Source organism: Peromyscus eremicus, chromosome 1 (assembly GCF_949786415.1).
Source record: "Peromyscus eremicus chromosome 1, PerEre_H2_v1, whole genome shotgun sequence".
Classification (NCBI taxonomy): Eukaryota; Metazoa; Chordata; class Mammalia; order Rodentia; family Cricetidae; genus Peromyscus; species Peromyscus eremicus.
The window spans coordinates 63,686,542-63,830,399 of NC_081416.1; the positions used below are offsets into that span (position 1 = coordinate 63,686,542).

General features: G+C 45.3%; 3 protein-coding genes across 3 annotated transcripts; 2 read left to right on the forward strand and 1 right to left on the reverse strand.

The window, feature by feature from the left end:
• The first annotated feature begins 23,561 nt into the window (after window positions 1-23,561).
• Window positions 23,562-43,826, forward strand: Bnip3 (BCL2 interacting protein 3). Its single transcript, XM_059265053.1, has 6 exons — window positions 23,562-23,711; window positions 34,174-34,321; window positions 34,948-35,029; window positions 40,476-40,582; window positions 40,656-40,805; window positions 42,849-43,826. The coding sequence occupies exons 1-6, from the start codon at window positions 23,681-23,683 to the stop codon at window positions 42,892-42,894; spliced, it is 564 nt and encodes a 187-aa protein (XP_059121036.1). The 5' UTR covers window positions 23,562-23,680; the 3' UTR covers window positions 42,895-43,826.
• A 9,531-nt stretch (window positions 43,827-53,357) lies between these two features.
• Window positions 53,358-91,161, reverse strand: Ppp2r2d (protein phosphatase 2 regulatory subunit Bdelta). Its single transcript, XM_059265059.1, has 9 exons — window positions 91,057-91,161; window positions 90,882-90,974; window positions 69,199-69,296; window positions 67,398-67,563; window positions 66,755-66,867; window positions 64,223-64,400; window positions 63,074-63,238; window positions 61,016-61,277; window positions 53,358-53,875 (listed from the first exon to the last, which is right to left on the reverse strand). Exons 1-9 carry the CDS (start codon window positions 91,061-91,063, stop codon window positions 53,596-53,598), a joined length of 1,362 nt encoding a protein of 453 aa, XP_059121042.1. The 5' UTR covers window positions 91,064-91,161; the 3' UTR covers window positions 53,358-53,595.
• Window positions 91,162-101,804: 10,643 nt separating this feature from the next.
• LOC131899039 (MAPK-interacting and spindle-stabilizing protein-like) lies at window positions 101,805-103,846 on the forward strand. Its single transcript, XM_059250406.1, has one exon. The coding sequence runs from the start codon at window positions 102,596-102,598 to the stop codon at window positions 103,781-103,783; it is 1,188 nt and encodes a 395-aa protein (XP_059106389.1). The 5' UTR covers window positions 101,805-102,595; the 3' UTR covers window positions 103,784-103,846.
• The last annotated feature ends 40,012 nt before the right edge of the window (window positions 103,847-143,858 follow it).

Genomic DNA, 143,858 nt, shown 5'->3' on the forward strand with positions numbered 1-143,858 from the left:
ACATCTCAACCACACACAGAAAGCTGGAAATGAGGGGAGACTGTCAACTTTCCCTCAAAAAGAGACAACACCAGCAAAACCTTACTAACCAAAATAAAAACAAACAAAAACAAAACAACACCAAAAACGCCCCACAAAGAATAACTGGAACAGCCAGGTGGTGGTGGGTGTGGTGGCCACCCCTTTAATCCCAGCAGAGGCAGGTGGATCTCGGAGTTAAGAGTCCAGCCTGGTCTAAAGAGTGAGTTCCCGAACAGCCAGGGCTACACAGAGAAACCCTGTCTCGAAAACAAAAAGACAAAAAACAAACACACAAAGAATGGTATGAACAGTAAATATGTTCAGTATACCGGCAAACATAATGTATAAAGTTGAAGATATATAGCATTAGATCTTATTAAAGAGGACCTAAAGCAACGCACTAGGTGGCGCAACCACGATTAGATACAAAGAGTGGGATAAGAAGCAGTGGAGAAGGGCTGGGATGCAAGTCAGTGGGTGGAGTGCTCGCCTAGCATACAACAAGCTCTGAGTGTGGATCGGTGTGGTGGTGCATGGCTGTCCTCCTAGCACTGGGGAGGTGAAGGTTATGTACAGAGCTTCAGGCCAGCCTGGGTTAACCGAGATTTGTGTGTCCAAGTTTCATTTTAATCTCCGGATCAGATACCCTGATAAAAACAAATTTGAGGGAGAAAGGGCTCATTCAGTTTATAATTCCAAGTTACAATTCATCGTTATCAGGACATCAAGGCAGGAATGTGAGCAGCTGGTCACACCCACAGTCAAGAGCAGATGTGGAAACTGAGGCACACAACCTCTAGCTGTCAAAAGCCGAGCTCAGTAAAGCTGATTGGTGTGCTTGTGAATCTATGAACCGGATGGCTGTGCTGAGGCTCCCTCCAGGTTCCGACAGCGCTATCCTGTGCGGCTAACTGAAGTCCTGGATGCGAGGCTCATCCTCCTCTAAGGTTTCGTTTTTGATTTGCAGAGCAAGTGCTCTGTTGCTGAGACACCCCAGCAATCATTTTCTCCTGGGAGTATTTCTGGTCCTCTGGCTTCCAGTGTGTCTCTCTCCAACCTAATCCACTCACTGCCTACATTTGCTAAGAAACTTAATGCACTTAAGAGCAGCTTCTTTTGCTGTTTATCTGTCACTCATTCCCTCCATCTCTCCATGTCTCCATCCCCTTCACTCCTCCATCCCCTCTATCTCCCCATCTGTCCATCCCCTCCATTCCTCCATTCCCTTTATCAGCCATCCCTATATCCCCTTCATCTTTCCATTTCTCCATTCCCTCATCTCTCATGCCTCCATCCCTCATCCTCTCTATCCCTTCACCTCTCTATCCCCTTTATCCCTCATCCCATCCATTCATCTACCTCTCCATCCCTCCATCCCCTCCATTCCTATCATGATTTTTTTCCTTGAGTGGCTTTTATCAGGGTATTTTATTACAGCAAAAGGAAAATAAAGTAAAATACTGAGGATGTAGGTCAGTGCTCCAGAACTTCCTAGCATGTGTGAGGCCTTGGCTTCAATCCCAGCACTGAAAAAATAGACAAATACGATTTCTGAAAGATTTAGGGTTTTTTGTTTGTTTGTTTGTTTGTTTTAAGATTTATTTATTTATTGTATGAGTGCTCTATCTGCATGTACACCTTTATGCCAGAAGAGGGCATCAGATCCCACTATAGATGGTTGTGAGCCACCTTGTGGTTGCTGGGAATTGAACTCAGGACCTCTGGAAGAGCAGTCAGTGCTCTGAACCACTGAGCCATCTCTCCAGCCCAAGATTTAGTTTTTAGTTTTGTTTTATTTCATGTATGTGGGTATTTTGCCTGCATGTAGGTCTGTGTACCACATGCGTGCCCAGTGCCTGTGGAGGCAGAAGAAAAGAAATCCCTGGGGCTGCAGTTACAGGTGGTTTTGAGCAGCCATGTGGATGCTAGAACTGCCTAGGTCCTTTGGAAGAGCAATCAATGCTTTTAGCAGCTGAACCATCTCTTTAGCCCCTATTTTTTTCGTGTGTGTGTGTGGGGGGGTGTATGTGTGTGCACTCGAATGCAGGTACCTACAAAGGCCAGAAGCATTGGATTCCTCTAGAAAGCCACCTGTTGTGGGTGATTGAGCAGTATACACTTTCCTGCCCAGTTTTTAGTATTTTCAATCTGCCAGGAGTGGTGACACATACCTGGAATTCTAGCACTGAAGAGTCTGAGGCAGGAGGATTGTCATGAGTTGGAGGGCATCCTATCTGGGCTACATACCAAGTACCAAGCCAGGGAGAGAGACGAAACAAGATCCTGTGTATTGTTACTTCCCTCATTGCTTTGACACCAAATCTGACCAAAGCAGCTTAAGGAAGGGGTGATTCGTTTGGGCTCACATTCAAAGGGAAGTCCGTCATGGGGACGAAGGCTGCTGGCTGCAGTGTGCCCACAATCAGCAAGCAGAGAATGATGGAAATTTGTGCTCAGCTCACTTTCTCCCTATCAGTCAGGACCCCAGTCTGTGGAATGATATTGACCACAATTACAGTGACTCTTCTCATTCTGTTAACCTAATCTATATCACAGGCACACCTAGAGACTTGTCTTCTGGGTGATTCTAGAGCCTGTCCAGTTAACTATATTAATCACCACGCCATGTCTTCAACAAAACATAAATTTTCAGTTTGTGATTGATTCTCCCCCACCAAACTAGGGACTGAACCTAGGCCTTATGCCCACTAGGCAAGCTCTCTACTATTGAGCCAATCCCCAACCCTGCAATCTGTGGTTGACTGGATCCATGGCTGCAGAACCAGCAGATATGGAGAGCTGGCATGTGATCATGCACATGCCAAACTGCTGCCTGCTTCTGTGGTTTGTTCCTATTTATTGATGGGTATTGTGGTTTGGACATAAACTATCCCCAAAGGCTCATGTGTTGAGGACGTGGTCCCAGTTGATGAGTGGGCTGTAAGTTTACCAGCAGAGCAATCCATTGACCAGTCTACAACAGGATGGGCTAATTGGAGGAAAAAGGTCACGGGGAACTTGAAGAGGTTGTGTTGTTTTGGATATCTCCTCTCTGCCTTTCCTTCCTCACCCCCTTGTGATGAGCAGCTTTGCCCCCCACACTTTATGATGCTGCACCTCTCAAGTCCAAAGCAATGGAGCAGGTTGACCAGAAGCCCAAATTCTTCCTTCTCGGGTATTTTGTCAAAGTGATGGAAAGTCCTAACACACTAGATATTATGCTGTTGTGTAGTTACCATTGTTTGCCTATTCTCCTGTGGAGAGACACAGAGGAACATTTTAGTTTGTGTCTGTTCTGAGTAAAATGCTATAGACATTTTTGTAGGCAGCTTCCAGTCTTGGTCACTTTCTTGTGTTATTTTCAGGCTTCTGCGTCTTGGACAGCAGAGGGTGTCAGTGAACTGAAAAATGGCCTCCTGGAGAGTTTGGGACTCAGATTTTCCCAGGAGGGAGTATCTATGGTCCAATATTTGCTACCATCTTCTCAGTTCTGAAATTTAGGAAGAACTAAGTACGTCAATAAAGGAATTTTGACCACTGTAATAATTTTAAATAATGTTCTTTATTCTTTGAAATTTTCATACATGTATACAGTGTATTTTGATTATATCCACCCCTACTTCCTGTTCTAACTTCTCTAATACCATCCCCCTTATACCCTATTACCCTCCTCCCAACTTCATGTTTCTCTCTCTCTCTCTCTCTCTCTCTCTCTCTCTCTCTCTCTCTCTCTCTCTCTCTCTCTCTCAGCCATTGAGTTCAGTCAGTGTTGCCCTTATGCTCACTGAGGCTTCCTACTTCAGCAGCCAAAATACCAGTAGCTCCTCAGCTCAGGGTGGGTCTTCAGAAGCCCCTCCCCCATCCATGCTGGAATATTGCCTGGGTTAATCTTGTGCAGGTAACCACAGCTGCTGTGAGGTGATGTGTGCAACAGCCATATCATGTCACAGTTCTTTCCTATGCTCTCTAGCCATTAGACAGCCCTCTTCTGAGATGTCCCTAAGCCCTGGGTGTGGGGAGGTTGATATAAATGACCATCCACAGCTGGACACACAGTTATTGTCAGAATTTTGCCTGGTCGTTTTCTTTACTTCTTTAACTTTTGTTGTTGTCGTTGTTGTTTTTTTGTTTTTGTTTTTCGAGACAGGGTTTCTCTGTTTAGTTTTGGTGCCTGTCCTGGATCTCGCTCCGTAGACCAGGCTAGCCTCAAACTCACAGAGATCTGCTTGACTCTGCCTCCCGAATGCAGGGATTAAAGGTGTGCGCTGCAGCCCCCTGACTTCTTTAACTTTTAATGTGCACTTATTTGTACTGCATGTATCCCTGGGCTGTAGGTTTTTTGTTTCCTCGGGGATGCCTTTTTTCTTCCTTTTCAGTCGCCAGCCCTTGATGTGGCAGGAGAGCTCTTATGTGGGTATATACATGAGCTCTGTAAGAGGGCTTCGAAATCTCAAGTGCTTTGCCCACCTGAATGTGTCTAATGATCAGAGAATAATCTATGCCTAAACCTGAAAGTTAACATTACTCTCTTCTTTTTCTTTTCCTCTTGAGATGGACTCTCACTAGGTAGCCCTGGCTGGCCTGGAACCTGCTATGTAGATCAGACTAGCCTTGAACTCATAGAGATCATCCTGCCACACCTGGTTAATCTGTATTTTTAAGCATATGCAGCCAAAATTTAGTGCTTTTTTTTTTTTTTTTTTTTTTTTTTTTTGGCCAATGATCCAGTCCAGTCCCAGTGTTTGGCCTGAGCACACCTATTCACAATGCTGTTACACCTCCAGAATGGCACATACTACTTCTGTAAAGTGACATCTTCAGAGACTTGATGGCTTTTCTAATGTGCAGACCTTTGATGGCCTGGGTAGTCCCATGGGTATTTATAAAGCAAACAACAGGAACTGACCTCTTGATTTACATAATTTTGTGTTGTTTCTTGGGCAAAAGGGCAGTGAACCATTTACTTTCTAGGATCACTCAAGGTGCTTACAGAAAGATGAGCTGTCAGTGGGTCATCACTAGTGACTGTGCATGAAGTGTTTCATCCTTGGCCAGAGGACGCCCCCAAAAAGATGAGTACAGATGAATCCCTGTGAAAGTCCTCAGGTCCCTGGACCTCATATTGGCCAGCTGGGTTCTATGTAGTTTTCTGTTCCATTAACATCTTCCTCATAGAGGCTGCCATGGTACCACCCCTGGGGAGCCCTCCACCATGCTCTATCAGGTCACTCAGACTAAAGTCCTGGGAGACAAACTGCTTGGGCCACAGTGTTTCTCACATCAGATCTTCTTTGGGGCATTGTATCCCCTGTCACTCCTGATTCCAGAGCCTGGAAGGTATGAAGATGGTTTCAGCTGCAGAGAAGACCTGGAGCTGACGGGTTTGACAGCAAGAGTGGAGCAGGGCCTGTGGGCCCAGGATCACCAAACCCTTACTGAAGACTTCTAGACTCTAGACCTGGGAATTTGTCATTTGAACATGTTCACCAGACAGCGGTGCTATGCAGCCAAGCTTGGAAGCTACTGTTCTGCAGGAATGATAGGATAAAAGGGGAGATTATTGAATTTACTTTTAAACTAAAAAGCAACTACTAGTCTCAAATAGTTTACATTGGTATGGATTTTTGTATATTGATACAAATGTAAGGTTATTTTTCTTATACACACTGTATATATGTTTCTATTCTTATTTCAGGTATTTTTGCATAATGATACAAATTTAAGGTTACTTTTGTTATAACATACTGTATATATGTTTCTACTCTTGTTTGAGGTATTGTACCTATGCAGCTCATTTAAAAATATTCTAGACCTTGAAAGCTATTATTACAAACTCTTTAGCACAGTTAAGAAATGCGGATTAGTAGTTAGTCATCTATAACAATCAAACTTATAGTGTTAGGTATGTTTCAAGGTCAACCAGAGATGTAGTTTAGATAGAGATCTAAAATATACTTCAGAGAGCTACAGAATATGGTATTTAAGATATTTTAATAACATAAGGTTTTTCATGACAATGAGATACGTCTGCTCCTTGCAGCATCAATCTACTTCAGAGAAGATGAGGGGAAACGAAGAACCTCTATATGAAGTTTGCTTTCATTGTGGCAAAGTTAGTCAGTGGGCAAGAAACTGCCCTTGCCTCAACTGCTGACAGTATGCTGTCCAAATTGGACAATCAGGACACAGAAGAAGGTGACTGCTGAACTTTGCCAAGACAAGGTAGGACAGTCCTTCAAAATTTCTGCTTCACAGAAAAGTCTATCAGATATTCTAGGCCTGTAGGCCAAAGATGAATACCCCAATGTTGCAGAGGAAACTTTGGTGACTGTCCAGGCCTCCAGCTATCTCTGTCACTCCTATAGTTTTGGAAGTTTTTTGCTCTGCACTTCCTGTTCACTCGGGATAATATATTATCCTTCTCTGGTCTCTGATAGGGGCTAAAGACTAGATAGTTATACCATCTTCCTTGTTACTAAATTCAGAAAAGAAAGTTATGAAAGAGATATAAAGTTTACAAGGTTGAGAGTCAGGAAAGCCTAAGTGACTAAGAAAATGTTTTAAGGTCTAAATATATTTTTAGGTTGGTAATACAAGTTATGATAGAAAGTGGTTTAGGTATAAAACTTAGGACTCACCAAGATAGGATAGATAATAGTGTATTTTCTCTGAATTTTCCAAATACAAATGGACTGGACATTGTGAATTTAATTCTTACCTGATAATTGTTCTTATTGTTTATAGTTTTTTTAATTGCAAATTTATATTCTGCCAAGATAATATATACATATTTTTGTTTCTAAAATATTCACTTCCTGGGTAAAAGTGAAATAAACAGAACACTGTCTAAGTCAATAACAAAGTTTCTAGAATTGTCCACAAGATGATATTTAGCATGACAGTGTGATGGAAAAATGGAGATGTGTTTTGATGAAGTAATCAGACATTTAGAAATGTTCTTTAGTTCAAGATGTAACTTTATCTCGTATACTTGTAGGTCTCATATACTTCTTGTCTCAGGACATAAGAAGAAAAAGTACACAGTAAATATGTATAGTTTTTGCATGTTCCAGTTTAAGTGGTTAGTTTGTTGATGGTCAGTCTACTCTCATTTCCTTTAATAACATGGCGTCATACAATGCAGGTACACATGCTGTTACCAGGCATCTGAGCAACTCCACATCTACTGACTTGTGATATTTATTAGGGAGACAAAGAAGAAAGAAGATCTAGCCCTTTCATGAAAGGTGCTGGGACTCTCTACATCTGTCTTCTAATCTGAAAAGCATACAATTTCCCTTGCCGTGGTTTCGGTCTATTCAAAACCATTACATTTTTTTTCCCTTTGGGCCTCAATCAGAAGGACTTGAGCCCCCCATGAGTGTTTATAGTTTTATTGCATTAGAGTTAAACCCTTTCCTTTTTATTTAGACAAAAATGGGGAAAGGTTGTGGGACAATCTTTGTACACTTGTCTCTGCCAAGTTCTGATTGGTTTAATAAAGAACTGAATGACCAATAGTTAGGCAGGAAGAATCTGGAGCAAGGATTTGGGGCGGGACAGGGGGAGAAAATGACACATACAGGGGATATACAATATGGAGGAGAGGTATGAGCCATGTGGCAGAATTTAGATTAACATAAATGGGTTAATTTAAGTTATAAGAGCTAGTTGGTAACAAGCCTAAGCTAAGGCTGAGCTTTCATAATTAATAAGAAGTCTCTGTGTCATTATTTGGGAGCTAGCAGTCAAAAAAAAAAGTCTGGATACAGTTCTGTGTGCCTAGTATTGGAGGGGGGTGTCTCCCTAAAGGCTCAGGGTCCAGGTAGTTCCTATAGAAGTAGTCAGGAGAGTCCTGACTGGTGTTTTTGAGGGAGCTACATCTAAGCCAAGAAGTGGTCTAGGGGACTGATGCATGAAGAGAACAGAGGATAAATGTCAGAGTTAGTGGCACAGCTGCCCCTTGTTCTGACATCCTCCATGCCCCTTCTATCACCTGTGGAGTATTCCTTTACACTGCGTGAGTATACGTTGCTATGGTTGGTTTAATAAAGAAGCTGACTGGTCAATAGCTCAAGATAATAAAGTTAGGTGGGAGAGCGAAGCTGAGAATGATGGAAAGAAGGGTGGAGTCAGGAGAGTCACCAGCAGATGCAGAGAGAAGATGGGCATGTCGTACTGAGAAAAGGTACCAAGCAGCCAGGCGGTGGTGGCGCACACCTTTAATCCCAGCACTAGGGAGGCAGAGTCAGGTGGATCTCTGTGAGTTCGAGGCCAGCCTGGTCTACAGAGCAGAGATCCAGGACAGGCACCAAAACTATACAGAGAAACCCTGTCTCAAAAAAAAAAAAAAAAACAACAACAACAACAAAGAAACAAAAAAAACCCCACTTTTTTGGGGGATTAATTTAAAATGTAAGAGTTAGCTAGTAATAAGCTGAGCTATTGGCTGAGCATTTACAATTAACATTAAGTTTCTGAGTGAGTGGTCACCTGCACAGGAAAACTCTGTGTACCAATAGTGCCCAAATGTTCAGCAACTATATCCACATAAAATCTGAGAGAGCTTGGAAAGGGGTTCTAGACATACAGAAACAGAGCCAAAAGCAGCTTCCTAGTCTCATGTCTCTCATGCTGGCTGTGATAGATGGATGTTTCTTCTGGCCACTGCCTGCAGACTTGAGCCACATAGTCTCTCATACTGGTGCAATACAGAAAAGTATCTCCCAGTTTAAAGGCTCATGTGGTCAGAAAAGGATTACAGGAGCCAGGCATTGGTGGCCCACGCCTTTAATCCCAGCACTCGGGAGGCAGAGGCAGGCAGATCTCTGTGAGTTCAAGGCCAGCCTGGGCTACAGAGTGAGTTCCAGGACAGGCTCCAAAGCTACACAGAGAAACCCTGTCTTGAAAAACCAACCAACCAACCAACCAACCAACCAAACAAACAAACAAACAAAAAATGCTGAATGGGTTACAGTGTGCTTGGGAGAAAGAAGAGAAAGAGTATATAAAAATAGTTTAAGAATAATAAACTGCCAGGCGGTGGTGGCACAAGCCTTTAATCCCAGCACTCAGGAGGCAGAGCCAGGCGGATCTCTGTGAGATCTCTGTGAGTTCGCGGCCAGCCTGGTCTACTGAGTGAGATCCAGGAAAGGCGCAAAGCTACACAGAGAAACTCTGTCTTGGAAAAGGCAGAAAAAAAAAGAATAATAAACTAAAGTCTTTAAAAGGGAGTAAAGTATTATAAAAGAAAAAAGACATGTAAAGATGGAAAACACAGAGTCTGGATCCTGTACATTATTGTGTTGTCTTTGAAATCTTTAGCTGCTAGTGTTCCGGACAGCGGGATCTTCAGCAGAGACCCTAGAAGGGGGAATGATGAATGAAGGGACAAGAGACACAAAGAATTGACAGCAAGACAGTGTTCTGATCAAGCTGCAAAATTTTATTTTTCTCAGGTGGGTTTTATAGTAAGCAGACCAGGAAACTTTCTTTGGGAAAAGATCAGGGGACTGTTGAGTTGCCAAGCAACCCAACCAAGCAACCTAACCACAAACATTGTTACTAATGGTCACTGTAGCAGAAAGATAAGGAAATGTTAAGTTATTTTCTAATAACTCAGGACTTGTCCAGGCATGTCAAAAGTTTCTAGTTAGTGGCTCAATACTGGACAACAGAAACTTAACTCAGGCAGGCAATATGGCATGGCTCTTAAAATTGTCCTCGGCATGCTAGGACACACTGGATTATGAGGGCTGTTAGATTAAATCAACCTATGTATTTTGAAAATGTCTTGAATTCAAAATTTAAGTCAAAAGGTGTATTGCTTTGGGGGAGAGGTTGTGCTTTAATTTCCACAGGAAATTAGAGGTTGTGGATTCATTTCTGGTCAAAGAAAATCAGGTTTGATCAGGGAAGACCCCCTGAAATCTTGTCTACAGACATTAAAAAACAACAACAAAAACTAGAAGAACTACAAGACACATGACATATATTTTACCTGCTCAAACTTAAAACAAAAAAATCATCTTTAACTGACTTGTGCACACCACATATTCCATACTTGTAATGCATGTTACCTTTAAAAGTTCACATATTTTCAGAATAAGAAGAGAAAACACCAATAAAACAGATGGCCCAGATGATCTAACATCTCAGAGTGCCTCTGTTACAATTTTCTCCAAATTCTGCATCCAGAACAGCTTCAAGTTTGATGGATGAGATGACCCAACCTCACAGACTACTCCAGCCAAGATTTAACAATTATCCTGATTTTCTCAAGGTTCCCCCAAAGGTGTCAGCATCTCCAAACAACAGGAAGCTGTCTAGAAAACGACACCCAAGTTCCCAAAACATGGGCTATAGATGTTTATTATCACTTACCAGGGGTTGGTTACAAGTTGTTATTGGTTATAGTTAAAAAAAAAAAAAGCTAAACAAAGGAGTTAAATTAAAAGATCTCTTTCTAAAGAAAGAAAAGGGAGGTATGATATAGAAATGATGAGATAAAAGGGCAGATTATTTTTTTTTTTTTTGGTTTTTCGAGACAGAGTTTCTCTGTGTAGCTTTGCGCCTTTCCTGGAACTCACTTGGTAGCCCAGGCTGGCCTCGAACTCACAGAGATCCACCTGGCTCTGCCTCCCAAGTGCTAGGATTAAAGGCGTGTGCCACCACCGCCCAGCTTTTTTTGTTTTTGTTTTTGGTTTTGGTTTTTTTTGGTAAAAGGGCAGATTATTGAATCTACTTTTAAACTAAAAAACTAACTTCAAAATATTTTACATTGGTATGGATTTTGGTTTATTGATACAAATTTAATTTTGATATACTGTATGTATGTTTCTACTCTTGTTTGGGATATTATGCTTATTCAGCTCATTTAAAAATGTAATATATTTTAAAAATACAGATTAATAGTCATCTACACTATGTGAAGCTTACACTATGTTAGGTATGTTTTCAAGATATATTTAGATAGATATATTCAGATAGATAGATATATTTAGATAGATAGATGGTCTTCAAACGCTTGAAAGATCTACAGAATATGGCATTTAATACATTTAATAACCTAAGACTTTTCATGACAGTGACACATGTCTGCTCCTGGCAAGACCAATTTACTTCAGAGAAGATGATGGGCATCAAAGAAATTCTGTATGGAGTTTGCTTTCTTTATGGAAAAAGCTAGCCATTTGGGCAAAGAAACTGCCCTTGCCTCAATTGCTGACAGTATACTGTCCAAACAGGACCAGCAGGATGCAAAAAAAGGAACTGACAAACAAGGTAGGACAGTCTTTCAAAATTCCCTGCTTCTCAGAAATGTCTGTCAGATATACTAGGCCTGTAGGCCAACGTTGGATGCCCCAATGTCACAGAAGAATTTAGGGTGACTGTCCAGGCAGCCAGATATCCCTGTCATTAGGTAACATTTCACCCTTCTGGGGGATGGAGTTGAAGACTAGATAGTCAAAGTTTTCCTTAGTTATGATAAAAGATAAATTAACTATAAAATTTTAGATAAAATAGATAGATAATAGAATATTATCTCTAATTTTGCCAAATACAAATGAACTAGATATTGTAACTATAATTCTTACTTGATAATTGTTTTTGTTGTATATAATCTTACCATGTTAAAATTAAAACCTTCCTTTTTAATTAGACAAAAAGGGGTAAATGTAGAATATTCCTTTACACTGTGTGAATATATGTTGCTGAGATTGGTTTAATAAAGAAGCTGACTGGCCAATAGCTCAACAGGATAAGGTTAGGCAGAAGAGCCAAACTGAGACTGATGGGAAGAAGAAGGACAGAGTCAGGAGAGTCACTGGCAGATGCAGAGAGAAGCAAGATAGGCATACTGTTCTGAGAAAAGGTGCTGAGCCATGTGGCAAAGTGCAGGTAAGAAATATGGGTTAATTTAAAATGTAAGACTTAGCTAGTAACAAGCCTGAGCTATTGGCCGAGCATTTACAATCAATATTAAGTTTCCGAGTGATTATTTGGTAGTGTTCACCAGCACAGTAACACTCTGCCTACAATCATCTACTGTGCTCATACAGAAGTGAACAGCAGAGCAGCATGGTGATGTCTTTCTCCCTTGCTATCTCCACCCATGAGGCTGTGCTATGGTCTCCATTTCAGATCTGGCAAACCTCTGCAGTGGCAGGCTCCCTACCTACCCTAAATCTAGCTGAAACACCAGCACTGGCAGCTACTTCCTTTTAGCTGGACAGTATTCCCAGTGCCCAAGGTGAGAGAATCTGTAATGGTATGAGTTGAGGGGGGGGAACCATGTGGTGTTTTTATGTATTTTCATCATCAGCCACAGCTGCTGCTGTTTGAAAAACAAACACTCTGTGAGTTTGAGGCCAGCCTGAGCTACAGAGTGAGTTCCAAAACTACACAGAAAAACCCTGTCTCAAAAAAAAAAAAAAAAAAAAAAGAGCCGGGCAGTGGTGGCGCACGCCTTTAATCCCAGCACTCGGGAGGCAGAGCCAGGCGGATCTCTGTGAGTTCGAGGCCAGCCTGGGCTACCAAGAGAGTTCCAGGAAAAGGTGCAAAACTACACAGAGAAACCCTGTCTCAAAAAACCACAAAAAAAAAAAGAAAAGAAAAGAAAAAGAAAAACAAACAAAAAAACAAAGTGAGACATGGTGGCACACACCTTTAATCCCAGTACTTGGGAGGCAGAGGCAGGTGTATCTCTGAGTTCTAGGCCAGCCTGGTCTACAGATCAAGTTCCTGGACAGTAAGAGCTACACAGAGAAACAACAACAAAAACCTATTGCAATACATAACCATCAGAAAACAGTCCCTGTGTTTTTAAGTTTTCTGGCCTGAGATTTGAAAAAGTCTGTCCTGTGAAGACTGCATCCTCTTAAGACAGCACATGCCTAGAAATGGAGCTAACAAGGGAGTGGTGCCAAGGAGTCAGGAGAAAATGCTTACTCTGTGTCTGGAGCAAGACGAGTCCTGTCAGGAGAATGGGGCCAGACTGGGTGTTAATAGAGCAGGACAGATGTGGGAGAGCTCAGAGGAGGGCTGGGATGGAAGAGCAGAGACTGCATCCTCATGGAAGCCTGCACATTGGTGTTCATGGAGGCTGTGGTGGTAACAGCCAAAGCTGGGGAGCATGGAGGTATCCTTCAGTAGGTGAAGGAGTAAGTACTGTGTTCCGTCCAGACAATGGAAGGGTTTTCAATAATGAGCTACTGAGCCAGGAAAAGGCATAGAGGACCCTTAAGAACAACTTCAGTAGGGCTGGAGAGGACCAGGGTTCAATTCCCAGCACCCACATAATTGGGTGGCTCATAATTGTCTGTAATTTCAATTCCAGATCTGATGCCTTCTTCTGGCTTTCTCAGGTACTGAATACATATGGGGCACAGACAGACATACATGCAGCCAAAACACCTATACATATAAAAAAAAAAACCTTAAAAAAAAAAGAACACATTTCTGGGCTTGGCATGGTGGCATACACCTTCAATCCCAGCACTGAGAAAGCAGAAGCAGTCCAATCTTTATAAGTTCAAGGCCAACCTGGTCTACCTAGTGAGTTCCAAGCCAGGCAGGACTACATAGTGAGACCCTTTTTGTAAAACAAACAAACAAACAAACAAACAGTACATTACATTACGGAGAGAATCCAGTCTGAAAATGCTATGTTGTAGGCTCCAACTCATGGTATTCTAAAAAAGACAAGTCTGTGGAGACAGGAAAAAAAATGTGGGGGCTGCCAGGGGTGCTGAGGCAGAGGGTGGGGACTTAAATGGTAACCCATGCCATTCTGCACTTGTCAGATCCAGAACATGCACCAAAAACAGTATGAGCTGTAGGCAATGGGTGGCAACGGTGATTCTGTAGGGTTTTGGTTTAACAGAGACATCACCCTGGTGAGGATCCTGCTAGAGGAAGCCTGTGCATGTGGGGGTCGGATTGTCAAGGGCATTTGGGAAATCTCTGTACTTGATGCTCGGTTTTTCTGTGAAGCTGAAAAGGCTTGTTTTTGTAAAATAAGCAGAGGATTGGGCTAGGAATGTGGTAGTATGCTGGTAACCAAGTATCCACAAAGCCCTAGATTTGATCCCTAGCACCACACAAACTGGAAGTGGCCACACCTCTAATCCCAGTATTCAGGAATAGAGGGGTAGAGGTAAAAGGTTCAGTTCATGAGCATCCTCCACTATATTGTGAGTTTCAGGTCAGCCTGAGATACAAGAGACCTTGCCTCATTAAAAACAAACAAATAGGCCGGGCGGTGGTGGCACACGCCTTTAATCCCAGCACTCGGGAGGCAGAGCCAGGCGGATCTCTGTGAGTTCGAGGCCAGCCTGGGCTACAGAGTGAGTTCCAGGAAAGGCGCAAAGCTACACAGAGAAACCCTGTCTCGAAAAACCAAAAAAAAACAAAAAACAAAAAACAAAACAAACAAACAAACAAATAAAGGCAAGTGATTACTGTGCCTGGTGTGGTGGGACACGTCTGTGATCCTGGCACTCTGGAAGATGAAGCAAGAGGATTGACTGCAAGTTCGAGGCCAACTGGGTTACATATTAATACTGTCACAAATAAACAAAAATCCAACCGAGCAAATAAACAAGTGTGAAAAAGAATGCTAGGAATCTTTTGTCCCAAAAGATCAAGGTCAATTGAAATGTTTTGGGCAGAGAGGAAAAAAAGAGAGACACTGGGGGGAGCTGGAAACTGCCTAGTGCCATTTTCCTGCTAACAGCCCCCTGGCACCTACCTTCCTTCCCTATAAAAACCCTGTCTTCCTTAAGATAGTCGCCTCCCATTTCCTCACTCCATGGCCACCGTGTGGCCCTACAGAGATGGATGCGTGCCTTGAGCCGCATGACAGATATGCTGTTGGGCACGTTTCGTCCTGAGACAGTCGTCAGCATGTTGGTCTCAGGCCATCTGACTAGTTACTCCACTTCTGCAATCTTGGTGCAGCATGCCTGAAGTTATTGCCTCACCAAGCAAGGACAAATAAACAGCAGTGGCCACAGCCTAGCACTCCCTGATAGGTCCCCGGGGATACTGTGCAGCCTCAGTACGGCTGTGTCTGACTTTCAGAGCCCGAGCTACTTCCTGCTCTGAACATTCTCTGGCAAGTACAGTCCAGGCTTTTATCAAAGAACACCCTTTCCTTCCCCAGGGATCTCACTTTGGAGCCAACTGGGACGCTGCACAAGTACAAACTTGGGACCTAAAGTGTGTGCATGTTGTTTACAATTCTGAATATTTCATCACGCCAGCTTCTAAAAATAACTTTGTGTGGCATAGGCGCCACTGTGAATTCCTGGAAAAGTGGGTGTTTTCCTGGAGGAGGGAAGGAGCCAGAACAAAGTGGTCAGTACGGCTTGATGTAGGAGAGTCCTGCCAGGAAGGTGGAAGACTCCTAGCAGGTTCCTTGGAGTTAAGCTACCCTTCCTGTCTCCCACGTCAGAGGCACATCTCTTGGTAACAGCCAGCAGGGCCGGATTCATTTCAGTTACCCACTTCTGATTCTGTACTGTGCAGAAACAAACCCTTGTTATAATCCCTTTCTCCCAGTGCCCTGTGACTTCTCCCAGCTGGGTGGGGGTCACGTCTGTCACTTCTGCCACCTTTGGCTCATGCACCAAATCTTCTTATTGCTTTGGGCTGTCACTATGGTAATTATTATGCCGTGGACAGTGTGGCTATCCAGACCCTCAATTTTATTCTGGCTCCGCGCTCAGAAAAAACTGTACTGTTTGCCAGAGAGGTCTGCTGTGACGATTAGTTCTATTTTTATTTATGTTTAAGTTATTTATCTTTGTGCATGTCTGTGTAAGAGTCTGCCAGGTGTGTGCAGGTACCATTGGAAGCCAGAAGAGGACCAAAACTGGGGTTCAGCAGCAAGTGCTCCAAACTGCTGAGCCATTTCTCCAGGGCCCTTCCCTTAAAACGATTTATTTTTATTTTATGTGCGTAAGGGTGCTTTGCCTGTGTGTATGAATGCAGACCACAAATGTGTATTGCTTATGGAGGCCAGAAGAGGGCATCAGATCTGGAACTGGAGTTACAGATGGTTGTGAGCTACCATGTGGGTACTGGGGATTAAACCCTGGTCCTGGAAGAGCACCCAGTGTTCTTAATCCCTGAGTCATCTCTCCAGCCCCAATGGTTAATTTTAATCGTCGACTTGACACACCCTAGAATTATCTGAGACCAGTATCTCAATGAGGAATTTTCTAGATGGGCTTGGCCTGTGGGGAATACCTGGGAAGGATTATCTTGATTGCCTTAGCTGCTACGGGAAGACCTGGCCTAAAGGTGCAAAGCACAATTTCTAGGTTTGGAGCCTTAGGCCTTACAAGAATAGAGGAATCAAGCAGAGTGTTAGGTGCACACATTCTTTACTCATGACTGTGGATATGGTGTGATAGAAGCACGGCTCCTGCTTTGACTTCCTGGCAGTGGTAGACCATAACCTGGGATTGTGAGCTAAAATAAATCCTTTCTTCCAAAGCTGCTTTTTAATCAGCCTATCTTATCTCAGCAACAGAAACAAAATTAAGGCATCATTCTCTTTCTACTTCCTGTGCCCAGAGTAGAAACAAGCTTCAGTATACATTTAAGTGTGAGCATAAAGGGAGAGTGAGAAGAGGAGACTGCGGAAAGGATGGCACACACCCCACATGTGAGCGTGGCTTCTGGAGAGTCACCACTTAGCTTCCACCCTGATGCAGTCTGCATCCCAGTTGCTTGCTCTGGTTCAGACTGTAGACACTCCACGTAAAGGAAAACAGCTCACCTCAAGGCCAGGTGTTATGGTGCAGGACTGTAATCTGATCGGCAGCTCAAAATCATAGTGAATTTGAGGTCAGTCTGGGCTACATGAGACCCTATCTCAAAGCAAAATAAAACAGTCTCAAACATCAAACAAAAAAGATATGCTTGCCTTAGTTACAGGCAGAGCTTCCATAAAGAGGGATAGCCTAGGGGCCCCTTATTGTGTGTGGGGTTACTGAAGGGCATATAATGGAAATATTAAGGGCCTAGATAAGGCTACCCTATGACAGATAACCTTATAACCACCTTAATCTTCCTATTAAATTTTCTTTTCTTTTTCTTTTTTTGGTTTTTCAAGACAGGGTTTTTCTGTGTAGCCTTGGCTGTTCTGGAACTAGCTCTATAGACCAGGTTGGCCATGAACTTACAGAGATACACCTGCCTCCACCTCCTCAGTGATGGGATTAAAGGCATGCTCCCCCCGACACACACACCCCCAGTTAGTTTATAGATCTTGATTGGCATTGATATTTTTGGTCCTGAGTCAGGCAACACTTCATGATAACAGAATAAATGTGCCAGGGAGCTGGGCAGAGGAGTTGATTTTAAAAGGAGTCGAAAGGATACAGAAGACATAAAGCTGATCATGTCAGTTACTTCCCCTATAAGGTAGAGAAGAAAAAGGTCTGCAGGGGCCAGTGAGATGGCCCAGCTGGTAAATAAAAAAAAAATGCCTGGCCTGAGTTTGATTCCCTAGAACCTATGCAGAGTGGAAGGAGAGAACAGAGTTCACCAAGTTGTCTTCTGACCTCCACACTCCATCCCTGGCCCTGACAACTCCACCCCCTCACTCCCCACAATACTACTACTACTACTACTAATAATAAATTAAAACCATACCAAACAAGACAGGTCCCTTGTTTTTAACTTACTGAGTTTGGTTTTTGCCTACATGTATGTCTGTATACCATTTGCTTGCCCGGTGCCCAAGGAGGCAAGAAGAGGGTGTGGGATTCCCTGAAACTGGAGATACTGTGATGAGCCTCTATGTTAGCAGTTCAAACCTGTGGGTCTCTACCCATTTGGGGGTTTGAATGACCCTTTCACAGGGGTTGAATATCAGATATCTTACATATCAGACATTTCCATTATGATTCATAACAGTAGCAAAATTACAGTTATGAAGTAGCAACGAAAATAATTCTATATGGTTTGGGGGTCACCACAACATGAAGAACTGTATGAAAGGGTCGGACCATTAAGAAGGTTGAGAACCACTGCTCTGTGCGGTTCTGGGAATTGAACCTGAGTTCTCTGCAAGAGAACTTTTAACCTCTGAGCCCTCTTCTCCAGCCTTTAAACTGCTATTTTCACATGTGTATTCCTTTAGGATAATGCTTTTTGAACTGAGGTACTGGAGAAGCAGAACCTACATTCAAGATCCTGGCAATGCCTGACCTTGGCTGAGAGCATGTTGACTTTGGAGATGGAAAGCTGTAAGTCAAGAGCCCAAATGGTCTCGGGCTATCTTTAGCTCCCTTTAGAAGGTATTTACTATCCACCCCAGGATCTGCCCTAACATCCTCTTAACTAAGGGTAACACTCTTGGAATGTATAGCTCACCTTGCCTGCCTAGGCTCCCTGCCCTCAGGCTCAGAACTTGACACCGATGGCATCTAACCCCAGATGTTCCCACCATCCTCTTATCTACCCACCCTCACCTCCTGTCCTTCACCTATGCATTCTGTCAACACATTGATTTTTGGCTTTCTGTTTGGTGACTGTCAAAGTTTCTATAACCTTAAGTGGGTGTGGAAGAGCCATGTTGTAATCCTAGTTAATCCTAGTAGTGTCATGGAGGCTGAGACAGGAATATTGCCATCCATGAGCTGGAGTCCAGCCTTGGCTTCATAAAGAGACCTTGTCTCAAAAACATAATAAATAAATAAATAAATAAATAAATAAATAAATAAATAAATAAATGCTTTTTTTGTGGTAGAGAGTCATTTAGGATAATTTGATCCTTGTTTCTGGGCGGTGGTCACTCTGTTCTTTTTCTTTTTGTCAGTGTTAGAGATTGAGCCCAGGACCTCACATGTGCTAGGGAAGAAATCTACATACACTTAGCTATATCCCTAGTCGTCTTCTCCCCCCCCCCCAGCAGACAGTCTCTTGTAACTCAGACTTAACTTTGAACAGAAGACCCTCCTGCTGTTACCTCTCACAGGCTTCAATTACACATGTGGGCCACCACTAGAAGATGTGGCTTTGTTGGAGTGGGTATGGCCTTGCTGGAGGAAGTATGTCACTGTGGAAGTGGGCTTTGAGGTTTCCTATGCTCAGGATACCACCCAGTGTCTCAGACAACTTCCTCTTGCCCACAGGATGTAGGACTCTGAGTTATTCCTTCATGCATGCTGCCATGCTCCTTGCCACAATAACAGACTGAACCTCTGAAAGTGTAAGCCAGTCCCCTCAATTAAATGTTTTCCTTATAAGAGTTGCCATCATGGGTGTCTTTTCACAGTAATAGAAAATCCTAATAAAGATACTGTCCTATACTTGAACTTACTGCATGGCTCAGGCCGTCGAGATGACTCATCTGGTAAGAGTGCCTGTCAGCAGGGACTCACGGTGTGGAAGGAGAGAACTAACTCTTTTAAGCTGTCCTCTGACCTCAGTAAATGAGCACGGCATGAGCATTCCCACACATGTGTAAATAAATACATTTTAATGAATTTATGATTTTGTCTTGGCTGCTAGAATGCGAAAATTATAGGTGTGAATTGTGACATACAGTCAAATATAATTTCTTTAAAGAATAAATTACTAGCCCAGTGTGGGGAACCATGCTTTTTAATCTCAGCACTAAGGAGGCAGAGGTAGAGGCAGGTGTATCTATCCTGGTTAACATAGTGAGTTCCAGGACACCCAGGGCTACACAGTGAGATCCATCTCTCTCTCTCTTTTCTTTTCTTTTCTTTTTTTTTTTTTGAGACAGAGTTTCTCTGTGTAGCCCTGGCTGTCCTGGAACTCACTTTGTAGACCATGCTGGCCTTGAACTCACAGAGATCCACCTGCTTGACAATCCTATCTCAATAAATGAATAAAATAAAGAACTTAACATTTTCCGAGTTTTTTAATTTAAAAATATTTTGCATTTATTATTTATTAACATGTACATGAGCATGCTCTTGGTATAAGTGAAGGTAAGAGGATAACTTATAGGCATGAGATTTTTCCTTCTACCATGTGAATTCTGGGGACTGAACTTGGGTTGTCAGACTCAATGGCAAGGTCCTTTACCTGCTGAACCATCTCCAAGGCCCTTGTTTTATTTATGTTATTTATTTATGTTATTTATTTATGTTATTTATTTATGTTATTTATTTATTTACTTATTTACTTATCTACCTATTTATCGTGACAACGTCTCATGTAGACCAGGCTAGCCTCAAACTCACTATGTTGGTAAAGCTCAGCCTGGAACTCCTTCTGGCCGACATCCCAAGTGTTGGGATTATAAGTACACCACAGCTGGCTAGAAGTTGTTAATAAATGTCCCAGATTTCTGAGCCACACTACTGGCATTATTTGTTTAGTCACGAATGGAGGTGAGTATGTCTGGGGTATTGTGGCAGTTGAGGGAAGAATTCACTTAGACTTTCAATGGGTATGGAGTATGTAGTGGTTTGAAAGAAAGTTGCCCCTGAGGAAGTGGCACTATTAGGAGATGTGTGGCCTTGTTGGAGTAGGTGTGGTCTTGTTGGAGGAAATGTGTCACTGTGGAGGTGGGCTTTGAGGTCTCATATAGGCTCAAGCCATGCCCACTGTCTCAGATCACTTCCTGTTACCTGTGAGTCAAGATCTAAGGACTTTCAGCTACTTCTGCAGCACCGTGTCTGCCCACACACTGCCTTGTTGAACCCTGATGATAATGGACTAAACCTCTGAAAATGTAAGCCACCTCAATTAAATGTGTTTCCTTTCTAAGAGTTGCCATGGCCATGGTGTCTCTTCACAGCAATAGAAACCCTAACTAAGGGGTAAGTTGGGAACTTCATTCAGGAACTGTAAAGTTTTCCCAGATAGGTTTCTTTTCTTTACTTTTGACAGGGATTCATCACGTAACTTGGCTGGCCTGGAACTCACTATGTAGACCAGGTTGGCCTCTAATTCACAGAGATCCACCTGCCTCTGCCTCTAGAGTGCTGGGATTAAAGGTGTGCTCCAGTAAAACAACTGGCTGCTTTGACAATTTCTGTTTGTTTGTTTTGTTTTTGTTTGTTTTTTCGAGACAGGGTTTCTCTGTGTAGCTTTGCACCTTTCCTGAAACTTGCTTTGTAGACCAGGCTGGCCTCGAACTCACAGAGATCCACCTGGCTCTGCCTCCTGAGTGCTGGGATTAAAGGTGTGTGACACCACCGCCCGGATGCTTTGACAATTTTTATTGAAGGGTCTGAAGAGGTGGAAACCCCTTCCCCTTGAAAAACAAATGTCTACAACACTCAGGAGGCAGAGGCAGGTGGAACTCTGTGAGTTTGAGGTCAGCCTGGTCTACATAGTGAGTTCCAAGACAGCTAGGGCTACGTAGAGAGAGACCTTGTCTTAATTAATTAATTGATTAGTTGATATATTTCATGTAATACAATAAAATATACAAATTCATAGAGACAGAAAGATTAGATGTTATCTCAAGATAGAGAAGAAAGGAATATAGAGCAATGATTTACTAAGTACAGAGTCTCTGGTTTGTGTGATGGAAAAACCCCACAAATGGACAGTAGTATCAGGACATAATATCATGAATGTAATAAATCAATATAATTAATGTAATTAATGAATATCATAACTATAATTATTGAATGAATACTGCAAATGTAAGCAATGAATACCACAAATGTAATTAATAATCATGAGTGTAATTAAAAGAATAAATTATAAAAAAAACAAAACAAAAAGAAAACAAAGTTGGGAAAGACAAAGAGGCTAGACATAATATCTTCAAGAGAGTTTCTGCTACCTAGAACAGACCTTAGGAAATTATGAACCTTATTCATTAAATATACCTAAGTCATTAAAAAAAATGATAAACATGTCTACTTATAACATTCCTAAACCCTTCTAATCCACGTTTTTCTATTTTCTTTTTTTAGTATACTGTGTAGAGAATTTCCAGGCCATTTTCGTTTTCCCTTTGTTATTCAGGCACACATAACTATGCAACTGGGGATTGAACCCAGGGCCTTGGGCATGCAAGACATGGTGAGTCTATTGCCAAGCAGCACCAGGGCAGCTCTTGTTTCTTTCTTGCATGGTGTGGTAGTATGCCTGTATTCCTAGCACTTCCGAGGTTGAGACAAAGCGGTTTGGTGCTGGAGCTCAGTAGTGGAGAGTGTGTTTAGTACCTGGAAGGCCCTAGGCTGGGTCTCCAGCAGTGTAAGAAAGAAAAATTTCGGTTGAGAGTGGTGAAGCTGTCTGTAACCCCAACACCTGGGGGGATGGGGCACAAGGATGGAAAGTTTAAGACTAGCCTAGGTTACACAGTGAATCTGTCTGAAAACACATCCAACAAGGTCCGGTGACATAGCTCAGGGGCAGTGTACTTGCCTAGCATGTGCTAGGCCCTGAGTATAATCTCAGCACTCCAAACAAAACAAAAGAAGTCAGAGATGCACAGCTGTAATCCCAGAACTGGGAGGTGGAAGCAGGAATTCAAGGCTAGCTTTTGATACACAGACATTTCAAGACCAGCCTCCATTATGACACCCTGTCTGGAAAAGAAAAACCACCGAAGAAGTTGCTTCTTGTGACCCCACCCACTGCTGTTAACACAGCTTCTTTTAAGATTCACACTTCCCTTCTCTATCCCAGAACTGTATCGAGAGGAAATTCCAACCTCCAAGAACAGAGGATTGACTGGATAGGGTACAGGGACAGTGCAGAATCCATCTCAACACTGTCCCTCCAACGGTCTCTCCAATTCTGTTCCCGTCCAAAAATGCTGTTCTTCCCCGCCTGCAGACTGCAGCTTGCCATGGCACCCCACAACTCGCCATCGTCGCTGCAGCAGAATGCTGGCAATTTTTTTTTTTTTTTTTTTGCTTTGCTTTATTTTAGACAGCTTCACACTGTGCAGCCCAACCTGGCCTCGAACCAGGGCTTGGACTCCAGGCATACACAACCACTCCAGGATTGGGGGCGTTTCTTAAAAGAAATGGTATCTGTAAGCGTGCACTGAGACAGCGAGACCACCGTGTGCTCCCGTCGCTGGCGCCCGCAGGTTCGGGAGCTAGGGGCACAGAGTGGGTCAACCGCGGGCAGCAGGGGTAGGCTCCACACCTACGCCGGCCGCACCAGAGCCTGGCGGTTCGTTCTCCACGCCACGCCTACCTCAGGGCCCGCCCAGGCCATGTCCACTTTAGCCCGGCTTCAGGCCCCTCCCCTAGCGCCTCTGCAATGCACGCACCTCGGAGTCCCAACGCTCGGGCATCAGGCCGAGCGCCCCAAGCCTCTCCCCTACCCGCGCAAGTCTTCGTCCCAATTGCTCGAGCCTCAGGCCCCGCCCCCAGCCCCCTCGGTTCCGCAGCTTAAAAACAGCCGCCCTCCAGCGCACTCCGGCCTCAGGCCCCGCCCCTTCCCCACCCAGGCTCCGCCCTGCGCACGCGCCGCACGTGCCGCACGCGCCCCGCGTTCCTCCTCCACCTGCAAGCCCCGCCCCCCAGCCAATGGGCGCCGCCGCCGCGTGCGTCCCGCCCCGCCCCGCCCCTTGTCCCTCAGCCCCGCGTCGCCTGGCCTCAGAGCTGAGCAGGCTGCGGGTGGCCGTCGTATCTCTCGGTGACCGCCGCTGAGGCCTGCCGCAGTTGGGCTCGGGCTCTTTTGCCGAGCCACCATGTCGCAGAGCGGGGAGGAGAACCTGCAGGGTGAGGCTGTGGGCCGAGGGGGACCGCGGGGGCGGCAGGGTCGCGGGCCGGGGTGCGGTGCTTAGAGGCCGCGATGCTGTGAGGTGCGGCCGGGGCTGGGCGATGAGCCTCGGTGCATCTTACAGACAGTCCCTTTACAGTCAGGCCGGGCCGAATCTTTCGTGGTCTGTTGTTCACACTGTCAGTCAGTGTCTTTGCAGTCTCTTTAGGTCAGGCAAGCCTCGAACTCCCTGCGATCCTCTTTCTTCAGCTTCCTGAGTCAAGCTCACATTACAGGCCTTCCGCTTCCCCCACGCCTGGTTCAACATTGTTTAAGGGAGCCAGAGGTTTCAGGGTGAATTTTCAGTGTCTTGATTGAACTCATTAGTATTTATGGTCATAGTGCCTCTCACTTTTCCTACTTGGTACTGGCTATGGAACCAGGTCTGGATGTGCGAGGTAAGAGCTCAACCACCGAGCAACACTACCAGTTTTCATTTTATGCTTTAAGACATAGTGGCTTTGAACTTGGAACCCTCCTGCCTCAGCGTCTGGAGTAGCTGGGATGAACAGTTCGGCCCCACCACCCCATCTTTATCCCTGGCTTGCTTTGTCATCTCTTCCTAGTGGAAGAGGAGGATCTAAGGCTTCAGACCACTCTTATCTCTTAGAGTTAAAAGATTGTTATCTTGCCAGGCAGTGGTGTGATGGGGCACACCTTTAATCCCAGCACTCAGGAGGCAGAGGCACGCGGATCTCTGAGTTTGAGGCCAGCCTGGTTTACAGAGCGAGAGTTCCAGGACAGCCCCGGCTATACGGAGAAACCTGGAGGCGGGCGGGGGTGGGGGTGGGAGGACACGACACGACACGACACGACACGACAGAGTGTGGAAGAGCTACAAACAACACAAAAGTGGGGTAACATGCTTATAATTCTGCTCAGTAGGCTCACTGTAAGCAATGAAGTGATTTGTAGGTTTAGAAGATGGAAGCTAGGCTGGGTGTGGTGAGAGTCTAAAATCCCATTATAGGGAGGGTGAATCTTAGTCTTGACAAGTTCAAGGTTAGGCTGGACTACACAGCAATACCCTGTCTCACAAACAAACAACAAAAAGGCTCTCTTGGCACCCAGCCTTTACCAGACTAATAGCACTGAGCAGACAGCTGTTAGTTTTGCAAGGCCACCTTGAGTGGTATGTGCCATCATACATTTCGGAGAGCCACCTGGTGGGTCTGAGTTAAGAGCTCAGCCTTAATCCTAAGGACCCAAGAACTGGAGGAGGATCCTGTTGACCTTTGTATTCTCTGAAGCAAGAGTTCACTAAGTAAAATGAGCATGTAAATAAACATGAGAGAGCCATCTAAACCTTTAAAGTGAGTACTTTAACATTTTTTTCTAAGGCAGGGTCTCACTATTCCTGAACTGCCAGAACTCTGCCTCCCTAGTGCTGGGATTAAAGGCATGTGCTACCATACTTAACTTCATGTGAAGATTTTTTTTTTCTTTTATTTTCGAGACATGGTTTGTGTAGCTCTGGGTGTCTGAGAACTTGTTGTGTAGACGAGGCTGTGTCAGAGATCTACCTGCCTCTGTCTACTGGAGTGCTGGAATCAAATCATACAACACCATGCTAGGTTGTGTTAAGAATTTTTAAAAAGCTTTTATTAAGACTTAGTGATCTGCATTTATTACTCTAAATAAGATTTTAGTACACCAGTTTAACCAGCCTAATACATTCTAGAATCTGTATTTTAAAACTACAATCACATTAGAAAAAAATCTTGTAATTCAGGTTCTACTCCTTAATGTCCAACAGTTGCAGTTTCTCCTTTGATAGACTGTCTTTTCTCTTAAAAATGAGATCAAGGGATGTTTTATAATATTTGCTGTAAAGTCATGTTTGTAGTTAGTGAGATTTTATTTCTAACACTGTTACTTAGGTTTCATCTCTGGAAGTTTCTGGGTACTCCTGAGAGGTCTCAGTTACCTTCTAATTCCTTGACATACACTTTAGACTGCTGAGTCATTGGCAAATCGAGGCTGTCATTTGTCATTTCAGGGGTTAAGATGATTTTTGTTTTTCTGCTTTGCTTATTCTATAAAAAGATGGTTACCGTGTGGAAACTCACGCTAAGGATTTGGGCCATTGTTTGGGGTGTACGTGCAGCCCGGCACTGGCTCACTGTCTAGCCCGGGGTAGGAGGGGTCATTTGAGTCACATGGCGTATCTCAGCTGCCCTATGAAATGTGAATCCCAGCTTGGAGTCTGAGCTCCTCTGCCTGCCTGTTCTGCTCACTCTTGTTTACTTCTGAGGCTGAGAGCTGTGGAAGCCTTGTTGGTAGGTGGGACAGCAAATATTCCCCTTAGCAACCTCTGGGACTAGTTTTTCTGAAGGTGTTACCCACAAAATGGATTGATTCTGTTCCTTTTAACTTCTGGTCCATCTTATTGAAAGGTGTTTAAAAGCAGGGCTGACTTTTTCTTCTTTGTATGACTTTTGGCATGCAGGAGGGGACATAAGCTTCGTGATACTTCTGTGCTTTATTTGCTACCTCTCCCTGAAAGGCCCACTATATAGACTCTGTAACGTCTTCACTCAGCTGCCCTGTCTGCAACTGGTTCTGATAAATGCTTCTGTGATTACAGGCAGACTCAGGCAGGGTTGTATGACGAGAAAAACATTAGACTGAAGAGGTTCCTCCTAGGCTCTATATGAATTCACCCCTGCAAATAGTCATCCTGAGATCCAGAGGTTAAGTGAAAACAGGGATGACTACTTGAATTAAGGATATGCCACAGATTGCTCAGTACCAGAGGGATACCTGAGGGCACCTGACTCAGGATGCATTAGACAGGCACTGCCTGGCAATAGGCAGAGAGACAAGTTCACTAGTTAGTCTTAGAAGCCAGTAGCTTAACCGGACATGATGCAAGCCTGTAATCCCAGCATTGGGAGATGGAAGGAGGAAGATCAGGAGTTTAAAGCCAGCCTGGCTACATGAAGCATGGTAAATAAAACAAGTGTGTGTGACAGAAAAGGAAGCCAGTAGCCTGGATTGTCTACCAGGCAGATTCTGTTCAGAATTATTTGCCAGCCAAGTCTCTTGTTCCCCTCCTAAGTCAAGTGTTGAGACAGCAAAAGTCACTTCTGGAGAAGACCTGTGTGATTTGGGAGCATTGCTTCTCTCAGACTTGGTGCTCCCTTGCTTGGCTTTCTTGGAATGCTATAGTACTTGCATCATTCTCCTCTGGCATTATATTTCTGTTTCGAGGTTGTGTGCCTGCCTGCCTGCTCCTCTCTGAGGACCTCTAGCTCTGGTTGGATGCTGTCTCTGCTCGAGCTTGTCAGCATATTTGCTTGAATCTCTAACTCTGTTTTCAAGTTGGGCTCAGTTTATGGAAAACCATGGATTGACAATCTACAATTTTGCCTTGGGATATAGAGGGTAGTACACAGAGGGGATTCCCTTCCCTGGATTGTCATTATATAAGCAGCCTGGAAGGCAGGCGGGTAGAGCAGCCCTGTAATTTCAGTACTCTAGTGGCTGACTAAGGTAGAGATAGCCTTTTTATTTAAAAAAATTTTTTTGAGATGGTCTTGTATCCCAGGCTGGCCTTGAACTTAGTAAGGAGCCAAGGGTAACTTTAAACTTTTATTCTTCACTCCACTTCTAGAGCACTTGGATTGCAGGCACATGCCAATACACCATTTATGTGGTGCCATAAAGCGACAGCTGTAAGTAAGCATGCTCTTCAAATACTCTAGTCAGTTACACTCAAGGAGGATCCTAACTTGGATGGCTGACCTAGTTTCACTTCTGACCAAAAGCAGTTAGGAGAGGAAGGGTTAATTTGGCTTACTTTCCATTATTGAGGAAGTCGAGGGACCAGCTCAGTGAAGCTAGTTACATCATATCCACAGTCAGGAGTGGAGAGGATTTGAGTGCACCCATGTTGCCTGCTTGCTAGTTTTCTATTTGGCTTTCTCTGACTTTTGAACTGTTCAGGACCCCTTGACTAGGGGCTGGATTGTCTTATATCAATTAAGACAATTAAGTGTTCCCTGGATAGACCCATAGGGCAACCTGATCTAAATAATTCCTCAGTTAGGCTCACTTCCTATGAGGTTGGCAAGATAACTCAGCAGGTAAAGGTACTTGCTGCCAAACCTGTTGATCTGAGTTTGGTCCCTAGAAACCCACATAGTAGAAGGAAAGAACCAATTCCTGCAAGTTCAAATAAAATACTTTAAAAGGCCCTCTCCTCAGTTTCTTAAGTTGTGTTAGGTTGACAAATTAAAACCAACCAACACAGTGGCCAGCCTGGTTTATATAGTGAGATTCTGTCTCCAAAACCAAATGAGGGATTAGCGAGATTATAGCAGTTAAGAAGAGCACTTGTTCACAGCCGCCAATAACTTCAGTTCCAGGGGAGCTGATGCACTCTTCCAGCTTCCTTGAGCACCAGGTACATACATGGTGCACTAACATACGTGCAGGCAAACCACTCGTACACATAGAGTAAGAGCACTTTCTGCTTCTTAGGGAACTTGAGTTCACCTCCCAGCGGCTCTCAGTGCAGGGAGATGTCAGTTGTACTTGCCTTGTGTCTTGTTGGTGTGGTTCAGAGAGGGGGAGAGGGGTGGAAAATGGAGATGAGGGCTTTGGGCCAGCAGCACTGCTCTTTCTGTGTTGACTGAGCAAGTTGTTTGTTAAAAGCAATCCTGGCCGGGCGGTGGTGGCGCACGCCTTTAATCCCAGCACTCGGGAGGCAGAGGCAGGCGGAACTCAGTGAGTTGGAGGTCAGCCTGGGCTACAGAGCAAGTTCTAGGACAGGCTCCAAAGCTACAGAGAAACCTTGTCTCAAAAAACCAAAAATGTTGTTAAGAAGCAATCCTGTGCTCTTTTCCTTTTAAAAACTCTTTAAATTTTATTTATTTATTTATTTTCTTGCTTATATAGTCCAGGCTGGCCTTAAACTTGCCCTCAACTTCCAAGTGTTCTATTAGTATTATAGGTGCATACCCAACCTTTCCTGTTTAAAAAGATGGATGAATAACTGCAGGGTGTATGTAAATGAATAGAGTCTTCTCTGTTTTCCAGGACTTACACTTCCTATCCAGTCACAGGTTAATGATAAAACTCATTCCTTAGTAAATCATTCCTGGAGATGGAGCTTTTGGACCCAAGGCTTTTGCAGCAGATCATTCTAAATGGGATTTTTTTTTCCCCCTCGAGGGTGCTGGGCCTCCTGGTGATTTTTGAAAGCACTGGAAGACATGAATCTGTCTCTTTGACAGTCATCCAGTGCTACCAGTGTGAGGACAGCAGGACCAGTATTCTGCTGCACTGTGATGAGCCCAAGTGAAGGGTCTCGTGCGGGGAACTGGCTTCCTCACAGACAGCAAAGGACTGGAGCTTGGGCTTGCTAGTTCCCACAACTGTGACACAACTGTGAGAAATGACTCCTGTATAAGTCTCCACGGAGTACTGTTACAATAGTGTAGATCAGGACAGAGACAGGTGCTCCCTGCATTGTCAGTTACCCCTTGTGCAGTACTACACACACATCTGGCTGTTGGCTCAGTTCCTGACACAAGCTCCTAAACTTGTGGGATTTCCTGAGTATCTGGTTTTTGTTGTTTTTTTGTTTTTGTTTTTGTTTTTGTTTTTTTGGTTTTTCAAGACAGAGTTTCTCTGTGTAGCTTTGCGCCTTTTCCTGGAACTCACTTGGTAGCCCAGGCTGGCCTCGAACTCACAGAGATCCTCCTGGCTCTGCCTCCCGAGTGCTGGGATTAAAGGCGTGCGCCACCACTGCCCGGCCTGGTTTTTGTTTTTATATTTGGAGACAGGTCTTCCATTATGCACCAGCCTGGCCTGAACTCCTGGTACACCCAGTGCTGAGACTGACATGAAACAAATCTCTTAGCTAGGGGGAATTTATTTGATCCTGTTACTCAGGTCCATTTTGTAAGGAGCCCCTAAGATTATGCTAATGAGATGACTTACTGGGGACCCAGAATAGCTAGCCTCAGGCTACAGTTTGGTCACTAATAAGTTATCAGAGGGTGGAAATTTAGGGCCACCAGGGAGGGAGGGAGCTGGAGGATGGGCTGTTAAAAATATAAGAAACTGCCACTACAGCCCAGCTTTGAGCCAGAATGTTCATGGAGCTTTGGAGTTGGTAACAGGAAGGTGGTGTTCCCTGCCCTGTGTGTGTGCTTCATCTGGCTGCTTCTGAACTGTATCACAAACTAAGCAACATGTTTTCTTGGGTTCTGAGCTCTAGCAAAGTATTAAATCTGAGGGGTGTGTAGGGATCCTGAATGAGTCTTTTAGTTTTTGTTTTTTAAATTTGTAATTGACTGAGCAGCAGTGTGGATAGCCTGTACTCTACTTGTGACTGGTGTCTGATATGCGGCATCCTTGTGGGTTTCAGCCTTTAATTTATGGGATTGGATACTAATTTTAGGAGATACTGTCGAAATCCTTGGACTCCTGATTGAAAAAGTCTACATTTGCCATCAGGGGTTGGTACCGGGAAGAAGATAACACAACCTCAAACATTTATGTTAGATACTAGAAAAGGTTTGGATAACATTAAGCTTCGTCAAATAAATTGGGACAGGCTCAGATTCTGAATACTAGATTGACCTAAACAGTGTAGACTAGGTTTAGGAGTTTACACTGTAGTCCAGGATGGCTTTGAACTCAGAGTAACATTCTTGCCTTAGTGACTCAGAACTGCAGGGGTTCTAGGTATGAGCCACTATCCTTGGCTTCTGAGTGTCATCAGTCAGTGAAGGGAGGAAGGCCAGCAAAAGACATTAGAAAGTCTGGAATTGGAATGTGGGGATTTGCAGATCTCAGAGGGCACTGGGGCCTCTGCCTGTGTGCAGCTGCTGAGAGGCTCTGGACTCTGCCCTTCTGAGTTGGTGTTGTGCTTCATGTGGGCTAAACCTGCTTCTGCACGAGGCAATCTGAGAGGCTAATGAGGAAAATTGTGTTTATTTTCAGGTTTGGGTTGTATGATTTGTTAGCTTACTGAGAGGCTGTTAATGGTATAAACTATAAATCCAGTTTATTTCTGGGCCTTTGATTATTTTTTTTTTTTCCTGATTGATGTGATATATTCTGCAACAAGTACACAGGCCAGGTTTCTGAGTGTTAAAACACCTCTTTTTGGTGTTCTGGAAAGTTGTATAGCTGTTCTTGCTCCCAGAGCACATGTATGTGTGTTTTGCTTTTGAGACTCACTGTGTACCTTTGGCTGGCCTGGAACTGGCTGGCCTCAAACTTGCAACAGTTCTGCTTCTTTCTCCTGAATTCTGGGATTGCAGGTATGCCCATCATGCCTGGCTTTTTAGGGGGGGGGGTTTGTTGGTTTTAGAGGTCACGTGTAGCACAGGGCGCAGGCTTCCTTAAACTGGTAGCTGAAGGTGGCCCTGAACTCTTAAGTCCTATCTTTTTTGGATTATATGTGTGTGACACCATGCATAATTCCTTTTTCTTTTTGGAGATGTGTATGTGGGGTGATTTAGAAACAAAGTCTCAATGTAGATGAAGCTGGCCTTGAACTTGAAGTGACTCTTGCCTTTTCCCTTCCTCCCTTTTGGTATTGGAGATTGAAATTAGGGCCTCTTACAAGCTCTACTTCCCCAACTCAGTGAGTTGAAGTGGTTCCATTCCCTCCCTCCCTCCCTCCCTCCCTCCCTCCCTCCCTCCCTCCCTCCCTCCCTCCCTCCCTTTCTCCCATTGGTGTGTGTGTGTGTGTGTGTGTGTGTGAGAGAGAGAGAGAGAGAGAGAGACAGAGACAGAGACAGAGACAGAGACAGAGACTGAGACTGAGTTTCTCTGTGTAACAGTAGTAGACCAGGCTGGCTTTAAACTCACAGAGATCCTCCTGCCTCTATTATCTGAGTGCTGGGATTAAAGGTGTGCCCCACCACTGCCTGGCCCATTTTTTGTTTTTCTAAGGTAGGGACTGTATATAGTTCTGGCTATCCTTGAACTTGATGGGTAGACTAGGCTGGCCTCAAACAGATCCTCCTATCTCTGCCTCCCGAGTGTTAGAATTAAAGTCATGGACCACCATGCCCAGCCTACCTCTTATCTATTAAATGATTTTCTTTTTTGTTATTGCCTTGTGTGCATGCATGTGTTCATGCAACAGGCACCTTTACCCACTGAGCCATTTTAATGGCTCAACAAAAGATTTTCTATAAACAAATGGACTTGTGAATCAAAATAGAGAAATCAGCCTGGGCCCAGAATGAGGCCTGCACTTAAACATACACTCAGATTCTGCCAAAGAAAGCACCAGGGGCCAGCAAGATAGAAGGGGCCTGCTGTCAAGCCTGACAACCTGAGTTCAATCCCCAGGGCCCAAATGATAGAATGTTGCAGGTTGTTCTCTGACCTCCATTTGTATACTGTGCACAGGTGCCCACATATCTATACACAAACACTGAGTAAATAGAAAGAAAGCAAGCACTATAGGGTGGGAAGCACAGACAGTCTGCAATAAAAGACGCCCCTGTTGCCAAACATAGCATTCAAATCCAGGAGCATGAAAGTCAGACCAGTAATCAAGTGTTGGCACAGTGTGAAGTAGCACAAACTCATGCTGTGATTACGTGCTGGTTCAACTGCATCAGAAAGTAGTTTGCTAGCATTAATCTATTAAAACACTACATTTCACCCAGTAACCCCATTCATTAGATACATAGTAAAAATGACTATACAGACAGTTACAGGTGGGAGTGTGTGTGTGTGTGTGTGCACACACACACACACACACACACACACACACACGTGCGTGCGCGCACACACCCCCAATTTATTTATTTTTTTAAAGATATATGGTGATATTTTATTTGTGCTGAAATGTGATTTTATTTGTATGTTAATAAATAAAATTGCCTGGGGATCAGAGCTAAGAATAAGCCATTTAGCAGTGGTGGTGGCACACACCCTTTAATCCAATCACATGGCAGGCAGAGTCTCTGTGTGTTCAAGGACACAGCCAAGCGGTGACCCGAACCATAGAGACCTGGAGGTCTGTATAGACACGCAGTGACGAGAAAATCAAGTGGTTGGCTTTAGAACCAATGAGAAGGCAGAACAGAAAGGCAAAAAAAAGACAGGACACAGGAAGAAGGGCTCTCTCTCAGGGGAAGGACAGCAGCGAGTGGAATGGTAAGATAAGGTGGTCTTAGCTCTTGGCTACTGCTCTGGGCTTTTAACTCTTTATTTGGCTCTGTGTTTCTTATTTAATAAGACTGTTTAGAATTACATCTACAAAGATAGGATCTGTGTAGCACAAACTGATCTCAAACTTGGCAGTCCTGCCTTAGCCTTGCTGAATATTTAAATGTGTACCACCATGTCCTGCTGAAAAATATGCACACGCACACACACAAACATTGTCAGTACTGGGCCTTCCTTATGATTTCAAGGCAAGTACACTGTTACTGAGCTACAGCACTAGCCCTTGTTTTTTTATGGCGAGACAGGGTTTCTCTGTGTAGCTTTGGAGCCTTGCCTTATCTCGCTTTATAGACCAGGCTGGCTTCAAACTCACAGAGATCCGCCTGGCTCTGCCACCCGAGTGCTGGGGTTAAAGGTGTGTGCCACCACTGCCTGGCTTAAAATATTTTTTATAGCAGCCCAACTGGAAGCAAGCCACTGATGTAACAGTACAAAGTGTTCTTTTATTTTTGTGGTGTTGGAGAACCAAACTGTACCCCTGGACTTCATATTTAATGTGTGTTATGCTGTACTTCTATAGTGTAAAAGATTTGTGTAAGTGAATACTTGAAAGGTAGATCCCTCTAGTGAGTGAAATGTGACCAGAAATTAACTATTCTGTTTCAAAACTCACTAATCTGATTTCTGGTATAAATGCAGACCAACAGCCATAAATGTGAATTTCACAGAGCCTCAGGGCCATATGACCCTGGAATGTGAAAACAGTTTAAGTCTTTGGTAAGCCATGTTGACCCATGACTGTAACCCAGCTCACAGAAGGGGCCAGACTTCCAGTTCTTTGCCAGCCTAAACAAGACCCCCATCTTGGTCCCTGGTAAAGCAACAGGTTTGTAGAATACCTGCATGGAATAAAGGAATGTCAAGATACAGTGCAGTGTCTCAGCCTCAGGAACCTTGCCTACTGGACCTAAGGAGACCAGCAGACCAGAAATGCAAGTGTCTTAAGTGGGATTAAAGTAGGGCCTAGAGTGATGGCTCATCATGTGCCACCTTTGGGATTTCCTGGGAATGTGAGTGGGCAATGCATGCTCGTTCTCTCACTCACTCTCTCTCTCTCCCTTTTTTTTTTTTTTTTCTTTCTTTCTTGTTTTGGAAACAAGGTCTTACTATGTAGTCCTGGCTGGCCTTGAACTCAGAGTATCTGGACTAAGGTATACATCATCAAGTCCCATGAGTAGGCAGATTTCTAACTGCTCTTTTTGTTGTCTTCAGGTTCCTGGGTAGAACTGCACTTCAGCAATGGGAATGGGAGCAGTGTTCCAGCCTCCGTCTCTATTTATAATGGTGACATGGAAAAAATACTGCTGGATGCCCAGCATGAATCTGGAAGAAGTAGTTCCAAGAGTTCTCACTGTGACAGGTAGGTTTTCTGGATGTCTCTTACAGTGTTGATGTTCCTAGCAGATGAATAATCACAGTTGTGCATGCTTTTGTGGGTTGGCCTCCAGGTCTAAGGCCACATTTGGGAATAACTCCAGCAGCAGTTCTGGTACAAGAAACCCTGGAGTCTGCTGGGAGGGAGTGATCTGGGGCTCAGTCTGGAGGGAACATATTAAACCTAGGGACAAATAACAAAGTCCATTAATATTACCCCCCCCCCCCCTTGAATCTGTTCACTGTGAATACTGACTCTGAGTAGTTTCCTTCATGCCCCCCAGCTGCTTGTTTCCTAGGTAGCACTACTAGGGCTTGAATCCAAGGTGTGTGGCTGAGAGTCAGTGATCGAAGGTCAGATGCTTCTGAGGGCTATGCAATAGATCATGCAGAAGGGTGGAGCTTCCCTCAGAACTGTCTAGGTGGTTCCTGTATGCTCATTTGAAAAGACTGAGGAATTGTTTGGCCTGGTCTGGTGTTAGGCAGAAGGGAAGAGGCATGCTATTGAGGGCCCTCTCCATCCCCTTTATTGAGGCATTAGCCCTGCTTGGAATTTATGCTTTTTATGACAGAATTAACATGCTGCTCTGTTTTGTCCATTTCCTAATCAAGCCCACCTCGCTCCCAGACACCACAAGATACCAACAGAGCTGAAATAGACACCCACAGCTTTGGAGAGAAAAACAGCACTCTGGTAAGCCATAGATAGGAGGATGCTATAAGGTTTAGCACATCATCAGTCTGGTGACTTTTGCATAATATCTCTCTCTCTCTCTCTCTCTCTCTCTCTCTCTCTCTCTCTCTCTCTCACACACACACACACACACACACACATACACACACACACACACATACACACACCCCACTACCTTTGCTCCCCCTTAGTTTTTGAGAAAGGGTCTCTCATTGAACACGGAGTTCACCAATTTGGTTAGACAAGCTGGCGAGTGAGCCCTAGTGATACTCCTGCCTCTGCCTCCCAGGGCTGAGATTACAGAACTGTTCCACTGTGCCTGTCATTTTACAGGAGTGTTGGGGATCTCTGTTTTTCAAGTTTTTATTTATGCATATATGTGTGTCTGTGTGAGAGAATGCTACATATATGCAGGTGTCCAAGGAGTCCAGAAGAGGATATTAGGTCCTCTGAACATGAAGTTATTGACAGTTATAAGCTGCCTGGTGTGGGTGGTGGGAACCAAATTCAAGACCTATGCATGAACAGCAGCATTTTGTTGTTGTTGTTGTTTTTTGAGACAGGGTTTCTTTGTGTAGTTTTGGTGCCTGTCCTGGTTCTCGCTCTGTAGACCAGGCTGGCCTCGAACTCACAGAGATCCGCCTGGCTCTGCCTCCCAAGTGCTGGGGCTAAAGGCGTGCACCACCACTGTCCAGCTTTAATAGAGTTTTTAAACAATTATTTTAAATTGTGTGTGTCTATGTCTGTATGGTATGTGCGCATGACTGCAGGTGTCCAGAAGCCAAAGGTATTGGATCCCCTGGAACTGGAATTATGGGCAGGAGTCAGCCATCTGGTTGGGTGCTGGGAACCGAATTTGGGTCCTCTGGAAGACCAGCAAGTACTCTTAACCACTGGGCCATCTTCCTAGCCCTACACAGCTTATATTTTTAAAACCGTCTTTTAAAAATTAGTTAATTTGGGGCTGGAGAGATGGCTCAGAGGTTAAGAGCACTGACTGCTCTTCCAGAGGTCCTGAGTTCAATTCCCGGCAACCACATGGTGGCTCACAACCACCCGCAATTAGATCTGGTGCCCTCTTCTGGCCTGCAAAGACACATGCAGGCAGAACACTGTATACATAATAAATAAAATAAATCTTAAAAAAAAAAAAATTAGTTAATTTATTGGGAAATCCACTTTGCTAGTGCTGAACTAGTTATAGGTGTGTACAGCTACACTTGGCTTTTGTAGCTTTTGTAGTGAGTGTGGGACTAGAACCTGGGACCTTGTGCATGCTGGGCAAGCATTCTGCAAACTGAGCTACATCCCAGTCTATGAGCTCACTTTTCTAATATTAACAGAAACTTAATGAGCTTTATATACGATGTCCTTAGCATTATTGTAGATAGAGCCTGTCTTAGTCAGTGTTCTGTTTTCGTGAAGAGACACCATGATCACAGTAACTTTTTATAAAAGACAGCATTTAATTTGGGCTTGCTTATAGTTTCAGAGGTTTAGTCCATTCTCATGGCAGGAAGCATGCAGACATGGTGCTGCAGAAGAAGCTGAAAGTTCTACATCTGGATCTGTAAGCAGCAGGAAGAGGGAGAACTATGGGTCTGGCCTGGGCTTTTGAAACCCACACCCACACCTCATGACGCACTTCCTCCAACAAGACCACACCTACTCCAACAAGACCACCTCTCCTAATCCCTCCCAAATAGTAGCATTCCTTGATGACTAGGCATTCAAACATGAGCCTGTGGGGGGCCATTCTTAATTAAACCACCACACAGCCTCAGAGTGAGACATGTAGATGGATTATTGCTTAAGCTGACTGTTCTTACCCATACCATTTCTATGTAGTAGTTTGAGGCAGTGGAATCTTGCTCATTTTTATCTGGTAGTGCATAATGTTTAATATGGTGAAGATGAATAACATCTGTAATAGTTCAGCAGCTCTCTTAGGAAGCAAGGTCTCTACTAAAAGCATTCTTTCCTCCTGTGCCGATTTTTACCAGTATCCCATCACCAGAAACCGACTGTCTTTACCTCTAGCCTAGGCTTTCTTCAGGGAACTCTGTTTGGCCCCAGTCTGGGATCCAAAGGCTTTTGGAACTCACTCAACCTAATATACACTTGAGTGCATGTCCACTTTTGGAGCAGTCATATTTTTAAATTTTTGTATTATTTTAAATACCTTCTACCACTACTTAAGTACTCAGTTCAGAATTTTAAACATGCAAGAGAAAATTTTTTATTATCTCCTGTTTTGAAGACCATCTTAATTAGTATTTTGTGCTGTTACATAATTTTTAAAATGTAGCTGAAATTGTAGTCTGCTTTTTCTCAAAAGCATCTTTTAAACTAGCTTGTTATAATATTCCACTTACTTAGCCACACCTATTTGTTTCATTTTAGAATGTTCTCATTTTCTTCTGCTAGAATAGGTTCTGGTGTTATCTAGGTCCTCATGACAATACAACAATGTTTCTAGTATTCTGAGGTGGGGTCTTTCCTACTCTATAGCTTAGGCTGTACTTCAACTTCCTCCCGGCCTAGCACTCCCAAGTGCAGAGACAGAAAGGCACGTGCCACTGAACCCTGTTGATGTGGTGTTGGGAATGGAACACCCAGGACTCTTTGTACATGTAGGCAGGTGCTTACCATGTTGCTAACTTAGCTACATCTCCAGTCCCTAAACCTACTACATTAGCAGATTGAGTAGGACTTGGACAAAGTGGGCATGTCCATAAAGGACAGCTTGTGTGAGACAAGACTAGGTAACTGTACACTGGGGGAAAGGGAATAATCAGATATTGTAGCATCTTTTGGATACTGGATATGAATTGATGTTGATTCCAGGAGACCCCAAGAAACACTGTGCTAGTTAAAGTAGGTGTTTATGGTGGCAATTAGTGGATTGTTGGCTGAAGTCTGACTCAGTAGGTCCAGTGGTACCTGAGCTCATCCCGTGGTTATTTCCCAGTCCCAGAATGTTTACTTGGGATAGATATATTTAGAAGTTGGCAGAATTGTGTTTTTTTAAAGTTTTATTTATTTAATTAATTATTGGGGTTTTCCCTGCATATATGCCTCCATGAGTGTGTCAGATCCCCTGGAACTGGAGTTACCGTTGTGAACTCTTGGCAGAATTCTTACATTGGTTCCCTGACTTGTGGAGTGAGGGCTGTTATTGTTGGAAGACTAAATGAAGGCCTTTCAAGTTGCCTCTGCCAGGGAAAATAGTGAATCAGAAGTGGACAGCTGCAACATTACAACCCCTTTCTGAGACAACCCTGAAAGACAACACCAGAGAAGGGAAATCTTCACAGTGGGCAAAATCTTTGGGCAGTATACATGGTCATACATTTTGTTTCGAAAGAGAAACGACCATTCACTGAATTCATAGGCTGTAGCCAATGGATTGGCTGGATGGTCAGGAGTTTAGAAAGAACATTACTTGAAAATTGGTGAGAAGGACATCTCACCAATTACAGATTTCTCCAGATGGGAAAAGGATGTGAAAATACTTATGTTCCATGTAAATGCTCATTGAAAGGTGACTTTAGCTGAAGAGGAGTTCAGTAATCAAGTAGATAGGATGACCCGACCCATTCTATGGAGAGTCAGTCTCTTTCCAGAGCCATTCCTGTCATTACCCAGTGGGCCCATGAACAAAGTGGCCAATGTGGCAGGGATGGCAGTTATGTGTGGGCTCGGCAACATGAATTGCCACTCACCAAGGCTGACTGGCTACAGCTTCTGCTGAGTGCCAGATCTGCCAACAGCAGAGACCAACACTGAGCCCTAGACATGGATGGCACTGTCAGAGATCTAGTGGCAGGTTGACTACATGAACCATTTTCTCAATGGAAAGGACAACACTTTGTCCTTGGAGTAGATTTTTATTCTAGTCATAGATTTGCCTTTCTTCTTGCACATAATGCTTCTACCAAAACCACCATCAGTGGACTTACAGAATGCTTATCCACTGTATTCTACACAGCATTGCTTCTGACCAAAAAATTCACTTCACAGCCAGACAACTGTGACAGTAGGCCCATGATCATGGAATCCACTGGCATTACCATGTTCCCCACCATCTGAAGCAGCTGGCCTGATAGATGGATTAACCTTCTGTAGACACAGGGCCAATTAGGTTTCAGCAGCCTGGAGGGCATGCAAGGTTCTCCAGAAGGTGGTATACCCTTTAAATCAGTGCCCAGTATGTGGTACAGTTTCTTCTATAACCGGGATCCATGGATCCAAAAATCAAGGGGTGGAAAAAAGAGTAGTTCCACCCATGATTACTCCTAGGGAATTTTTTTTCTTCTTGTTCTGTGACCTTAAGTTCTGCTGGTCTAGAATTTTTTTGGGTGATGGTGGTGGGCGGTTCTGCCAGGAGACACAGCAAACATTCCATTGAACTGGAAGCTCATTTTGTGATCCCCTTAAGCCAAGAAAGGCAAAATTCCAAGGCTAATAAAGGAATAAAAGTGTTGGGAAGGGTGATTGATCCAGATTAGCAGGGGGAAATTGGATTGCTTCTCCACAGTGGAGGTAAGAAACATGTCTAGGATGCAGGGGATCCTTTAGAGCTACCATGTCCTGAGCCCTAGTGGGGGCTCACTGAAGTCAGTGGGAAACTACAGCAGTTTAATCTAGGCAGGATGACAAAGGGCACAGACTCTTCAGGAATGAAAGTATGCCCCCCCCCCCCAAAAGAACCAAGATTCCCTGACATACTTGCTGAAGGTGGAGGAAATACAGAATGGGTAGTAGAGGAAGGTAGTTCTAAATTTCAGCTGCTAAGGCCATGTGACCAGTTGTAGAAATGAGGACTATAATTGACATGAATGTTTCTGTCATATTTTGTTAAAAATGTGTTTGCAGATATTTGTGTTTCCTTTACTTGATTTAGTTATCATACAATGTAAGTTAAGAGAATGTCAGTGGTTATCATATTTTAGTTTGAGATACTAAGAATGTCCCTCAAAGGACATTACTGCCTAAATGTCTAAATTTATAATGCATTTGCAGTTGTACATGGGATAGTTAATACCATGTTAGGTGTAGTTATGGCCTGGTTATTGGTTTTCATTTGGAAATTAAGCATGGCATAAGGAGATAGGATTGTGTGTTAAGTTGAAAGGGGTGAAATTGTGATGACTATTCTTGGTTGTCAACTTGACAAATCTAGAATTAACTAAAACCCAAATGACTGGGCATAGCTGGGAGGGATTTTTTTCTTAATTAAATCATTGGAAGTTGCAAGACCCACTTTGAAGTTGGAAGATAAACCTTTCAACTAGATCTTTGAGTTGGGAAGATCCACCTTTAATCTGGACCACACCTTTTCCTGGCAGTCTATAGAAAGGCCTCAACAAGGACATAAGAGACTATGGGTACTCCCTGGTGTGAATGTGGGAAGCTCACTTGTTTTGTTAATACTTTTCCTTAGTCTGAGGAAGATTATATCGAGAGAAGAAGAGAAGTTGAAAGCATCTTGAAGAAAAACTCAGATTGGATATGGGATTGGTCAAGTCGGCCAGAAAATATTCCCCCCAAGTAAGTGTTTTCAGTATCATGGGCTCTTCCCTTGACAAGAGGACATATTGATTAGTAGTTTCTTTCCCCCCAGGGAGTTCCTTTTTAAACACCCGAAGCGCACAACTACTCTCAGCATGAGGAACACAAGCGTTATGAAGAAGGGAGGCATTTTCTCTGCAGACTTTCTGAAGGTTTTTCTTCCATCTCTGTTGCTGTCTCACTTGCTGGCCATTGGATTGGGGTAAGTGATGCTTCTGTGAGTGCTAGCAGGGTAGGCCTTGGCAATTGTAGACCCCAGAATAGATGTTCTCATTGGTTATTGAGGGAGGGAGGGAGGGAGGGAGGGAGGGAGGGAGGGAGGGAGGGAGGGAGAGAGAGAGAGAGAGAGAGAGAGAGAGAGAGAGAGAGAGAGAGAGAGAGAGAGAAGATATGAGAGATGAGAGATATATAGATATGTCTTTCTTGTGCCACCTCTATAGTGGGTGGATGGTTCTGTTGAATTCTTAGCAATAGTGGAATAATAAATAAGGCCTCCAGGCTTTCTGCTTTTGTATCAAGTTTAGACTAAAATAGACCAGGGAATAGAGCTGTGGATTCTCTAGATGAGACCAGTGCTGAAGAGCCAGAGCAGGCTACCAAGAGGACACTAGGGACTGGGACAAATGGATTCTCAGTTGGCCTTACAAGGGTGAGATTAGGTTTCATTCTTCTGTGTCTACCTCCTGAATGCTGGGATTATGGGCATGTGCCACCACACTCAATTTATATGGCCCTGGGGTTAAACTCAGGGCTTCATAGATGGTGGCTAAGCACTCTGCCAAGTGAACTACATCCCCAGCCCTTACTTTCTTTAGGCCTACTGCTACCCTCTCCTCTATCCACGTGGAGATGATTTCACAAGACCATATATAAAGACAGTGTGGTATGGCTTTGAGTTATCGGAATGGCCTGGATGGCACTGTGGGCTTCTGGCCTCTGGTTAGTTGGGGATATGTTTTGGGTTGAAGGCTCTGTTGTCTGCTTATTCTTTTCCCCCTAAAGGCTGTTTGTGTGGTTTATGACACCTGGTCTGTTTCATGTTTGATCTGTTGGGATTTTGTGGGTCTCAGGTACATCCAATTCCAGTCCTCACTGCCCTTAACTCCTGTACTGCAGACTCACAGATGTATGGACCCTCCTGTAAAATGGCTTCCTGGGTGCCAGAGGCTCCTGAGCTTCCTGGGCTGGAACCCTACCTGCCTTCATCCCTTCCCCATGTGTAGTTCTGTCCTGGTACTTGGTCTCATGGTCAGGTGCATCCAATCACCTGGAACTTTTCTCAGAACTAACAAGTAGTAGAGTTCAGTGGCACTTGGGAGGCAGAGGCAGGGATCTCTGAATTCCAGGCCCGCCAGGGTTACTCACTGAGACCTTGTCTCAAAAAACCAAAACAGAACAGAACCAGCAAGGTGTGTGGATAGGGTCTAGGAATCTATATGTTCAGTACCCAAGCTGAGTTTCTCTTCAGGAAATCATTTCTGCATCCAGCTCCTACCTACTGTCTCTGTCCTGCATCCTCCCCAGTCTTAGAGCTTGATGGTGCCGCCCTACCCAAGATCTCTTAGCAACTTTCAGTCTTTTGAGATGAAAGCTACCCTCCTTAGTTCTAGATAGCTCACTGCCCACAGAATTATTTCTCCCAACTCCACACAGACCTGGCCAGCTGGAATTCTTCTGTCTCCTTTCCTAGACTTTCACTCCCCTCTACTTGACTGGGGAAGGGAGGCTTCATTACTGATTCCTTGGTTGGGCTTTGATGTTAGTAGTGATGAACTAACTGGATGTGAAGCCGCCTCTCTTGGGGTGCAGCTGTGTAGCTCATTTTGCACACTGAAGGAACTGCGAAGCTCCATAGTGATAGCATTTGTCATTGTTTTGTACTTTGTGTGTGTGTGTGTGTGTGTGTGTGTGTGGGCGGGGCAGTCCTGGGGTTTAAACCTGTTAAGGCCCTTATAGGTACTTTGTCATTGAGTTTCAATCCCTGCTGTTATTAGTTTCTTCTTCTTTTTGTACTTTCAGTCTTTTGTGCCATTAGAATATAATTGAAAAAAAAATTAAATTTTAATTTAAGAAAAATTAGACCAATATGAAATACATATTTGATGACTAAAACACTTGATAAAGATTACAGATAATCATACTTTATTAAGTATGAGGTGGCTAGTTCCCTTCTGCAAGCTGTAATCACAGTGACCTGCCCTGAGAATTGTGAGACCTGATTGACTGCCATTCCTTTTCTGTCTAGGATCTACATTGGAAGGCGTCTGACAACGTCCACTAGCACCTTTTGATGAAGAACTGGAGCTGACTTTTGTTCACACAGTGAGGATTCATGTCTGAGCTGTGACAGATAACTGAAGAACTAGCATGATCCTTGGGTGTCTGCACTACGTGTGTGTATTTGTTCTGTAAATGCAGTGTTCCTGATTTAGTTAGACAGAATAGACTAATATCATGACCTATAATTATACCTATGGGATCAATTAATAAGCATGTCAGACTGATACCTATTGTAGCATTTATTAGTAAATTTTCTTTGAATATTAGATATAAATAGTATAAATAATTTTAATATAGTAGCAATGGTGTATTTAAAAATGATCTATAATCGTAATCCAGTTAAGACACTTTACACTTCAAAAGAATGAGTGATATTAAAATCATTAAAGGGTTTGTCCCAAAGGAATATTGTGGCCTTATAATCCTATTACATAGTAGAAAATACAAATGTAGTTAATTAAACAGGTGTGTCTGTAAAGACCTCTTACTATGTGAATTAAACAGCCAGGCGAAGCTAAAATTATCCACAAACCCCACTGTGCAGCCTCATTGTCTGCCATCACCGTCTTGGGTTGTCAGTTTTGTTGCTGGCACCTTCACCACTCTGCTGCATTTAATCCCATTGTTTGTAGTTAAATTTTGTGTGCTTTTAAAATCAGCTGTATTGTAAGCAAATCTGTCTTACTTTAAAAGACTGGAAATGAAAAGAAAACACATCTTTGCCAAATCCTTTGGAGATTACTGGATTTGCATATGGGTTAATCAGTATCCAGAGCTTCTGTTAATCCAGGCATATTGTCAGTCTTCCTCTTTTCCATAGCATGTTTTTGAAAGGCTGCCTCCTGGACATGCTGTATATATCCATATATAAAAAAACATGTACTTGTTTCATTGTCCCACACTTAACTCAGGTGAGTTCAATAAAAGTAACATTTTAACAGTCTTTTGTTTATATTTAAATGATTACTGGAAATAGCTTTCATTTGGAGAAAGATAGTGGGATGGTATCTTTTTTTGAAATCGTATTACTGTGTAGCTCTGGATGACCTGGAACTCAGAGATCTGCCTGCCTCTGCTTCCCAAGTACTAGAATTAAAGGCAAGCAGCATCACACTTGGCTCCTGAATATTTTATTTTTATTTAAATGGTACACTAGCATATGAGTGCAGTGCCCTTTGAGGCCAGAAAAGGGCACTGAATTCCCCTGGAGCTGGAGTTGGTTGTGAGTCACCCTATAGGGGTGCTGGAAACTGAACCATCTCTCCTGCGGCACCCTCCTACTGCCTCCCTCCCCCCCCCCCCCCTTTTAACCCATAATTGCAAAAGGGCAGTTTTCTCATGCTTCAGCCTTCAGGCAGAATGACAGAAATATATTTCCAAATGGCTTTAGTGGAAAGATTTTCTTTTCTTTTTTCTTTGCGATAGGAACTCTTTATATAGACCAGGCTGGTCTTGAACTCAAGAGAACTCTGCCTTCTGAGTGCTGGGATTAGTGGTGTGAGCTACCTTGCCCTGCATGCCTTTATGCTTCTAGTCTAGGTATGTATGTTTGTTTTGTGAGACAGTTACTAAGTAATCTAGATTGGCCTGGGGCTCTAGAATCATTCTGCCTCTGGGATCACAGGCTTGTCCCACCACAACCAGCCTGCTTATATAAAAAAAATGACTGCCTAGGGGATTGAGAGCTGGCTCAGTGGTTGAGAGCACTGGCTGCTCTTCCTGAGAACCTGGGCTTCATTTCCAGCACCCACATGGGTGGTTCATAACCATGTATAACTCCAGTCCTAGGTCTGATGCTCCTCTTTGAGCCTTTGCAGGCACCAGACACAGAAGTCTTACACAGATATGTATGCAGGCAAAACACTCATACATCTAAATATAACTACTACTGTTCAGTTACTGAATAACAAATTTGAAATGTAGCAAAATCCAGTCGTGTTGACTCGAGAAAAACTGCTTTGGCCACTAATTAATGCGGTTGATGATGCAGAACTATACTGACCCGTAGGTTTGAGCTAACATAGTGTAGAATGTAACATGGCAGAAATGCAGATGGTTACAACTGTGGAGAAGACCTGGGGCAGTACCCTAAAAACCCAGGGCAGGCTGGAGGGATGTTCAGTAGTTAAGAGCACTTGTGTAGAACTCTAGCTAGGAGATCTGACATCTTGGATCTTCATGCATGTGGTATATTTCAAAGATCTGGAAAGAAAAAAAAAAAAAAACAACAACAAAAACCCCATCAAGAAGCCAACATAAGCACTTTGTTTTGAATTGCTAGAACTTTCCCCTGAAGACCTTAAGAATTGCAAAATAAGCTCATGCCTCCCTCTAATTCCAGCACTTGTGAGCTGAGGCAGAAGGACCACAACATTGAGGCCAGTCTGGCGTAGTAGGCCTTTTTGGAACACCAGACCCCAAATTATGACACAGAGACGTATTAGTTATGAATGCTTAGCTTTATTTTATGCTTGTCCCACTAGCTCTTATGACTTAATTTAACCTGTTTCTCTTCATCTATGTTTTGCCTCCGGGCTTTTGACCTTTCCTCTTCTATGTCCAACTTTCCTGCTTCCTCCATGTCTGGCTGGCTGGTGGCTGGCTCTCCCTCTCTCCTTTGAGCCTAGATTCCCCCTACTTATTCTCTCTGCCAGCTCCGTCTATGCTTCTACTGTCTAGCTATTGGCCATTCAGCTCTTTATTAGACTAGTCAGATACCTTAGGCAAGGTGAAACAGCAACACATCTTCACATAGTTAAACAAATGCAGCACAAACAAATGCAACACACCTTTACATAGTTAATATTCTCTTATGGTCTGGTCTACATAGAAAAGTGCTATTAAACAGGTTCAAAATAAATAAGCACAAGAATATGAACATATTTAAGCTTCTAAGGTACCTGTGTAGGATGAAGAGGCTGGTTCACAAAGCCATGGCACAAGGAGCATGCTGCTAAGATAGAAGGAACTGATTGATTCCTGGGACATAGCAAATAGAACATGACAAGTTTAAAGGGTGCTGAAGATGAAGGTTTGATCTAGGAAATCTGATAGTTCTAAAGCTCTAAAGCAGGTCTACTCTGTAGTTTCTGATGGGTGTGTATGTTCCCTCCCTAGAACTCTGGAGAAGTTGGTGGCTAGGACAAGGACAAAGTGATGTAGCCTAGTTCCTGGGTCCATCCAGATCTAATGCAGGCAGCTGCTACTTTTCTATCGGGCACTTTCTCTTAGACCCCAGGCTCTATACTGGGAAGAAGCCAAACTGCCCAGTGGACAGGCCTCCCTGTAAGTCAAAGGTTGGGAAGCTTGCTGGCCAGCTCACCCTGCTGCCACATTCTGACAGTCTTCTAGCTCCAGCTAATGCCACCTGGAGTTGAGCCCACAGTACTGCTCAACCCAAAAGAAATACTCATCTTGAGAAAAGAGCTGAAGACAGTGGAGCACGCTTCCTCATTTGTGTAAAAATCTGAGATGAATAAGCCAGAAGTCAATGGGAGGTGATGGTCATAGGAGGCGGTGAGTGGTGGGTGGAGTGGGCGGATAGGAAGGAGTAGGAGGGGGAAGGGCAGACATAAGTACACAAGGGCACTTCACTAAATTACAAGTGAATCACAAAAGCATGCTGTCGGAGGAGCTGGGAGACAAGCAGGAGCCCAGTAGCTGGCAAGTAGTGTCTGGACTAGATCCTACAAGGACATCATAGTAAACAGGTGTTTTCTTGCCTGAGTAAAGTTTGCACTGTGAAACTAGGTTGTGTATATTAATACTGAGGAAGAAAGTAAGTTAAGGCACCTCGGACACAGTGACACTAAACCGTAGGTCCTACATTTAGTGTCATACTCTAATGAGAAAAGCCTGGCTCACTGAGGAAGTCAATAATTAGAGGAAGATAAGTCTGGAACTTGCCAAAAAGGAAGAGCTCAGATAGGAGACACTAAAGTTGGAGACACCTGTGTGCCCATCATGAAGGGTCCCAGCTGGCCATGTGAGTTGTGAGGTCATGATCACATATGCTTTTTTGCCCACAGCATAAAGCAGGTGCCCTTCAATCCATACATGTTTGACCAGGTAGCATTCTTCCTAACAGAATTCCAAGTTAACACAAAAGGAAGGGATGATGGGAATGGAAAATTACCATTAGGCAAAATACAGAACTGCTGACTTACCAATGGAAAACAGTGTTAGCCTGCGAAAGCAAGAAGAGATGTTCTGGGGCCAGCAGGATGGTTTAGGGGATAAAGGTGCTTGCTGCTAAGCCTGATGAGTCCTAGCCCTGGACCTGTGAGAACAGATTCCTACAAGTTGGTCTCTGACCTCCAGACATGTACCCAGCTCCTGTCAGTTTTTTAAAAAAAGATGGTCTCATCTTTTTCCCAATTGTTCCACAAAACAAGTAAATAGTGCCCTTTACTCACAGTGGTCCTGGGCTGGTAGCATCAGAGCATTTCTGGAAGTGTAGATTCTGAGATACATGCCCTCTGGTCAGAGCTGTGGCCTTGACTGCTGTGGAGAGAATGGAGAAGTTCTGTGAAGTGACAGGTGGAACTACTCTTACCTAAAACTGGGATGTCTAAAAATCGGAACATATTCAAGAAATACACAAGAGTCAGAAGCAGGGCAAGACCTTCCTTACTCCTTTGAGGACTTCAAAGTCTATACAGTACTTTTTAAAATTTAATTAAGAAAAAAACCCATCAGCCAGGTGGTGGTGGCAGTACGTGCTTTTAATCCCAGCATGGGGTTGGGGACATAGGCAGGCTGATCTCAAGAATTTGAGGCCAGCCTGGTCTACAGAGTAAGTTCCAGGACAGCCAGGGTTACACAGAGAAATGCTGTTTCAAAAAACAAAACAAAACAAACAAACAAATAAAAAAAGGTGGAGGAGAGGGAGAAAAGAAGAAAAAAACTGAATTTTGCTGGGCATGGTTGCATATGCCTTTAATCCCAGCACGTCAGAGATGCCAGGCAGGTCTCTGTAAGTTTGAGGACAGCCAGGACTATAGAGAGACCCTGTCTCAAAAAAAAACAAAACCAAGTCAGGACTATAAAGGAAGAAAGAAAAAAAAAAATCTCTAAAACTGGGCAGTGTGGTGGCACCTGCCTGTAATCCCAGCACTTGGGATATGGAAATGGATCACAAGTTCAAGCCAGTTTGGGAAACACAGCAAGATAAAACAAGATCTGGGTCATTAGCTCAGCAGCTGACAGTGCTCACCTGGCATTTGCAAAGCCCTAGGTTTGATCCCCAGTACCACAAAGCAGGTGTGGTAACACTCTGGAGGTAGAGACAGGAGGTTCACAGTCATTCTTGGTTTACATAGTGAGTTTGAGGCTGGCCTGAGATAAAGAGATGAGTTTAAAGCATTTGTTTTGAGACAGGGTCTCTATGTAGCCCTGGCTGTCCTGGAACTCATTACATAGACAAAGCTGACCTCAAATTCATAGAGATCTGCCTGCCTCCACATCCCAGAGCGCTGGCATTAAAGATGTTCCACAATGTTCAGCCTTCCTATCCCTCTCCAACCCCGACCTTTTTGAGGCACGATTTCATTGTATATCATGCTGGTATCAAACTCACTGTGACCCTCTTGCCTCAGCCTCCCAAGTACAAGCATGCTTTACAACACCCAATTCACCTAATAATCTGAAAATAAGTACCACTGTGATGGTGGAATTTGGCCAAGACAAGTCACTGAACCTCTGCTCTATGAAAATGCTACTACCTCTCACTCTTGGCTGTGCCCGTCCCAGGGTAGCATTTGGTGTAGGGCCATTGTACAGTGCCCTCCAGCCACAAGAGCCAGGAGTCATGCTGCTCAAGCCATGGCGTGAGGTCTAAGTGGTGGACAGGATTTTGTGCCTGAGTACCTTGCACCTGAAATGTGCAAGACCCAACGTCAGACCACAAGCTTTGCAAAAATCAAAAGCTTTCAAAAGTATTTTCAAACAACTGTTTGGACACTACGAACTGGACATGCTGCCTTCAGTCACTTATCAGCTCAGGATTGCCACCAAAGTCTCATTTCACTTAATCATCGTCTCAAAACAGCCACAAAATTGAGTCCAAAAGCTTTCTTTAGAATAATGCTCCTGCACACCAAGATTTTGTTTTTCAACCTAACACTTGACTTCATGACACTTTCAGGAGTTCTAATCCCATCATTTTGATAGCTCAGGGTCCTGTCTGCTCTGGGTATATGTAGGTACTAGTTTCCATTTTTAAAATGTTAGTTTTTTTACTTGACCTGTTGTGCAGGACCACTTTGGGGAGAGAGCTCCAGACCACATTGGCTCTTCCTGAACTGGAGACATCACCCTTCTGATCATTTCCTTGTTGCTTTGCCTCAAAAAATCTTTCTGCTGGTCCTGAGTGACACATACCTCAGGAAATGCATGTGGGACTTGAGGTAGAACAAGTGATGAAATTACAGGCAGGAGCAGGCAGACCAGGTGGGAATGTCAGGTTTTTAGTTTTAGGGACATGGTCTCTTTAAGTAGTCCGGGCTGTCCTAGAACTTGCTATGTAGATGAAGCTGGCCTTGAACTGCCTGCTAGCAGCAAGTCCCTGCAAGTGCTGCTGAGTCCCTAGAAGTGCTGCGACCTGCATCATCCACGACCCACTGTCACCCCAGAATGGAATTTTGCCCTTCTCTTTAGCCATGCTGCATGCAGAGAATGACCCCTTCGCAGCACCCTTGGGTATTTTCTCTATCTGCAATGTCCAGGGATTAGCAGCTAGCCATCACATTAGCCCACACAAGAACCTTGGCTCTTTAGACTTTAAAGGGATGGTAGCTGGGACTGGGCCTAACAGCACTGGCACAGAATAATGATGCCAGGCACACAGCAGGCACCCACCGTTCCTCCACTGGGTCTCACTATGAGCGAGGCTCCCACTGCAGGCCCTCAGCTAAGGAGAGCAGGGTGTGCCATCTGACTAGAAGCCAGCTGCCACACTTAGCTCTGGACAAGAACTTTTCAGGTATGGCAAGTGGGGCAGGACCTAAGAGTAACAGCACAGAACAGTGTCAGGCACCCCCATTCCTCCACTTCAACAGCCGGGAAGGCTGTCCCAGGACCTCTGGGATAGTTTCTACTTGGCATCTGTTTTACTGCCACTGATGAATGCAACTATCAATAGCTTGTCAAATGACATGACTGATACACAACTGCATCATGAAGAACAACTTTAGAAAAATTTAATTTTTTCAAGACAGGGTTTCTGTGTAGCTCTGGCCTGGCTGGCCTGAAATTTGCTCTGTAGACCAAGCTGTCCTTGAACTCAGAGATCCGCCTGCCTCTGCCTCCCAAGCACTGGGATCAAAGGCGTGTGCTACCACTTATTGGCAGAAAAAAAAATTTTTTTAAAATTTTAAAAAAGATCTCTTACTTTCTATGTATGAGTGGTTAGCCTGAGTTTATGCACATGCATATGCATGCCTGCCTGCCTGGTACTTCCAGGGCACTGAGTCCCCTGGAACCGGGAGTTAACAGCAGGTTGTGAGCCACATGTTGGGTGCTGGGAAGTGAATCAAGGTCCTGTGCAAGAGTAGCGGGTGCTCTTAACTGCTGAGTTATTTCTTCAGCTTTTAATTAATTAAAAAAAATTGAGACAGGGTCTCACTATGTAATCCTGGCTGGCTGAACTCAGAGATCTACCAGTCTCTGCCTCCTGTGTGCTGGCATCAAAGGTGTATGCCATCATGCTTAGGTACCCCCTCCCCCAGGGTCTCATGTAGCCCAGGTTGGCTTAACTCATTTTATCAGTGGATGACTTAATACTCCTGCTCCTCCTCCAATGTATTTGAATTGTATTCCTTTAGGCAAAATGCATGTTTAAATTCAAATGTATAGGGTGCTTGTGGTGGTACATACCTTTGATCCCAGCACTATGGAGGCAGAGGCAGGAGGATTTCTGAGTTTGAGGCCAACTTGGACTAAATAGAGTTCTAGGCTAGCTAGGGATCAAGACCCTGTCTCAAAATAAAAAATTCCACATGTACGCCAAACAGTGGTGAACTCGGGAGACAGAGGCACTTAAGGATGCTGTAGTTTGATGTCAGCCCGCTCCACAGTGATGAGTTCCAGGCCAGTGCCACACAGTAAGACCTGTCTGCCCCTCCAAAACAAATCCACATGATTTTTCTTGTCTAGGTCCTCAGCCCAGAAGCACAGCAATAAAACATTTGACAGACACTTTTATTTTTTAGACAGGGTTTCTCTGTGTAGCTTTGAAGCCTGTCTTGGAACTCACTCTGTAGACCAGCCTGGCCTCGAACTCACAGAGATCCACCTGCCTCTGCCTCCCGAGTGCTGGGATCAAAGGTGTGCACCACCACTGCCCAGGCAGAAACTGCTTAAATATTCTTAAAGGGAATATTCTAGAGAAAGAAATGGTAGTAGGCATTCCAAGTTTGAATATAATAAACAAGGCCAATTTAAACTTGAAAACTGTAGGATTCTTACTTTCTTTAGGCTAGGCATGGTGACATGTACCTGGGAGACTGAAGCAGAGGGGTCTCAAGTTTGAAGCCAGCCTGGGCTGTAGCAGTTAAGAATCTTGTATGGAAACAAAACTGGCCTCCAGAAAGTGCCCATTTGTCAGAAATGAGTCCTTTTAGCCAACACTAGTAACTGCATCAAAAGCACCTGATATCCTACACTACAGCAACGCAGGGAGTCCAGTGGGGAGAGCCTGGGCTCCCTGGAAAAGACCACGCAGGCTCAGGGCTGTGAGGGACAGCTAAGCTCACAGACAAGCTGCACGCTCACCTCTACTCTGCCTCCTCTACAAGTGGACGGCATGGAAAGTTTTCTAAGTACCTCAGTGCAAATCCAGGTTAACATTAAAATGTATCAAACTTTTTGGCAGAACAGACAGCATACAGTCCTGCTATATTAGGACTGTTTTTCCTTGGGTACTGGGACTGATGCTTATAACTTGGCTTTATGTCAGACACTGTAAGCTGCCACAATCAAGATCCAGGACACCTTTTTTCCCCCTTGACAGTCTCACTATATAGTCTTGATTGTCCTGGAACTATGTAGACCAGGCTGGCCTCAAACTCATCCAGATCTGTCTGCCTCTGCCCTCCCTAGTCCTGAGATTAAAGGTGTGTGCCACTACACCTAGCTACTTTTATTCTTTGAGGCAGGGTCTCCATATGTATCCTTGGTTGGCCTGGTACTAGATATGTAGACCAGGCTGACCTGGAAAACCACAGAGATATGTCTGCTCCTGCCTCCTGCTTTTGGAATTAGGGGCATGTTCCACCAGGCCTGGCAGAGAGTGTGATGACTTTTAGGTAAAAATACTTGTAGGTTTTCAATCTTGAACTCAGTGTGAATGGGAGTGGTATTAACATTAGTTCCGTGATGGTGAGGTGTGCTGTCCAGGCACAGATCAGCAGTCATCAGCACACCTTCCTACTTAGCAGGCACAGGCCCAGCTCCCCAACCTGCAGGAGCTCATTGGTTGACTTTCGAAAACACTAAGTGCTGACAGTAGACCAGGCTGGCCTTGAACTCAGAGATCTGCCTGCCTTTAATCCCTGCGTCTGTCTCCCAAGTGCTGAGATTAAAATCATTCGTCACCATTGCCAGACCAAGTGTTGGTATTTTTACTTTTTTTTTAAACTTTTACATTTTAACTTCTCCATTTCTTTTTCTTTTTAACTTTTACATTTCTTGCCGGGAAATCTTGACCTGATTTCCAAGGTATTTTAAAATGAATCATAGGTACAGGTGGTGTCATATCCCAACTACATTTGTTGAGTTCTACTGAGATATAGTATGAAATCTAGCATGCATATAATCTTATCAATGTTTTAAAAGTATATTTTCTTCCAAATACTTTAGAAAAAAAGTACCTACACAAAAATGTAGTGACTCTGGGGGTCTACTTTAAACCAGGTGTTAATCTGTTAGCAGCAATTCTGCTCTTTCATGTAATTTTCTTTTTCAGAGGTGGACCCAATTATGGCTTCCCAAGATGAGAAACCAGGTGGCAATTTAGGATAGTTACATTTGGAATCTGTAGTTCTGTACAGACTCAACCATTCTGCCAAAGGCAAAAAGTTCTCAATTTGTTCCAAAGTACAATATTCTGAATAATTTCATTATGTGCAACTGAAACAAATAAAAAGACTGCAATGGCGTTTGGGTTTAAAAACACTTCACAGTGTGTTGTGTTTATTAAGTAGCTCCACAGAGGTGTGATGGCAGGTACAGTGGGTGAGTAAAGCTGCCTGAGCCTGCTCGGGCGTATCCACGCACCAGTGGTGATGCAATCCACTGGGGCTCCAGGGCCAGAGAGGAACGTGGGCGGTGGCCACACCATGTCCAGGTTAAGGCCCAGGGATGGATGGCAGACATAGAGGGAAGAGCTGGAGAGAGATGTGATGAGATTTTTTTTCCTCTCAGATGTTAGTTTTTTGGTCTATAAATTGGAAAGGAAGGCTCAGACTTAAATAAATACATTTGAGTAACGGCCTTTATTGAACAAAGTCCACCAATTCAGCTTCGAGTAGGTTTTCCCTTCAGCAGCAGCACTCATCTCTCCCAAGACTCCAGCTGAGACCCTTCTTCTCCTGTGTCTATGAGGGAAGTGGAGGTGCGTCACTATTCTCAATGGAGAGGACAATGCCTTTTCTTTGATAGAAAACGACTGGCTTAACTATGCAAGACAACACTTGGTCCTTCAGTCAGTTTCCTTAATTAATCTTGTCCTGGAATATATACAAGTTATTGGTGGCAGCTACAGCAATAATGCTCTCCATGGGGTGCCAGGCTGTGTGAAGGATCTTCTTATTGAAGTCCAAACTGTCCACGCTAATCTCGTCTTTCTTTCTCTTTCCCCCTGTACATACTTTCCGGGGCTTCAGGCTGGCTCGGGGTTTGCTGTTCTCTCTTGAGGCCTCCAGTGTAACATCCCTCCGAGTGTTTCTATCAAACATTCTGAAGAAGTTGTTGTAGGACCCCGTCATAATGGCACTGTTCGGGAGAGAAAAGAGGGAACACTGAGCACCCGGCAGAGCAAGAAGCATCCAGGGCAATGGCATGAAGCATGGACGCTCCACGAGCCCCAATTTCTACACTATGAGGAAAGAAACGCAGTGCAGATTCTCCAGTGAACTTCACATATTTCCATGTCCAAGTAAAAAGTCATGGGCCCATCATTTTAAATACATGCTTATGAAGGCCAGAAGAAAGTGTCAGAGCCCACGCCCACCACCCTACCCCCGAGGGTCTTCCAGGAGGTAGTGAGCTGTCAGACATGGGCTGGGAACGGAACTCCTCCAGCTCTAATTAAACTAATGAATAGAAAGGGAGGGGAGAGGAGGCAGAGGAGGTGGAGTAGAATGTAGGGAGAGCAGCGCAGGGGAAGGAAAGAGAAGAGGAAGAGGAGGAAAACTAACTCTGTCCAAGTCACTTTTAGTCTCAGCACTTGGGAGGCAGAGGCAGGCATATCTGTCAGTTTGAGGCCAAGCCTGGTCTATATAGAGGCCCAGGACACCAAGGTCTATGTAATAGAGACTCTGTCTCAACCCCCCCCCCAAACAACAACAACAACAACAACAAAAACCCCCATCTGTCTTAGTCAAGAACTGATAGTTTACCATGAGCCTTAGTGTCTCATCAACAATTTAAGTCAAAGCTGGTCATATGCCAGTCATATTTCCCAACGGAGGTTAACTCATTTATCAAACAATGTGACTAATTTAATTTCTAAGTTTCTTTCAAAGCCTGGTTCAGTGGATGGTGCACACATCTGTAATCCTACCTACCACTCAAGACAGCTGAGGCAGGAGTCAGAGTAGCAATCTGATCCATGACTTGGAAAGAGTAATTTTTTAAATTTTGGAATGTGTATTTGGTTTGCAAGTCCTTTAATTGCATATGTGCATGCAGGCTGAGGCTGACAAGTTTCTTCCTTAATTGTTCAAGTTACTTATTGAGACAGGGTTTCTCACTGAATTGGACTGCCCTGATTCTAACTAGTCTAGCTGCCCAGCTTGCCCGTGAGATTATGTGTCTGTTGTCCCAGTGGGAATTATGTTCCACTGTTGGGATTGATTACAAGCAGGTGCCATACAGGGAGGATTTTGTTTTGTGTTATAGAGATAAGATTTCATGTAGCTCATGCTGGCCTCAAACTTGCTATGTAGCGGAGGATGACCACAAACTCCTGATTTTCCTGTAGGTGCAAGGAATACAGCTGTGTGCCAACACGCCTACTTATACAGTGAGTAGAGGCAAGCTTAGTCTACACAATACATAATACTATTAAAAAAAAAATAACAACAACAAAAAAAACCCTACACTCCACACTGCCCTCTGACTTCCCTGGCAAGTGAAGACCAACCAACCATGTCTTGTCCTCTCCTTGGAAAACCTCAAGCTCTCCTACTCCAGGATTTCTTTGTGTAGATTTGAAGCCTGTCCTGGAACTTGCTCTGTAAACCAGGCTGGCCTCAAACTCACAGATATACTCCTGCTTTAAAGGCATGCGCACCGCTGCCACCACCCAGCAGGAAGAAGTATCTTCTCATCAGCATGGGTGTGAAACAATAACCAGCAGGTGTCCTTTATGAGGACAGACAGTGCCTGCACTAAGATAGGCATCTCCTGACCTTCCCAGCACCTGAGGGCAGCAAGAGAATCATGGTAGCAAATGTCAGGTCTGCCCCTGCCCAGGGACCAAAACAAAGCAGATGGAGCAGAGCAAGGCAGTGCTTCACAGCAGCAGGGTACCAGGCACCCACAGCGACTCTACCAAAGACTACACTCCATTTCATTGGGACCCATCGAGAAGCTTCTGGGCAAGCAGATGGAGGAGAGACCCCAGGAATGAATGGACTGAGCAAACATCACTAGAACTTTGCATAGTCTTGGGGATGTGTCATCTCTGAGATAGTTAAATTCTACTCTCTGGAAAGATACCTCCCACCGTTCCCAGAAAGACAATTTCTCCTCAAAGCAAATGGATGTAACTTCCATGCAGATGTATTTTGAATAGTTACAGATCTTTTTTTGTTGCTGGGATTCCAATTTTAGGACCTCTCCATATTCAGCAGGTGCTTTACCACTTAGCTATACCCTCAGTCCTGTTCATAATTCTGTGATCCAGGCCAGTCTGTTCACTGATGCCCAGTGCCTTTTATTATTACACATAGGTAATTTAGCTGTGTGTTCTCCAGAGGCCACTAAGCAGGCTGGTTGATAACATTTTCTTGTCTTTATATGCAAAATTCTTCCAGCACACTGCTGTTACCTGAGTACTACAGGAGGCAGGGCAATACCATTGGCCATCATTCCCACTTGTGGTCTTTATTCTTCTAAAGCAAACTAGTAGTCAGTATGAACATTTATCTCCATGGCTACTATTTTTTATATGTATATGTGCACTTGTGTGTTGGTACATGTGCATGCACATGAACCTGGAGGTCTTTGGTTGATCTCATGTCTCTTTCTCAGTCACTTCATTAAAAATAAAAATTATTTCCTGTGGGTGCTTGTTTTGCATGTGAGTACATCTGTACACCAATTGTGTGCCTAGTGCCCCTAGAGACCGGAGGAGGGTTTCATTTCAGATCTCCCTAGAACTGAAGTTACAGTGAGCTACCATGTGGTGCTGGAACTGAACCTGGGTCCTCTGGGGGAAAAAAAGATAGTGTTTTTAATTGCTGTGTTATTTCTCCAGCCCCACCATCTTACTATCTTCAGACAGGGTCACTGAATCCCAGATGCTGGAGCATCTGGGAAGCCAATGAATTTTAGTTATGTTCCCAGTGCTGGGAATCTAGCTGTGCACTGTCATAGTTAGCTTTTAGGTGGTGCTGTGGATCCAAACTCGGATTCTCATGCTTGCATGGAAAGCACTTTACTAACTGAGCTACCGCCACAACAATGATTTTTTTTTTTTTTTGGTTGAGACAGGGTCTGTGTAGCCCAGGCTACTCTTGAACTCACAAAAACCTTCCTGCCTCTGCCTCCTCAATGCTGGGACTGAAGAGGTGTACCACTATTCTTGGCTGGCTCTCCTTTTTATTTTTAAAGTATTTTATTATTTTATATGTGTGTGTGCATCACACACATGCAGATGCCTGTAGAGAGGGAATTGGATTCCCAAGTACTTGAGTTTCAAGTGATTTTAAGCTGCCAAGTGGGTGCTGGGAACTGAACTAGTCTTCTGCAAGAGCTGTGAATGCTCTTAACCACTGAGCTATCTCTCTAGCCTTGTGGCTATTTTAATGCAGTTAAATTCTGTCATGTTTTTCCTCCAGACCTGGGCTTCTGAGGCCTTGTTTCAGAAGCTCTTCCATCTCCAGACCCTGCATATGTGCTCTCCTGAATCTTCTCCCAGTCTTTAAACACTCAGGCCTTCTTTACTGGGGAGGACTCTGGCTTTTGCCTACCCAGGACAAGTTAATACCGTTTCATCCATAGGGTCACAAGGCATCAACTTTACTTACAACTGGCATCCATGATGCTCACCTAGATCTCTGTCCTGCTGAAGGACATCCTGTGATGATTTTCTTCAGCTCTTACTCCAAAACTTTCACTAAGTGTACAATGGTTTTCTAACTCCTGAAGTCAGTTAGTTCTGTAGGAACAGAAAGTGAGTCTGGCTTTGTTGGTTTTCTTGCTTCCTCTTGCCATGCGTGATCTCTTTCTCTCTCTGACATCTGTCATGTGATGCTCATTAGAGATTGAACAGATCAAACTATCTCATCTAGGACTTTCAGTCTCTAAACTTGTGGGCCAAACCAGAGGCTAAGCAAACCTTTTCTTTATGAAATCACCAGGCTCTTGAATTCTGATGTCACACAGAACAGAGTTAGGCAGCTTCTGTGGAGAAGTATGTTTTCAGCCTCAACATCCACTCTGCATAGTGTGTGTTTTTTTTAAGGCCACTTTTAATTAAGTCTTTTTTAAAAAATACTTTTTTTAACTTTATTTTATGTGCATTGGTAGGAGGGTGTCAGATCCCCTGGAACTGGAGTTAGAGACAGTTGTGAGGTGCCATGTGGGCACTGGGAATTGAACCCGGGTCCTCTGGAAGAACAGCCAGTGCTCTTAACCACTGAACCATCTCTCCAGCCCCATCAGACCACCTTTAACATCCATTTCTGGTGTCCTGTAATTTCATTATGATGTGGACAGGTTACCTTTGCACTTATTTTGCTGTGGAGTTCTGTGCTTCCTGGATGAGCTGCTGAAAACCTCTGGACATTACTATTTTAAAATTAGGATGTACTAATCATATAGCGGGAGATTTATTATCAGTCTAATACTAGCTCCTTCAACAGTCCTAAAGTTTTGGAGACTCCTCTCCAGTTGGCTGTATGGCACATCGTATCTTCTTTGCACTTTATATTGTTTCCTTTTAAAATTTTAAAAATTATTTTATGTGTTGGGGTGTTTTGCTTGCATGTATGTATATGTACCATATGAGTGCCTATGGCCCAAGAAGGCCAGAAGGTGGTCTTTTATCTCCTGGAAGTAGAGTTACAGACAGTTGTGAGCTGGCTGGGAATTGAACTGAGGTCCTCTGGAAGAGCAGTTAGTGCTCTTAACCACCTAGCCATTTCTACAGCCTCAGTACATTGTTGTCATCATTTTAAGGACAGGGTCTCAATATGTAGCCCAGGCCTCAGCTTCCCAGTGTTGGTGTTACAAGGACATGCCACTATGCTTCCATATTTTTTTCTTTTTTTTAAAAAATAATTTATTTAACTTTATTTAATGTGCATTGGTATGAAGATGTCAGATCCCAGGAAACTGGAGTTACAGACAGTTGTTAGCTGCCATGTGGGTGACTGGGAATTGAACCTGGGTCCTCTGGAAGAGCAGCCAGTGCTCTTAACCGCTGAGCCATCTCTCCAGCCCTGCTCCATATTTCTTAACTGTCATATTTCCCAGCTCTTTGGGCTCTGGAGTTGTATTATGGGTAACTTCTGATCTTCCTTGTAGTTGATCAATCTTTAGTTAGACTGGGCTCTGCTGTATCTTTCATTTCTAGAAGTTGTTTGTGCTAGAATTCTCCTAGAACATTTTAATAGTCTTTTGGTTCTTTGTTCATCTTTTTGGTTCTGCCTTTCATCTGCACCTACTTCAGATACTCTTACTTTATAATCTGTAACTTAGACTTACTACATTTGAATTCTTAGGCGTTATGCCAAGTGTGGTAGTGGACACCTCTAATTCCATAACTCAGAGGCTGAGGTAAAAGGATTGTGAGTTCAAGGCCTTCCAAGCTACAAAGAACCTGTGCCAAAAAGAAAAAAAGGGCCGAGGACGTAGTCATGTAATTTTGTTGGCAGAGTGTTTGCCTAGAATGCATGAAACCCTGGGCTGGATTCCTAGTACCACATAACTTGGGCAAAGAAACACATCTATAATCCTAGCACATGGGAGGTGAAGGCAGGAGGATCAAGAGTTCAAAGCCATCCTCAACTAAATCTTGAGTTTGAGGCGAGCCTGGGATATATCAGACTCTGTCAATCAAAGTAAAAACAAACAATAAGAAGAAGATTCCTAGAAACTCTATTGTTTCTGTTGCCTGTGACAGCATTTTCCTGAATACACTTGATAAATTTTCCCTGTGAGCTTAACTGATTTCATACCAGAAGAGTCCTGAGAGCTGGGGTGGGGTGGGGTGGAAGAACACAACACACACTGTGAAGCAGCCTTGCATGCTTTTCATTGAGTTTTAAAATATTCATGAATGCTTTCTACATTCATGAACCTCAAGGAAGAGGGTATGAAATAGAGTCTGCATGCTGTAAAAACAGTAACCAACCCACTTATCCTCCAGCTCAGGCTAAGTTGGCTGCAATGCCAGACTCAGTGCCTCAAGGTTTATGGCAGGCCCACAAGTCACTTTGGGAGCCATGCCAGCATGAAGCTCATGCTGCTCGCTCCAGCCTGATGACTGCAGTGCTTGGACTCTGAATGTCTAAACTGGCATGCTAGTTAATCTGTGAGCAGTCCAAGAAAAGATTTGCCAAGGATGCTCAGCTCTGCCCCTGGGCAAGCATTTAGCTCTTCAGTGTGAGGTAGGTCTCCCATAACACACAGGTAGAACAGATCTCAAAGTTTTGCAAGGGTACAAAATAGAGACACATTGTAGGGATGAACATTTGGGGCTGAGGCAGCAATTCTAGTGTGTGAGCTCAACTATTACTTAATGAAGTACTTGTACTGTAGCTAATGTTTTCAGGTATTTAGAGATCACTTTGAGACAGGGTCTTGCTGTATAGCCCAAGCTAGCCTTGAACTGGTAGTGTTCCTGCCTTAGCACCAAATGCTGTGATTCAGACTGTGTGCCACTACATCCCAGCCATTTATGTTGAAGGCTATTTCAGTGTCTAGTCACTTAAATTCTCAACAGAAATTCTATAAAATGATGATCTAAGAGAATCTAATTACATCATTTGAGACATGACTTCTTTTGGGATGATTTCAAAGACCTCTCAGCAGCACTAAAAACAGTTTGATCTGTACAGAATGTGTATGAGATAAATGATGCAGCCTAAGACTGCACTGAGGCAGCATGCCCCAGCAGTATATAGGAGGGCTGTAGCCTTTTTTTTTTCCTTCAAAGATTTTATTATGTATACAGTGTTCTGTCCGCATGTATGACTGCAGGCCAGAAGAGGGCACCAGATCTCATTATAGATGGTTGTGAGGCCACCATGTGGTAACTGGGAATTGGAACTCAGGACCTCTGGAAGAACAATCTCTTAACCTCTGAGCCCTCTCTCCAGCCCCAGTAGTAGCTTGTTTCTTAAACCCCTCTAAACAGAGGCAAACTGCATGGTAGCCTTTTGGACTAATAGATGACTTCTGCTTCCTTCCTTCCTTCCACTTATCTGTGTAATCATTCACTGAGCACTCTACAACTATCGTGAACCATGGTGCACTGTTGGTGAGGAAAGGTCTGCTCAAATGACTGTTTTTTTCTGAGATAGATCACAGAACAAATAAAGAGAGAACACAAACCCATCAGCATCCTGCAACTGACTAAGATGCCCTTCCTGGTAGCACTCAGTCTCAGGGGCTTGCTAGAGATCCTGAAAAGAACTAGCACTTTTGGATGCCAGCATGGTATGACACCAGCAGCCTCACCTGTCTGAACCATTCCAGCAGCATTCGAACTTGTCAAAGATGCAGTCATTCTCATACAAGGAGCAGAGCTTGCTTCGTAGGTACTCATGTACCTGGTGGGTCTCCACAGGCCTGCCCTCCATGTTGAGGTCCCATACCTTCACCGACAGATAGTCTCTGGTCATCATGTACCGACCACTGTGGCTGAACTTGACGTCAGATATAGACGAGATAATTTCTGAGAAAAAGGATCTACTGCTGGGGTCTTCTGGCTCTTCAAAAACTGAAAGACAAAGGGAGCACTTTTAGCTCCTGTGCTACATCAGAAGACTACCATCCTAAAGTCAGCAGGGGCTTCTCAGAGATCCTGGAGGACTCAGTGTCATCCTCACTCCCTTAGCTTTCTGATGGTCATTCATCTACCATCAGTGCCCACAGCAAGGTACAGGCCTTCAAATTCATGCATACCTAGACCATAGTCCTGTGGGGACCCAGCACCTTAGTATGCATGGGAACACAACTGCAACTGTTTGAACCCTCAAGGCACTGGGCCGGGGACATGATGTGCTGCCCCTCTGACTACACCACAGGAATATATGTAGCACACAAACACAGTGCTCTGGGCCCCTTGAAAGAGCCTGTTATATGGAGGGCATGGAGCTTGCAGGACTGAGTGTCCCTTAACTTAAGCCAACATCATGGCTAGCTACACAATGGGACTACTGGACAGTCCAGATAGCAAAGGAGTTTGTCTACTGCAGTGAGTGGCTTGTTCCACCATGATCTGAATGGAAGAGTATCATCGCTTCCTCCGTACAAGGAGCTTTGTCTGCAGCAGCTTGACAGTTCCCTGCACCTGGCATCCATAGCAGAGGGAGGTCTTCTACCCAAGCTACTGGATCTCCCAGCACACAGCCATGCCCATGCCATATCATGCTTCATGTTGGGAGATACATTTCCTTTACTTGAAGCTTCTCCAGTTTCCTCCATTCTTCTCTGTGTAGGAGTTTGTGATGTTTGCTGGCTCTGCGTGGGACACACAGACTGGAAGCCAGCTAGTGCCAACACTAAGCATTTACTCAATTAACCTAGTGCTGACAAGGCCAACTCTTCTTGGAACCTAAAGTTGTTCACCGAGGGAACATCGTCTGAAGACCCAAGCTACACATACTGGCAGCACTTCACTGCAGAACTGTAATGGGAACAGCATTCTATGATACACTTCGGCCTTAGGAGAAGCATTTCCCAATGGACACACTTTGTCAAGCACCCCTGGTACTGCACACACTTCACGGTGCCACACTCCAGAGTAGCTGAGCAAGAGTTGCTTCCCTGTTTGCAAAAGTGCTCCAGTATGAGAGTGGGAAACTCTATTGGACAGTTACACATGGTGGTTTTCTGAGATGGTGTACGAGAACAACACAGACCATGGTATGCTTTAAAGTTGGGTCTTACAAAAATCCCCTTGGAACTGTAGAGTTTTTGTTGTTGTTAGGACAGGGTCTTACTATGTAACCCTGGCTGAACTCACTATATAGACAGTTTGCCTGCCTCTGCCTCTAGAGCACCTTTACTTGAAGCTTCTCCAAAAGGGCATGGCTTTCTTTTTGCTATAAAGCTGGAGTACAGGCAGTTGTAAGCCACTTGAAATGGGCAGTGGAAACCAAACTCAGGTCCTCTCTAAGAGCAGTACATACCTTAACAGGTGAGCCATCTCTCCAACCCTCCATCCCTACCCTCTTGTTAAGATGAAGTCTCTTCCTAGCCCTCAGGCATACAGCATTGTATCTCCTGGGTCAGTTTCTTAAGGCTACAGATAACAGAAGTGGAATGCACTCTTGATGACTATGGCCCAGGTCCTGCCACACAAAAGAGGCCATGATGATGGTACTCCCCTGGATGGACCCAGGTCAGGGGGAACTCAGGGAAGATGCCAAGCTGAGTCAGGGCAGAGGAAAGCTGCTGGAGCAACTCTTTATGAGCATGCTCCAGGTCTGCAGTCTCCAGGTCTGCATGGAAGATGTCCACCAGTGCAAACAGCTAGTTTCTGGAAAACAAGGGTATTCCTAGGAGACTTACACTTGGCATGCCTGTCACACAGGGCAGAGGAACGCATGTCACACAGCCTGATGGTCCCCTTGCTACTGCTGTAGACGAACACGTTGCACTGGTGTGGGTGGAACTCAGCGGCAGTGATGACTTCTGTCAGCTCCTCCATGTTAGCTGGCTTGATGTCCACAATGTCTGGAGTGCGATGTTAAGGCATACTTGGCCATCCAAGGGAAATTTGACAGACAACTGTGCAGTGAAGCTTAAGGGAAGAGCTGCAGGAGACTGCCACAGAGGAGCCCATAGCAAGGGGCTTTAGGTGGACGCAGGACAGTGCCTGACTATGACAGAGCACATGGAATGACACCTATAAAGGCAAGCAGTGCCATCTACACATATTTCTATCTATAACTAATATAAAACATTATCAAATTACAAATGATTTTGCTTTCCTAATTATTTGACTTTAAGAGCTTGCTTAGGGTTGCCAGAGCAATACAAACACAGCAGAAGTCAATCATGACGATCAGCCAATGGAAATTAAGAAAAACAAAATGCAATGTATGAGTCTATATTGTATCACTGGATGCCACAATTAAGAGACAGGAACCCAGAGGGACTAGGGACAGTATGAGCCTCAAGCTGCCCAGTCAGTGTCACGCTGCTGAAGAGAGGAGACCCAGAGTCTGATGACACCCTCAAGTTAAGGAGATGGAAAGCTGATTGAGTTACAGGGTAAAGCATCAGAGAAGCAGCTGGGAGTCAAGGCTCTGACACCTCACAGAAACTGTGTGTGATGAGACAGCAAGGCAGCCTGGGGCAAGAATAAGTACTGTGACCTCTATGGTGACAAGAACTACAGTGCTTAGAGCTCTGACAAACCCCTGATGGCAGAGCAGTCAGGCAGGACATGAATGGTTCACTTGAGTGCAAGGAGTGGGAGGCAGATGACAGTAGCAGAGAGGCAAGGCAGAGGCTGATCCAAGGAGACTGAAAGTTTCTCACATGAACATTCAGGCAGAGATATGTATCTTTAGGAATACCCAGTCACAAAGACCTACTCTAGAACATACTACATTCAAAAGGTCAGTGTCTGAGGGACCAGGATATAGCTGCCCATGAGAAGTAACTGCACAATAATGATCGAAACAAGAAAAGGCAGTACCTGGTAAAGGATACTGAAGCTTCTATCTGTGATTTCTAAATGCCAAAGGTTAATTCTCAGATCATCTGCAGAGAGATATGTTTCATGATCACTATTTACTGAAATGGAATTAATGTGATATGTATGAGCATTTGCAAAAATTCGTCGTGGACTTGCTTCTACCATAAGGTCCATGGGCTTCAATATTGGAACCTAAAAATGGAATGGAGAAAGGAATTCAAAACAAAGGTCACAACAGCATAGCACATGGTATTTAGACAAGAAAAGGGATAAACAGAGGTTTACTATAGCTGTGCAACACCTCAAACCGGGAGAGCTGCTACAGAGTATAAAGTGGAAAGCTATCTGTTCACAACTATTCCTCCTTGTTCCCATTATAGAGGTAAAATGGCCCTGTTGGAAACAGGAAGGTAAACTGCCTTAATCAATGTTCTCCAGGTCACCAAGACTCTTGGCAGTTCTCTGGTGACCAGAGCTGAGTCCTGAGACAGCAACACCTTGTCTTTATAGCCGAGTGCACAATCTCTGCTCTCATAGCACTGGCAGTCTGCTTCACAGTGTCAACTCATAGGCCATAGAGGTGGGGTGTATGCATGTGTAGGAATCAATACAGCATGCACGAGGTCCTCTGGGCTGAGAAGGCTCTACCTCCTGATGTAGGGCTCGCTACAGTCTGAATCCTTCATGTAAAGGTCTCAGTGCCACGGTCCCAGAGGCTTCTGGGGTATAAGCTGCTAGGTGCAAAAGGAGAGACAGGGAGAAAGATGGCCTGGCCAGAGCACTTGTGCCCAACACAGGCTTAAGAGTTAGTCTAAAGGAGCAGCACCACATGAGAGAAGAAAAAAAGGCTTCTATCTCTCTCTCATCCAGGGAAGGGAAGCCTAAGGTTCCAGTAAAGGTCAAATGCTAGAGTCATTTTTATTGCTGTAACTAGACACCAAGAAACTTGAAAGCTTAGAAGAACCTCTCAATTGAGTCTTCCCTGTCCAAATCTATAAAAGTGAGCCTGCCTAGGCAAATGTGTAGTGATGCTATTCTCATTTTAGCCTAGGTCGGTGCTGGCCATACCCCGGGGTTCCCTAGAACAGAAATGACAGTTCTGTAATGTGCAGTGCTAAGACACACACTGCCATGATCCTCTACTGTTTCCAGCTAACCAAAGCAGCAGCAACCGCAATCCTAATTGAAAGGGCTCTTTTAACCACAGTTAAAATAACTAAAATAACAGGGGAAAAAAATGCTTCAAAGACTAATGTCTCCAGCTCTTGCTCAGGCCAGATGGTTCACTCTGAGCTCCGAGAAGCAGAAACTCCAATACAGACCTAAGAATATCACAGAACTGCCGGCCAATGATTCTGTCCTCACACTGTGCCAATGCAATATCACCTCTCTCATATGGTTCACTTTGGCCACCAATCTGACAGGTTTTATTCAGGTTAATTCTGTCAAAGAGGCCTGAAATAAAATCACACTGGACCTGGTAGGACCTGAGTTTTCCCAATAAGCACATGAGCTTACAGGCTATGCAGAGGTCTGAATGAGAGGATCTCAGTGTTCGTGAAGGGCTGTGTGCACAAGTGGGGTGGAGCTGGGCAGGGGAGGTAAGGCCAGAGCAGGAGGTTTCAGAGAACTTGGCAGCAGCACCGTACACCATGGGATATTTAAAACAAAATGTATCCACACTAAGTCAGACAGGCAAACACAGCACACTATGCCAAAACTGACCAACGGTATGGAAGAGGGCATCTGAGTTCCTAGGACTTAGACCTGAACAAACAGTATCTCTTTTCTTGGCCTGGTATCAGGCTAACTGTTAGAAGAGGAAAACTGTCCTGGATAATCAGCCCAGCTCTGCCCACCATCTTTGTGCAGGGACAGACCTCATGGGACTGTCACCACTCTCTGGCTTTCTCAAGCATGTGGGACATCAGAGACTACATACACTCCAGCTGCTGAGCCTGAGGCATCCTATTAGGAAAAAAGGCTGCCACACATCAGCAGCACTGGAGACAGCCACTTTCAACCAACGAAGTCTTAAACCTCACTGAAGCACCTGCAATCCACCCATTTCCAAAACATAGCTGTGCTCTGCTCCTTCCCAGGTGCCACTGCTTGCACTGAGCCCACCATTAAAAGTATCAATGATCAGGTCCAAGAGGGGAAGAATTAAAATAAAAAAAAACCTACTAGTGTCCCACAGTTAGCTCAGAGGAAATTTCACCAGCTCCACTGGTAATGTCTTGCTAGTTCATTGGTCATCCTACCTACATTGTTACTCCACCAGCAAGTACTCTGGATTCTACCACAGAAGCTCTGCCAGGAAACCAAACATGAGCTTTTCCCTCAGCACCACCATATTTCTCTAGAAGGTGTCCTTGGTGACACTGACGAATGCCATTTTCAACAAGTACACAGCAAGGAGGGCCACTACTATCATTACAGATGAGCCAGGAAGGTAGAGCCTGCTATACTTCAGCAGCTGATCGAACTGTTTTGGATTAATTTCTGAAAAGTGCTGGAAAGGTTAAAGAAAATACAGCATATACCCGTAGTGCCGTAATTCTAAATGGGTCTCGAAGTCGTCCATCTTCATCTTTCAAGTTATAACCTTCTGCTCTTTTATCCCGTTCACTTATTTTCCATAATTTAATAGTTTTATCTGAAAATAAAAACCTTATTCTTCATATTAAAAGAAAAACCACCAATAACATGTATCACTATTATTTGGCTGTTCTAGGACATTTTCACCTGCCTAAGCTGGTGTCTAAGCTTGGCAGACTGGGGAGGTGGCTCACTGGTTAAGAGCGGTTCCTTAGCAAGCATGAGACTCCAGGTTCAAATCCCTAGCCATGTCCCTCTAACCCCAGCACTGTTTGGGGTTACTCAAAGAAATGATGGGAGAGTGATAGTGCAGGACATCTAATGGCCTCCAGAAGCATGTGTACATAAGCATTCACCACATATGTGCACATACATCATACATACAAAAACTAAGTAAAGATGTAGACAAATATACAAATACTTCTTTTTGCAGAGTTTGAATTTCCTAGCTATTTTTTTCACCTTAGCTGACAATTCACTCTCTCAAAAGTTTAAAGCAGAGACAACCTCTAGAATTATCTGAAATAAGAATCCATCCACACTAAAATTAAAAATAAATTAAATCAAACAGGCTTTTACAATTCTCACCATTTGTAGAGAGTAGAAAATGAGCAGCATTCTGTTGCGGTAACCACCTGATTTTATTAATTTTTTCTTCAATTTCTAGACTTTTCAAATAGTCAAACTCTGGCTCATGACTCTGAAAGGTACTGTAAACATTGTACTCTCCCCTAGAGTGACCGCGGCCTTTATTCTGCAAGGAAACATGACAGCTTCTTTAATGAACACAGCACAATGCAGATACATCTTTACTACTATCAACATGAGCATTAAATGATCACACATATTTTCAAGTTAATAAAGGTCTTGGTTCAAAACCTCTGAGGAAGCTTACATTAATGCACTTGGAAGAAAACACAGAACACTGCAGGCCTTTCACTGCACATCTAGGTATTCTCTGCAGTGGACAAGCAGCTTTGTGGGGACATGATTAAGTTTGTTTGTAGATGTGCTCCCCTCCTCCACCTTTCTCTTTCTTTGTAACTGTTAAACTGGCCCCAGGTCCTTTAAGTTTACAATGTAGCCAAAGTTTAAGTGCCCAAGTGTTGTGGAATATTATTTTAAGGTGTGTTACTTTTGTTTATGCTCTGGAACTTTTGTTTCATGATGCAAAGATGTGTTACATTTGTTTGATTAAGTCTGTCCTGGAACTCACTCTGTAGACCAGGCTGGTGAATCTTGAGTTCTTTAGAGGGACAGAGATTTAGTTAAGTTCTCTTCGTAGCTTTGAAAGAGTTGGAGCGTGAAGGAACGGAATTCCCTTTTCCCTCAGGCTGAGGCTCTTGCAGCCTAATTGCTGTAGCAGCGGGAGTTGCAGTTGCTGATTCGGATCTCCGTGCTTAAAAGGCAGCAACAATTCAATAAAACGACAACACCCAAGTCCTACCTGTGGCAGTCCCTGCCAGCTAACCTTGGCCTCCAGTTCCAGTATGCCAGTACAAAAAGAAAGTGAGACAAACACAGATTTAATGTGGCCACATCAGGGGAGGCAGAAAGGGCCTAATGGCTAAAGGCTCATTTATAGGGCACCGATATGAGTTTTAAATAGAGAAAAAACCGGAATCAAAGCACAAGAGGTATGTGTAGCCTGGGAGTCTTGTTCAGAGTGTTTCTATCTAGTTGTTTCCATTCTGGCTCCTACTGCTTGTACTGGCTCTCAGGAGATGTTGCCTTCTGCTCCATGGTGGATAATTGCTCATGTCTGGGGTGTAGCCCTGTTAACTCTGCTGTACCCAGAATCCAAGGATAAAAGACAATGACTTGGGTGATGGTGGCGCATGCCTTTAATTCCAGCACTTGGGAGGCAGAGCCAGGAGGATCTCTGTGAGTTCAAGGCCAGCCTGGTCTACAGAGCCAGATCCAGGACAGACACCGAAACTACACAGAGGAACTGTCTTAAAAAAGACAATTACTTATTGTAGTGCTTTAATGTGCTTATGACACAGGGAAGCAGGTACCCCAAAGGATAGTAGTCAAATACACTTGTATTTGGTATCCAGAGATACCATATTTTCATACTCTTTCCAGCTGTCTTATGGACCCATGTAAGACAGGCATGCTTTTTTAACAAAAATATTTTCTAAGTACCTGTTGCAATAGGATGAAGGCATCGTCAGCTTAGGAGTACTCACAGTGAGTAGTGGATTTCTTCTTCATCTACCACGGTAGTGTTTGGAAAAAAAAAAAAAAAAAAAAAAGTCCTACACAGTTATTGCAACAGGACTGAGTGTCAAAGAAAGCCGGATACTGAAAACTATGCTTCCTTTCTGGTAAGCAGTATGTGCAGAGTGTAGTGATGCCTTTGATTTGTGGACTGTAAAGCACTGACCTCTTGTTCCCGTTGGAAAATAACAACTCTGCCACCTTTGTCTCCAGTTGCAAGAAGGTCTCCAGAGTAGTTAAACTCAACGGTGGAGATGATGTCGGCTGTCAACAGAAGACAGAGTCAATCACAACTGACGTTTTTTGTGAGGATCAAAAAATGAACACGGACAAACTCTCTCCCCAGATAAAACAAACATTCCACGGCAAATATATACACTTGTTGGCTGTGTTTTGGATCTAAGATAGAGACCACCAGTACACGTGAATTCTGAGAGTCTGATTTCACTGACTCAGTACCTGGTGTCCCTGGCATACACCAAACTTATCTAAATTGGGCTGCTTTTCTTTGCAAAGTAGAGCAAGACTTTAGGAAATTATTACTTTACTTATTTATTTAATGTACATGAGTGCTCTATCTGCATGAATGCCTTTATGCCAGTAGAGGGCATCAGGTCCCACTATAGTGGTTGTGAGACACATGCAGTTGTTGGGAACTAAACTCAGGTCCTCTGAAAGAGCAGCTAGTGCTCTTAACAGCTGAGCTATCTCTCCAGCCCCTGGCAAATAATTTTTAAAGGAAAACAACATAAAACACTCTGGTTGGTCTTAGAAAAATGGTGCCTAATTTTAAAATACTTAATGTCAACTTTTAAAATAAATGATATTTTTTTTTAATGTGCATGAATGTTTGCCTACAGGTATAGAGCAAAAAAAAAAAACAAACCAAAACAAAACAAAACCACCGAATCACCTCTCCAGCTTCCTAAATTTGATTCTTACAAAATAATAGTAGGGCTGTTTTAATACAGGAAGTATAAGTATTAAAACAGGAATTAATACAGGAAGTATGAGTATTAAAACATTTCTATTATTTTGCTAGCCTCTGTAAACACTACTGACAGTACATTTCAGTGTCCTGTACTTCACTGACTGGATGAAGACCATTCATTATCAGTAGTTCACTTATATAGTGAGGCAATGAGAATCCTCAAGATTTCTCAAGACATACACATACACCAAGATTTTAGGCATGAGTTTACCAGAAATAAAGATCATGGGTTCAAAGAGCAACCAATATAAGCACTGAAAAAGTTCTTCAGCCCTTAGGTTTAGAGAGAGTTGATTGTAGTTGGTTTATTTTTCCTTACTCTTTAGGCTCTTTGGGGGCTCGCCAACTCAGTTTCCAAATAAACACATGGAGGCTTATTCTTACTTATGAATGCCAGGCCTTAGCTTGGCTTGTTTCTAGCCAGCTTTTCTTTTCTTTCTTTTTTTTTTGTTTGTTTTGTTTTTCGAGACAGGGTTTCTCTGTGTTGCTTTGCGCCTTTCCTGGAACTCACTTGGTAGCCCAGGCTGGCCTCAAACTCACAGAGATCCGCTTGGCTCTGACTCCCAAGTGCTGGGATTAAAGGCGTGCGCCACCAACGCCCGGCCCTAGCCAGCTTTTCTTAAATTATCCTATCTACCTTATGCCTCTGGGGTTTTACCTTATTCTATTTCTGTATGTCTTTTCTTTCCTTCTTATTCCATGTCTGGCTGTGTGGCTGGCTCCCAGCCTCCTCCTCACCTTCTCTTCTCACTCCTCCCTCCTTTCTTCCCAGATTTCTCCTATTTATTCTCTCTGCCTGCCAGCCCACATATTCTTTCTCCTGTCTCACTATCGGCTCATTATTAGACCAATTAGGTGTTTTAGACAGGAAAAGTAACACAGCTTCACAGAGCTAAACAAATGCAACATAAAAGAATGCAACACATCTTTGCATCATTAAAATGTTCCACAGCATACACAAATGTAACACATCTTAAAATAATATTCCACAGTAGGTCTGAACTTACAATACAGAATATTAGGTCAAGAAATAAGCTCCAAGGCCCAGCAGCTCCTGCGTCTATGTGGGTGTCCCTGAAGACACTAAGTTCACCGCAAGGCTTACATCAACATTGCCGGGGTAGCACTGTTGGCCTGGTAGCCTAGCATCACACTCAACCCTGCAGACTCCACCCTCTGCCCTTGAAATAGTGGCCTGGGTTGGGCAGAACACATTCACTGTAGTTGCTGGTGGAGTCTGGCTTTGCCTCCTATGTCAGAAGTGGGAGATTCCCTGATACGTCAGAGGCTACGAGGGAGGCCTGACTCTGGGAGCTTACTCTTACAACCATGGGCTGTGTAAGCACAGGCACCATGGCCACCCTGTTCAAGATCTTCCCCAGCTCCAAGGTGTGAGAAGAACCTCTGTAGCAAATAAATGGTGAGTGTCCCTGTGGGGGCTAGGGAAGAAATATGCTCCATGCCTGTGAGTGGGGAAAAAGCTGTCATATTTTCCAGAAAAGGATCTAGGCTATTTCAGCTGTGTTGCCTGCTGCCTAAATGAGAACAAGGCCCAGACACTCTCTGAGGCAGTCTGGGCATATCCTGTGGAGGGGACTGCAGTTCATGTGGCAGTAAGGATAGCTGATTTACAATACAGTTGCCTTGAGGCCAGTCATGTCGCAGATGGATCTCTGTGCTCCCCACACTATCTACTAAAGCAGGAAGTTTACAGAGATAAATACTATACAGCTTTGTAGGTCAGCATCAGCTGTCAACTTGACAGAAAACTAGAATTACATGACAAGAGGGGAGTTCAACTAGAACTGCCTCAATTGGATTGGCCTGTGGCCAGTCTGTGAAGCATTTTTTCCTTTTTCTTGGTGGTGGCAGCAGTGGCGAGCGGGGTCGGGGGTGGGGTTGACAGGGTCTTGTCTTTGTAGTCTAGAGGACCTTGAGTTCACAGAGATCTGCCTGCCTCTGCCTCCCAAGTGCTGAGATTAATGGTGTGTGCCACTACCTGGTGAAGCATTTTCTTAATTGCTAATTGATATTCAAGGGCAGAGCTCACTGTTGGCCCTGACTATAAGAAAGCTGGCTGAGCAAGTCAGAGGGAGTAAACAAGCTTCCTTCCAAGGTCTCTGCCCTGGTTTCTTTCAACAACAAACTATAACCTGTAGGTGGAAATAACCTCAAATGAAACTTCCTCAAGTTTTATTTGGTCATGGTGTTTGTCACAACAACAGACAGGCAGACGAGAACAAAGCTGTAAGCACCTTCTCCACAAAGGTTGAAACGATGGAAAGAACTCCCAAATGAATAGATGCAATTCCTAAGGGTTGTATGATGAGATCAAACTGTGCCCTGCTCTAAGTTACTCCTTACTGTATAAAACAGTGATTTTTGAGAAACCTTGTCCTGAAAAACAAAACCAAAAAACTTTTTTTTAGGATGTCCTGTCCCAAGAGACTCCATTTTATAAGCAATATTTAATTCCATTATGAGAATTTAGGCTAACTCTGCATTTGGGTGGACACTAAACAAATGCCATCTGCCTGGTACTGCCCACAGACACAAGCTGGGTTGATAAAAAGTAGAAAGGGTGGCCATCCTGTAAATTTATCAAAAGCAAATGAGAACCACAGGAGCACATGAGCATATTCAAGTCATCACCAGGAAAGCCAAGTCTGGTATGTCCAGACTGGGGAAAAGATGCAGCTCCCTCAAGTGGAACCTATACAGAGGTAGGCACCTAACACCGTAATGGCCATACTAATCTGTCATCTGACCACCTGGGTGTGCATCAAGGAACCAAAAGCAAAAAACTGACTGTCTCAGGGATTTCAGCTTGGCCTGGTCTATGATGTGATCTGCTCCAACTGCTCTCTCCATTCAACCCAGCACTCTGTCTGGACCTGCCATTCAACCATCTTCCCAGAGTTACCTAGATGTGGTTTACACTTTGCCTCTCCACATCTCACTTCTGCGGCTTAACTCTGACCCTCAGGTGGCAGCAGCATTTCCAGCAGGCCTCTGTTTGAATTCTGCTAAGGCCTCTTTAACCCCTGTAGCCATTCTGCAGCCCACATACATGTACAGAGCTATTACTAGATGATGTATAATGTATGATTTGAGTGTTAATATTATAATATTATAAATAATATTTATGTTGCATTTGTTTAGCTCTCTTATTAATATAATGGGAATAAAAGAACCAGTGTTTGTCTTAGCTGGCTGTCAAGGAAAACAGAACTATCTGGCAAATTGCAACCAATGAAACTCCCACCCCTTGTGAATTTATTGTTATTCAATAAACTCGGACACAGTGGAAAGGCAGAAATTCATCTGCCAGTGTTTCCGAGAGAGCACTCTTAACACTGCACAGTGCACTAATCAAATAGTTGCCAGCAGTTTCTGCAGACATCTCAGAGATGGCCTGACTGTACAGGTATTGTTTGCTGACCCCACTTGTGGGGGCTACTTTCCTCAGAATGCTTCAGTTGGATGTGGCATACTAGACCACATTTTCCCTTTTTTGAGAGGATCTCATGTAGCTCAGGCTGACCTTGAACTTCTGATCCTCTTGCCTTCACTTCCCAAGAACTGGGATTATAGGCATGAGCCTCCATGATCAGCTGGGCTCCTTTTTTTTCAAGGGTTTCTCTGTGTAGCTTTGGAGCCTATCCTGGAAATCACTCTGTAGCCCGGGCTGGCCTCGAACTCACACAGATCCTCCTGCCTCTGCCTCCCGAGTGCTGGGATTAAAGGCGTGCACCGCCACTGCCCAGCTTTCAGCTGGGCTACTTTTATTAGCAGCACACACTCCACTCCTACATAAAACCAGGGCCTCTTGTATACTATGCAAGTGATCTACCACTTAGCCACACCTCCAATCTATTACCCTTAAGTTACTCAAAATAATTTAATATGCGTCAATGAAATTAAAACTTTTTCTATTGGTCCAAAAAAAAAAAAGAAAAACCTATGTCATTTATACTCAGAGGATAGACAATATTACATAATTAATGATGTTTTAGCTGTCAGTGATTTTCAGCTTAATTAAAACACACCGAATCTTTTAAGAGAGGAACTCCCAAGCCTATCAGTGCCGAGAAATAATTTTCATTAAGTCACAAATCATGTATGGGCCTAAAGATGGAAATGCTCTTTGTAAAGCCTGGATAAACTCTAAAGCTAAATGTACACATGAACTAATGTGAACAGATTGTAAAACCAAGAAAATTTAAATGATCAACATCAATTCATTCTGCTGGATACCATTTTACAATAGGAGACTGATGTTAGCATAAACATGGTGTTGCCACAGGGAACTGAATGATTTCTAAATTACCATGTATTAGAGTGCCCACACAGAACTGGCTGCAACTTCACTGTGGTGGGGCAAAGGGGTCACTGAGGCTCTTTACTGTGGTGGTCCAGCTGATACAGAAGGTCTTGCTTGAATGCCTAGATCACTTCACTGAGACAATTCTAGCTATTCTGCCCCAAGGCCAGACAAGTCCAGTTAGAGAAATATTCCTTGGGGCTATATCCATTTCTTGTTCCTGAGATGCTAGGTGATAGTCTAGCACCCCTACCCCAGGATACCACTCTGAAATGCTAAAGCCCAGAATGCAAACAGTTCTCTAAGGCCACTTGCTCACAAAACTGTCTTCACAGTGGCTCTACTTTTAAAACCAAATGCACAGCCCAGGATCTGCAGATGTGAGAAAAGTCAATCAAACAAAGCAGACAATTGGAGGAAAGCAGAAGTCCACTAATAAAGGCTCACAAGTGATCACTAATGTCTGTAGCCCCGCTGTCTACTAACAGCACTCACCGTGCTAGTGTTACACCAAGCTCTTCCTGGGAGCACATACAAACCAGTCTCACCTAGGATGAGCTTTAGGGCTGGGAGGCAGCTACAATCACCTCTGCCTGACTGAGAAGGCAGTTCTATCTGAAATGTAAGTAGTCTAAAAACTGCAAGGTACAATGGGCAACAGGAAGGAAAACACATCTGGAGGATGGGTTCCAGAGGTATATGGCCCAGCTGACAGTTCTGAGACAAGAGAGAAAGAGAAGAGTATCAGAGGGTTAGGACCAGAGTCTCCTAGGTACAGGGGTCTGCAGGCAGAAGGGCTGATGAGCCAGCCCACCACTGAGGCATAGGTGCAGAACAAGGACATCCTCACAGAGCAGCAGAGACTCCAACCTCACAAAAGGAAGGAGAGTCTGATGGCCACCCAAGGTTGTAGGGAGAGGAATAAATACTTACCATCCTTAAAACTCTAAGAAAAAACTAATTTCAACTTAAGATTCTATACAAAGTTAAGTTTTAGTCAAGGTTGAAGAGAGAATAAAAATGTTTTTGAACATGTAAAAAGCCAAATCCATTTACAAGAAAGTGCTGGAAGCTACGAACTGGCAGGCCTGGAGAGATGGCTCATGTGGTTATACTGCTTGCTGCTTTTTCAGAGCACCACAGTTTGATTCCCATGTGGGGTAGCTCACAGCTCACAGCAGCTTCAGCTGCAAAGGATCTGATACCCTGAAACTTTGTAGGCATGCTCATGCACGTGTACATACTCACATACATCCAAATAAGAATAAAATCTTAAAAAAGTTACAATTTGGCCAAATGAGAGGGGGAGGAAAGAAACAAGAGAGAGATGGGGAACTGGTTTTGTATAAAAATGAGGTGATCATTAACTCCAGGAAAAATAAAACCGTAAGAAAACATACAAATTAGTTCAGTAATGAGAAACATATTGCAATAAAACTGATAGCCCATTAGCGCAATTCTGCTGTTTTATAGGTAGCTGTGGGCTGAAGGTGATGTTACTAAAAAAAAGCTAAGCCACCAGTAGTGCTTATTGCTCAAAAGCAGGAATCAGAAAGCATCTTACTTTGATATGGGCTTCAGAAGAAGCCTCAAGGCCAGGAGGGGGCAGGGCAGAAGAGCAGCAGGTGGTAGGGAGCCAGTGACACAGATGTGTACTGGAGGACACACTGGGAAGAGAGGTCCTTGTGGCTGAGGAAAATGAGCCAAGGTGGTGGGTATGCACAGCAGGACAGGACACGAACTGCAGGCCACACCACAGCTTGGTGCTAGCACTTAAGAACACACACATGCACTCACATAGGATTTACTTTTATTTATGTGTGTGTGTATCCACAGATGCCAAAGGAAGGCTTCAGTTCTTTTTTTTTTTTTTTTTGGTTTTTTTTTTCGAGACAGGGTTTCTCTGTGTAGCTTTGTGCTTTACCTGGAACTCACTTGGTAGCCCAGGCTGGCCTCGAACTCACAGAGATCCGCCTGGCTCTGCCTCCCGAGTGCTGGGATTAAAGGCGTGTGCCACCACCGCCCGGCTGGCTTCAGTTCTTTTAAGGTTGGAGTTACGGAATGTTATGAGCTACCCAATTCAGGTGTTGTGACTGGAACCCTGGTCCTCTGGAAGAACAGTATAGGCTCTAACCACTAAGCCACTTCTGCAGGCAATGCTTAATTTTTATTTTAACTAATTAATTAATTAATTTTTTTTATAGAGACAAGGTCTCTCCATATAGCTCTGGCTGTCTTTGAACTCACAGAGATCTGCTCTGCCTGCTGCTGAGTGATGGGGTTAAAGGCTAATTTAAAGGCATTCACCACCATGTCCTCTTACCTGATTTTTAAAATCAAAGATGCTGAGTGTGAACAAGAAGGGCACAGGCAGTTTAGGGGAACAGATGTAAATCATCTTCCATTATCAGCACCCACCTGACAGTGAAGTTTACTTTTTAAACTACAGACACTGTTGGGACCACTCTATGGCAGGTATGGCTCTGAGAACATGATTCTCAGGGCAAACCCTGCCTTCATGGGGTTTCCCTTTGGCATGAGAGCAAAGGCTGAGGAGTGGGGGTCCCATGAGCAAGAGGTAGCTAGCTGCCCAGGGCTAGTCAATCTCTGCTGAGATCATAGAACAGCCAGTACATTTAGAGTGAACGGAAAGTTCTCTCATGGTTTTAGAGGCCAACAAGTCCAAAATCAAGGTGGCCCTACTGAGGCTCTTCTTTCTGTGTCCCTCAAATAGAGGGAACTGGAAGAGAAACAGTGACCAAATTTGCTGTACTTTAGACTCAGGCTACTATAAGGACCGAGATGTCCTCATTAATGTAATAAAGTCATCATTTTGAGAACTGTACCAAAAGGAGAAATATCTCAGAATTTCAAGCTGGAACTCTAAACCTAACACAGGGCTGCTAATCCTTCCCAATAGCTTGCTTCTCGTTCTGCATCTTCATTAGCATTCACTAGGAATATACCCAACCCTGAAAGACTCTTCCTTATACTAAACACCAACATATGTTTAAATATATAGGTAGGAATTCAAAGCTCTCTCTAAAGTGAAGAAACTGTACGACAGCTAAGTTTGCCAACTGATATACATTTGTTTGAAAATAAAAATTTAACAAGAGTAACAAGTACTAAAAACTGTGTTACAAAAAGGTAGGTTGAAAACACATGCTTCAAAAGTCCTCATCATGGGCTGGAGAGATGGCTCAGCGGTTAAGAGCACTGACTGCTTTTCCAGAGGTCCTGAGTTCAATTCCCAGCAACCACATGGTGGCTCACAACCATCTGTAATGAGATCTGGCACCCTCTTCTGTGTACCTAATAAATAAATAAATCTTGGGGGGAAAAAAAAAAGTCCTCATCAGATCCTGCCATGAAATGGGTAAGTCTGAAGGAAGTGCTGATGCCCCCAGCATTGTGAGGGGCCTGGAATACAGAAGAGTTAGCAGAGACAGGTGGATGACTAGTGTGCTCCTACTTAACACACAGACTCCCTAAAGACTGAGTATGTCTGGCAGCAGTGCAGCAAAGGGAGGAAGAGAATACTCACAGGCATAGGCTCTGGTTGGGGATAATGAAAAACCATGAGGTACAGGCCATGCAAATGAGTACACATGCCTGAAATGCTGCACACAAGAGGCTGATTTCAATTATGAGACCAGCCTGGGCTACACAGTGAAAGCTTGACTGAAACAAACACACACACACACACACACACACACACACACACACACACACACACACACACGGTAACTTAGCTCAAGACAGTGGCATGCACCCATAATTCCAGCTACTTGGGAGGCCAACAGGGCAATTCAGCAAGCCTTCTAAAAAAAAAAAAAAAAAAAAAAAAAAAAAAAAAAAAAAAAAAAAAAAAAAAAGGCTTGAATGCTTGCCCAGTATGTCTGAGGCTCTGGGTTCAATCTCTAGTATCTGAAGAAAAGAAATGAAATGACAATGTACACAGTGCTTACTTACAGAATTCACCCATAAATTCTCCCCATTCGTAGTAGTATTTTACTTAGATTACAAAAATTGCACACAAACATTCTCATGATGTAAACTGACTACTTTTTAAAAACCACTGAATTCTGGGGGCTGGAGAGATGGCTCAGCGGTTAAGAGCACTGGCTGTTCTTCCAGAGGTTCTCAGTTCAATTCCCAACAACCACATGGTGGCTCTCAGCCACCTGCAATGAGATCTGGTGCCCTCTTCTGGACTGCAGGGACACATGCAGGCAGAACACTGTATCCAAAATAAACGAATAAATCTTTAAAAAAAAAAAAAACAACTAGCCAAACAAACCATTGAATTCTGAATTATTTAATAAATGATTAAGTAAACTAAAAACAGGATAAATATTTTCTCAGTGTCTGTTTCATTTGAATGTCACTGTTTCATACCTGAATTTACCAGGGTTCTAAGGAGAGGACATTATTTCTTTCAAGGATGATCTCTGACATCCTGAATGCTTTTGACAACTGCCTCATGTCCTTTCTGGTATAATACACAGTGGCACAGTCCATGCAGAGACATCAGGCACAGAATACACCATGTGGGTCAGAGTTAACAAGAGGGAAGATATAGAAAGATGTAGGAAAAGGCACAGAGAAAGTGATCCTAGTCAGTCTGCTCAAGCAAAAACTATCTGTGCACTGACTCATCAACTCAGAGGCAGGGGCAAGCTGCACAATGGTCACAGCAGACACTGTTGCTGTGGACAAGGAGACAGAGGTGTACAACTGAGAAATTACATGTATAGACTTCAACTCTAACTGTGGCTCTAATTTCTTAAAGAAATCCAAACAAGACCAAATGCTGAGGTACAGGCATTGAGATGTAGGTGCCTGCATTATTCCCATCACTACATCGCTACTAGTGCTTTACTGTCAATATATATAGGGTATATCAAGATGGGACAAATGACCAGTACTCTAGCCCAGGTTCCTGCATACAACAACAACAACGAAACTGAGAAGTTCTATTTGTGTTAAGTAACTGAGCTTTTTTTGTTTTTCGAGACAGGGTCTCTCTGTGTAGCCCTGGATGTTTTGGAACTAGCTCTGGAGACCAGGCTGGCCTCAAACTCAGAGATCCACCTACCTCTACCTCCTAAGTGCTGTGATTAAAAGCATATGCCACCACTGCCAGGCCTAAAGAAGCTTTTATAAACAGTTCTTTTGTTGTTCTAGATACCCAGAACAGGGCAATTAAAAGAGAAAAATAAAAACTTAAGTAATTTTAAACATGAAAAAGTAGTAGCCTAGAACAGTTTACAAAAGCCAGTGTGCCTTGGAAAAGTGGACACAAAGATCTTCACTAGGAGTTCATGGGAGATCTGCCACCTCTTAGCTGTTACCAACGATCTGATTTCTCTGGCTGGCCTTTTCCTCCTTATCACTGTAAAAATGAAAGGCACTTTGGTGTGCAACAAAATAAAAGCAAAAGACCTCTTCAGTGACAGTCCCATCTTCATTCACAGGTGACAAACATTAACTGCTAGTACCATCCTGACCCGGGCATTTACCACCTTTTATACAGGCTCACTGATTGGCAAGTGCTGTCACTCAGCAGGTCATGTTGCTTTCACCAAGCACAGACCCCTCTAACCAGTTATACAGCATGACCCAGCTCACTGCTTCACTGCCCTTAGGCTCTATAACTGCAAAGCACCTCTTGGTGAAATGCCAGCACATTTCTGTAGGATTCGTACACATGGAACCATGGGGTCACATGTCTTTTATTTTATTTATTCATCTAATTATTTCTGCTCCCCTCCCCACAAAGACAGGGTTTCACTGTATAGCCCTGGTTGGCCTGGAATTCTCTCTGTAGATAAGGTTGACCTTGAACCAACTCACTCAGTGAACTCTGATTGCCTCTGCTCCCTACAAGTGTTGGACTAAAGGCATGTGCTACCATGCCTGGCTGGGATCTCATCTCTTCAGACAGATGCCAATTGCCCTCTAAAACACAAGCAAAGAGAGACTCTAGAATGCTAAGCAAACTGAATTCTTACCATTTTGCATAGCTACTGATATGTGCCTACTTCTCAGTGGATGGACTACCTTCCTTTTAAGGTAGGCAGATGAATGGACAAGATTGTCCTGGGGCATCACTTTAGTACTAAGTACAGTCAGTATGATAGATGAGGGTACCTATTGTGGTAGTTTGAATGTAACTGGCCCCCATAATCTCATAGGGAGTGGCACTATTAGGAGGTATGGCTTTATTTGGAGTAGGTATGGCCTTGTTGGAGGAAGTGTGTCATTCTGGGGATGGGCTCTGAGGTTTCCTATGCTCAGAATACCACCCACTGTCTCAGTCAACTTTCTGTTGCCTGCAAGATGTAGGGCTCTCATGTCAGCCTGAAAGCCACCACGCTCCCTGCTGTGGGATGTTCTGTATGGCAAATGTGTTGCTAATTAGTCAATAAATAAAACACTGATTGGCCATTGGCTAGGCAGGAAGTGTAGGTGGAACAAGGAGGAGAATAAAGCTGGGAAGTGGAAGGCTGAGTCAGAGACACACTGCCAGCCTCCACGATGACAAACAGCATGTGAAGATGCCGGTAAGCCACGAGCCATGTGGCAAGGTATAAATGAATGGAAATGGATTAATTTAAGATATAAGAACAGTTAGCAAGAAGCCTGCCACGGCCATACAGTTTGTAACCAATATAAGTCTCTGTGTTTACTTGATCGGGTCTGAGCGGCTGTGGGCCTGGCAGGTGAGAGAGATTTGCCCTGACCTTGGGCCAGGCAGGAAAACTCAAGCTACAGCTCCCCACCATGATGATAATGGAATGAACTTCTGAAACTGTAAGCGAGACACACCAATTAAATGTTTTCCTTATAAGAAGAGTTGCTGTGGTCATGGTGTGTTTTCACAGCAATAGAAACCCTAACTAAGATACCTATATAAAAAACAGAATGCAGCTACCATGAAGGATGACTGGAACCACAGATGAAGGTGATCTAGCACATCTGATCACAGACAGTGGGTATAACCCACCTGGACAGAACTCTTGACTGGAATACCTGCAGCTCTGTAGCAGCCCAAAGTGACCCACTCACTCTTCCTGGGAATCAATTTCTTCACATGTGAAATGACTTTAATGCAGCAGTTACAGCTCAAGGGCTGTGGCCAGGATTTAAGGAGTCAAACACAAAACTTCCTGGCAAGGGATCTTAAACCATACACTAATAAAGAAGCCACAAACAGAATTTACAAGTCCAGGAGAGGAGCTGCTGCTTAAAAATAAATTAAATCATAAAATATAAAGATAGATGAGTACAAAGAATGGCTGAGAACATATACAATGTTAATTACAGATGGGGACCTAGGAGGGATTCCAGGACAGTGGGAAAACCAAGAGAGGCTTCATTTTATAGCAGCTCTACCATTTGGTTTTCTATAAATATCAATGTATTTTTGTTTTGGGACAAAAACAATAAAATCCAGCAAGACAAAAAAAAAAAAAAATGTGGTTGTTCCTCAAACCTGCCTTGTCTTGGTCATTCCACTATTAATAGTTTCCTGCATGGCAGAGGTCCTCACAGCTTGGTCAGTGGAACCTTTAGGAATCCTTGGAGAACTCAAGGGTCAAAGCTGTATTGAAATGACACAGATCTATGCTCTGCTGGACCAATGTCATCCTCCGTGTGGATAAGTAGAGGCCACTGGCAGCCAGTCCAGCACCATGCTGCAGTAGCATCCTCAAGTTCTACTGGACATCCATGTGGCAAAAGAAAAGGCAAAGAGCCAGTTTTCCTTAGGACTGTCCCCGACCAACACAGGAATCACTAACTTGACTTGCTCCCCATCCTGTAACCAGGCTTTTCTGTGTTTTCACCAAGTTTGTCTGCTGCTGCTTCATGCACATCTGTCTCCAGGAAAGGCACCTCCTTGCCATTGTTTTCATAGAACGCTCTCTTCATTTGGAACGGCTTACCAAGGTTGGTCATTCAGACTTTGACATGTGGCAGATTTTTGAAAATGAGCAAAGTGAGCATCTTACTTTAGAGAAAATTATGAATAAAATCTGTTGTCAATAATAAAATCCAGGTTTTCAAGAACACGTTAGACTTTGGGGAGCCTGTATCTACTGCTGCTGCTGACCACTTACCCCTGCTGAGAAGTTTCTGAGGAAATCAATAGTAGCATTAACAAACATAATGAAAAAAAAAATCTTCAAAAATCAGAATAGCGCCACACACAAATACTCCCATAAGAGTAAGAACTATGGAGTCTGGCCTGACAGGGTATACAAGCTCTCCAATGGCCAGGCAGCAGAGGCAGTAGGATCTCTGTGAGTTCGAGGCTAGCCTGGTCTACGGAGCTAGTTCCAGGACAGCCAAGGCTACAAAAAAAAACCTGTCTCAAAACAACAAAAACAAAGCAACAACAACAACAAAACCAAAACACACACACAAAAACCTGGTGGTCCAGATCCCAATGTTTAGCTTAAGAACAAAGCCCCAACCAAGTAAAGAGCAGAACACCCACCACTCCCTGGAAAGAGTAATTGCTTCTACATTTTTTAACTACAGTTTGAGGCCAAGTTTTCTTCATGAACTTCAACAACCAACGGTGACAGACCCAATCTGGGGACAGATCTGAGGATTAGCTGTCTCTTACTAAGCCATTTTTAAAGGAATTGCTAAGTGGAAGACAATAGAATTCTTTTCACTAAACTTTTTCATAAAAATAGTTTTTCATTAATAGAGTAACATATAGATTTTTTTTACAGTGAAAAAATTTTTAAAAATTAAAAATTAAGCTGTTCTAATTTCAAATATAGTAAATATTGACAGGTCTAAGTCACATAAGTTTTCTGGGTCCCAAGTAAGATGCCTGAGAATCAGGAAGGCCAGCAAGGTATACCTTGAAGGTTCGAGGTCAGCAGGTAAAAGTTTGTACTCACATCTCTGCACAATGCCTTTCCATGTGTCCCACCTTTCTTTACTCTAGACTGGCATCAGGCTGAAGAGACACGTTTAATACTTGACATAGAGTGGTGGTGGTGGTGGTGGTGGTGGTGGTGGCGGCGGCGGCGGCGGCGGCGGCGGCGCCTTTAATCCTAGCACTTGGGAGGCAGAGGCAGGCGGATCTCTGTTACCAGCCTGGTCTACAGAGCGAGATCCAGGACAGGTGCCAAAACTACACAGAGAAACCCTGTCACAAACAACCAAAAAAACAAAAACAAAACAAACCACCAAACAACAACAACAACAACAACCCCCAAAACACTTGACATAGGACACTGTCAAACAAAGTCACACCAAGTGAAAGGACAGTCCAGAGTGCAAAGTCTGAACTATTTGCCATTTGGCTCTGTGGAAAAGTGTACAAATTCCTGAGAGTTTGACTTCCTCCTTAGAACCTGTGCTCCTCTACCCAGTCATACTCCAGAGGCCAGGGTGACCTTCACACAGTCAGAGAGTTCTTATCACTCTTGCTTAGGACCTTCAGATCATAGTCACTCATAGCACAACTCAAAGCCTTTGCATGGGATTCAAGGGCTGTAGCATTATTACTAGCTGGGCTGGCCTGCCTCTTAGGGCATTTCTGCTTGCCAAAGGACCAAGTTGGGTTCTCATACTTCTCAGAAAGCCATGCTTCTTATACCTCTCCTCAAAGCACTCTTTACCTCACATGTTCTCTTCTTCCTTTCTTGTCATGCCCTGACTTCCTCCCTTCCACCTCTACCTCCTCTGTGCAGTGGTCACTTCTCTCTGGTTCTCCCCATGTCCTACCCCTAGCAGGGATGCAATGCTCCACCCACTGACCAAACCTCATTTCTGCACTTCTTAGGCCAAGCACGGGCAGCCCTTCAGTGCACTTCTTAAGCCGAAGATCACTATTCCTTTTCCATGCCTCCCACAGCAGCACAGGGTCAGCTCCTCTAAGTTGTACCCTAGGTACCAGCTGTGTCCCTGCTTGCCAGAGCTTTCCAGTTTTCTCTGGAATTTCATCAACTCTGTAATGGTCATAGGTAAAGTCCCCAATTTCTGGATGGGGAAATGGAAGTGTCCTGCTAAGCCAACACAAAGCTAGCAAGAGGGTAGAAACAGGGCTTGTACCTACATTTCTGCACACTGCCTTTCCATATATCTTGCCTTTTTGTACTGACTGGCATCAAGCTGAAGAGACAAGCCTAACATGTAACATCAAGTCAAAGGACAGTCCTCAGTCAGGTGTGAAGAGCAGCTAGAGCAGGGATCTACCAACCAGGTGCAATCTGATGGAATAAGAAGGATCAGTGACCTGTTGAGAATAGATAGGAAGCAAGAAGAATAATCTTGAACAAGAAAGAAACAGGAGCAATGATGCAAAGATGGCAACATTGTAGGGTAACAGTGAAAAAAATCAAGATGCCAGGTCCAGAAGACAGGATTCAGTAGACTGCAGAGGTAAAAAGCAATCTCTGCTTAAATACAGCTAAAAGCAAACATTTCAAGTTGGTTATTTAACATCCAGATTAGTACTTTAACCAGTAACCAAAGTACTGCACCTTTTTTTTATCATAAATCTTTTGGTGTGATTTCTAGACAATCAAGGGTCTGTAGGGGCCCTCACAACTGATAACTGCTGAATATACCCTGAACCGAGGATCTCCCTTCAAACAAGAAATCTTCACATCAAGGACTAAAAACAGTGTTCATTTAATGCTAAGGACAATCTTGCAAACTACACCTAATTATGTAACTGTGACCAGGTCAACTCCCTGGTCATAGATCCAACTTCAAAGATGCAAGTGGCCGACGCAGTGAGGATGAAGAACTGCAGGGATCTTGGGAAGAGGAAGTGTCTGAGTTCTCCTTCTCAGTTGAGTTCCACTGCAAACAACTTACTACCACTGGTTCACTTCACTGATGCTCTCCCTGACACATGTTCCTACAGACAAAACGAAAATGCTGCAACAGAGTGCAGAACTCAGATTGGAAATAATTCACCTTACCAAACACCCTGTGCCACTGAAAAAGAAAGAAGGGAAAAAAGTAGAAAGACCCACGTTAAGCATCAATTTCCATTTCCATATGTGGAATCAGTCCTAACACGTAAAGACTATGACTAAATATCCCACCCGATACCACATTCCCCACATTTAACTATCTATGAAATGAGATGTAATTTTTGTTTGTTTGTAGACAGGGTTTCTCTGCCTTAGCTGGCCTGGAACTCACAGAGATCTGCCTGCCTCTGCCTCCCGAGTGCTGGGTTTAAAGGTGTGTGTCACCACTGCTGGGCTGAGATGCATTTTACATTCAGTGAATCATAGTTACCTCCTGACTTTAGCCCAACTTCCGCTCATTTTGTTACCTTATGGGGTTTGCTTCTTTCAAAACACTCTGTGACCCAAAGGAGGGCTTATCTTTTTTTTTAAAAATCTTTTTATTTATGCCAGATCACTCAGCTTGCCAGCTCACTTATATAATTCCCAAGGTGTACCCTGGAGTTAAGCACATAGACCTTTTGTTTGACTTTGTATTATTTCCTTAGGTTAAAAAAGAAAAAGAAGTTAAAGTTGAATTTAAAGCAATAAACTCCCTCATGGATTAATTAAGAAATGGCAGGGCTGGCAAGATGGCTCAGTGGACAGGCGCTTGCTACCAAAACTGATGAACCAAGTTTAATCCCTAGAACCCACATGGATCACTCCCCTAAATTGTCTTCTGATGCCTGCTCTCCAAATATAAGTTAAAAACAACAACAACAACAACAACAACAACAACAACAACAACAACAACAGGTTATCCAATTCCAAGTGGTCAGTCCTAAACACATATACATAACAACACTACTAAATAGACTCTATAGGTTGGATTTATTCTTCCTGTGTATGTGAGTGTGTGTAACAGTAATAAAAGAGGTCAAGAATCTGAGTAGTAGGGGGACATAGGAGGAATTGGAAGGGGCTGAGGAAGGTATAGACATGATATAAATGAAGAAAAGAAATTATTACAACAAAATAAACAAAAACACAAGGAATTTAAAATTTTGAGTTCTGACATGAAGAAACTGGCTGATCTTATGATACCAAGCTCAAAAACTTCAAACTCAACATAAGACTCTCCTTCATCAATTCCTCTCATTTCTTCTGGAAAAGCAACGAACACAAAAAGGGAGAGGCCCTGAGGGTCCCTGTGAGTGAGCTGACTCCAAGCTTGTTTCAAAAGTAGTAGGTGTCTGCCTTGTAGGGCTCCAGTTACAACTTGTCTGTGAGGCTTACTTTTTGATGTGAGGTTTGAGAAAACGACACTACACTTGAACGCTTTACTTCTGACTTTATCTGTTAAGTATCTCCCCCACCACACCCCTCTCTGGTTTTTTTCAAGACAAGGTTTCTCTGTGTAATTTTGGCTATTCTGGAACTTACTCTGTAGACCAGGCTGGCCTCAAAACTCAGAGATCCGCCTGCCTCTGCCTCCCAGAGTGATGGGATCAAAGTGTTCTACTACTCCAGGCTATAAACATTCCTTTTTAAAGCATGCGGTTTTCCTGTGTTTTCAAAGGCATTTTAGTTCAACTGCTAGTGGTACAATCTCTGCTAACGAACAGATAGATTCTGCAAGGGGTTTCCCCAGGGCTAGGTAAACCTGGTTACTAGAGCAGCAAAGCACACACAGGCTTTGGAAACAGGCAGCTTCTGTTCTAGTATGGCTATGGACCACTCTTTGTGCCTTGTTTGTGCATCTGAAACTGGGAAGAACGGCCTCTCAGATAGGTAAAGGTAAAATTAACTGTCACAGGCAGTGCTCCTGCACAATTTCTGGCACACAAAGCACTCGATGTTAGCTATCACTGCTTTATGGCTGGATCCTGTGCAAGGCCTAGGAAACAAGCCTTTAGGCTTGAGGACTCAGTGTACCAAGTACAAACATGGAAAAGGTTGTAATGTCATGCAATATTCACCTGCAGGAAGAATGTTCAGGAATAGAGAGCAGGAGCTGGTGATTGAATCACTGCACATCACAAAATCTGCCCAAATAATTAATCCCTAAAGCAGTGACTAAAGCCCAGTACTTGGAAGTCCCCTAGGTTTGCTATTTTGATTCTGGCTTCCTAGTCTACTCTCCAACAGGAGAAGGAGAGCCAATCATTACTGTCAGTCACTCTCACATCTGGCCATCAGTAGACAATTACTAATCTCCCTGTGTGCCCAGCTTGCTCCCATTTGCAGGCGTAAAGGACTCACCGACCACACAATGAAACCATGGTTTTGAGCAGAAATGGTGACTGGACTCACAGCAAAATCTCATTCTTATATACATAAAAGTAATCAAAGTGTGCACAGTTCAATACTGTATCAGGGGTTATTAGATTAAAAACAGGATACAAAAGCCCTTTCATCTTGCTCTGCCTGGCTTGTCTATTTACACCCTACCCTCTGTCCCCCATGATCTCTGGGTATTGCTTGCCAGGTCAGAAGACCTCAGACTTAATCTCTAGGACACATCTGACTGTCTATGCCCAGGACCAAAGAAAGACAAGCCAGGAGCAGTGCTACATGGAATTTTGCAGAGCTGAGCAAAAAGTCTCACAAGCTACAAGTTTCAACAGATAAATTTTGCCATACCTTAAGTTCTCAAATCCAAGCATCAGCACGCGAAATAAACCCCTTGAAATGCCACCTTTAATTATCTCTCACCAACATTTCTTCAAGCTTGAGTTTGGATAGGACTGGGGCAGTGATTCTTGTTGCTACAACAAGTCCTAGTTGCCAATGACTACCTTTGCCTTTTTAAACCATCACTGATAAATCAAACAATACCAGAGCTCTGTCTGACAAAAAGTGATGAAATTATAAATGATGGATTTTAAGAAGTATGTGTGTTAAAACAGAAAACTGTGAACATACAATTAAAAAGAAAAATACAGGTAATTATCAAAATATTATACACACATAAAAAAGACTTGCTAACTAAAATTTTAGATGTACTCAAAGTTTTACTATAATACAAAGGGTGGGCAGAGGCGGTGTGCACATGCCTTTAGTCTCAACACAACCTTTTATGGTGGGAGTTGGAAGCAAGCAGATCTCTGAGTTCAAGGCCAGCCTGGTCTACAGAGTTCCAGGACAGTCAAGGCTACACAGAGAAACCCTGTCTAGAAAAACAAAAAAACAAAATTTAAAACAAAACACAACACAAGAAGTTCTAATCAGTTTAACACAAGCAACAAAATATTTCTGTCAGTATTTATAAAGGAAAGAACGCCATTTTCCAAAGTATAAAGTCAGTTTAATTTCATTTAACTTATCAATGGAAACCAAACCAAACCATATAGAAACCAGAAATTAAGGCCAACCCACCTTCCTACCACCATTATTCCCATAGCTACAATAATCACAGAAGTAAGGCTGACCTGTCACCTACTTGGCACATGCAAAATGAAACACAGTAATACATTTTATGCCAACACAGAAGAAACAAAATCAATAAACTACTTCACATAAAAGTCATCTGGCTTCAATCTCAAACCACGTGTCTCTGCAACTTTTCGGAGAGCAGTTTCACCTGGTCTGGTCTTGTCTGTCCCCTGGGACCACAGACCTCCAGATGTTCTCAAGGATCATGAGTCAGGCCAGACACAGGCAGGAAGACACAGGGTGAAGGGGGAAACAAGAAGCAGGACAAGACATCTGAGAAGAGGCTGCTGGTGGCAAGGACAGTGGGTGGGGTGAACAGACTTCTTTCAAAAGAAAGGGAAAGGTCCATGTTTATCAGACGGCTGAACAAGTTTCAATGACTCTACTATAAAATGCTAATGCTCCAGTCTCTAAGAATGGATTCCACAACCCTCAAGCTCTCTTAGTTCCTTGTCTACTAAACTCCAGCCACAGCACATTTACAGCTGGGATTAGGGGAAAGACAAAGCAACAGATAAAGTCTTACGGAAAGCAGGGCATTGTGGTGAACGCCAAAGAATTCAAGGCCAAAGCCAGGTGTGGTGGTGTCCGCCTTTAATCCTAGCATTCCTGACATCCCACCCCTTTAATTCCAGGCAGAGGCAGGCGGATCTCTATGAGTTTGAGGACAGCCTGGTGTACAGAGCCGATTCCAAAACAGCCAGGGTTGTCACACAGAGAAATCTATCTTAAGAAACAAAAACAAAAAGAATTCAAGGCCAGCCTCAGAAGGAGTTTGAGGTTAATCTGGGCTACATGAAACCCTGTCTCAAAAACAAAACAAAACAAAACAAACAAAAAACAAAAACACTCCAAAAATATGTAAACAGATTTTAAGGAATAAGTGGGGAGGGGGGCTGGTCAGATGGCTCAGCAGGTAAAGTCATCTGCTGTTAAGCCTGATGACCCGAGTTCAATCCCTGGGACTCATAAGGTAAAAAGAATCAACTCCGATAAGTTGTCCTTTAACCCTGACCTGTGCAGGGTAAAGTACACACTCACACTCAAACACACACAATATAAATAAATAAAAGCGTAGAAAAGAAAGCTAAGTGTGCGCTTGACATTCCAGCACTTGGGCAGGATGGGGCAGACTCGATGGCCTTGGAGTTCAACGCCGGCCGGGGCTACAAAACCAAGAACATTTCTCAACCAACCAACCAACCAAAACAAACCCAAAAAACCCCGAGAACGAAGTCTGGAGGAGTGACTTGGAAAGAGCAGCAGAGGAAGAGAAGACACTTAGCAGTGGAATGCCACTACTGCAGAGCTTCGGGAGACCTCATGACCAAGAGATGGAAGCCCAGGGCTGACCAGTGTCTCTCTGGCTTGAGATTGGACTGCGCAGACTGGCACACCTACCTCCACTGAGGAGGGCACCCGGGGCACACAATGTCTCAAGAGTTCAGTCTCACACTGAATGGGGCCCAGAGACCAATAACCTTGCATGGATCTCTTTTTCCCTTGTACAGGCCCCAAAGAGACAAGAGTCCACGGTCCCCTTTTATAACACACGGGACCCTACATCAGTGTGTGAGACATGATTTACCCCACAGGGCCTCAAGACCAACGGCCATGCCCCTCCACCCCCCAACATATGGGCCTCATCTTACCCTACAGTACCAACTCTTAGCTCAATCCCAGGGCCACAGTCAGAGACCAGTGTCTACAGCCCTGCCTTCCTACAGACTCTGGGGGCCTGCATTCAAGACAGTTGTACACCCTAGACTCCAGAGACCTGTGGCCATAGACCTACCTACTTTACCCTGCATGGTTTGATCTGTGTCTCCCGCCTTACCTCCTCAGACTCCCCACAGCCTTCCGAGACTGGCCTCCACGGCCATCTGCCCACTGACCCCCCGAGGCTGGCGTCCACGGCCATCCCCCTAGAGCCTCCCAAGGCTAGCGTCCACTGCCGTCTCCCCAAAAGATCCCCGAGGCGGGCCTCCGCCGCAGTCTCTCCCCACGCAGGCTCCCTACAGCCGCCCCTCCCTCTCTTCAGCCGCTGGCCGGCCGAGGGTCTCCCAGGACAGCACCGGCCAGGAGGGCACAGGCGGCCGCATTCGGGCCGGCGGCTGAGCGTGACCTTGGCTCCCGGGGCTAGGGGGTCGATCGGGTCTCACCTTCCGCCACGTCCTCGTCGACAGCGCCCTTCACCTGCGAGAAGCACCACTGGAAGTCGTTGCCGCCCGCCGGGCAGCCGCCTCCTCCGGCTCCTGCAACACAGCGCGCCGTCAGGCCGGCCCCGCCCCGTCCCACCACCGTCCGTCCACCCGCTCGCTCGCGCACGGCTCTTACCTGCCATGGCGCGGGCGGGACGCGCCCAGCTGAGCGCGGCCGACCGAGGCGCTACGAGCGCTCAGCCTCGGCCGCCGCCGCCGCTCCCGCCGCCGCCGCCGCCGCCGCCGGGGAGGGAATTTTTTCCCTTTTCAAAATGGCGCCCAATGTCCGTCGCCCCGCTGGATGACGTCATCCCCCTCCGCCTCCTCCGACGGTCAGTGCCGCGGGGGCTGCCGGGAGCGCACCGTGCGCCGACTGCGTCTGCGCGAGCCGTCTTGAGGTTGGACACGCGTAGCCGCTGCAGGCCGTGAAAAGAACGTCTTGGAATAGTCCACCGGCAGGTACAGGTGGCCTTCTCGAATCGTGTTGAAGGCTAGGACGCGACGCCCCAGGCCTGCGTCTTTAAGGCCTTCAGACTTGCTTCTGCAGCCGGCTGGACTCGCTGCCCGTAGGCCCAGACCCTTCCCCACAGCTGAGCCAACCGAGCCGCGGAACCTCCGTGAATCTTCATAGAGAGCGCTCGGCAGTGGGCAGGCGGGGCCTCTGAGCCACCAGCATCTGGAGCCCAGCACCTGAGTGCGTAACTTTGCCCATCTCCCACGCTCTCTTGCCCCAGTATCTTTCTTAACCTCTGCGCACCGTTAGCATCAGAATGCTACTTCAGAGGGGTTCTTGATCTCTTAGTATAGCCCTAGGGAGGGCTTTTTTTTTTTGTCGATTTTTGCTTTATTTGTGGGTGTTTTTTTATTTTTTATTTTTTTAAAGCATAAAGAGGGATTATTCGCTGGTGGGCTTGACGTATTCGAAATCAACTTTCATAGATACTGTGAAGTTGGCAGTGGGCGTATTGTACCACTAGAGGGCAGTTGTTCCAAATCACAGCATTCTCCACTCCACAAATGCTGGTCTGCCTTTTAGCAGGCTCCTGCCTGTTCTCAAGTCTTGGCTGGAACGCTGCATGTGTAGAGTTGATTTCATCTGTCCTGGTGGAGGTTACTCCTCAATGGAGAAGAGACAATAAGGAAAACATGGCAGAGAAGGAGGGAAAGGAAAAGGAGCAGGAGAGTTGGCATCTTAAGAGAGCGATTGGAGGAGACAAGAGTGCAAACCCTGCGAAGTCTTGGGCAGCTGCTAGAAGTCGGAACGGCCAGTGCACACGCAGGTCCACCCAGACCTTTTCTTTTTTCGTTCTTTGAATTTATTCTTATGCAGTTACACACACACACACACACACACACACACACTCACACACACTTTTGGTCAGGGTTTTGCCATGTAATCCGAGGCTGGCCTCCACGACACCTAGCTTCCTGATTTGTTTAAGGGGCAGCAAGAAACCGGAGAAAATGGCCGAGGAAGGCTAGTAGTGGAGGCAAGGAGGTAGGGGCAGGAAGCCGTTTTCAGGAGGGTGGACTCTAATGAGATGGCTGGCTGTGGCCATGAGCTGGGGAGAGTCATGGTGGAACAGTGCCTTCCATCAGCAGCACCCAGGTTTGCTTCTGAAAGAAACTGCCTCTGCGGTAAGTAGGAGGATAAAATGAGGTGCAGGTGTCTGGGTGTGTGAGACTAATGGAGAAGAATAAGAGGGAGACATATGGGCATTGAAGGTGTGGGAGTAGTGACGGGTGACGCCCCAGAGCTTCAGGATTGTTAAGAGCACATGCATAATCATGGGAGCACATGCTGGGGAGGAGCTGACCCTGGGCAGCCGAAGAGACTTGAAGAAGGAATTCCAGGCCTTGGAAGGAGCATTCTGAGACTGCTTGCAGAACTGGGGTCTAAGTTAAGTTTATTTGAACTCATCCATATAGAGCATAGGTATCTCAAGTAACACCAGGTTAAATATTCCATTCTGCCAAATTGTAGCTGCATGTTTAAAACATGCCGTGAACAAAATGACTCCCACTGTCAGATGTGTGTCCATGTGCACTGGGATGCATCTGTATGAAGAATAGTAGTCTGAGTGTAAGTAGCTGCCCTAATAACTAGTGATGGGCAGTGTGTATCAGGAAATGAACTCTTGAGTAAAAAGAAGAGGGAGGAGAAGGATCAAGGAGGAAAGGGGGGCCGTGAGCACCCGGAGGAGGAGATAGCCATCACTACCACCCTTATTGCAACCAACCTGACATCACTGAAGTGAAGAATGGGGTATCACTCAGTTTCTGACGCTGGCACACATGGCTTCTGCACATTCTATCTGAAGCATCTGGAAAGCAGGCTCTTGCTGCTCTGCGCATCTGTCTGTGCATCAGCTCTAGCTCTGTCTTGGATGCAGCACTGTGACAATGAGCAGAGATTTAGATACCTAAAGAACCTCAACTTCTTTACCTCTTAAATGACTGTCCTTACGCAGCTCTCAGAGTCCCCTCTGCATAGCTGCACTGTGATCATTGGTGTGGTCACAAATCGTTAGATATTGAAGAATAGACTTTAATGCTGAACTGGCTCTTGTGGCTTGTTTTGAAGTACTGGGTCACAGTTTGACCTCTGTGTTGCCACTGTCTGGGGCTAGAATCCTTTTTTTCTTTTTCCTTTTTTTGGTTTTTTCCAGACAGAGTTTCTATATGTAGCTTTGGAGCCTGTCCTAGAACTCAGTCTGTAGACCAGGCTGGCCTCAGAGATCCACCTGCCTTACCTCCTGAGTGCTAAGATTAAAGGTGTGCGCCACCACCGCCTGGCTTACTAGAACCCTTCTTACAGTGACTTTGGATGAGTTTGACTTTGATCATTTTATTTTCTTTTTTAAATGGCAGTTTAATTAAATTTTTTTTTCATTGTTTTGTTTGTTTGAGACGAGAACTTACCATGTAGCCTTGGTTGTCTTGGAACTCTATGTAGACCAGGTTGGCCTCACTCAGAAACTCCTCTGCCTTTTCCTCCTGAGTGTTGGGATTAAAGGCTTGGACCACTGTTCTAGTTAGGGTTACTATTGCTATGATAAACACCATGACCTTTGGGGTTGGGGGTTACTTAACTTCCACATTGTAGTCCATCATTGAAAGAAGTCATGGCAGGAACTCAAACAGGGCCGGAACCTGGAATCAGGAGCTGATGCAGAGGTCATGGAGGGGTGCTGCATATTGATTTGCTCCTCATGGCTTGGTCAGCCTGCTTCCTTATAGAACCCAGGACCACCAGCCCAGAGGTGGCCACACCCACAGTGGACTGGACCCTTCCCTATCAATCACTAATTAAGAAAATGCCTAACAGGTTTGCTTACAGCCAGATCTTATGGAGACGTTTTCTCAATTAAGGTTCCCTCCTCTCAGATGACTTTACCCTGTATCAACTTGACATTAAATGAGCCAGCACAGGCCAAATTTATTTATTTATTTTTAATGTATGCATGTCTATGCTAAGGCCAGAAGAGTGTGTTGGATCCTCTAGTATTGGGAGTTACAGGAAGTTATAATTTGCCTGACATGGGTGCTAGGAACCAAATCAGGACCTATGGAAGAGCAGCAGAGCCATCTCCAGCCTCATCATTTTTTACTGCTTACTTTAATATGGAGTAGGATAGTACCTGCCTTTGTTCCCCACCTCCACTCTATCCCCACTTGCTTCTCTAGTCTCTATTTTCCTCCTCTAAGTGTGTGGTCCTGTCCTCATGTGAACTCCTGTGGGTCATTATTATTATTATTATTATTATTATTATTATTATTATTATTTGTTTGTTTTTTTGAGACAGGGTTTCTCTGTGTAGCTCTGCGCCTTTCCTAGAACTCGCTTTGGAGACCAGGCTGGCCTCAAACTCAAAGAGATCCGCCTGCCTCTGCCTCTGCCTCCCGAGTGCTGGGATTAAAGGCGTGCGCCACCACCGCCTGGCTCTTGTGGGTCATTCTTTAGAGACCTTAAGTTACTGTGCTTAAGGTCTCTAAAGAATGACCCACGGGAGTTCTGGCCCCTGCCTTCTTTGGTCTTAAGGTCTCCACAGCAATAGTAAGTAATGATTAAAACAAATACTGTCTGTTGAGTGAGACTGATTTAGTCTCTGTGCACAGGAGCTCAGAGTCCATCAGGAGCAGGTCATCTTTGAGTCATATCTGTCTGCTATGTAAGGAGGGGGACAGGAGGGAGTCTGTGAGAGCTCAGCAAAGAGTAGGGATCTGGGCTTTAGCCAGAAAGGTGGGTGCTGAGGCTATTGGGGGAGCATCAGGGAGCTTGATGGGTGGTAAGGGTTGAGGAAGCAATGAGAGGACAGAGAGGGTGAGGAAAGTTCAGTGTCTTTGACGTGGGAGTGGAATGGCATTCAGATGAGACTATCTTCTTTGGGGAGCAACATGGAGACCTAAGGAACTGGCTCCACCCACACATCCAGGGGAGCACCCTCCAAGAGGCCTCTGCTGCAGGAAATGGGACCTCAGGAGAAGCTATGGATTGTTCTGGTGGTGCTCACCCTGTATTCTCTTCAAGCTCTCCTGTGCCATAAATCCAAGGAGTCTGAGAACCTCGAACCTGGAGAAGAAGTCCAGGCCTCTGCAGCACACGTGTCTTGTAGAGGGTGAAGCATCAGGGCAGCTACCACCTTGGGCTGTGACACAGACTTGAGTCCCTATACTGGATAGTCAGGTAGCCAATGCAGGTCAGCCACGAGGATCATGGTTAACAGGAGTCTCCAGTTTCTTAAAAGGTTCTGTTTCCAAAGCTCTTTGACTCTGTTAATAGGAATTCAATGGGAGTAGCAGTATTGTCAATCATGGTCTAATCTCAGGTAAGACTGTAGAAACTTGGTTGACTCATGTAGCTATATGCCAGCACTAACTTCAGTCTAAGCTACCATCCTGATTCAGACTTTGGAGCTCCTTGGGGCTGGGCAGGAACCTGGGGGAGAAGGCAGGTGAGCACAGAGAAGCCCTGGGGACAGGCAGGAGCAGGAGTCCTGGGACAATTATACTTTGCTGTAGTTGCTACCCAGTTGCCAGCCTCCTTGCCTGGAATCCCTGAGATTGCTCCTGGCCAGATTCCAGTGACACTTCTGGAATCTCTAGGTTGTCACCCAAGGTATCAAAAGCAGGTGCATTACCTAATATGTACCCATTGGATTTGGAAGATGTTCCTCGTATCTGTGCATGTGTGTCATTGGCAATTCAGAGGCCATTGAAGAGCTTAGTGTATGATTCAGGCACTTACTGCTAATCTCTCCCCACACTCTAGACATAGCATCCTGCCTAGGAGTGGAGACTCAGCACCAAGTTCATAACTTTCAGGATCCACAAGTCCTGGTATCAGTAGAAAGCACTTGCCTTACCACTTACCTGCGTTAGTTCAGGAACTCCCGAGGCCATGATGTTAACCAATGGGAGTGCATCAGCTCCCTCTGCTGCCCTCCATGGTGCTGTTCCTCCCATCTCTAAAGGGGAGGCAGAGGTAGAAGCAGAGGGCTGAGACCAGCTGTCCTTGTTGACATAGGGTGCAGCTTGGTTTGTTCATCTTGAGCTGATACACAGATATTCAGGCATGTCTCTGTTCTATATTTTGGAGCAACACAGCAGGCCCTAAATTAGGAGCAGAGCACAGACTTCACTGAATCCATGCACAGCAGGTCTCTGGTGTAGAGGCTTGTGAAAACTTTTCCTCTCTAAATTTGGTAGATACCTGTGCATTTTCTTTTTTTTTTTTTTTTAACTGTCAGCTATTTGAATTTTTTTTGAATTTTTGACTCACATATTTTAAAGTGAGAGAAAAACACTTGCTCATTTTGAGTGCTTTTCTGAAAAAAAAATTCACAGATGGGGATAACTTCATTTCAAAAATAAAAATACAGCTTCCCAATATTCTGCAATACGTCTTTGTTCTCTAAATTACAAAATCAAGGCAGCTTGAGAGCAGTGCAGAGCCGGAATGGCAGCAGAAGGCTTGGAACTGGAGGCACACTCAGTTCAGCGACTTGCAGGTTTTCTTCACTGGGAACCTATTGGAACTTAAATTATGCACAATAAATGTCACATCTTCCCCCATTTATCTTAGTAACTTAGGAATCCTGTATATTGGGAAAAGCTCTTTGTACATCAAAGCTCCTTAACAATGTGAGTTGTCTCATCTTCTCGTGGGAGGAAATGTCAGCTTGATTGATGTGATCTGGGGAGTGAAGGCTGCTCTGAGGAGAGCCCCAGTGCACAGTCCTCTCTTCTGCCTCAACTCTGATTGCTTGCTCTGTGGAAAGCCCTTTTAGGGCAGCCTCTTCATATTAGCACCTGACATTTACCCCATGAGTCACCGTTAGAAACACACCACCACCAGGAACAGAACCCACATGAAGCCTAGTGACTCATTGTAGCTGAATCTCCTGCCCATCCAGAACAAGGAAGGGACAGGTATGCAAGAATATGTTCTTCAAAACTTAACCCAAGGTGACCCCATGTCCTGTCCTCTGATCCCTTAGAACTAACACAGGAGCTTGGTCTTAGGAACTTGACAGTAGCTGCTGGGACTTAGCCTAATGTGAGTATCTAGCTGGAGCAGCGCTCCCCACCACCACACTCCAGTGCAGCAGCTAGGTGAATATAGAGGGTGTCACCCTAGTGGCTAAGGCCAGGAGCCCAACAGAGTCAGGAACCAAAGCTTCTGCTCCACCAGATTGGAAGACTCACCTCCCTCCCTCTCTTTCTTGTAAGTCTCATGTGGGCCAGTCTGACCTTGGTCTCCATGTAGTCCAGGATGATGTTGAACTCCTGGGCCTTCTTGCCTCTGTATTCCTAATGCTGGGATCACAGGTGTGCACACAGGTATATACTGACAAATGTGTGCCACCAATGCTTCTCTGAACTAGTTTCTTCATCATCAATAGTTAGGAGTAACAGTTCCTAGCTTAGCATAGGGAGTTAGGAGGGTACCAGAAAGTAAACTAAAATTCTACATAAACCTTATTTGTGGCCTCAATGAGAGATATTTTTGTTAGTGAGCTTCAGAGAGGTGGGAATCATTTATGGGTCCTAGTCCACACCCCCCCCACACACCCATAGACACACACACACACACACACACACACACACACACACACACACATAGAAGTACCAGATGTGGTCCTTTCTTCATCAGGGAGCTGCTGCCCTCTGCTGGTTGAGACAGTGGAAGCAGCTCAATGCCTACCTTGGAAGTCCTGGAAGAGACCGAGGTGATGGGGAGGTGATTGGAATTCTGTTTTCACAAAAGCATCCTGGGAGCAGAAATCTCTTGAGATCAGAAACTGAGCCCTACCCCATAAGTTGACAGAATCTTTACACACTCACAAACACACTGTAAAATCCTAGACAGAAACCTCTTAGCCTTTTGAGTAGGGGTGAGGTCATTAGGATGCATAGACATGCCCTGTCCCTGACCTTTGGCCTTGTCTCTCACCTGCTGCCAGAGATGGGGGAGTGGGAGGAAGAAGAAGGGAGAGCAGGAAACAGTGAATGGAAACAGGGCAGGTGTGTTTTTGTGTGTGCGTGTGTGCGTGTGTGCGTGTGCGCGTGTGTGTGTGTGTGTGTGTGTGTGTGTGTGTGTGTGTGTGTGTGTACACAAGTTTGCATTTCTTGACAGACCTGGCCCAGTCACCCTCACAAAGCAGAACAGGTCTGCCCTACGGGGTTCTGGGGAAAATGCAATGGCTGCCTCTAAGGCGTGGCTGATGGTTCTGTGTCTGGCTCAAGGATGAGACTTGGGCTCAGGTCTTCACAGGAGACCCATCTGGCCTTCAGCCAGACATCTTGTTTGTGACTGTGAAGTTTTGATAAACATGACCCATGTCCTTGGAAAAACATACCCCATGTACTTGTGGTTTATTACTATTTTGATGTAGAAATCAAGTGTCAACTCAGAAGAGAAGCAATAGTGCCCCTGTACTGGTGGAGCAGGAAACTTAGGCTGACCAAGGCTTTTGGTCTGAGCTCGGGGCTATGTCTGCTCTCAGGTCTAAGCTGTCTTGGTTCTCCCAGGGCAGAAGCCAAGCCCACAAGTTCTTTTGGGAGACAGACTCGATCTGGCAGCTTCTGCCCTAGCTTTTCTCTGAGCTGGAATGTCCGGCTGACCCTTCTTTAGTGATCTCTGTCCCCCTCAGCCCTTCTGTCAACCATCTGCAGGAGTCATCCTAAGAACCCAGCAGAGGCAGGCAGATCTCCGAGTCTGAGGAGAGGTTGGTCTATAGAGTGAGTTCCAGGACAGCCAAGGTTACACATAGAAAAATCAAAACGAAAACAAACAAAAAATGCCAGCATCTGTCTGATACTACTCTTAGTGAAACTTCCCATGATTCCTCTCGAAATGTGAGAGCCTCTCTAAACCTTACCTAGATGCTGAAGCCAGCCAGGGGGCCTAAGGCCCCCTTATGCCTTCTTGTGATCTCATATGCCATTTCTCCTTAGACTAACCCTTTCCCGTGCTGACTGTTGAGGCTGATATATCTATGCTTCCATTCCCTGAACTGTGAGTGAAGCCTCATTGAGACATGAGGTTTTGGATATAATCAAGCTGAGAGGCTTTTAAAATCTTTATTTATTATATATTGGTGTAAATATTAAGGCCTGGAACTTCCAGATCAAAGCTGGAATGGCTACCCACTACAATTATATATGGGTATTTTGTTTGCATTATGTCTGTGTATCACCTATGTGTCTAGTGCTTGTAGGGCAGCCAGGGTTCAGTTAACTGCTGAGCCATCTCTCCAGTCCCTAGTTGAGGGTCTTGAGATGATAACATGGTTATCTGGAGCCCCTGATAGTGTGGAAAGTAATTTTGTTGTAGAGGTAAAGGGAGAAAAACAGAGGAGCAGATGAGATGGAGACTGAGGGGGCCACTGCAGTGATGTCCTCTAGTTGTCTCTGTGGCTAGAAGGCAGAAGGAAGGACCTTAGAACTTCTGGAAGGTGCCTAGCTGAGCCCACAGTGAGGCTGGTTGTGAACATCTGGTATCTTGAGCTGAGGGAGGGTACACTTTTGTTGCTGAAAGTCATGAAGTCTGGCAATTGGTTACAGTAGCAGGATGACCAGTATACCAACCAGCCCTCTTTTTCTGGGTGCCTCTGTGTTTTGACACTAGCTCTTTACCAGGGATATTTTTTTATTTCATTTTTGAGATTATAAAAATTATAACATTTCTCCTTTCCCTTTCCTCCCTCAAACCCTCTCATGTACTCCTCCCCACTCTTCTTCAAGTTTATGGCCTCTTTTTTAACTAATTGTTATTGCATATATATATATATATATATATATGTGTGTATAAATACAAATATTCCTAAATATAACCTGTTCAGTCTGTATAATGCTACCTTTTTATATGTTTTCAGGGCTGACCGTTTGGCACTGGACAACCAATTGGTGTGCCCTTCCCTAGGGAAGACAGCCTCTCCCATTCCCAGCTTTCCTTAGTTGCCTATAGTTCCTTGTGTAGGGTTGAGGCCTTGTGGGCTTTTCTCTGTCCACTACGGCTGTCCATTGGTGCTGTCCTTGTTTAGCTCGTGTTTGGGAAGTCATGTTGGTGAGACTTTATGGATGTAGCTTCTGATATTACCAGGAGACACTCTTACAGCCAACTAAGTTCCTAGTCATCTGGCTCTTACAGTTTTTCTGTCCCCTCTTTCACAATGTTCTCTGTGCCTTGGGTGCAGGAATGTTTTGTACATGTATCCACTGGCGGGGGGCTCTACAACTGCATTTTCATTGGTTGTGGTTTTCTGTCTGTTGCAAAGAGAAGTTTCCTTGATGATGGATATAAGGACAGACTAATGTTTAAATTGTTAGGGATTATGATGGTTTAGTAAATTTGTGGTTATACATTTTCCTCCAGTATCTATAACTTCACTAGCACTTGAGTAGTTAGCTAGGCTTCCAGTACCAGGCATCATTTCCTTGTTTTTGAATGGGTCTCAAGTCCAATTAGAGACCTGTTGGTTACTGCCAAGGTATGTGTGCCACTGCTGCACCCTTAGGGTTATTGTGACATGCTGGGTCGGACTGTTGGTTAACTTCCCTTCTTTGGAAGCTTGCATGGTGTCTTCTTGTACCATGAAAGCTAGCCCTCAAGGAGGGGGTATTTAGGTCAATTCTAGCTCAGGGGTCTCTGGGCCCAGTTTCTGAACAGGTATCTTCAGTTCATGGTATCTTTAGCAGTAGGGACTTAGGTTCCACTTCTGGGGAGTGGTGATAACCAAGGACAACAGCAATACACCGTGTATTTGGGGAGTCTCTTGGACAGCCCTACCAGGGATATTTTGAGACCATTTCTTTCAATCTGACAGGTTTTCACATAGGAGAAGCTTTACATTTTAGAGAAACCCAGCTTAGTTTTTCTTCCACAATTGTGGTTTTGGTATTGTGTCTAAAAACTCATTGCCAAACCTGAGGTCACAAAGGTCTTGCCTATTTTTTTTTTTTTTTTGTAATATTATGTGTTTTACTATGCCTTGTCTTTAGGTCTATAATCCATTTGAGCTACTTTTTTGAGAAGAGTCCATCTTTGTCTGAGTTACTTGTTTTGGCTTGTGGACATCTGGGTATTTCAGCACCTTTTGTGGAATAGACTTTCTTTGTACCATTGTCATGTCAAAGATCTGTTGAAACTTGTGTGAGCCTGTTTCCAGACTAGCTTTTCCATCCCATTGTTTTTATTTATTTACTTATTCCAAGTATAATGCTGTCTTGTTTTTTATCACTCTACGAACTTATTTGAAGTTAGGTAGTGTCGATCCTTTGACTTTGCTCTGTTTTGATGATTCTGGAATTCTGATATTCTTTTGGTGCTTATGCACTCTTTTTTTTTTTTTTTTTTTTAAGATTTATTTATTTATTATGTATACAGTGTTCTGTCTGCATGTATGCCTACAGGCCAGAAGAGGGCACCAGATCTCATTATGGATGGTTGTGAGCCATCATGTGGTTGCTGGGAATTGAACTCAGGACCTCTGGAAGAGCAGCCAGTGCCCTTAACTACTAAGCCATCTCTCCAGCCCACTTATGCAGTCTTGTAGGGCTGGTACACAGGAAAGAAATGGGCTTTTGTGTGGTGACTCTGTCCTGCAACCTGGCTGTGATCAAATACCAGGAGGTATTTTTGTTGTGGTCCATTCATTGGAATTTTTCATGTAGACAGTCGAATAATTGGAACAGAGACTTGTTTCCTTTGTTCATCTACCTCCATGGTCTTTCCCTTTCTGTAGTCTTTGTCTCCCGTTAACTGGGACTTCTCTCTGATGCTGGCCGAGTGGTGAAATGGGCACCCCAGCCTTGTACTTCCTGATTGCAAGTGGAAACAATCTACTTTCTCACCATTAAGGACGAAGTCAACTTTAGTTTTTTGTAAATGTTCTTTCTTAATTTGGGTATTTTCAGTCTACTAGAATTTTTCTAATATACAACTATCCCTTTTAAAATCAGTCTACAGGACTATTTTCCAAAAACAACAGTGGAAACATTTCCAGAACCATCTCTTTTCACACTGCTGCTCTTTACATGCTCTCCTTACCCCCATTCTCTGCATGCTGGCCCCTCTTTTCTCTGTCCCCAACCACCCAGTCTCTACCACTTGAGTCTTCCCAGGCCTTTTTTTCAGTTTGCAAAAGTGGCCAGACCACTAAAGGTTCAAAATGGGATCTAATCAACCAGTTGTTTTGTTTTGTTTAGGGCACAATTTCCTTTATGAAGCAGACTTAAAGCAGTCAGCTTGCTCAGGCTGGTTCTCCATTGCCTGTCTCTTTGGATTCATTACCACTATGCGTCATGCCACAGGTTCAGATCTTGCCGGGAAAATGTCAGATGAATTTTTGTTGGCGTATGTGCTGCCTGAACAGTCCCCTGCCAGAAACTCTGCTGTGAGCAATGCAAAAGCTGGCCAAGCTCCTCAAGGCTGGCCGGGCTCCGGCCCTCGGAGTATCATAAGTGCTCCACCTGCTGTGCTGTCTGGACTCCCACCAAGTATAGCACCCTCCGCTGTATCTTTTGGACCAGCACCAACAGGAATGTATCCGTCCATCCCTCCAACTGGACCACCACCAGAATCTCCAGCATCCCTTCTTCTTTCTGGACCTTCATGTCTCCAACCTAGTGGCCCTTATTCAGCCCCTGCTGTACGAGGCCCTGGTCCCACAGGGCCTTATGCTACACCAAATATACCCTTTCCAGAGCTACCCAAGCCGTATGGTGCACCCGCGGATCCAGCTGCAGCTGGTACTTTAGGTACACGGGGATCCATGTCTTCTGGACTTTGGGCATCAGGAATAGGAGGGCAGCATCCTAATATGCCATATTCATCTCCAGGACCACATCCCACTGCCCTTCCTCCAGTGTCGGGAGCACCGCCTGTTCCATGGGGCACTGTGCCACCGGGAGCCTGGGGACCACCAGCATCATATCCTGCCCCTGCAGGATCATATCCCATGCCAGGATCCCATTCTGCTCCGAATAATCCTTACCAAATGATGGAGCCCTCAGGACCTTCTGGTGCTCCATCAGTGCCTGGTGGCCCACAGAAAACGAACGAAGTCCCAGGTGGCTCCCGTCCTGATGCATCCAACCAAGAGAGCACCCCGGAGAGCACCCCGGAGACCACCGGACAAATGAAGCAGCTGAAGGTAGATGACAAACCCATCAAGAGGAGACGTTCTAAGAGGAAGAGGAAGCCAGTAACTTGGGGAGACATCAAGACTTTAACTCATGAAGCTGAGACCTTGGGGAAACAACAAGGACACAATACTACTGACCCCAAAATGATGCTGTTATGTTTAATGACTATATTACATGTTAATTCTCAGCGTGTCAGTTCAGAATCTGAATGACTTTTGTCGGTGGGGATAAAAGGCACACTTGTAATAAACAGTATGATGTTGTTTTGACAAAAACAAAAAACAAAAAACATACCACTACTTTTTTGTTCTGGGCCTTGTCCAACTTTGCAGGATTGGTTGTTTTTAGTGGGGTCCCTTCGAGGAATAGCTAGGTCCTCAGGTTTCACCAGTATACCAACCAGCATCAAGTTCTGGCCTCTCTAGTGCAGAAGTCACAGAAGCAGAGGCAGCTAAAGGCTTCCCAGGAGCCCTAGCTCTCCATTAGGATCTGCCCACACCCTTCCAGATCAGTGGTCAGGGCTGCAACACTGCAGGGTTGGTGGTGAAGACCAGGCCCACACCACTGAGGACTGTGGCGTACCAGGAATGAAGCTTGCCCTGAAGCTTGGCACCTGCCTCTTGTGGGGTGCGTGGGGGAGTCAGCCTCTCTGAGACCCCTCACCCTAGTCTACCTTCACCAAGTTTCCTTGGTTGGGGTGGCAGAGTTACCTCAGTGAGGCTCCCCTTTTCAGATGCCGCATGCATCTTCTGGGTTACAGGTGCTACTGCAGGTGTTCATACACATGACCTTGTTAGAAGGAAAGTACAGAACATGGTAGGAAACATAGACAGATGGGGAAAGAGGCTCACCACAGGGTGGTGCTCTTGTATCTCATTTTAAGGGGATTTTTTCCCCAAGGTAACAATTTTTTTTGTTGTTGTTAACTAATTTGTCTGTAAAATGAACAAGAAGAGGCCTGAAGTGAGATAAGTACTGTTGGGATTCCTTGGGACTTTTGGGCTTGTCTTCCTCTTCCTCTTCACCAGAGCCGTCTTCTCTCTAACATCCATTGTTTCAGGTGAAAGTCACTGGGCTGTCCCCTGCAAGACAGAAGGAAGCAAGATGCTCACTGCTCATTGGATTGGTTGGGTGCTGAGATTTTCTGCTCAGCTGCAGAAAAGGCACACAGTTCTGCACTGGGAATTGAACTGGGAACCCCCGAACAGTGAACTACGTTGCCAGTCCCCACTGCTGTGACCTCTAAGGAAACGCTAAACTATTCTGTCTGGGTTCCATTTTTTAACAGGCATCAGGTTTCCTCTAGAGTTCCTAGATAGACAGAAATGTGCCACTAGTGAGTTTTCTAAAAGGCTTTGTAACAAAAGGCTTAGAAGTTTTCTTTCGCCTTGGCACTAGAGAACCTGTCCGTTAAGAGGAAAGAAGCTATGGGAAGAGGGGGCCTTGGCAGCTCACAAGGCCCTGTAACTCCAGCTCCAGAAGTTCCAATGCATCTGGCTTCCATGGACATCTGGACTCAGGTACATATTCACATGCAGAGACTTGCACATATACACATGAGTATAAATAATAGACATGTAAAAAGAAGCTATTGGCAATGCTGTAGCTCAGTTACTAGAGTGCTTGCTTAGTATAATCATATCACATAAACCGGGCATGTTGTTGCACATCTGTTATCCCAGCACTCAGAGGTAGAAACAGGAGGATCAGGAGTTCAAAGCTATCCTCGATGCATAGTGAGTTTGAGGCCCTTGAGTTACACCAGACTCTGTCAAACAAAGCAGATTTACCACATTGCAGGTGTAATTGATAGAATTGATAGAATTATAGGTGTAACCTAGGGTCTTTGGAGCACTGCCATAGTTCTCCATGGTGCAAAGTTGCAGGTGCAGGACTGGATCCTTCATTAGGACCAAAAGTGGGCTTGAAGAGTCCTGAGGGCTTGGGACATCTTGCAGTCTGAGGTAGCACCAGATGACCAATTCCAGGGTGAGGCCACAGTGGGTAAGTACTATCTAGGCTGTAGCACCTAAGAGACACAGAAGGAAAAAGAAGGAAGATCCAGAGCAAAGGACGGCTTCCTTTTGGGCAGAATGGTGCGGACCCCCTGCTCTCATCTGCAGGATTGGCTTGTGCACTGGGTCTCCCTCCCCTAGCACTGAGCCTAGCCCAGGCACCTGGTCCTTAGCCCATGCTCCTGGCCTCTAGGAAGCTCTGCTCCTGAAAACAGGCTTTTTGCCTCTGTGGCCTGGGGCTGAGTGTTTCCAAGCCTGGAACAACCTCCTATTTCAAAGGGGGCATTAGGGGAGTGCCTGCAGGAGATGACCTGGCTGCAGCAGAATATGTTGGCTGTTGGTTCAGAATGAGTCCCAGTCCTTTAGATCTCTGCTCAGTGCTGCTAGGGACCTGGGCTGGATGGTACTTACAGCAGCTAGGAGCAAAGTGATTGCTCAGTCCTACACTAGTCTCATACAGCCTGCCTGCCGTGTGTGGCGCCATCATTTGCTCAGGAAATTATTTTGAGACAGACTTGTATGAGGGAACTTTGGGGGACCTGAACACATCAGGGACCATGGAGACCCTAGCCTCCCCATGACTGGCCAGTGGCCCTGGCTGCTTTGAAAAGCCAAAGATATTTTGTCCCTCAGGGCAGCAAGGCCAACTTGGGTGAGTTTCACACATTCTTGAGTAAGAATGAATGTCCTCTTAAGGCCAGAACTGAAAAGCCCCAGGCCACTTTTTTAATGACCCTTTAGCACCTAGTCACTGAGTCCTAGCCCATGTGGATTTCCTACTCTTGGTTGTGGACTGATTGATTTGTTTAAATTTCTTTCCAGCATGCTTCTGAGGACCCTCTATACCCACAGGCAGGCCAACTGTTGCCTAGTGTGCCATCAATCAGTATATCTGAAGTTCCCATGTCTATCCAGGGCTACAAATGTCTCAGAACATAGGAGCAGACCCTTTGGGAGTCCTGGGTCAGAGTCTGTCCTGGGAACTGAGCAAGACCTTTCTGAGTGACTGGCCAGGTCACCTGAGTTACCCATGGTTAAATGTGGCCAGTGAACAGTTGAAAAGCCTGTAGCTAGAAATAGGCCGTGTTCATGGTGTGGGCACACAAGGCCCTCTCCTCCCTGGGTACTTTACAGTCTGAGCAGCCTTCCTGTGACAGAAACTATTTTAAGAAACATGAGGCTATAACTCATTAAATTCTACTAACCCTCTCAATTATTTGACGTTTTAAATACGCATACTTCAAATGGCTTTCTGGACATTTCTATCCCTACATCTGAAGATTCACATCTCTTTAATTCGGAGCTCATTTTGTGTTGAATGTTGCAACACTTGTCATTTCAAACTAATATATTAGAGTCAGGGGAGAATAATTTACTTGGAAAATCGAGACTCCATAAATAAAATAAATAACAATACATAAGCAATTTGAATACATTTACAGAATACTGAAGTGGAATGTCAGCCTAGAGTTTTGCATACTCTCATTAACTGACAACACCAGACTCATGCCAACCTGTGCCGGAAGTAGAGGATTTCTAGAGGCCCCACCTCTCCCCCTCCCTCCCTTATAGCTCTTGGGCCATGTAGGTGATGGTGGAGGTGTTTGTCTCTCACTTTAGGGAGGGATGAGAGATCCAGTACAGGTGTGGAAGCTTCCTGGGCCTTGTTAATGACACCTCTAGGACTGTTGTGAAATGAAGTTGGCAGGAGAAAATTTGTGCATTAACTCCCCCTGCTGGGCAGAGCTTAGTCATACCTCTCAGACTGGATGCTCTGTGTTCTATTGTCTCAGAAACATAGAATGTCCTGCAGAAAAATGATGAGCTTCTCAGAACACTGATTTTACTCCACAAGAACTTGTTCACATATTTTTAGCATGGCGGCTCATACTGTTCCTTATTTCAGCACTTGGGAGGCTGAGGCAGGAGGATGGTGAGTTCAGGGCCAGCCTGGGCTACATATTGAAACTGTTTCAAAATAAACAAAACTAAACAGAGACCCCATCAACCAGTGACAGAATTAAGGACTTTGTTATGTATCACAAAATATTGACATTTACAAGGAAAACAACTAAGCTGTATTTTTTCGTATGAGTGTCAACTGTAGGCCACACCCCCAATGCCTGTTAAAGTGTATCCAGTTGTCCCTCTGTCCAGAAGCTCCACAGCCCTGGCCTCTTATTGGGCATGTGGTGTCATCGTCTGTGTTCCCCCCTCCCCCCAACACCCTCCCAATCTCTTAAGGCAAGTTGCTCAGGGTTAGAAAGCCTCACCAGTTGAGTGTGGCACCCACCCCTGGGCAGGCCTGTGCCTGGTATTCCTTACCCTCAGCCTGGAGCCAGCCACTCTGATTTATTTAGTTTTTCCTTGGTGTTGGAGATGGAACCTAGGGCCAGCTTTTGTAGTGAAGGGGAATCTTCCAGGGTTTTCAAGTGTAAATGGAGGCAGAGTTTTCTGTCCCAACCTTTTGGTCCCAAATAAACACAAAAGCTTATATTAATTACAAAACGTTCGGCCATAGTTCATTACTAACTAGCTCTTACATTTAAATTAACCCATTTCTATTCATCTATGTATTGTCATGTGGCTCCTTGCCATAGGTCAAACAGCTTTATTACTAACCAATGAGTAATACATATTCACAGCATACAGAAGGATCATCCCACAGCACCCAGGGGCTAGGTTAGCACTTTTCCACTGAGCTACTACACCCTGGACTGACCTTTTGTGCTGTGTTGGGGCTGAAACCCAGGGTCTTGTATATGCTGTTGCTTTTGGTTACTTTTCTCATAGCTATGATAAAATGCCCGAACAAAGCAACTTAAGGAAGGCAGGCTTTATTTTTACTCAGTTTGGGTGTGTAGTTCACCATGACAGATAAGGCATGGCAGCAAGAATGAGGAAGCTGGTCACATTACACTTACTGTCAAGGAGAGGAGAGACAAGTGCTCCTGCTCAGATTCCTTTCTCCCTCTCCTCCTGCTCCTCCTCCTGCTGCTCCTGCTCCTCCTGCTGCTCTTCCTCTTCCTGCTCCTCCTCCTGCTGCTGCTGCTGCTCCTCCTTCTGCTCCTCCTCCTCCTGCTGCTGCTCCTGCTCCTCCTCCTCCTGCTCCTCCTTCTCCTGCTCTTGCTCCTCTTCCTCCTCTTGCTTCTCCTCTTGCTGCTCCTCCTGCTTCTCCTCCTCCCTCTCCTCTTCCTCCTCCCCTTGCTCCTCCTTCTCCTGCTCTTTCTCCTCTTTCTCATTCTCCTTCTCTTCCTCCTGTTCCTCCTCCTCCTGCTCCTCTTGAGACGAGGTCTCACTCTGGAGCCCTGGCTGGCCTGGAGCTTGCTCTGTAGACCAGGCTGGTTTCAAACTCACAGAGGTCCTCCTGCCTCTGCCTCCCAAGTGTGAAGATTTAAGGTGTATGCCACCATGCCTAGACTAGCTTTCTTTTTATTCAGCCTGGGACCCCAGCCCATGGCATATGATGGTACAACCCATATTTAGGGTGGGTTTAGCCATTCAGTCAGACCTCTCTGGAAACACCCTTACATACACAGCGTGGGCTGTGTTCCCTGTGTAATTCTAATCCAGTCAAGTTGGCAGTGAAGATTGACCATCACACTAGGCAAGCTCTCTGCTGCTGGGCTACTTACCCAGTCTCCAACCATTCTCTCTCTCTCTCTCTCTCTCTCTCTCTCTCTCTCTCTCTCTCTCTCTCTCTCTCTCTCTGTGTGTGTGTGTGTGAGCTCGATGTATGCCTATGTGTGCACCTGTGCATAAGTACCTGCCCATTTGTGTGTGCACATACAGAAGCCAGAGGTTCATGTTGAGTGTCTTCATCTATTACTCTCTGCCTTATTTTTTAAGACAGTGTTGCTCACTAAACCCAGAGCTCGCCATTTTAGCTGCATTAGAGAGCAAGCTCTGGGGTCCTCCTGTCTCTGTGTGCCCTGCATTGGGGTTATGGATGTACATCATCATACCCAGCTTTGACATGGGTGCTGGGGATCTGAACTCAGTGCACAGCTAGCGCTTTACCCCTTAAGTCTCCCCAGTTCTTCAACTTTGGCCCTTGGATCTCTTCATTAAAGATGTGGCAGGCCAAGTATGTTAGCCCTTTGGTCTGGGAGTCCATTTGGATGTTACTCTCAAGGCACATCTCTACCATATTAGGGGGAAGACAGGGGTAGAGTGGTTGAGAATGAGATGAGCTTCGCAGAATGCTGGCAGGAAGTGTGCAGAGCTGCGTGACTTCCATGGAGCTTACCCACACAAGCATCTGCCAGGGGCTTTTATTTATTATTATTATTATTATTGTTGTTGTGTGTACCTGTGGTATTTTATGTGTGGTATATGTGCACATGTATGTGTGTGCATGGGTGTGCCCTGCAGCTGTGTGCATACTCCTGCAGAGGCCAGAGAAGGATGTTAGCTGTCCTGCTTTATCATTCTCTGTGTTAATCCTTTGACTGAATCCTAGGCTGGCTGTCAGTAAGCCCCAGCTGTCTTCCTCTTTCTGCCACCCTCCCCAAACTGCTGTGGTTACAGGCTGCACACCTGGCCATGCTCAACCTTTTGCATGGTCACTGGGATCCAAACTCATGTCTTCCTGTTGTGAAGCTTTCTTACCTGCTGAGCCATCTCACCAGCTCTTGCCAGGCAGGGGCTTTTAAAATGCTGCTTCTCGCCGGGCAGTGGTGGCGCATGCCTTTAATCCCAGCACTTGGGAGGCAGAGGCAGGCAGATCTCTGTGAGTTCGAGGCCAGCCTGGGCTACAGAGTGAGTTCCAGGACAGGCTCCAAAGCTACACAGAGAAACCCTGTCTCAAAACAACAACAAAAACAACAAAATGCTGCTTCTCAGGTTAGTGTGGTGGTACATGACTATCATTCCAGCATTCTGGAAGCAGGCATACGAGGAGCAGACATTCAAGGTCATCCTTGGCTACAGAGCAAACTCAAGACTAGCCTGGGCTACATGAGGCACCCCCTTCCCATCTTACACACATACACACAAAGGGGGTTTCTCATCTGAATTTGGAGTGTAAATAAGAAGACACCATGGACCAGGGAAACAGGAAGCTCCTAGAAGCCTTCTGCCAAATGCATTTTGCTGGCTGCTCCTGCCTTCTTGTGGTCCTTCCTCCCAGGGCTCTTCAGGGAATGGCCTCCTGTTTGTCACCATAAATTAAGCATGCTAATTTTGGACAGCATTAACATGTTCATCAGCTCTGACTTTTAAAATATTTAAGTTCACAGCAGTTCAATTTTCCCCCTTAAATGGACTAAGAACCAGTGTTGATTTATTCAGCCTATTCAACATAATTGTGAGGTAAGGTCTTAACTGCAGCTTATTAACACTTTCAATAGGGTGCAAAAAAAGAAACTTTCAACTGAGATAAAATTCTGGCATAATAATAAAAGCAATTATGAAGGCGTTAGGAGGAGAAAGGTCAATGGTAGGCCTTATGTGGGTGAGAGTGGTGGTTTAATCACTAAACATGGATTTATGTCACCTGAGATTCCTCACCAGGAGAACAACAGTGCTGTTCTCTCTAGCCAGCCTTTTACTTGCCTTTCTTTCACTTTCCCCGGGCGACCAACATGGTAGAGACCCAGTTTGCTGCTTCCAGGTGGGTACATTCCAGGAGCCCACCCCTGAGCAGGAGGGTGACCCTCCTGTGTTGCTTCCTGCCTTTGGGACTCCTCAGTGTCCTAGAACTGCTGAGGAGACCTGAACCCACCTCTTCTCCAGATGCCCTTGAAACACAGGCTGGGAGTATATGATCCCAGGGAGCTGGAAGGTCCCATGAAGGAACTGCATGCTGGGAGGGTTCTGTGTGCAGCTCAGTATGTGCTGCTAGCCATACACAGCTGTTGAGGACTTGAAACAAGACTCTTGAGACCGAGTTAAAGACTAGTTTATTTATCTGTAATTTGTTTGAATCAAAATGAAGTGGCCATATGTAGCCAGGGGTTACTATTGGAATGTGCAATTTTTAGCGGGAGGCTTGGAGTGGATCTCTGTTTATATCTGGTCTGGTTTCTCCTAAGGAAGACCCAGACTGCCACGGTGCATGCTGGGAAAATCCGCTGCCCTAAAAGACCACAGAGAGGCTAGTATTTGAATGACAACCGTCTCTGTCATGGCAAGTCCACCCTTTGACCATCCCTCTGATTCTTCTAATGAACCAACTTCCTGTTATCTCCACTGATGTATATTTAATATCATATTTGTTTAATTTTTATGACCAATTGTTACGGTTTGAGGATAGTGTTCCTAACAGGTACATTTGCCAAGGCTTGGTGACCAGCAGGTGGCGCTGTTGAAAGGCGATTGCCTCAGGAGGGTGCAGATTTTATCCGGGAAGAACACACTGAGTTGAACACACTGAGTTCAGAGCTGGATACATTAGGAAGTCGGGCCTGGCTGGAGGAAGAGGTTTGCTGGGGCTTGCCTTTGAAGGGTGTACCTTGCTTGCCCTTGGTCTCTTTGGTTCTCTGATTTCTCTTTCCTGGCCACCATGAGGTGAGCTGCTCTGCTTCATCCCATGCGGCCCACCGTGAGGCTCTGTCTGACCACAGCCCAGAAACAATGGATCCAATAACTGTGGATTGCCCCTCTGAAGCTGTGAGTGCAAACAATCTTTTCTCTCAAGCTGTTTACTTAAGGTTCTTTGTCACAGCAGCAAAAGCCCGACTAACACCCCAGTCTCTGGTGACTCGTGACCACATTTGTTCTTGGCTTTTTGAGAAGTCTGGAGCCATCTCTTCCCAGGCCCTTGCAGCAATAGGGCATGTATCGGTGAGGGCAGGACTTGAGCGCTATCATGTGTGGTCCTAGGACTCCTGGAACTTAAGTGGCATCGGGTGGTTTTTAATAACAATGGTCGTAGTTGAGGAGACTACCTTTCTTTGGTGTATGTCACTCAGCATTGTATCTTCCCTGTTCCTTTTTAAGGCCTCCTGATGCTACATTGTGTGGATAGGGCAGGGTATATACAGTTATATATAGGCCTGAGTGTTGGTGTCACCCTGAGATCTGATCCCCAGTGCACTAGTATTAGAGACTGAGCCTTCAGGAGGCAGCTAGGCCACAAGGACCAAGGCCTCGTGAATGTGGTTTGTGCCCTTGTAAGAGAGGTCTCTTGCATCATTTAAAACTCATTTGTGTCTTCCACCGTGGGAAGACAGCGTGAGAAAGTGCCACCCGTGAGGCAGACAGCAGGCCCACTAGATGTTGAATGTGTTGGTGGCTTGACCTTGGACATCTCAGCCTCCAGAGCTGTTGTTTATAAGCTACTGAGTTTATGGAATTTTGTTATGGCAATCTGAACAGATCAAAGCAACATATTCCTTATCTATTTGCCTATTACTTACCTACTGATGGATACTTGGGCTGTGAATAACAGTGCTGTTAACAAGGTTTAAAGAATGTGGTTCAATCTGTTTTCAATTCTTTTTTTTTTCTTCAGAATTGGGGATTTGAGTCAAGGACCTCATTTAAGTCAAGCAAGTGCTCTAACAATTGTGCAACACCCCTAGTCCTACTTTCAATTTTTTTGGTGTCTAACCAGAAGTAGACTTTCTGGATCATAAAGTAGTTGTGTTTTCAATGTGTGTGTGCTGGGGGTGGGTGTGCATATGTACATGTGCCAGGGGCTGACATCAAGTGTTGTCCTCCATTGCACCCCACCTTAGTTTTTGAGGCAAGGTCTCTCACTGATTGGCTAGACTGGCTGGCCCCCAATCCTCAGGGATCCTTCTGTCTGCAGTTCATCACCTGGGATCACAGATATGTACCATGACTGACTTTTTTATGTGGGCACTGGGGATCTGAACTCAGGATCTTAGGTTTGCACAGCAAACACTTTACCCACTGAGCCACCTTCCAAGCCCTGTTTTTAATTTTCTGAAGGGTTGTGTTGTTTTCCACACTGGCCATACCATATACTTTCCCAGCAATACACAGGTTTCACTTTCTCTTCATCTGCATTCATACTTGCTGTGTCCGACCTTTTGGCCATGACCATCTACAGTGGGAGGCAGTACTTCCCTGTAGTTTTGATGGGCGTTTCTCTGGAGGTTGGTGGTCTGGGATGTCTCTCATGTACTCATTCACCATTTGCGCAACCTTCTTTGCCAAATGAGATGCTCAGGTCCTTTGCTCATATTTGAATTGGGTTGTTGATTATTTACACATACTGCATTTGTAAATTATTCGTATTTGTACCTGTAAGAAATTAGGGCTGGCTTTTCTAATCCAGGCCAGGAAACACTCAGAAGCCAGGCCAGGGACTGTGAAGGGTGACTTGTTAAACTAGTTGGATGACCAGCTGGGGCTAATGCAGAGGCAGGGTTATAGGCAGACCCCAGAACAGGGCTCCATGGCTATTGGTGGGAGCATCTCAAACCACCCCAAACTTCAAGATGAGAACTCTGCTGACAGAATGGGTTCATTAGTGTCCTTTAACTGCAGGGAAGATCAAATCCCAACCTAATTATTTATAGAAGTGCAGTTTCCTCCTCCGTGAAAGCTGCAAGCTTAAAAAAAAAAATGGCATGAGAGGCATCTGCCTGGAGAGAGACCAAAGGTGATTTGGTGACATCTGCCAGGTCAGTCAGCACTCACAGCAACAAACACATCCAAAGATGGGATGCCTCAGGTTGGTGGTGTCATGAAGGTGGGGAACACCTAAAATGAGTGATCCCTGGTCATTATTTAATCACGGGAGAGACTAGGGAGCTAATACCAGCTCCCAGGAATAGGATTTAATGAGGGAAGAACGGGGCAAGAATTAATGCAGAGGTCAGCAAAAGACATGGAATCGCCTGGAATTCCTAATGAGCCCTGGTGTCCAGATCTGTTCTGCTCAGGAGTACTTGGCAATTAGAGAACACAGGTGGGTAACTTGGCAAGAAAAACAACCCCAGCATTTATTTAGTTCTTGACAATTGACAAAGCCTTTGCACACTCTGGCTTGGTTCCTTGCCAAACCTTTACATGGGGATCCTTGGCCTGGAGCCCAGGGCCCGAGTGGTCAGACCTTGGTGACTTCTCAGCATATCATCTCCAGCTCCTGTGTCCTTGCTGAGCCTCACTGTCACAAACAAGATGAGTTGAGCTTGCTCTAGACCACCTGCAGAGTGAGAGGCAGAACCATGGCCTCCTACCAGGTCATTCCCATTCTCCCCACCCCTGAGCTCACTGAGGGTAATTGGTTAGACTTCACTGGCAGTGTCTGGTTGTCTCTTTCAGATATCACCAGGATCTGGCAGTTGGAAAGGGCTCAGCTGGCCACAGAGCTTCTGGCAGGTTGGGGTGGGACATGCAGTACCTTGTGTGAGCGTCAAAGCTAACTTGCAGTTGGGGGCTGCAGTCTGCCCTGAGTACCATCCCGGTAGAGCTCAATGTTTGTGTCATTCCAGCTGGAGCGTGCCTATTGACAGGAACCTAGGAAGGCCCACACTCACGGCTTCCCAGAAGGCCCCAGCCCCAGAAGGCTCTGGAATGGCAGGCAGGGCCCCCAGAAAACCAGGCAGGTACAGGCAAGCCCTCTGATATGAGCCTTTCCCCAGCATGGGTTAAGACCTCTGCCACTGTAGGGCTGTGCACCTCCAGCTTGGACAGTGGCTCTTCATTTTGCTTGGCTTCAGATGACTGTCCAGCATTTAGTGGGTACTGGCCTGGGATGCAGAGTGACCTGTGTGGCATTTGATGTTTTAAAGTGGCAAACAAGTGAGGGTGGCTTTTTGCTAACCCTGGAGCACAGGTCTACAGTCACAGGAAAAGTGACTAAGCCCTCCTTTTTACATTTCAGGGCCCCAGCTCCTGACTCTCCTGTACCACACCTCTTCACCAGCTTCACCTTGAGCTCTAACCTGCGGTCACTTTGTTGTTGTGTAGCTACTTCATTCCCAGAAGTGCAGGGCAGGAACTGTGTCCATGGATGCTGTTGCCAGTTTCTTAAATCTCTTTTGAGTTTAAAACTTGCTTGCACTTTACTGTCAGGTGACAGGGGAGGTAGGATCATTCAGAGACCTGGGAAAATAGGAGAGGAAGGGCGTTCTCAGGTTGGCCAGCTGGGAAACTCTCTTCTCTGACTATGGTGGCTATTCCTGTGGGTGGGGTGTGGGTAGGAATTCACTAACTAGTCAATTGACAAAGTCACTCTGTACTCCACTTCCATTCATGGACTGCTTATGGGGAGGCAAGGTGAGGGTGGTGTGTGTGTGTGTGTGTGTGTGTGTGTGTGTGTGTGTGTGTGTGTGTGTTTGGGTGGATGCTGGGTGAGGAGGCTGCGCCACCCCAGCATCTCCCTTCCACATCTGCCTCAGCCCTGCAGGTCCTGGGGGAAGGCACGGTGCATGGTGCTTGGTGTTTAAGCTCCTGGGGCTTTGCAAGCGTCCTGCATGGGCAAGGTGGCCGGCCTGTCCTGGCCCCTGTGGGACACACGAAGCTCTGCCCTTGGGGATTTCTGGGAGGAAGGGTTCCCCAGAGGCTGGCCAGCTCCACTGAGGGAGGCAGGAGGAGCAGTACTGTTTGCTCTAATGGCCACAGGGGGCAGTGTCCCAATGCAGATCACAGGCTGCTCTGAGACTCTCCAGAGTAGCTAGCCCTGGAAGTCACATGCACTTTCAATTTGTTATCTGTTGGAGATCAAAGACGGTTGTCCCTGTGGGCCCTGTGTCTATCCTAGGCTCTGTGAAAGTCTGAGCTGGGGACAGGGTCCCATGGGGTCCTGGAGTGTCAGGGACAGTGAACTTCAGGTCTGTTTCAGGACACCCTCGATGCTGGTAAAGCCCAGTGCTTTCTACTCTCAGTGGGGAGGGACAGTGGTGGGTGTTCTTTGTAAATTTTAAGTTTTTGAGACAGGTCTTTTGTAGCCCAGGATGACCTTGAATTTCTGATCCTCCTGCCTGCTCCTTCTGAGTGCCATGCTTACAGGCATGCATTACTACACCTGGTTTAAGTGATGCAGAGGGTGCAGTACAGGTCTTCGTGCATGCTAGGCAAGCACTCTACCAACTGAGCTTCATCCTCGATCTGAGGTGGTGGTTTCTGATCCTTTCTCCATTTGCCCAAGACCAGACCCAGTTCCCCAACACCTCACAAACTCCAAAATTTCCCTGAAGGAGACTGGACTCTCTGTCAGGGTCCCCTAGGGGTGGTGGTTCCTACTGTGGGACAGTTTCTCAGGGATGTAAATTGAACATATCCTTAGAAATAGCTTTCAGTTTCAGAAGTCATGTATCGTATTATAAAAAATGGAGACCAGGAAAATACCAAGAGACTGGTGAAATTTGCCTCTAGTTCCCCAGAGACAGCTGCTGCTGTGCTGTGTCAAGTGGAGGTTTAAGTCATCCATAGCACTCAGTAGGAAGACTGTGGTTGTCTCATTGCACACGTGGTCTTCCATCTAAGGATCAGTTTCCAGAGTGGGGCTGCGGGCCAAGGGCAGTTTCTGTGTGAGGACATCAGCATTTGGGGGAATCTCGCCAGCTGAGTGTAAAGCAAGATTTGGTGACCAGCTGTGAGACTCTGACCTCCAGGTGCTCAGTGGGGATGGACATTCCTGATCTGTGAGTTGTAAGTTGGATCCTGACCCACATGATGTTCAAAGACCCACAATCAACCTGTCCTTAAGGATGCAATGGTTGAGACTGGGCAGAATGATCAGTATCTCAGGTCTGAGAATTGTCCCTGGGAAGATGACAAGTGCCATGAAGCAGGGGACAGGGAGAGGGAAGCCCTACCCAGGGATTTCCATGGATTCTGTTTAAGGGATTCCAAAATCCTAACAATAACAAGCATATTTAAGTTACAATGGCTCCTGGGACAGACCCCTTCCCTGCCCCAGGCAGGATATTGTGAAATGCACAGTTATGCCCGTGATTGGGTATTTAGGCTACCTTTTACAAACTGCTAACCCTATAGTGACCGTCTTTATAGATATCCTTGTGAATGTCCATCTTACTTTAAAAATGATTTCAACAGACATATATGTATGTATGTATATATATATATTACTTTATAGATATATAAACAATACTTCTGCAGAGCAAATTGGGATTCAGGTTGAACCAAGTTCCTAAGAATAACCTGAGACCAGTCACACCCATAGATCTCAACTACGAGATTCCTTTGCCCATTCTTACCTTTTCTTTCCTGAATAATGTCTTTCAGATATGGCTCAAGGTAGAATTCATCCTCCTTGTATTTTGTCCCCTGTTCCTTAGACAAGAGCTGACACCTTGTAGTTGGGTCCAGGGCTCTCTTGATGCAGAACATTCTGTCATTATAAAGCTCTCAGAAAGATTCTTATGGCCTCTTTCCCGTCTTTATCCTAATATGTTGTATTGCCTTGCACGAAGCCCCGTTTGTTGAGTCCTGCAGCACAGTAAAAGCATTTTCAAATTCCATCCAGCCACTGGCTTGAGGCCACAACAGCAAGCCTGCCTGCCGTTTTGACCCGAGTCCATTCTACTTAAATTTACCCTCAATTTTTTAACCAAAGCATAGTTAGAAAAGCTGCACCACATTCTAAGGCAACGGACAATGTCTCAGATCCTTACCCAGCCAGTGGCCTCCCAGGGAAACCAAGCTCTTTGGAGCCTCCCTCTAGTGTTTGTGAGGCCTATGTGTGTTTTATTTGGTTGAGGCTTCTTTTCTGAGTTCTTTAGCTCCTGCTCCAACCTAACTCTTGCCTGAGGATGTTCACTATCCCCACCTTTCTGGATTTTTTTTTCTTCTCTCCCATGTCTGACACTTCACTGACTCCACCCCCCCACCCCCGACTTCATTCCTCATTTTGATGGACCATGTCTTCCAGAACTTTCTAGTAAATGTGTACATCAGGTAAGCCAGTGGGTCCTTCTGTGTGCAGCTTCTTCATTCTTCAGCTGTCACAGCTGGAGTTTGTCCAGATGTGGAATGCTTAATAGAATCACTCATTGGTAAGGGAAGGGCCGTGAGAGTGGGTGTCTGCAGAGGAAAGCCCCTCCTGAGCTTTGCTTTGTGTTGCTTGCTGGCTCTGGCACTTTAAAGGGAGGCAGTTGCTCTACCGTGGCATGAATGAGCATGTGGGGCCTGGGCTTATTTTCACTTTCTGTTGCCCGGCTTTTGGGGGTTCACCAGTGGGCAGCCCTTCAGACAAGGGCTCGTGAGGAGCAGTGGATGAGTGGTAGGTAATTCCAGCGTGTCTTGACCCCTGCTGCTTCTCAAGAGCACCTGTTTTAGGTGATCAGGTTAGACCAAACACCCCAGGTGGCAGTAATCTGAGGTTGGGGAGTAGAACTGTTTCCTCTTGTTTCCAGTGGCTGACTTACATGTAGCTTGAGTACTTGATGTGTGGAGATGGCAAGCCCCACTTCTTCCCAGGAAAACTCATTTCATACTTCTTCTGCTGGGGGCAGCAGCCATGCCAGGGGCCTCGGGTCACAGACACAGTGGGGGTGTATGGTAGAAGGTAGCTAGTCCCAGGCTGGCCAGTTATCTGTGGTTTCCACTCTGGTCAGGTTGTCTTATGTAATAGGGATGGAAAGCTGTGTTGGTTAGGTTTTTGTCAGCTTGATACAAGCGAGAGTCATCTGGGAAGGGGTAACCTTAAGTGAGGGCATATCTCCATCAGACTGGCCGTTAGGCAAATCTATGGGCCATTTTCTTGATTGATGTTTGATGTGAGATGGCCAATCCCACTGTGGGAAGTGATATCCCTTGGAAGGTGGTTCTGAGTTGTAGTAAAAACCAACTCAAGAAAACCATGGAGAGCAAGTCAGTAAGGATCATTCCTCCATGGCCTCTGCTTCAGTTCTGGCCTTCAGATTCCTGCCTTGAGTTTCTGCCCTGACTTCCCTTCATGATGAACTGTAAGCTATAATGAAATAAACCCTTTCCTCCTCATGTTACTTTTGGTCACACAATAGAAAAATAATTAAAACAAAAGCCCTGTGAGGAGCCCAGGCCAGAACCAGGGCAGTGTTTTCAGGGAAGGCCCTAGAACTGGAGCCCATGTAGGAGAAAGGGTAACTTGGGAAGAGGGAGACTGGGGTGGCCTGGTCCTGAAATAACAGTGCTGAAGCTATCCATGGCCAAAACTGCCCAGCCCAGAACCTGGGCATTCTTCGCAGCAAGGTGTGCGCTTGGTTCTCCACTGGAGCTGGCTAAGGTGGCTGTCTCCCTGGTGGCTCACCAAGATGGGCAGAGCAGGGACAGGAGGAGCCGCTTCTCTAGGCACCCTTGCAAAGCACAGTCCAAATCCTGGGGCCATCTTGGAATGTCTAGAGCTAGTGTGTTCGTGTGCATGTGTGGTATGTGGGGTGTGTGTGTATGTGCATGCACACATGTGTGTGAGTGTGTGTGCATGCATGCAGGCATGTGGAGGCCAGAGGTTGACATTAGATATCTTCTTCAATTGTTCTCTTCTTTGTTATATGAGACAGTGTCTCTCCCAGGACCTGCAGCTCACCAGATTGGCTAAATAGGCTGGCCAGAAGGCCCTGGGGCTCCTCCTGCCTCTGCTTCTCCAGTGCTAGAAGTACAGGTATGCAAGAGCACGTGTTTTTTTTTTTAATGTGGGTTCCAGTTATTGAACTCAGGTCTCATGCTTGCGTGGTAAGCACTTTACTGACTGAGCGATCTCTCCAGACCAAGTGGGTGTGTTTTGAGACCCCTGCATCTACATGAGCAATCTGTGCAGACAGTGGGGTCCTGAGAGTGGCCAGAAGATCCCTGTGTTTGCTACAGTATAACTCTTGGGGTATACTTAGAGCAACCTGACCGCACAGCATGGAGGAAGGTGACCACCAAGCTTTGCCCTCTCCCCTTCCTATCCTACACAGGGGTAGCATTTCCCATGATTCTGCTCCAGGCATCCTTCGTTCTAAAACAAGAGTGACAGTTACCTCCACCCCCTCATTTTCTCAGGTACGAGACACATTCCTAATTGATCCTCCCCTGTGGTTTGAGCATTTGTGTGCAGCATGCCTGTCTGAAAGCCCGGCTGTGCTTTCTGTGGTAAATAGGCCTGTCTTCCAAAACATCCCCTGAGCCTGCCACACCTCCAGGTGCCAGATGGGGAAGGAAGGCGAGGGTGGCCTGAGGCACCCAGATGTGTAGAAAAATGTAGCATCTAGCTTTAAGAGGTATTATCGCTCCTGCCCAGGACAGGCCCTGCTGGAAGAAGCTGGCTGTGACATCCCCTGGTGTCCTTAGAGCCTGAGGAGAAATAGCTCAGTTACTTCAGCTCATCCCAGCTCTGGGCCCAACAAGACACTCTCCCTCTGTCCATGATTTTTCACTTGGCTGTCTCATGCTGGAAGTCAGCGTGGCATCCAGGTTTCCAGAGTGTGCCTAATTCTGAAGGAAGGTGAAAGGGCAATGGATCTGCCCAAATCCCTGTATTGTTTATATTTTGTTTTATTTATTACTATTTTTAAAATGTGTTTTAGACATGGTTTTGGTATGTAGCTCAGGCTGACCACAAACTGAAGATATTACTGTCCCCATCTCCCTAGTGCTGGGATTACAGGCCTGTACCTCCGTGCCTGCCACTTGACCCCTTTAGTATATACATCCCGAAAGTACTTGACTTACATCCCTGCTTCCCAAGAGAGGCATTGGCCTCTTGAGGCTGTGTCTCCAGCACTGGTTCCTGGGAAGCTTCAAGGAACGCTTGACGTCTCTGGCCAGCACAGGACTGGCCAGAGCAGGGTTGGAAGGAGAGAGGGGCTGGTGCTGTGCTCAGGGTCACTTTCTGCCCTGAGTATTGACTCTATACAAGTTTTATGTGTTTGTCCTTTGGTCTCTCTCTCTCTGACCAGGGAGGCGGGGGTGGGGTGGGGGGCTCTTTTCTTGTCTCTGCTGGTTGTGAGCTGCCGTGTGGGTGCTGGAAACTGAGTCTGGATCCTCTACCAGAGGAACATGTGTTCTTAACTGCCAAGCCATCTCTCAAGTCCCTCGTCCTATTTTCTGGAGGTACACAGGGGCCCAAGCAGAACATGGTTTCTGATGGGGTTGGTGCCGTTTTACACCTTCCAGTGCCAAATATTTTAACACCAGACAGCATTGTTTTTAACCCAAGAGAAGGCATCACCATGGCTCACTTTGGTAACAAGGTGACCATGGAGTTGTCCCGAGAGCCCTCTGGGGCTGGACAGTGGCAGGAGGCCCTGCAGGTGTGATCCCCTTCCAAACCCTACTGGGAGTGGGGTGAATTACCTCACCTGTCATAAAATCCAGAGGTTTTGGTGACGTATGCCTTTCCTTCCTGCCTGTGCTAGGCTGTGTATTTAGGATACACAAGAAGAAGCCTCAGGGCCTCTTGTTATATTGGGGTACAGGCTAGACACTTCATCTGGCTTGTCTGTGGCCTGGATGCATCCACATGCACCGAAAGCTGACTGGGTGACATCTCCACAGCAGCTTCTCCACCTATGCTCTGAGCTGATGTCCAGTGAGTATCCAGTGCCAGGCACCTAGGGTCCACCGAGACCAGGCTCTCCTCTGGTGGCCTGAATCATGAGCTCTGGTGACCCCATGTTGTTGAGTGTCTTCCCAAGGTTTTTGTCTGTGAGACTCAGTGTTGCTGTGAGTCATCAGAAGCCACACTAATGTCTGGAGAAGGGTGTTACCTGCTCCCCATATTGGACTCTGTGGGGATTTCCCCAGCAGCCCATGCTTGCTCCCGTTGACTTCATCGGGGGAGAAAATAACCACATTTAGATATAAGTGCAGGGTTTAGGGTCCTGCATGTAAAACCTCCCTGGAATGATTCAGGGTGATGGGGTGGTGTTGGGGTCACAGATCTGAAGTCCTGGTGTGTCAGGAGGACTCATGGCTGCCTTACCTGCTGTTCAGGGGTGGGCAGTGGCAGAGCGGCCATTCTGTGATATCCCTTTGTGCCAGGGCAGGTATGCCTGGAGGTCAGAATGTCACCGCTGGGCCACACCCCTTCTTTCTTCTCTCCCTTCAGCCTGCTCTGACTGACAACCATAGCCCTCCTCCATGGGCCATCACAGTTCCCAAGTCTTCACCTTCCTGGTTCCCAACACCCGGCAAGCCTCTCTGTGCCTGGATTGCTCACTCAGTGGCCCTCACTGCCCAGTGTTGGTCCAGAGTGTCACCTGACAAGCAGGTAGTGGAGTGGGTGTCTCTGTGACTGGCAGCTAGTGAGGTTCTGGAACCACCCTTTTCCTTCCACCTGGGAAAGCATCAGGTAGCAAATGTCATGTATGCAAGTGCCAGAAGAGGCTTTCCTGGGAGGGAGGCCCAGAGTGGAGGCCACAGGCAACATCCAAAGTCACCAGCTCGAAGTGGACAGTCAAGATCGATTGAACCATCAGCAGACTACAGTGGTCAGAGTTGGAAGCTTCCTGGAGGTTTGGTGAGGCTCACAAGTCTCAGACTCTGGGATAAAAGAGGAATGTGCCACTCGGACATTTGGGCCAGAGTTCATCCCAGCCCTGCCGAGAGCCGAGGATGGTGCTGGAGGTGACTGGGGTGCCTGTTACTATCTCTGACACACTCTGATGTGGGTAACTCTGCTGGCAATCTGCATGAATGAATGAAAACTTGTGCCTGCAGCAGGTGTCTGTCCCAGGATCCTGGGCAGAGACTGGCACAGAGAGATCCCCTAACACCAAGAATGGAATGCCACACAGGCTGTTAGAAGAGAAAAGTAAGTCTCAGAAAAATGTACTGGCCTGGTTCTTATTTCCTAGAATCAGCATGGAAGAAGCCCCTCTAAATGTGCATCTGCCCAAATAGTCACACGCTCATCTTGGAAGGACTGTGACAGTTTATATGCCACTTCTACCAAGGGCTCCCTGGGGGAGGTGAGAGGCCAGCGAGGGATGGAGGGAGAAGTGACAGGAAGGAGAAGTGGGTGTGTAAGACAGTAGGGAAGAGAAAGGCAGGCTTGATGTCCGTATTGTGCTGTAGACACACAGCTGCACTTGGGCCAAATGATACGCCTGTGGATGTACATATAAAGACATTTAAAAACTTACATTGTCGTTGGATTTCCTATCCCGGTTAATCAAGTGTAAAGCCAAGGCTTGTGCTTGGCGAGGGAGAAGGTTGGCTATTACTCTCTGGACCCAGAGAGTGCCTGCCTGACTTCCCCACATCGGCCATCTCTCGGTTGTGGTTCAGTCCTGTTTCCACCATGTAGAGGTCTTTGACTGGCCGTGTCACATCATTGCTGCTCTAGGGTTTTAAGGAGGGGAGGCTCCCCATTGAGGGGGACTGGAGGAGGAGAACCAGAGGGAGGGTGGACATGCTACTGACATGGATGCTCTCAGGGGCCATGGTGAGCGTGGAGGCTGCCCCAGGCCTCAGGCTTTGGAAGCACAGGGCAGAATCCTGTTTTTCCTGGAGTGTGTCATGCACTACTTTCTAAGGAGCGGGCGACAATGGAACCAGGCAAAGACAGAAAGTTGGCTTCTGTTCCCAGATGCTTAAATGAAAACTTATGAAAGGAGAAACTACACAACACAAAACAAAACATCTTCCGTTTCCTAGTAATTAAATGCTTAAGCATTTAGATCATCCATATCTTATTATGCTTATCAAATTGCGAGTAGCCTTAAGGCTGTAAAAACACGTGTCTCTCTAGCTTCCCAGATGTTTCATGGCTGTGCAATGGCAAATCTCAAGTTGTCAATTAAACCCTCACGATGGAACAGCACCACAAACGCAAACATTAACTGCAGCATGCTGCAAGGCCTAGCTGCACCAGGGTCTCCATTATTAAGAAAGTAAATCTTCCTCTGCTACAGTAAAGACATAACTACCATGTATCTTTTTTTTCTAGGGGAAAAAAAAACTGATGTGGGAAGATGGCCTCTAGAGATTGCCTGTCAAACAGCCTTGAAAAAACATCTCCATGTTATTACAATAAGCGTCCTCTAAATGGAGCGCCAGCTGAAGCTGCTATGTTAAATGCTTCGAGCGCCCCCTTCCCCACGCTGAATTAAGGCCCAACTTTCAGAAACAGACTTAGCTTGTCAGTATAAAACTGCCTAAGGCTGCCACAGGGAAGGAGGGAAAAGAGGATGAGAATCCCAGGAAACCCACTGAGGCTGCTGCGTTGTCACCCAGCAGCCTGAGAACTGACTCAAGCTCAGATGGGGCTTTCAGTGGTGGAACAGGACCACTCACCTGCCTGTCCTGGCCAGGCTGCGAGCTTTGGTGGCTCCCCCTGCTGGCCTCTGCTGGCCTCCGCTGCCTCTCTTTTGCAATAGGGAGGAAGGGAGCTGTGCTGCGGTCGCTGGCTCACGTTGGAAAAGCCCAGCCACGTTGGCACAAGAGAACCAAACCTTGTTAAGATGACTTCTCCAGCCTCTCATCCAAAGCACCGTCCGTCCCTCAGGCACGGAGGGAAAGACAACAGCCACTGTGGCAGGCAGTGGGACGGTAGCAGCTGCTGTGTAACAAATTGCCCATACCCATAGCCATTATTTTAGGATGCTTTCTGGTTCACCAGAAACACTGGGCATAGGAGGTCTCTGCTGCACCATGACTGATGCCTGTGCTGCTGGGAAGACTTGAAGCTTGACAAAGGGCCACATGTGGTTCTGTCATAGGAGGGACACGAGGGACACTTTTACTCAGTTGCTCAAGTGTGACTGGTCCACTGAACAAGATAACAGCAATATCATGTCACGAGGCCCAGTTCAGAAGTCGCCCTGTGTCACCTCTGCCTTCCGTAATGGACGACACCAGCCCGTTTCTAGACTGGAAGGGGTAGTTTCAGGAAACACAGCTGTAGTTTTCACAGATGGCAACAGTGACCTAGATGCCAGTTCTCAGGCTCTCTCCTGCTGTTGTGGGTACTTTTTTCCCTAGGGTAGGAGGCAGTGTTGGGGTCCCCAGGATCAACCCCTGACAAGAACCTTACTGAGTCTGGGGACTCTAGTGAAGGCACTGGTGGAAAAGGGGAGAATAATTGTTTTGGAGGTTTAAGTGAGATAGTATGTGGAGCCTTTGCTGGCCTCTTCTCATAAATGGCTTCATAAAGGGAGGTCAGCTCACACCACAGAGCCTTGAACTTGATGTGTTTTTATATCTCAAGGGGACTCCAGGAAGGAACTGACTATGTCAGCTGAGATTGACAAGTATTAGAACACAGCATGGAAAGCTGGACACGACAGAATTGGGCAAACTGTCCCTGGTGCGGGCTGATGAGTTCTCCCAAAGATCACTCCACATGGCTGAGAGAATATGCACACTCATACCACAGAGGTCATGTTCAAAGTTACTGGGCTTTGATCCTACAGGGGGGCTGCTTGACAACCAGAACAGATGAAGCATTGTGTGCCCCAGCCAACATCAATTTTGCAAATAGCTGAGTGAGCCCCAGGTACCACACAGGGGTAGAAGTAGAGTGCCTGTGCCAGATGTGTCCAGATACCACCTTGCCCTGTGGGCAGCCAGTCCATTTTGTCTGGCTGTGAGCATCCATGGCTGGCTGTGATCTAATGTTACACAGTGCCAAGGGATGCCCCAAGCCCATCATGTTCTAGTCTTGAGAGGGGGCAGGCAGAGTCGTGAGGCTGAGAAATGTCACGAAGAGGAGGTTGTGTTAGCCCATAGTCTGAGATGGTGTCACTTCTGGTCAGCCGCAGTGTTGAGCCTGTATGGCTGAGCTCTGTCCTCCAACGGCATGATCATAGGGCCCCTATGCCTTTAATGGCAGGTGCCACCTGGGAGTGAGGTGTGAGAGAGAGAGAGAGAGAGAGAGAGAGAGAGAGAGAGAGAGAGAGATCAGAGCATGAGGTATGCAGTGAGTGGCGATGCCAGTTCAGTGCCCAGGGCAGGAGTGAGATGACAGGAGGATTACTCAGGATAAGCACATTCTCAGTTCACAGCCAGGGGAATGTTAAACACCCAGGATGTGGAGTGTCCATAGGGCCGTACCACTGTGAAAGGGACAGCACACAGAAAGCATGTTGCCCCTCCAGGCTCTGTCCTCCCCTTGCAGGCTCCTGGTTTGTGAGTGTGTTGAGAGCTAAGGAGCTCAGGTCAGGGTCCGCCATTCTTGTGAGACCACAAGCCAACCACATCCACCTTCATGATGACAACACCACTGCTACTTGCACGCACCCAGCTGTAGACTCTGCCCAGGAGCAGACCGATACCAGATGTCAGGTCCAAAGAGGTGAGAGAGGGCCGGGACTGGAGAAGTCGTGGCTTCTCTTAGCAGGAGGGGCAGCCCTGCTGCAGCACAGTGTGTGTGTGTGTGTGTGTGGTGTGTATGTGTGTGTATTGTGTGGTGTGTGTTATGTGTTGTGTGTGTGTGTGTGGTGTGTATGTGTGTGTGTGTGTGTGGTGTGTGTGTGTGTGGTGTGTGGTGTGTATGTGTTTGTGTGGTGTGTGTGTATGTGTATGTGTGTGGTGTGTATGTGTGGTGTGTGTGGTGTGCATGTGGTGTGTGTGTGTGTGTGTTGTGTGGTGTGTATGTGTTGTGTGTGTGTGTGTGTGTGTGTGTGTGTGTGTGTGTGTGTGAGTTTACAGGTTGCCCATGGTCTGGGCAGAGATGATGGGGGCTTACTGAGTACAGAAAAGGCTGGCCAGATCCTGGCTTCTCACCCCCAGGTGGCTTCATGGAGAACAGTGAGCCCAAACCAGAGCACACTATGATTTAGGTCCCCAAGCCTGCTGCAAAGGTCTCTATGACAGCTGATGGTGGAGACAGGGAGAAGCCAAATTGAACAGGAGTGTCCAGGAGCTGTTACCAGGGTGGCTTTCCCTAAGTATGTGACAGTAAGGGACAGGTTCAGAAAGTCTGTGTCCTCCAGCTGCCTTTTATAAACTTGGCCTTCCTGCTAACTCACTTTACCAAAGTTCATAAATCCGCAGAGAAAAGGCCAAGGAGGGCAGCACTGCTGTAGGCTTTGAAGAGCATGCCAAGCTGTGCACAGCTCAACCCGTGAACCTGACTCACTGTGACTCTGGCCCTCATGACAGCTGGGAAGAGTTTCCCAACAGAGACAAGACCTGAGAAACATTGGGACCAAGAAGTGATGCCATGGCGGGCACTGCCTATATGGCTCAGCGGGTTCCAGGGAAAGAGCAGGCTCAGTCAGGCATTTGTGGTGCCATCTGTACATCTTCTCTGGGAAGCTGTCTATGGAACCCTTCTGTCATTAAAGAAGAGGTAGGTGGTCTGGGGAGATGGCTTGTTGGTAAAGTGCCTGCTGCATAAATGTGAGGGCCCAAGTTCAGATCCCTGGAATCTGTGTAAAAGATTAGGCGTGGTCGTGTGTAACACAGGCTGTAACCCCAGCACTTGAGAGGTGAGAAGACAGGAAGACTCCCTGAAACTCTTTGGACAGACAGCCTAGCCAAGTCGATGAGCTTCAAGCTTAGTGAGAGACCCTGTCTCAAAACATAAAGGTGGAGAGTTATCCAGAAAAGATATACAATATCTGCTCTGACCTCTACACCTATATATGAACACACCTACACTAGCAAGTACTTCACACACACACACACACACACACACACACACACACACACACACACACAAGAAAAAAGAAGCTGGGTGGTGGCTAGATGGCTAGATTTCTTCTTTTTCTTTCTTTCTTTCTTTCTTTCTTTCTTTCTTTCTTTCTTTCTTTCTTTCTTTCTTTCTTTCTTTCTTTTTTTTTTTTTTTTGAGACAAGGTTTCTCTGCGTAGCCCTCCCTGGCTGTCCTAGAACTTGCTCTGTAGATCAGGCTAGCCTCAAACTCAGAAATCTGCCTGCCTCTACCTCCTGAGTGCTGGGAATAAAGGCATGCGCCACCACCAGCTAGCAGTGGGTGGATTTCTTATGACTGAGTCCTTTATCAGATGTGCTACGTATGAACATTTCTTGCAGTCTGTGACTTGTCTTTTTCTCCTCTTATGTGCCTTTCAATTATTATTTTGTTATTTTATGTGTATGAGTGTTTTGCCTGGCTGCACGTATTTGTACCACATGTGTGCCTGATGCCCACAAAAGCCAGAAGAGGGCATTGGACCCAATAGACCTGGAGTTACAGATGGTTGTCAGATGCTGTGTGGGTGCAAGGAATTGAGCCTGGGTCCTCTCGAAGAGAAACCAGTGCTGTTACCCAGTGAGCATCTCCAGCCTCTCTTATATGCCTTTTAAAAGTTAGATATTCTTAATTTTATGTTCTACTGTTCATCAACTTTGTAGGGAGTAGGAGTTTGGGGTCTCATTCAATAACTATTTGTTAACATAAAGGTTATATTTTTCTCCTGTGTTCTTTTGAAACTTTCATAGTTTCTAATGTAAGCCTATAGCCTAATTAGATGCTTTATTTATTTTTACATTTAATTTTGTGTGTGTGTGCGTGTGTGTGTGTGTGTGTGTGTGTGTGTGTGTATGTATGTATGTATATGCGTGTGTGAGCACATCCTCAGTCTTGGCAATAGGCACCTTCGCCTGCTGAGCCATCTTTCCTGCCCTTGGTTTTGTATAAAGTGTAAAGTAGGTTGGGTCCCATAGTTTTTCTTGTGTGTGGATGGTCTAATTATTCCCGAAACATCTGCTGAAAAGATTGTCCTTTCCCATTGTATCAGCTTTGCACTTTTGTCAAGATTAATTGACCATCTCTGTGCCGGTCTGTTTGATCTGTGTCTCTTTCTTTCTTTCTTTCTTTCTTTCTTTCTTTCTTTCTTTCTTTCTTTCTTTCTTTCTTTCTTTCTTTCTTTCTTTTTTGGTTTTTCGAGACAGGGGTTCTCTGTGTAGTTTTGGTGCCTGGAACTCACTCTGTAGAACAGGCTGGCCTCAAACTCACAGAGATCCGCCTGGCTCTGCCTCCTGAGTGCTGGGATTAAAGGCCTGCACCACCACCACCTGGCCTTTTTTTTTCTTTTTAAGATTTGTTTATTTATTATATATACAGTTTATGCCTGCATGCCAGAAGAGGATACTGGATCTCATTCTAGGTGGTTGTGAGTCACCATGTGGTTGCTGGGAACTGAACTCAAGACCTCTGGAAGAGCAACCAGTGCTCTTAACCTCTGAGCCATCTCTCCAGCCCCTGATCTGTGTCTTTCACAATGTGATGTAATCTTAATCATTATGGCTTTGTGGTAAATCAGAATTTGACAACACACGTCTGCCAACTTTGTTTTCTTTTTCCAAAATATTTTGCTCTACCATAATACATATTTTAGTATGGCATCAGTACAACTGCAAGATCTGTATGTCTACAGGAAGCAGTGCTGGAAATTTATTTGGAGTTGTGTTAAATTTACAGGTCACTTTGGAGAAAGTTGGCATCTTAACTAAATTTGGTGTTCCAAGCCATGGCTGTGGTGTGCTTTTCTATTTATTTAGGTCTTCTTTGATTTCTTTCACAAGAATTTTATAGTTCTTGGCGTATAGATCTTTTATTTATTTTGCTAGATTTATGCTGACCTATTTCATTTTCTTGAGATATAGCACTTTCTCTCAGGCCCCTCCACCTGGTCTCTGGCCAGAAAGCCAACATTTCCACCTCCCTGTGATACTGAATATGCTCTCACTTGGGTGTGCCTCAGAGAGTGTGGTGACTCTGGTCTATGCTACCCCGTGGGATTGGCATTTCTACCTGGGGCATGATGGCAGAGGGATGGCAGCCCTGGCCATCTGGTCTCAGGCTGTGAGTCTCTATTGGCTGAACTTTCTGTGTAGCCTGGGGATTTGGGCCACCCTGAGAATAACCAGGAGATGGGAGGAAGCAAGGCAGGACATTCACTGCTGTGTGGCATACACCGTGTTTTATCTCTGCCATCAGTTGCAGGTTTTCAGTGTTTACCAGGCTTCGGGTTGCTGCACTGTCAGCTGTGCTGAGGATTTAGCTGTAGTCAATGGGACAAATGGTGTCGTTGGCTCCTGACACCAAGTGGAAGCTTCTTATGCTTCATCACTGTAAAGAACTGTCACATTTACCATTGACTTGGATGCTAACTTTCACTCTTTCTTTGTGCATTTTTGAGTCAGGATCTTGTTATGTAGCCCAGGATAGCCTCAAACTCATGATCCTCTGGCCTGTGTCTCCTAGGAACTAAAAGCCTGAACCACCATACCCAGCTTGACTGAATTCCCTTTGTAAGTTGATTTCCACCAAGCATTATAGGCAAAGAACATGTGCTCTTGTTCAGTGTCATCAGTCATGACCCTTTGCCTCCAGCTTCCTCTGAACTTATGGCCAGATACAGTGGGCTTCTCCTGGAACATCCATAGCCCAGCCCTACTTGGCTCAGCAGGTTCCTGGTCCAGGATGCTCCTGCACTAGAGATGAAGGGCTGTGAGACAGGCTGCCTTTGGGATGCTCTGAAACTGAAGCTTGTTGTTGCCCTCCCAGTCTCTGACTTGTCTGTCACCATGGTTTCCAACACACCCTGGGCTTGAACTTCTTTCTCCCTTTCATGTTTCTTTTCTAACAATGTGAATTGAAAGGCTAGGGGTGTTGTGCTAATGGCGTCATCTGAACTGAAGTGTGGACCTCAAGAGATGTGGGTGTTGGCCTTGTGAATGGCAGAGGAGGTTTCCTCAACTTCTAACAGGAGCAGAATAGCCTGTGAAGAAAAGAATTCAGAACCGAGGCCCCAAGAGACTCAATTACCAAGTGTCATTTCCTATTCTCTCTCAGCAGCATTGTCAATGCCTGCGAACGAACAGCTCTCATTAGGAGAATTTGAACACTGGGTGGGGCTGCCTTAGGAGTACCTCAGAGCTCTGGGAAGGGCTGATAAAGGGGCTCTCCAGAGACTAGCTGATGGAGGGCAGGGACCACAGACTGGTCCAGCTGATGCTGCCCAGTTTCCAAGTCTTGTGGACCTCACGTAGTAGCTGGAGAGGGACGACTCTGTGTCCTCCAGTCCCAGGCCATTGTTCTCCCTTTCCTCTCTCTCAGCCTTGGAGGTTGTGGCTCAGGACCAGCAGCAGGATCCAGTGAGGCTCCTTGGAGGCTCCATGGAGGCTCCACACTGCATAGGCGAATTGTACATCTGGGATCTGGGCTGGGGGAGCTCTGGAGCCATCAGCCAACCACCCCCAATGCAGTGAATACTTATCAAGTACCTACACCTCTATCATCCGAAATCCGTCCTTGGCCGTTGGGTAATTTCTGATCACCTGCTAAGGATCAGGTGGGTGCTAAGACACTGAAGACTCAGCATTGATCTGGGGAGTACTTCATTCCTCTGAGACACTGTCACAGACATCCTAGGCATTTGGTCCCTATTCTAAAGGCCATATCAGAACCTTCCATGGTGTGGTAGTTTGAATAAGAATGGCCTCCATAGGCTTATACATTTGAATAGGCTTATACATTTGAATGCGTAGTCATCAGGGAGTGACACTATTTGAGAAGGATTAGAAGGTGTGGTCTTGTTGGACTAGGTGTGACCTTATTGGAGGCAGTATGTGCTGGGGGTGGGCTTGTTTCAAAAGCCCACACCAGTGCCATGAATGCCACGGTTCCAATGTCCCTACCATGAGGACAATGGACCAACTCTCTGAAAGTGTAAGCAAACCTCCAATCAAATGCTTTCTTTTCTAAGAGTTGCCTTGGTCATGGTGTTCCTTTACAGCAATAGGACAGTGACTATGACATCTGGGGAGCATAGCATACAGACTCTGCCCTACCTTTTCTTATTCCAACACAGCAGGGCTTGAATGAGGCCAGAGCTCTGACACGCTTCAGGATGACTGTCCACTCCAGGCATGGCTCTTCTGTCCTGTTGCCATTTAGAGAGGCTTCTCTGACCTTTGACACCCTTCATTTGCCCATGATCTGCAGTTCATGTGCCTGTCTGCCATGGTCTCAGAGGGAAGGAGGCTGCTGCCCAGCTCTGGCCTGAGCTATCAAGTACTTTCAGCTTCCTGCCTTTGGTAAGCACTCAGGCTGTCCTGAGTTGCTCTGGGGAATGCAGACCCTGCTGTGCTTCACTATGGGATAGAGGGAGGTTGGGTAGCAAGTGTCCAGAATAGCTGCTGGGAGTGGAGATGGTCTCAGAGTCTCCTGCTGTGGTAGAGATGTTCTGGAAGCCCTCCCTGTAATTCACAGTGCAGTTCATATCCCAGTCTTCACTCTCTGGTGAGACTGACAGTGGCCTTGTCTGTGTGGTCAGGAGGAGAATCAGTGTTTAAGAAATGCCAGCTCGGCCGGGCGGTGGTGGCGCATGCCTTTAATCCCAGCACTCAGGAGGCAGAGGCAGGTGGATCTCTATGAGTTCAAGGCCAGCCTGGACTATAGAGTGAGTTCCAGGAAAGTTGCAAAGCTACACAGAGAAACCCTGTCTCAAAAAAAAAAAAAAAAAAAAAAAGAAATGCCAGCTCTTGCTCCAGCCCTTCACTAGTAGGAACACCAGGCTCCTGGGCAAGGCAGAAGCAGGGCTGGAGATCCCACCTAAGTGAAGCTTGGGCATTGTGGTGGTTTGAAAGAAAATGGACCCCAAAGGGAGTGGCACTATAGGGAGATGTGGCTTTGTTGGAATAGGTATGGCCTTGTTGGAGGAAGTGTGTCACTGTGGAGGTGGGCTTTGAGCTCTCATATATGTTCAAGATGCCACCAGTGTCTCAGACCACTTCCTGTTGCCTGCAAGATGTAGGACTTTCAGCTACTTCTCCAGCACCATGTCTGCCACTGTGTCCCACCATGAAAATAATGGACTGAATCTCTGAAACTGTAAGCCACCCCAGTTAAATGTTTTCCTTGATAAGAGTTGCCATGGTCATAGTGTCTCTTTCCAACAATAGAAACCCTAAGACAGCTATCTTTGCTTCTTTTGTCCGAGTATGTACTTTTCTTGTCCAGCTGTTTGAAAGTGGCCCCAGTGCAATTCTTTCCTAAATATATCTTTGTCTGTGTCTTCTGAAGATGACAGTGTCTTCCCAGGGAATGTGAATACTGTTAATCTCCATAACAAAATTAACAGTAAATAAGATCATAGACGGCCATACTCACATCACCCCCAGAGCAGATCCATAGTTTATGGATCTTTCCATTGAACCAGGACCCAGCTGGGGCTGGTGTGTTTTATTCAGCATTTGTGTCTTTGGTTCCATTCCTCACCCTGTTGGTGACTCGGGCTTTCTGAACTCTGCTGGTTCATGGGTGCTTGCTCTCTTGTCTTAGACTCTGAGTTGTAGACAGTAAGCTGGGCTTATCATGGCTTGGTTTTCAGGAGATTGTCCTCTGACTCCGCCATCCCTCATTGCCCTACTAGGGTCTGCTCCCCTTGCTCTCCACGTGTCCTTTGCCTTCTCTCCCCACCCCATCTTCTCAGAAGCATAGTCCATCTCTGTCTGTCCAAGGGTGACACTGGGTGCCTAGGATCAGCCTCCTAGCAGATGCTGTGCCGACTTTGGGGTCATTTTTTCCTGGCCTCTTGCTGGGGAGTCCCCTCATGGGGGAGGCTGAGGGTCTGTATATCACTGTGGACTGAGGATCCCCTCCTGGGGCTCTGTACAGAGTGAAAGCCTACATGTCACTGAGGAGTGATGGTTGGGAGGCAGCAGGTGAAATCTAGAATGAAGAGGTCAAGGATCCAGGCCAACCTCTGCTTTCTTCTGCAGGAATGGTCTCTTCTGCTGTCCTACCTAGGAGGCCGTAGTCTCTAGATTTGCTCTGCTAAACTGAACTTGAATCTGGGTCTTGAAGGGATGTGTCAGAACTGTAGGTGTAAGGAATTAAGTTCATAGGAGGAAATAAAAAATGAAAATTCAGACTGACCTCTGCAAGAGCAGACTGACTTTGTAACAGGATTTGAGAGAGTGCAAAATACACAGTGTGTGTGTGTGTGTGTGTGTGTGTGTGTGTGTGTGTGTGTGTGGTATAGCTAAGGAAGGAGGAGGAGGGCCAGGTTTTGTTTGAGGCAGAAGAGGAGAAGTAAGCTGTTTTCTAGCTAAGTTGCTTTTAGAACAGCAGCAGCAGGGGTTGGTCTGTTGCCTGTTTGTTTTCGTTTGTGCATCCGTTTTTTGTTTTTACAATCACAGGCTGTCTGGGGCTGGAGCCAGCCACTTTTTCTTCCACAACCTTCAAGAGTTGTACAAGTGACTTCCAGGAACGTTGGGGCCTGAGCTTTAAGGGGGATTGGGGTGGGGATTTTCCTTTAGTTGGTGGGGCTTACTGTGCATTTGCAGCCCTCTCTGGCCCACGGTTTTGCACTGCAGTCTCCACACAGCACTCTACCTTGGTGTGTGCCTCTGGAGAGATCTGAGCTGCATCTGTAGAATAGCCTGGCAGTTTGGTTTTCAATCCCAAATCTCAACAGTCTTTCTTTCATTTTTGTTGTTTTTTGAGACAGGATCTCACTTATGTAGGCCTGGCTGTCATGGAACGGACTATGTGACTTTGCTGGCCTCGAACTCACAGAGATCTACCTGCCTCTGGCCCCTGAGTTCTGGGATTAAACTACACACGGCTTTCTTTTACTCATTCTTATTTCTCTGGCTTCTCATTATTTTCCTGCCATGGCTTGAAGGAAAGATAAGAAAATCTGGGACTAGGGAGCTGCTGCTGTCTCAGAATAACAGAACTTTGGGCAGTAAACGCACAAGCTTCTCCCTACCCAGGAGAAACGGCTCCTCTGATGTGGAAGTTCAGTGAACCGGCTGGAAAAGTGTCAAATATACCCTCTGATGAAGGCCCGATGGTCATCTCCCTTTTATGGAGGGGATAACAGGCACAGAGTGACCTCAGAGTCTGGATTCTAGTTAGATTGTTAGCTGCCTACACTGTCTGCCTCTAGAATGCCTTCTTCTTCATGGAAGATGCCCAGCTTGGGCAGTCAGAAAGATGCCCAGAACAAGAGTAGTCCAGGTGGCCAAGGTGTCTCATCTTCTTCTACCTCAGTTGTTGTCATGGTTGACAGTCAAAGCAGCAACAGTATACTTTTGGGACTGGTCAAAGGAATACTTCTTGTAGCTGGTGGCCCTTATAACTTTGAAGGACAAAGTTCCCAGGACTCAGAGGTTCCCATCTGCTCCTGTAGGAGGGTAAGGCCCTCTCTGGTCCACACATGCTGGCCCCTACCATGATATTGGTGCCAAGATCTTCATGAGCCTAGGGATCAGGGAGGGGAGTGTGGAGCTGAAGGAGCCCATGAAGCATCCAGTTGTGAGGGGAAGGGATGGCACACTGCTTTCTCCACAAATGCTGTATTGGAGAAGTCTGCTTCTGTGGCTATAGCCTTTGGCTTCCTGTGGCTACCCACGTTCCTCCTAGAGGGACATCTGTTGGGTGTGCTAATGCAGTTTTAAAGCTGGTAGCTTTGAACAGTGTCGTTGGAATAAACAGAATTTCCAATCTCTTGCTTTTGGGAGGCTTAAGACCCCTCACTACTCACTGATGAACTTGGCATGGGTGGAGGGTGAGGGGAAGGAGAAAGAGGTGGAAAGGAGTGGGGAGGGAGTAAAATTGCTCATAATAGCACTAAGAAAATAGCAGTTGCCATGAGTATTGCTGCTGCTGCTGACCAATGGGGCAAAGACCGCCATGGGAAAGTATGGATGCCCAAGTGGGACCAAGGCAGCATCTGCTGTGGAATTCCATGTCATCCTCTTCAGAGCCACGCACACAACACAGAGGCCAGAGGCCAGCAGCAATTAGAGTGACTAATTTTTGTCTTAATCCTTGACAACACACAGTGCTGGTGGTTCCCACAGCAGAAGAGAAAGAACGTGCAGCAGCTTCTGTGCCTGTGAGATCCATGCCATTGCTGCCATCACTGACCCTGAGCAGGATGGGCAGTGCTGGGCTGCGCAGACGTGCTGGTTTTCTTCTTCTCTGATTATTATTTTTAGTGTGAATGTTTTGCATGAATATCTGTATATGTATATGTATATCTGTGTACCATATGTGTCCCTGGTGCCAGTGGAAGCCAGAAGAGGGTGTTGGATTCCCTGGAACTGGAGTTCGTGAGCTGCCATGTGGTTCTGGGAATTCAAACTAAGTCCTTTGTAGGAGTCGTCAGCGCTCTTACAGCCATCTCCCTAGTCCCCTGGTTTTCTTCTTAATGATTTGTATCTGAATGGGGGACTGGCAGAGAAAGTCTTAATCCAGGCTTCCTGGTGGTCAGATGTTTTCTCCAAATGAGCAGTGGGAACTTGTTACTCTGAGGAAGAGAGCCAACAGCTCTTGTTGCCAATGATGGATTTTGAGCTTTCAGGCAAAAATTAGACTTGTGGATAAATGGTGTCTGTCCCAGCACATATGAAGGCTGCTCAATGCTCAGTGACTTTCCTGGCCAAATCAGTGGTGAGATAACAAACATCAAGCAAAACAAAACAAGTTCAAAACAGACCTGGTGTGTCAACACAAAGCCACAGTCGTCCTCATCTCAAAGGGATTAAGACAAGTGCAAGACAGACAGGGCAGGAGCAGTCCGTTAATTCTGTGTTGAAGTCTACAATGACCTTCACTGAGTCAGCCTGCAGGGAGGCGTGGCATGTCTCAGGGAACATCCACAGCCGTTGGAGGGCTCCATAACACCCTTCCTTCCCTAAGCATGTGTCTGCACAAGGCTGCTGTGCTTAAACAATGGGGGAAGCTGTGGCGGGAACTGAAGGCAGGAACAAGGGATGCTGCTTACTGTCTTGTTCCTAGGCACACATTCAGCTTCCTTTTATTGTACATCCCAGGCCCCCCTGCCTAGGATGGCACTGTCTGCAGCCAGCTGGACACTCCTACATCAACTAGCAATCAAGAAAATGCCCCATAGACAAGCCCAGTCTGATGGAGGTAATTCTTCAGTTGAGGTTCTCTCTTCCTAGATAAGTCTAGGTGTCTGTGTCAAGTTGACAAAACTTGACAGAGAAAGGTTGAGATGGCTCAGAGGTAAAGTGCTTGCCTGATGATCCAAGTTCAATCCCTAGAACCCACAAAAAAAGTGGAAGGAGAGATACTATGTTGTTTCATGTGCCCTCTTCAACCATACACATATAGTAATAAATAATAATAATAATAATAATAATAAATTATTTAAGGGCAACTTGAATATCATGCCATGAAAGATTGGCCATAAATACATTAATGAGACTATGGTGAAGTCCACCATCTCTTAAAGTCCACACCTCAGTTCAGATGACACCATTAGCACAACACCCCTAGCCTTTCAATTCACATTGTTAGAAAAGAAACATGAAAGGGAGAAAGAAGTTCAAGCCCAGGGTGTGTTGGAAACCATGGTGACAGACAAGTCAGAGACTGGGAGGGCAACAACAAGCTTCAGTTTCAGAGCATCCCAAAGGCAGCCTGTCTCACAGCCCTGCATCTCTAGGGCAGGAGCATCCTGGACCAGGAACCTGCTGAGCCAAGTGGGGCTGGGCTATGGATGCTCCAGGAGAAGCCCACTGCATCTGGCTGCAAGTTCAGAGGAAGCTGGAGGCAAAGGGGTATAGGCAATGCCCCTTCTTTGCCTATAATACTTGATGGAAATCAACTTACAAAAGGAATTCAGTCAAGCTGGGTATGGTGGTTCAGGCCTTTAGCCCCAATGGAAGAGGAGACTTGTATATATTTGCAAGCAAGATATTGTCCATAGTATTTTTTTCACTTGGAAAATTATTTGTCATAAAAATGTTACCCTAAAATGGGTTTTATATTGTAATTTTAAAAGAATCAATAAGTAAACCAATAAATAGTGAAAATGTTATAGCTTTAACTTATAATCCAACATCAGGACCTAAGCCATGTGAGCCAAAACACACCAGGGTCCTCAATCACCTTTAAAATAATTTCTTTTCCATTATTTTTATGTGTGTTTGTGTATTTATTTGTAGGCACATGCTCTGTGTGTATAGATGCATATGTATGTTAAGTATCTGTGTGTGCAGGCCAGAGGTCAACCTTGAGTGTTATTCCTCTGGAGGTGCTGGGATTCTAAGCACTTGCCGCTGCACATGGATATTTTACCTAGGCTGTGGACATTTGAACTCAGTTCCTCAGGCTTGCACAGCATTAAATGCTCTACCCACTGAGGCATCCCCCAAGCCTGATTTCATATTGTTAAGTCATTTTAGAAATTTGATCTAGCAATCAAATTAATTACTTTTGCTATGTGTATGTGTGAGTGCCGGCACATGCATGCCATGGTGCATAGACAGAGGTCACAGGACAAATTTCAAGAGTCAATCCTCACTTTTCACCTCGTTGAAGCATGGCCTCTCTTGTTTCTGCCACTGTGCTGTATATTCCAGGCTAGCTGGCTGGTGAGCTTCTAGCTGGTCTTCCTGTCTCTGCCTGCCATTTCGAAGTAGAAGTGCCAGAATTACAGATGCAGGCTAGCACACCCAGCCTTTTACATGGGTTTGGTGGACTGAACTCAATTCATAATCTTCTGTGTCAAGTGCTTTTACCTGCTGAACCATTTCTCTGCCTAACCCTGTGAATTCATGTCATCATCATCATCATCATCATCATATCATCACCATCATTATCCTCCTCCTCCTCCTCCTCATCATCATCATTTTGAGACAGAGTCTCTTTATGTAGCTCTGACTGTCCTGGAAATCACTATATAAACCAGAGTAGCTTTGAGTTGATAGCAACCAGCCTGCCTCTGCCTCTGAAGCCCTGAGATTAAGGGGCCAGACTATTTTGATCTTTAAAAAAGTTATCTCTATTGAGGCGTAGTTTACATAGCAACAATTCCCTTCTTCCAACTCATCATCTACTGAGCTTTTATAGGTGCCCAGCTCTGTGCATCTTCCACCAGTCATGTGATCTCTGTCACACCATTGGGTTTCCTCTGCTTACGGTTCCTGACTCTTGGTGAGCACTGTAGTTGAATATTGTTCTGTGTGTTACTTACGTTGCATTTGTTTAACTCTGTGAAGCTGTGTTACTGTGCCTGTCTAAAACATCTGATGGTCTAATAAAGAACTGGCCAATAGCAAGGCAGGAGAAAGGATAGGCACGGCTGGCAGAAAAAGAGAATCTATAGAGGAAGAAATCTGGAAAGAGAGCTGGATCAGCCAGAGAAGGAGGAGGACTCCAGGGGCCAGCCACCCAGCTGCACAGCCAGCCATGGAGTAAGAGTAAGATTTACAGAATTAAGAGAACAGGAAAAGCCCAGAGGCAAAAGGTAGATGGGATAAGTTAAGGAAAACTGGCAAGAAACTAAGCCAAGCTGAGGCTGGGCATTCATAATAAAGAATAAGCCTCCATGTGTGATTAATTTGGGAGCTGGGTGGCGGGTCCCCCCAAAAGACTAAAGACCAACCAACAACAGAGCACAGTCTTCATTTTGCTATTGTCCGTTAACTTTTCCTGAGCCTCACAGAGCCTGCTGCCTGGTGAGTGCATCCTTTGCATCTGGCTCTTTCATCTGCACAGCTGGGAGATTTATTAGTGCTGCCACTTTGCCTGTAGCTCTTTGCTCTTTATCTTAACCAGTACACCATTCTGAAAACCATAGCTACTATTGACTACTGCTTGATAGGTGGATGATGCCAGAGTCTCCACCCTTAAGATAAAACTGCTGTGACCTGCCGGGCGGTGGTGGCGCACGCCTTTAATCCCAGCACTCAGGAGGCAGAGCCAGGCAGATCTCTGTGAGTTCGAGGCCGGCCTGGGCTACCAAGTGAGTTCCAGGAAAGGCGCAAAGCTACATGGAGAAACCCTGTCTCGAAACCCCCCCCCCCCAAAAAAAAAAAAAAAAAACACCAAAAAGAAACTGCTGTGACCTTTTGGCGTACCAGGCTGGGTGTGTGCATGCATATGTTTGATTGTCTGTTTGGTGGATCAGTTAGAACCAAATCGCTGAGTCATACACTAGATGGCAAGATATAAAAATTGCTGGGTAAGATAGTGGAGATTGGTAAGAAAGCGCTGGGAGACAAGGTGGTGCAAACTTGCAATCCCAATGCCCCAAAGGCCGAAGCAGAACTGCTGTAAATTCAAGGTCAGTTTTGTTTACTTAATGGGTCCCAGCTCAAGAACTGTCAAACAGGATTCCAGGAGGTTTAAAAGCTCCTCAACATCAAAGGAAACAAACAGAGTGAAGAAACATCTTAGATATTGGGGAAAATACTTTTCTGCTATCTGACAGGGGATTACTATCCAAAATATACCAAGAACCCAGAAAGTTAGCCATCAAAGAATAAGGAATCTAATCAACCAATGAACAAATGATCTAAACAGATGCTAATCAAAGAAAGAAATACCAATGGGACAGCAGAAATGGCTCAGAGATGGCTCAAGGAGCACTGGGTGTGCAGACAAGAGGGCCTGAGTTCGGTTGCCCAGAACCTACGTAAACCCTGATGAGAGACTGTCTCGAAAAAGGTGGAAGGTGAGGACAGAACCCCAGGTAATCCTCTGACTCCCACACCTGCGCTCTTATGTATAAAGGTGTACACACTTTGTACACCCCCACACACCCCCCACACGATTAATAAAAAAGTACAAAAGGCTAATAAATATATAAAAAATACTCAACACCATTAGCCTTCAGTTGATTGCCAATCAAAATTACATTAAGAATCCATGTCACTTCACTCAGGAAGGCTACCATCAAGAAAGCAAATAACAACAAATGCTGGTGAGGATGTGGGAAAAAGCACCTCTTATACACCGCTGATGGGCATGTAATCAGTTTAACCACCATGGACATTAGTGTGGAGTTTCTCAAAACACTGGGAACAGAATTGTCATGTAATCCAGTTCCACTCCTGGATATTTATGTGAAGGAAGTGGAGTCAGCATGCAAAACAGATACCTGCATTCACATGTTTGTTGAAGTACTATTACTAAAGGGCAGATTATGGGACTGCTCTAGGTTCCCATCAGTGAGTGAGTAGATAAAGAAAATGTAGCCGGGCGGTGGTGGCGCACGCCTTTAATCCCAGCACTCGGGAGGCAGAGCCAGGCGGATCTCTGTGAGTTCGAGGCCAGCCTGGGCTACCAAGTGAGTTCCAGGAAAGGCGCAAAGCTACACAGAGAAACCCTGTCTCGAAAAACCAAAAAAAAAAAAAAAAAAAAAAAAAGAAAATGTGGTATGTATACAAAGTGTAGTATTATTCAGCCATAAACAAAGCAGAATCATGTTTGTGGGCAAACAGATAGAAGTGAAGAGCATTATGTTAAGTGAAATAAGCCAGACTCAGAAAGACAAAAAAAATCACACTTTTTTGTTATACATAGAAACAAACAAGCAGAAATAAATGGTTGGAAAATAAAAGATGGATTATTAAGGAAGGGGATCAGGGGGAGGGGAAAGAAGGAATGAGAATTAGAGGGTGGATGAGAACAACCAGAGCACGGTATGTACATGTATAGAAATGTCACCATGGAACCCATTAATTTGTACAATGAACGTGAGTTAGTAATTAAAATAATGAAAAGATGCTCGGGTTGTGATGAGATGGTTTTGTTTTCTTCACATTTGGGTCAAACTCTTGTTTCTTCCCGAATCTAATTTAAATTTCTTATAAGGACTGATCAGAGTTCCCACATCTATTTACTTCAAACAGGAGTGTCAATCACTGTACTAAACCCCTGGGGTTGCAGAGGCCACTAGGCAGCTCGATGGCCTGAAAGTGTCTGAAGGGCAGGAGGTCCTGCAATGTCCACTGTCCCAGGTGTCAGGAATGAAGGTAACAGTCATATATACCTGACCTGCTCAACTTTGCCCATCCTCCCTACAACCCCTATAATGAATACTAGCTCCTCTAGCTACCAGACAGAGGGACTGGGGGTCTAGGTCACCATGGAGAGGGATGTGGATGTTTGGCATGGATGACAGCTGTGCCTCTGAAGCTCATTGGCATCTCTGGTCGACCCTGGGTGTTTGAAGATAGAACAGCTGATAACTAGTTAAGCATAGCCTTACTTACTCCTTCCCCAAGAGTGTCCTCTGGAGCCCTGTGAGACTGTATACATTCCTAGGTGTGACTCTCCCTGTCACCTGCATCTTAATGCTGCCCACATTGGGCTAGTGTGCTGCAGTGGCCAACCAGTCCCCATTGACCTGGAATGACTTGATGTAGTTTCCAGAAAACACCTTGGGGTGAGCTATTAAGACATTGCCCCAGCTACAGCTCTCCCCTCTCCCAGAGCCCTGTATGTTTACTAAAGGGCAGAGGAATTCTTAACATTTCAGTTACATAGAGTTTGGCCTCAGGGCCAGCTATTGATCCCATAAAGTGTGCCAAGGGTTACCACAGACCCCACTTGGTTGCAAGATTGTACTTAAGGCCCTGCTACCCTTTGTGGGAGATGAGGCCACTGGCAGCACAAGTCAGTTAGTGAGAGAAACTGTCACTGATTCTAAGGTGGAACAGCATGTTTGACCATCCTTGCTCAGATTCCCAAGGGGAGATGGCAGCCATCCACTTGTTTACTGAACGTGTATCTTGCAATGTCCATAATATGATGATCTACCAGGTTCCTGCCCCCATGGGCATATAGGTGATAAATAGTAGACATATCAGGTAATTCCTGAACATGATAAAAGATAAGCTGGAGATGGGGCTGGAGGAGTGTGTCTTATTCTATGGAGCAGGAAGTCGGTGTCTCATTCTTTCTGGAATTTCATTCATTCCTTTGAGATGCCCAAAGAAAAGGCTTTGGGTGGTGTGGTGACAGTAGGAAGGTCTTTCAAGCAGAGGGATTGCTGATGTAGAAGCCCTGAAATGTCAAATACATTGATGCTCTCAGAACTAGAAGAATCAATGCAGCGTCGTACTAGGAGGGTGATGTTGCAAGGGGAGATTTATGTGAGAACCATTTGGAGATGAGTTTGGAAACTCCATAGGTTTACATGGTCCATAGGTTTATATGGGCCACTGTGGGTAGAGTGAATGGACTATAAAGTGGCCTGGCTGTGGTAGCAGGTACCCAGGCAGGAGGTGGCACAGCTTGGATTGTCTGGAGGAAGTGAGGGGATGCGAGTGGAATTTGCGGCAGCTGCAACCACGGATAAATGGATAACCAGAGGCAGTTTGATGAGAAGGGCCCTCTTCATGATTCCCAGTATGCATTTTGGGGGATGATGCTTCTTTGGGCCTGGTACCTGAGGATGGGATGGACTAACTCTAAGGATGAAGGGGAAGTGGTGTAGAACTTCAAGCATCTGATGTCAGACCTTGGCTTCTCCAAGTCTTGGCTCAGTGACCTGTGAGTAGCCAAGCAGGAGAGGTTCTGTGGCTGTGGTTGACTTAGTCCACGAGGCTGAATGAAGGGACTGGTTTTGAGTGACAGCTCCAGGGGACTGAGAAGGCATTGCTGGGACACAAAGATCTAGGGTGTCAGGCTGGTGACCCTTGAAGGTGGATGGGGAGACTGGGAAGGTATTTAGCTTGTG

What these genes read in the sequence shown, in the direction of transcription:
- Bnip3 (XM_059265053.1), top strand. Translation starts at nt 23,681, where the DNA reads ATGTCGCAGAGCGGGGAGGAGAACCTGCAGG. An exon ending in AAGAGTTCTCACTGTGACAG is followed by an intron (nt 34,322 to 34,947) that starts GTAGGTTTTCTG and finishes TTCCTAATCAAG; the next exon opens with CCCACCTCGCTCCCAGACAC. An exon ending in TTGCTGGCCATTGGATTGGG is followed by an intron (nt 40,806 to 42,848) that starts GTAAGTGATGCT and finishes TTTTCTGTCTAG; the next exon opens with GATCTACATTGGAAGGCGTC.
- Ppp2r2d (XM_059265059.1), bottom strand. An exon ending in TTTTCTACTCTCTACAAATG is followed by an intron (nt 66,868 to 67,397) that starts GTGAGAATTGTA and finishes TTTTATTTTCAG; the next exon opens with ATAAAACTATTAAATTATGG. An exon ending in TGCTGGAATGGTTCAGACAG is followed by an intron (nt 53,876 to 61,015) that starts GTGAGGCTGCTG and finishes TCTCCCGAACAG; the next exon opens with TGCCATTATGACGGGGTCCT.
- LOC131899039 (XM_059250406.1), top strand. Translation starts at nt 102,596, where the DNA reads ATGGGATCTAATCAACCAGTTGTTTTGTTTTGTTTAGGGCACAATTTC.